Source organism: Nesoenas mayeri (assembly GCF_963082525.1).
Source record: "Nesoenas mayeri genome assembly, chromosome: 2".
Taxonomy (NCBI): Eukaryota; Metazoa; Chordata; class Aves; order Columbiformes; family Columbidae; genus Nesoenas; species Nesoenas mayeri.
Genome location: NC_137543.1, coordinates 104,760,663 through 104,882,558, shown reverse-complemented (window position 1 = coordinate 104,882,558; position 121,896 = coordinate 104,760,663). Strand labels below are relative to the sequence as shown.

Below are 121,896 nucleotides of genomic sequence, written 5' to 3'. Positions count from 1 at the left end.
AGAAGGAAATAATGTAGGGATTAGGTACCCCCTTGCAGGCCCTTCTGGGTCCTTGGGCAGTACCTTAACAGCTGTCTCCTGGACATGCCACATAGAAGACCGCACCTCCCCAGAAGAAAAAGGATTGGGCAGTGTGTTTAGATTTGCACACCCTCCAAAAAGCTGAAAACTAATACAACAAGGAAACGCCAAAAGAAGATTGATGATATTGGTCTTTTGCAAGACAGAAATCAGTGCTGCTAGGAGAGAAATGCCACCTGTTAAACATAATGCAGATCAAAACTGCCTCAGTGACACTCAAGTCACACACACCACAGCATCACAGCTCTGAGAAGAGGCAGACAGTGCTTCTCAAGTATACAAACCTGCCAGCCCAACACGGCCCATAAATTTGTGAATGTATCTGAACTAGGGCATTCAAGATCAAAATCCACTTTTAAACACCCATACTGCTAAGTGGAGCACAGAGTACATGCAATCATCCTTTGTACCTGCAGGAACTGCCACAGGAATCAAGTCCACCAGAAGGACTCAGTCTGCTTCCCCAAAAAATAACTTTCCTCTCCGCAAAAGGAAAGGAGACAGTAACACGGATCTGATACCAGCATTCAAGCGTTACCACCCACTAGATGCTCTTTCTGCCACACTCCAATTACTCCAAAACATACATGGGAAGACTAAGGTATAAATGGGCCAATATGCACTAGTAAAGAGAGATAAATTAGAAAAACTTGTTATTTTACCATCATGCTCTCTACAGACAGGTCTAGAGCACTTTCAGGAAGCAAGACACTGTGTCTTATCTCAATAGGAATGAATAATTCATCCACACTTTAGAAAACTCCCATTCTTACCCTCAGCAATGAATACAGTGATGTAGTCACATGAATAAGTACACAAATATAATGGAAGAGAGACAGGCTGAAAACACTGCTCCTGCTAGTAAACATACCAACACATAAGACAAAGAAATCTGTTTGGCAGAGGGATCTGGTTCTCTCTCTTTTTTGGTAATATCTTTTAACTTAAAAAGTAGCTGCATTGGAGTAAAATAACCAAGCTCAAGATAGTCACAAAAAATAAAGGATGTATTTTTCTCCAAAGATCAAAACCATAACTAACATAAGACATTCATATCAGAGAAGTTCAGTGTCCAGAAAAACTTTTCTGCCATATAAAAAAAAGATACTGTAATTGCTTTACTGCTCAAGAATTTCTTTGCTCAAACTGCTTAATTCTTCTCTCACAAGTTTTGTCAGTAACTTGCTTTTAACTACAATGTACAAACAACTATTTTTCACCACCCTCATCTTATCTAAAGCTCTTCTTTTGTTCTGGAGAGTGTTGTTGAATGCTCCTCTATAAATTTGCTCAAATGCTCTAAATCTCTGTCCCCGCCTTCAAATTTAATAGGGTTGTTCTTCTTGTCTCTTGGAGCAAAGTAGATAGTAGGGAATCCTTCCACTTTGTAGTGGTCACTCATCACATCGTTGGCAGTAGCATCCATCTTGGCTATGACTATATTTTTCTCATTCTTGTATTTTTTGCCTAGCTCGGTATACACAGGTTCTAGTTTCTTGCAGTGTCCACACCATGGGGCATAGAATTCTATGAGAACATCATTCTTTGGATCCATTACTATGGTATCAAAAGTTTTACCCACTACCACTTTCACAGGCCCTTTATTGTTTTTTGGCACTGGTTGGGACTTCACAATAGGCTTCAGTTTTCCTAGAAAGAAGCAAAACACACACCATTGTTAGAATATAGTAAGAGCAATCCTTATGCTTTCTCCCAAAAATAAAGGGCAGAAGCACGTTCTCCCACCAGGGAAAATGCACTGCACCAGTAAATGAGCTCAACTCTGCATGAAACATAGGCTAGCTTGCTGGTGACTTTTTGGCACAATAACTTTCTGAAATACGGGCAACAACCTGTTTCACAATTCCCTTGAACCTTTCTCCATCTATGGCTGTCCATCCAAAACTTAAACAGTAATTTATTATACTAGTCCCAAATATGAATGATCAGCTTGCACTTCAAAGCTGCAAGAACATTTCAGGCTTGCCAAACATGCTCATTGTTAGAATATAGCTAGATGCCACAGCATAGTCCAAGCAAAGTTAATGAACTGAGATTAAGGGAAAAAAAAAAAAAGGAAAAAAAAAAAGAAAAGAGAAAACCAAGAAAACCACAAACACACAAGAAATATCCAAAAGCTTTAAGCCATAGAGTACTGTAAGGTTTCACATATGACTTTATTGTACTCACAGCCTCAGGAAAAACTCTTGGAAGGTATAACAAAGCAAATGGCTTAGAGAACCCTACTTGTAAAATCGTACCTTTCTTGAATGCCAGTACAAATTGCCTGAGTACATCAGAGTCAAACTCTTCTGGCTCCATGGCGTACTTCTTGCCACCTTCATCCAGAATGGCGACATTGACATCCTCTCCACTCTCAAGGAGACCCAAATCTTTTATTTCAGAAGAATAATCTTCCTCATCAGAAACAGCAAACACATATTCAGGGTAGTCCTTGGCCACTTCCAGGACTTTGCCTCTCCAGTACTGAGTAGCTGAAAAAACAGAACACAATACCATTGGTAATTTCTAGTTACTGCTTGCTTCCTCTCAAAGTGGAGAATGAGTAATCTTAGCTAACTTACCAACACGATAGTCAAAACTAAAGTCTACAGAATAATAGACAACCACTAGAGGACGCTTAGCATATCTTTTAGCATCATTGGAAGGCTTCCGATGACCAACTAGAGGCAAAGCATGTTTTAGCACATGCTCTTTAATCTCTGATCCATCTGTAGAGTCCTGCTTTAAAAAAAAAAAAAAAAAGATGAAAAGAACCTTCAGAAAAATGGATTAAAGTGGCATTTCTGTTACACAGTACTGGAAACTAATATTGATGCATGCATGAATTAGAAAGAGGGGCATGTTATAAACAATGCCATCACCTTATTCTTCAAATCCTTGAGCACTAGAGACAATTTAGTATTCTACCCCTAAAATGAATATTGTAATGGGAAATCATTATTTGATTACATAACCTCCAGGTTTATTTTATAAAGCTTTCTCAAACAAAGCAACAGAATTCCAGGCTACAAACAGGCTGCCTCATATCTAGTGGAGTACTTCCAATAGGAAGACGCCAATTGCTCGCATATACAAAGAATGAAAACCTTAAATCCATGCACAAACCTTCTACTTTGGACCAGCTACTCACTTTAAGATCCAAAACATGCATCTTGGGCTCGTGCTTTGACTGAAATTTTTCTGGCTGCATGACAACCACTTTTCCTGGAGATACTTTCAATAGTTTTGCAATCTCGCTGCTGAAGGTGTGGTGGAACTTGTAATCTTCTCTTAAACCATTAGCTGAAAAATTTAGGTTAAGGAGAAGAAAGTCATCACAAACTGAACTGAGAGCCTCCTGACTGAAACCCTGAGGCTGAACTGCAGGGGAACTCTTTTCCTGTTTTCAGTGGGACATAGAACAACCTAGTCTTGGAGAACAGCTCTCATCCAGGGGTGAGAAGCATGTGAAAACACATACAATTTGAGTAGCTGTTCAACAACCTATGTGCTTGATGAGATAGTCTACATATCTAAAACTTTGAACAGCTTCCAAAACATATACAGTGAAACAGCTAATTGCTTTTCAGTCTCCGACCTTTTGGATTCCCCCTCAAATAACAGAAAGTGGAGTTGGAAAGGAATTCACAAGGTCACCTAGTCAACCCATTTGCTTTGAGGCAGTCTGGGAAACAGTTCTTGATCTTTACAAAATCACAGAATGATTGGGGTTGGACAGGACCTCTGGAGATCATCTAAGTCTAACCCACTTGCTAAAGCAGGTTCACCTAGAGCAGATCACACAGGAATGTGTTCAGGCGAGTTTTGAATGTCTCCAGAGAAGGAGACTCCACAACCTCTCTGGACAGCCTGCTCCAGTGCTCTGTTACCCTCAAAGTAAAGAAGTTTCTCCTCATATTCAGGTGGAACCTCCTATGCTGCAGCCTGTGCCTGTTGCCCCTTACCCTGTCACTGGGCACCACTGAAAAGAGTCTGGTCCCATCCTCCTGACAGCCACTCTTGAGGTATTTATAAGCATAAATATGGTTCCCCCTCAGCCTTCTCTAAGCTGAAGAAACCCAGCTCTCTCAGTCTTTCCTCCTAAGAAAGATGCTCCAGACCCCTAACCATCTTTGTATCAGGTTGGTACAAAAGGAATCGTGTTTTTTGCATAACTGAAATTTGCCAAGTGATACTGGAATACATTCTTAAATGCGTGCCCAATTCTTCTCCACAAGAACGCCCAACCACACATTGCACAACCAATGCTTCAAAAGTTGAACAAACTGGGCTACAAACTTTTGCCTCATCCATGATATTCACCTGACCTCTCACCAACTACCACTTCTTCAAGCATCTCGACAACTTGTTGCAGAGAAACTGCTTCCACAAACAGCAGGATGCAGAAAATGCTTTCCAAGAGTTTGTCAAATCCCGAAGCACACACTGTTATGCTACAGGAATAAACAAACTTATTTTTGGCAAAAGTGTGTTGATTGCAATGGTTCCTGTTCTGATTAATAAAGGCATGTTTGAGCCTAGTTATAATGACTTAAAATTAACAGTCCAAAACTGTAATTACTTTTGTGCCAACCTAATAGCTCTCCACTGGACACTCGTTAGTAATTCCTTGTCCTTCTTAAATGGGGGAAGCCCAAAACTGGACACAGCAGGCCAGAAGTGGCCTCACCAGGGCAAAGCAGAATAACCTCCCGTGACTCGCTGGTCACACTCTTTCTTATGCAGCCCAGATTACCATTTGCCTTCTTGGCCACAAAGGCACACTGCTGAATTCATGGTCAACCTGTTGTACACCAGGACTCCCAAGTCCTCTGCAGTGCTTCTTTCTAGCAGGTCAACCCCTAACCTGTACTGGTGCCTGCGGTTATTCCTCCCTAGGTGCAGGACCCTGCGCTTGCCGGTTCTTCTCTGCCCAGTCCTCCAGCCTACCCAGATCTGGCTGGATGGCAGCACAGCCTTCTGGTGTTATCAACCACCCCTCCCAGTTTCACATCATCAGCAAACTTGCTGAGAGTGCACTCAGTCTCTTAATTCAGGTCATTGATGAATAGGCTGGACAAGACTGGACCCAGTACTGACCCCTGGGGAACCCCATTAACTACAGGCCACAAACCAGACTCCACACTGCCATCCAGCCAGCTCCCTGTCCATCTCACTGTCCACTCATCCAACCCACACTTCCTGAGCTTACCCATAAGGACATTGTGGGACACAGTGTCAAAAGCCTTGCCAAAGTCAGGGTAGACAACATCTTGCCATGCCTGAGCAACCAAATCAGCTCCTAATTAAACTAGAAATGATGGCAGCCCCAGAAGCATGTATAGCCAGAGGAGACAAATTGCCCATATTGCTCTCAAGGCTCTGGCAAAAACAAAGAATGGCTGCAAGTGTTTTGATCATGTGAGACACAGAGATTGATTAAAGTGACTGAGCACTTTGAGTGCTTAGCCTCTTCTGTGTGGTAGCCAATATCATTAAAAGGACTGTAAATGTGTCATGTTAAAGCAGTTTTTAAGAATAAACATTATGAGGAATGGTTTAGCTAAACTGATCAAAGATGGACGATGATTCTTTCTCCAGGCTGCCCACTCCAAACAAGTTTGGGAGAGCCCAGCCTCTAGAACTGTCAGATATGAAACAAGCAATAGCAGATGACAAAGCTAGCAAGATTTTAAGCCAAGAAGTTGCAATTTTTTCCTCAGCTAGGAATTTTGGTTCCTTCTAGTCTGCATATTTTTAGGGACACAGTACCAAGAGAAGCCATTTCCTCTAACTGGCTGATATGCTAGTTATAGTCTCACAACCTGGTGTGAGCTTTTTTCTCGAGTACAAGTGAAAGATCATCTTTCAGTCTACTTCCTCTTCAACCACCCCCACTGAACCAAGAGCAGAAAGAAGGTTATCTCTCCATGCCCAAAGTCCTGGACAGGATCTCAGCAAAACACACATTAGTATTTTAAAATATGCTTTACCTGCTTCCTGATACAGCTGGTAGGCTTTGTCATTTTCACCACTGAAGACACCAATGATGATGACATCATCCCCATCCCTCAGAAATTCCTGTACCTGCTTGGTAGCCTGAATCTGTTTGGATGGAGGACCAGCCTGTTCAATCATGTAGTCAACAATACCTATGAAAAAACCCACCCCCAAAAAGTTGTTTAGAACATGTATTCAGCTGAAAGGTTCAGGCATTCAGTCTACAACATCACTTAATACTGCATTTTCCACAGACACCTTTCTTTCGGTGCAGCCCTCCCACAATAACTAAAAGACCAAATCAGCAAGACCTCAGTCCAAGCTTTTAAAGCTGCAGTTCTGGCTATTCCTTCAGGTTGGTTTCAGAAGAGGTGACCAAGCACCAGTTCCATGCATATCAGCTGATCTTTCAAGTAACCTTCCTTTCTTAAGTTCTGGACCCTTCACTGTCTCCTGACCCTGCTATGAGCCAAAGCTCTACTTGGATAGTCTAAAGTCTTCTCTCTTATTAAAACCTAATATTGAGCACTTTGCCAGTCCTTATGGCACACTCCAGTGCAAACAAAGGCTGCCCATTTACTCGTACTGCCACTGCTTTGCCATGTGTATTTTACTTTATATCAAAAGGAGCTTATAATACCACTGTAAGATGACACAAGGATTAAAGACTAATTAATACTAGTGGCCTATGTAGGTATGAGAGCACATTTTTTCAGGTTTCCCCAACTACCATTGCTATGATGTTAACTAGTCTGCAAGTCCTATAGGTATGTCAAAACATTTGTGGTCAAACCCTCAGAAAACTAGAAAAAGCAAAAAAATGCAGTACCGTATTTTTCCCGTGGACCATTGTAGTCATAAGGTTTGCCCTTGCGAAAGATTTTCAGAGTTGGGTAGCCTGTAACATCGAATTTCTTTGCGAGCTCAGTTTCAGCAGTGGCATCAACTTTAGCCAGGGGAATAGGAGGTGTGCGCTTGCTGAGCTCCTGGGCAGCCTTCTCGTATTCTGGAGCAAGCCTTTTGCAGTGTCCACACCTAGGGGAAGAGAGAGGAGGGCTGTTTTTACAAGCCATGGGTCCTGCTAGGTACTTTCTACCTCTGCATTGGCAGAGTTAAGTCTTCCACAATGGAAAAAAGTAGAAATGGGGTTATTCAGTCTACAGAGGACACTTCAGTCTAGGAAGACTCTCCAATCTGAAACTAGCCTCTATGTCTGGCCCCACACTACTACAGGTAGTTTCATTTTTAGAGGCCACTTTTAAACCAAGGACCAAACCCTTTGGTTTTCAGTATCTCTCAAAATGTTCCCAAATTAGTAAATAAGGAGAATCTTCAGTGAAGTTTTGGAGACCACCCCTTGCTGAGCAACAGATCCTGTCTAGTCAAGTGATTTGTAATGTGATCCTAGTTCCAGATTAGAAGGAAGGTACACCAGAGCTACACATATCTGCACAAGGTAAGCCTCTTTAAAAGAGGCATAACAACAGAAAACAAGTTCACCAAGCGTGTTCAGGCCAGCTGTGCTAGGAAAGTACAGGTGGCTGCCTTCTTGCTTACCATGGAGCATAGAACTCCACCAGGATTATGTCAGCACCATTCACAACTTCATCAAAATTATCCTGGGTCAGTACCAGGGTAGCTTCAGGTGGAGGGGTCCAATTGGGGTCAGAAACCTCCTTTACTTTGGCCACAATTGCTGAAATACAGTTCAACAGTTCAGTTAGCAAGTTCGCATTATCATACCAAATGCAACAGTTGGTATCAAGAATGGTCTTAGGCCAAAGCTTGCATGTCAAGCTTACATGAGAAGACTTTATTAATCAAGCTCCTCTGTGCTTTATTTCATTGTTGGTATTGCCAAGAAAGTCTTCTCTTCAACCCATAGAGCATCTTACGCTGATCTATACTTTGCAGCACCATGGCACGTGAATTCCATCTCAAAACAGACAGAAAAGGTTGTTTTTCCTCTCTGACTGAAGTTGGACACATTCATTAAGCAAGAACATCAGAACAAGTGGTTTTCAATATACAGACCAGATGTTTCTTAATAACTGACTCTTCAGCAACTATCCTCTTCTAGTCAAGTCCTAACACTAGAAAACTTCCATCGCTAACAGCACTACGCACTACCTGCAAATTTGGCCTTTAGCATGCAGCCAACTTGGAAGGCAGGCAAAATTTTAGCCTTCATATTATTCTGCTTAAGATAAAGTAACTTCAGATCAGATCAAAGTCCTTCAAAATAGTCACATTAAGAAAGAAAACATGCACGTCTTTGGCTTCTTACAGAGAATTGTAAAGGACTAATATTTACCATCTTCCGTTCGAGAACCGTCATAGTCAACAGGCTGGCCTTTTTTCAGGATTTTGATGGTTGGGTAGCCACTGACATCAAATCGACTTGCTAGTGAAGTGGCTGTTGTAGCATCTACTTTGGCAACTGGAATGGGAGGATCATTTTCCTTCAGAGTTTTGGCTATCTTTTCATATTCAGGAGCAAACTGCTTGCAATGGCCGCACCTGTCAGAGGAAGGTACAAGTAGACACATAAATGAGTGGCAGACCCGCAGGAATATTTTGCTATTCTGCATTTTCCGAATGCCTTCTGACAGATGTTCACAAAATCAACATAAGAATGCTTGTCTTGTTATGTTTTCAGATCACAAAAAGGTAGAGAATAACTGTAGCTAATGTGCTGTTTTCTCAAATCCCGAGTTGTTTTTTTTTTTTTCCCATTCAAAAGGCAACACATGTATGTTTTATAAAGCCATTGTAAAAAAAAAACCCAAACAAACAAAACAATAATTCCTTTCAAAACAAAATTTCAGGCCTTGTACTGCACTTTTCCTCCCTCCCTATCCCTCCAAATATGGTCTCATTCAGACTTCAGCTTCTGCCTAATCTAGGTTCATCTTCTCTACACAGCACACTAAATTGAACTTAAGGGAAAAATGAACCAGTAGTTAAGTTGGTCTAATGAAATCTCATACCCATCATAGAATCAAAATGCCTGCTCTCTCTCTGGCTAAAACAGAATCTTTGGGAAGAAGAGAGGCTTCTGCTGCAAAAGCTGGCATGACAGAAGATATCAGTGTAAGGAAAGCTTGACAAGCTGAAGAAAAAACCAGGAAAATTAAGAAAAATTAAAAAAAAGAGGGAAAGTTCTGTGTAGCAGACAGCCTGTACTCCTCAGCCTCTCAAGTGGTAGGAGGAAGAGAAAGAAGATAAGTGCTTAGTCTGTGATGACTACACATCTTTCTGCTCAGATATATTAAGCTTCATGTTCAGTTTTCATGCAGACAAACTACAGCTGCAAAAATAGTGCCTACTGCCAAGCAGGGATGGGTTTATCTCTAAAGAGAGTGGTTTTATTTAAAATGCAAATCCACCTCAAGCAAGACGATTTTCTCCCCTCTGTTTGAAGACTAGAAAAGGACTAATGAGTATGTCATCTTTAGATCAAAAAGCCACAAACGCAGAGGTTTTGATTGCAATATTAACTCAACAACTTGACTGCAAATATATTCTACTCCTGTTTCCCCCCCTCCCACTAACCATCCCTATTATTTTCATCCATAAGAATGCAAGACAAGATAAATTCTGGCCTAAAGTCTTTGTCTCAGTTGTATGCAGGTAAACCCATTGTAGGTCTCCTGAGCATACCAGTGTTATACTGTGTACCTTGGTACAGCAGCAGAATTATCATCATCAGGTAGATGCATGAGGCACTGTTTAAATTGACATTACAAACAACCTATGTCCTCATTCACACAACACTCTTCTGGCAAGGACAGCAATTTGAACTTCAGAAGGAAAACCTAGCAATTTCCCTGCTAAGGAAGTCCCGTACATTCCTTCATCTAGACGAGTAAGTACACAAGTTCTTAATGGGCCAGCACAAGGACATGATAGCAGGCTGCAAGACCCCACTGCATAACTTCTCTGGGGCTAACTGGGACTGTCTCTGCTCACTGACAGGCACAGAGCAGGAATGGAAACAGAAAGAGCAGGCTGTTTTATGTTGCACTGCATGAGGACAGGGAAAGGGTTATCTCCACACCACCAGAACTGCCTCCCACCCTGGACTACAGGAGTCCAATGCTTCTCCTGCAGGCAAGCTACTCCTATGTCACCTTCAAAATTGCAACCCAAGCTCAGTTTTTAGGAGTGTGTCCTGCATCCAAAGAGGTACCACAGGCTGTGAACTCACCATGGTGCATAAAACTCCAGCAGCACAGTGTCCTTGTCCGCAGTAAAGGTATCAAAGTTTGCATCATTCAAGACTAATACGCCATTTTCTTCTTTAACTTCAGAATCATCATCTTCCTCGTCTTCGTCATCTTCATCAGCAGCATCATTGTCATCACCAGTGTCTTCTGTAACAGATTCTGGAAAAGTAAAAATGCAATAGGGATTAGATTATGACAAGTTCAACACTAAAGTAACACTACCAGGTTAAAGATGATATCCTGTGGTTAAGAAAAAGTATCAACATAGGTTAGTTCCTGCTCCACATGACAGCTACCTCAGTTTGCAAAGAGCTTGCACTCTGATGTTTGACCAGTCCCATCTTTGTCCACGCTATGCCAGCTAACAATATCAATATTTCAGTAATGTGTCAACATTTATTCCACTCTTCAGGACAAACTAACAAAACAGACACAACAAGAATTAATGCATACAGATCTATGTGACAATCCCTACCTGTTGGGCAGCTTGTTGAAATGTGGAAAGTGTGGCACCAGACACGTTTTCTTGGGCAAAAAGGACAAACAGATGATACCTGAATTCAAACAGAAGCCCTCCATCACGCAGCAAACCAGCTGTCATTCAGACCCAGCAATTTGCGGTTGGAAAAATTAGGTATCTTGTACTAAAATAGCAGATGTTATCTGTCCCCAGTGCTTCTGTTGTACCCTTACTTGCTAAATCTGTAGCATGACAATTGCTGTGCTCTGCCTTTCTGAAGCTCTAATCAACAGACAAACTTGCTATAAACTCAAATGCTATCTTTTCACTCCTAGCAAGGTAGTTTAGAAGCAGCATTTCAAAATCATGTTTCTGTTTCTGACTGCTCAATCCCACCCCCTGCCATCTCAGTATATCTTGCTTTCAGTTACAGTGATGTTTCAGGTATGCAATTCATTAAAGAGGCTTTCCATCCACAGGAGCATGACCCTGCTCTGGGTCAGCATCAGGTTGCAGTGTGAGTGTAAAATCAAATAAGTAAGTGATTGTCACTGGAGTTCCATGAAAATCCATTCCTATATACTTGGCAGATGGAAGGTACTCTTCCAAAATAAATTGAGTGAACACTTCTTCCACAGAACTTTTGGGGAGGCCTTTGATTTAAGGAGACCAAAACTGCTGGTCCAGAACAGGCCTTTCAAGGAGAAAGCAGATTTGCTAAATTACCAAAGCAAAATTAGCATATGAAACCTGAAGCCAGCACATTTCAACTGGTTCGGTTTTTGTTGACTTGGATTTTGAGATAGTTTCTTTAATATCTGATCTTTCAAATGTCCCTTTAAACTTTTTTTTTTTTAAACTGCTATCATTTAAGGCAAGCAGACCTTCTTGAATGACTTTAAAGGAATTTCAGTCATAGAACAAGTAATGAAAATGCCTCATCCCACATGAAAACTGTGCAACAATGAAGCTAAGGCCCTTTCAACTCCTGGGAGTGCCAGGATTTAAAAAAAAAAAAGTTTCTCACTCAAAACTATTCTCAACTTTAATTGGCTTTTGACTAAGCCGACGGGAGTTACTGCAGTAGAACAGAAAATCAAGTACATGTACGTTACTTATTCAGGACAAGAATTCTGAAAATACTGTTTTCACCTGTTAAACTGCAATAGCCATTTTTCTGTTTGAAGAAGTTATTAAAAAAATAAGCCTATGTGATCTCAGAAAACAATATGTGCTCCTGGAGAAAAACATGTTAATTTTAATTAGAACCCAACTTCATACACCACGAAAATATTAAAGCTTCTGATGAGGGGACAGATCACAGGAGATCATTTATCACACAACAGTAGCCACCTAGATTAAGCTTCTTTAATAAATACTATTGTTTCATCTGATCTACAAAGCAGCTAAAAGCATAACTTGCATGTGAACAATGCCTCCTGTGTTGCTGCCTCCGAGTACTTGCACTGAAAGGGTGATTGAACCTACAGCAGTCATGTACTTGCTGCACTGGTGAAAACACTGTTTTTCAGGGGTTTCAGCAGTCAAAACTTCTGCTTAATGTGTGCCCAGCACTTTCGAGGGCTACATTTCACTGCAGGGTGTTCATGGTTGGTCTGTGCCTGAATTCCCTGTGAGTCGTGCAGTGTCCATTGCTTTTCCAAGCAAATTGCTTCAGACTTGATTTTTCCTGACACAAAGGAATGTGAGCAAAACTAGCCAGCCAGTTCTGCTCACGTATTTCTGAAACCAACCACCAGGCTGTGACTCTCATTCCTGCTTACTATGCTAACTACCCACCCCCAAAAAAGAAAAAAAGACCACTGCAGCTACTGTAGTATAGTTTAGAAAGCTGAGAATAAACTATCACCTACAAAAACATCCTGCATAGCTGGAAAATGTTAAACCCCTAGATCTGTGTCTGTGTAGCCTGCCAACATAAAACTTCCTTGAGAGTGATACATTGTCACAGGCATTATATACATCTACTCCTATTCCTCCTCCTCCTAGATGGAAGCAAGGCAGTAGCACCCAACAACAGGATACCAGCTTTTCCTAGCTGTTTTAAGGAGGGAATGCATTTCCAAAAACTAAGTTAACCACACCTAAAAACTTAATTTGTCCTTAACAGTGCAAACTCACTCTTTAGTCTCCAGCTTCACTGACACCTAGGGTTATCATAGCTGCCTCTGATGTGACCTTTAGTGTTGGGACTGAAAGACCTGCTCCAAGTGTAGGAGAAATGGGGCTTTTTTCATTAAGAGCAAAAAACCTCCCTCTGCATTGATGACAACAATTTGAAGAGAACAGAGATAGAATGAGTCTAACTGTGACACCTGAAATGGCAGAAGTAGCTAATAAATATTTGCATAAGACAGCTCATGAAAATAAAATCGCTGAACCCAAACTGAAGTGTCTTTGTTTCTTAAAGCTACTTGCAAAGCAGGTGGACAAACCAATCAGCAACTTCTGTGGCTACAACCTGCCCTCTAGTAAAATATGGACCACTCCCTTTGACTCCAACAAAGCATTTCAACACATTATTAAACATGCCAAAAAACATGATGAAGGTGACACTTATTTTAAGACTTCAGGTACATGCTGCTGGCTGGCAGGCTTTCTTCAGGATGACAGCTACTCTAACAGAAATGAATTCTTACAATAACTTCACTGATCTTTCACCATTTCTAAATCGAATGAAGTCAGTTTTCAGAAATGCAGAAGTCTTATAATCTGTTGCCAGAGCATTCAAAAGCTTTTTTTATGAAAGCAGTCTTCCTCAGTCTTTTCTGTAGCGGATCCTCTACACCTACTCCTGCTACATTTATAGTCCTAAAATTACATCTGGCCCTTTGAAGGCAACCACGAGGCTGATGTGGCCCCCGGTGAAAATGAGTTTGACACCTCGGCTCTACAGGATCCTTTTCCTTTATCAGGATGCAAAGGGTGTAATGGTCATGACCTAAGCTAATCTTGCTGTGAGCATATTTGCTTCATTGTCCGAGTCAAACTTCACTTCAGAAACCATACAGTTCAACAAGCCTGGTTTCATTCGAATTTTTCATGTTCTGAACAATGAATTTACATAAGGTTACTTGCTTGGTGCAAATTAAATTTGTTCAACTTCAAACAGGTCTGCATTTCAAGTGCAAAAACGGAAAACTTTTATTACCTGCATTTCTAAAGCAAAGGCTAAGTAAAGCCTAGTTCATGATACATACACCATTTTGAGATACCCAATAGAAAGAGAAAAATTATTTACATTGTGCAATGGATTAGTGTTCAACTTCCACACAGGAGGAAATACTTTCATCACTGTGCATCTCTGATCCCAAGAACTCATATAATGAGAAGAAGAGCACACATGAAAAACACTGATGAGAGCATGACCCATGAGACAGGTGAGCTTCTACTGTCAGCCACAGGACCTGGGCTTCATTGTAACATCACAGGTGTTACTTCATTGTTTGAAGGTAGTAGAGGAGATCAGTACTGGGCTTTGCCACATGCTCCAAAGTGATGAAAACCAAGTGTTCTAGTTAAAAGTAGAGAAACAAGCATAATACAAAAATCTTCATGTGAAGGTTTTCTTTAATTCTAAGCTGAAATACAGGTATCTCCTTACTGCAGATGCTATATCCTGTTTAAAAAAAAACCCCAAACAATAAACCACAACCAAACCCTGATCCCTACAGATCATGCAGTTGGTCACACAGATAAGGTACCTGAAATAAAAGCATCTGGTCAAGTTTCAGTACCTGATCACTGAGGAAGAATTTGCAAGACAGGAGTTCAGGAGGTCACCCATAATCCCATCTCCTTGAACACTCTCTAATACTTAACATATGGCAGTGTTAATGTAGGATTTCTCAAAATTCACACATCAGCAAAAAAGCAGCACCTTCAAAGGCCTGCCTCCTAAATACAGGCACTAAACTTCATAAATCAGAGCATCTCTGTTTCATCTAATTTTGTAAAGGAGAAGACACATACCAGTGAAACTCAAAGACAACTGGAAGAAATACCAAGAAACTAGCAACACAGAGCCTTCCTTCTGGGAAAAATAAATCATCAGTTTGAAACAGAGTGCACAGATCCCCCGAATTAAGGGGTAAATAAAAGAGCGCTCCCTCTGATAATGAAATTACGAATTTGTTGGTAATTTAAAAGCCGGTAATTACCAGCACGGCTAATTACGAGCTTTTAATTCTGTGTTTATAAGAGGCAAGGCAGATCTACCGCACAAAGGAGAGGCGAGCAGCGCTTTAACAAGCAGCGTTCCCAGAGAGCGGCACCTTCAGGGCGGGGGATCAGCGCTCTGCCTCCGCCGGCTCAGCCCAGCGGCCTGTGGGGAGCCGCGCCCCGCCAGCCCAGCCCCGGCGGCGCTGCACAGGGCCCGGGCTCCCCGCAGCGCCCAGCTCCGGGGCCAGGCACCCGCGCCTCGTGTCCAGTTCTGGGCCCCTCAGTTCAGGAAGGACAAGGAAATGCTTGAGAGAGTCCAGTGCAGAGCCACGAAGATGATTAAGGGAGGAGATCATCTCCCTTATGAGGAAAGGCTGAGGGAGCTGGGTCTCTTTAGCTTGGAGGAGACTGAGGGGCGACCTCATTAATTAATTATATAAAGAGTGAGTGTCACGAGGATGGAGCCAGGCTCTTCTCGGTGACAACCAATGATAAGACAAGGGGCAATAGATATAAACACAGGAGGTTCCACTTAAATATGAGAAGAAGCTTCTTCACAGGGAGGGTAACAGAACACTGTGGAACAGGCTGCCCAGGGAGGTTGTGGAGTCTCCTCTGGAGACATTCAAAACCCACCTGGACACCTTCCTGCGTAACCTCATCTGGGTGTTCCTGCTCCGGCGGGGGGACTGGACTGGATAATCTTTTGAGGTCTCTTCCAATCCCTAACATTCTGTGCCTCTGTGATTGTCTCGCCGGGGGAACCAGCTCGCACACCGGAGGACGAGGCACCCCCGCGCCTCACGGTCGCCGCCGCCAGCCCGCCCCCCACCTCACCTGCACGCAGCCCGCCCCTTGCCCACGCTCACTCCAGGGTCCCCCGCACTCACCTCCGTCACCGTCCTCCTCGGCCGCCGCTCCCCGCGCCAGGAGGGCGATCTGTGCCAGCCCCACCAACAGCAGCAGCACCCACAGCCCCCTCGGCCTCATCCCGCCGCCGCCGCCGCTCCCCAGTGCGCTCCGCTCCGGCCCGCACGGCACGGCACGCCGCGCCCCCTGATTGGCTACCACCCCACGGCACGAGCGCGGCCTACCGAAACAGAGGGCGTGCGCGCCGCCGTGCGTAAAACCAGACGCCCGCTCTGAGGTGCCGCTCCCCCATTGGCTGTCCGAGGCCGCCAACCGCCGGCTGCCACGCGGCTCAGGCGCAGCCACCCTGGGAAAGGGGGCGGCAGCCAGGCAGGAGGGAGGCCCCCAAGGGCAAGAAGCCACATCGCCCTTCGGGATTGGCGGGCTGCCGCCAGGGGGCGGGAAGAAGGCGGGGCGAGAGAGGGGGCGGGGAGGAGCCGGCGGCGGTAGCCTGTGAGGATGCACGACGTATCTTGATGGGCGGGGCTTCTTCCCGCACGGGAGCGTGGCGAGGGGCTGATCTTGGGGGCGGGGCAGGGGGCGGGGCCGTAACCGCGGCCAGCCGTGATTGGGGTTCCTGGTGGCGGAGGCCGCCAAGGTGTATTTAAATAATTTATTATTTAAATTACTTATTATTTAAATAACTTCTCGTTACAGTTTACCTGAAGTGTTCGATAGTGGCGTTGCGCTTGCAGCCTCCCTTAGCGCTTTTGCCAGGCTCGGGGATCAGGCGCGGCAAGTCCGTCTCTTAACACCGTAATTAAGGGCTGTAAGCAAAGCCGTTAACAGGCCTTGGGCACAGCAAGGGGGCGCCCTGCTGCCTCTCTGAATGTCTTAGTGCTTAATTTCTTGTGTTTCCAAAACGCTGTGGTGAAATCAGAGTCGCTGATGTAGGTTATAAGAGGGCAGTAATTTGCAGAGTCAGGTTTTTCCAAGTTTATGTGCCTCCTATGAGTCAGTAAACCCACAGACACAACCCAGCCTTGGGGTTTCTCCTTTCTCCTTCCCAACACAGCTATGGCACTTTTAAGTTTTGTTGTTGGTTTTGTTTGTGGGTTTCTTTTTTTTTTTTTTTTTTTGGTAATAATTGCACTTATCTGTTTTGCTTACTGATGGTAACTGGAGAGATATATCAGCGTAATTTCTAGCAATGATTGTTCGACTGCTTATCTGGCCAACATCTGAGATCTAATAAGACAGCGCTAAAAACTGGGGGTGGGGTGCTCAAATTGCCAGTTTGGCCACCTGCTTGGAGAAATCACAGCTCTTTGTAGGTTCATGAAACAATTATTTTGTTTTTAATAAAATTTCTGGCTCTTGAATAGTTTTAGAGCATAAAGCACTGTTACATTCAGTGCACGATATTCATACTTCAATGTGGTAAAGTAGCTTGTGATAAGCAAATATCTTCAAGACCTTGAAGTGCAAGGTTAAAATATAAAAACCATGACTTAGGGTGCTGAGAACACGTGTTATTTTGAAAGACTGTTGATGCATCTAGATCGCCATTTGGTATTTGTCAGTTTGTAGAAAATAGATTGGAAAAAATACATTAAAAACCTGCCTTATTCTATATTGCAAAGTTATAGAATGGGAATCAATGACTTCCCTCAACTCAGCTGTTAAACAAGTTATTTTGAAAATACAGTGGCTGATAACCGTAGGAATTTTTCCACTTATCAATATACCATTACAATCAAGTGGATCTTTTGTGAGACTTGATCTGAACCTACTTAAAGCAGTCTTGATCCTGTCTGGTTTTGGTATCAGTATTAAAAAGGCACATAACTTGTTTTGATTATTAGTTTGGTTAACATAGGTATTTAGTAGTATCATGATAGCACATAATCAGATTGATTATGGAAAACTTGAGACTATGGAATGTTTTTATTGAGAACCTATTTACTGTTTGGGTTACTTAACCCTTGATTTTAATATTGTGTTGATGTATGTAATATTTACTGCCTTCCTTATCAGAGTTTATAAGAGAAATAGTGGCTATTGTAATCCATTTTATTCTGACTCAGGTTGGAGTTTATCCACCTGACTGTGACATGTCAAGGTAGAGGAGTTCTGTCAGGCCCAGTACTTCATGACTCTCTTTGTCTAGGCCATTGGAAAACAGGTTAAAAAAGCTTGTAGGAAGAATAGGCATATAAAATGGGGAAGTGGTACAAATATTGCTTTGTCTGTTAGAATGTGAAATATAGGATTGAATAGATTTTCTTTTGTGATGGGTAAGTTTCAAGATTGTTGTGTTTTACATCTATACACATTAGCCAAGTTGAAAAATTAGATCAGTAGATTTCCTAGGCAGCTGAAGGTGTCAAACATGAACATCCAGCTGGACAGTCAAAAGGAAGTGCAAATAGTACAAATATCATGGGGTTTTTTTTGTTTGTTTGCTTGAACTGCAGGAGGAAAGCCCCTGTAATCCCTGCTCAGCTGAGGATGGTCTTATAATGTGACTGAGCAATTTGCTAAATTGTAGGTTAATTGTATGGGTAGTTAACTCTACTAGTAGCCCAGATCGTAGGCATATCCCACTAAACAAACAGGGCCTTGGTAAAGGGCCATAGTCTTGTCTGTTGTCAAACCAATGGGGCTGTGCCTGTCTTCCTAGTTCAGGGTAACAGAGGGTAGCATGACGAATCAGAACTAGCACACCGTAGACCAGCTGGGCTGTGAGCTCAGTGCAGCTGTGAAATATACTGGGCACTGGAGTGTGCTAGCTGTGCAGCTTATCCTAGAGATTCCTTCTTGCTCTCTAAAAGCTTGCTTACATCTGAGGATGACCATATGAAGCTGAAAATACTCTGAACTAAGCACTACTGGTAAAAGCACTGCTGCCTTTTGCCAAATACTCATTCTTAACTTGATTTGGTGGCATGAAAATCCTCCTCTTTACCAGGAGGGTCTCTGGGCAGAAGGTAGGTGGAACAGAGCCTAGAACAGGTCTGCAGGTTCGATGCATGGAAAAGTGAACGGCACAGGTCCCTTGCAGCATGTCTGATGTGAGAAACTGGCTATACTTACAAGTCACTTCTGCTGCATACATACTAGAGAGGAAACAAGCACTGAAAGTATGAGACCTCACAGAGCATCCATGGAGCATTTTCTGTGTAAAAGGCATTTCTGTCTGATAGTATCTGCTATGCTGTAGAAAAACCCAGGTGTTGGCACACTTTGGTTATTTAAAAATGGATTATGTTCTGTCCATACTGTGTTTTCATATACTTATAAGCTGTTAGTGTCACCATTGGAAGGTTTGTATCCTCAAGAACAAGTGGATGATCATGCTTCTTAAATATGCTTTCCTCAGGAACATTTGGCAAGTCTTTCTTGTTGGTTTAACTTGTCAGTGGCTACCTTAAAGTCGTCACAGATAGCACCAGCATTTTCCAGTACCAGTAAGTGGTGGACTGTAGAAATATCTCTTTGTACCACACTGTAATTTTCTCCTTCAAAAGATGGCCTAGACACTAGTCATCTTCTGTACATCATTCTGCAAATTCTGTGGAGTACAGTTGTTGATCCTAGGAGAAGTATGTCAGCAGTAATTGTCAAAGAAGAAAGAATCACAGGATGGTTGGGGTTGGAAGGGATGTCTGGAGGTCATCTAGTCCAACTCACCTGCTAAAGCAGGTTCACCTGGAGTACATTGCACAGAAATGTGTCCAGGCAGATTTTGAATGTCTCCAAAAAAGGAGACTCCACAACCTCTCTGGGCAGCCTGTTCCAGTGTTCTGTCACCCTCAAAGTAAAGAAGTTTCTAAGAGACAGCGTTCTTTCGCAAAAATCATGAAAATTGCAAGGCATGCCAGACTAAGCTACATTAGTCTAACTTCTGCTGTTAAATTACATTACAGTCTCAAAAGTAGATTTGAACCTACTTGGCCTTTCACAGTGTGATGATACTGAGTGGCTTACCTGTAAGGATACTGAGCAACTAGAATGGTCTTACATATATGGTAGTTGCTTTAATTTATTTTAATTCTTCATATCACAGAGTGATGCTGACTAGATACTGACTGATATTGTCTGAATAGAGGTGCAACAAACTAATTTACTATTTTTAAATATGAATTTTGTGTCTGGATGCTATACTAAGTTGCTGATGACACTTAGACAATTGGAAATTCATTTAAATAGAATGTGTGCAGCCACAGCATCATGATGATAGTCAACTAAAACGTTGAACTGTGATGCGCAGCATTTTCAGTAGGACTGTATGAGAGACCACTTTATCTTTCTGTGATTTTTTTTTTGGATAGAGTATTTGTTCCATACATCATGAGCTGATGGCACTCTTGATGCCACCCACTAGCAATCTAAAATATGGCTGAAATGCTGGTAGTACACACTTGACATTGCAGCATATGCCCAGTTCTGAATAGTTTTGGGAGGATGCTCTCAAAACTTGTTTTGGATTTAATCTAAATATAGAAACAATTTAGAGAGAAAAAACACTTGTAGAACTCACTGTTGTTTTTTGATCAGTGGTCAGTGGTTGGTTCATGTATTATGATGCTTATTTTAAAATGCCTTTCATTAATTTTCAGTAAACATTGTATAAACATGACAAAAAGGTTGATGTGAAAGTGTTTCACTTCAATACTACTAAATTATTGCAAGTTAATTAAACACCATAAGTCACACTAATATAAATACTATTGATTCCTATATTGCAGTATTGTTTTACTGAAAAGATTTTGAGTGTCTGTCCAGATGACTTATTTTTTCCAGATTTTCTTCTGATTTTTTTTTTTTCTTTTTAAAGGTATTTTTGGTTTGAGTTTGGTTTTTTTTTTTTGGTGGTTGTGGGTTTATTTATTTATTTATTTATTTAATTTATGGACTTGCTGCTTAGCTCTTGGATCTCTGTGCCACATTGAGTTCATACTTACTATCATTTGATGTCCTCAGCTCAGATAAATTTTTATGAACATATCAGCTGAAGTTTAGCATCTGTCATGATAAAATTCTGGATCTTTTCATCTGGAAGTGGAAACTTCTTACGAATGGTGTACAATCTTGAAATTAGAAGGTGAATATATTGGTAGGTAATATTCATACCTCATTTCAGAAGCAAATGATACAAATACTTCCAAAATTAGCATATATAAACTGTTTACCTTCAATTATTATACTGATGTCATTAAAGAATTGGATCTAGGGCTTCAAAAAACACTTAAAAATTTAAAATGACAACTATTATTTCACTTCTTGTAGCTGACTTCACCCAGTACATATTACAGTTTTTGACATGTAGAATCACACAACCATAGCATGGTTTGGGTTGGAAGTGACATATAAAGATCATCTAGTCCAATCCCCTGCCATAGGCAGGGACATCTTTCACTAGACCAGGTTGCTCAAAGCTCCATCCATTCTAACCTTGAACACTTCCAGGGAGGGTGTATCCACAACTTCTGTAGGCAACATGTTCCAGTGGCTCAACGTCTTTATTGTAAAAAATTTCCTCCTTACGTCCAATTTAAGTCTGCCCTCTTTCAGTTTAAAACCATTACCCCTTCTCTTGTCACAACAGGCTGTGTGAACCAACGCAGGCACATCGCAAGAAGAGCCAGAGGCCACGAATGCATTGCAAATAGCAAGTTTTATTTTAGTTACTTCTATTGGGGGATCTCCGAAGTAGCACCTAAGCTCCCATGCAGAGGTCACACAAGCAGGAACACAGGCACTGCAGCAGTTCAGCCCTGTTAAGATCACTGGGCCTGCTGAGCTCACCTGTATTTCAAGGCTTCAGGCAGGTGCAGCCTCCCTCTTTCTCACAACAAAGCAGGAATCTTGGACATAGTGATAAGTTGTCTAGAGTTTCTCACAGGTCTGTGTTATCTAACACATAGGTTCTAGTCATCAAGCATACAAGGTCAGTAAAACAATTACTGTGATGTATGTGCTTTTTCTACAGACAGCTGCAAGTCACTTGAGCATATTTACATTTAACCAACCTCCTCACCAATCTTCTGATATATTCCCATACACAGGCCTTGGTAAAAAGTGTGGCACCAGAAATGTTTTGTTGGGCAAATAGGACACACAGATGATACCTGAATTCAAACAGAAGCCCTCCATCATGCGGCAAACCAGCTGTCATTCAAACCCAGCAATTTGCGGTTGGAAAAATTAGGTATCTTGTACTGGAAAAGCAGATGTTATCTGACCCAAATGCTTCGGTTGTACCCTTACTTGCTACATCTGTAGCACCACAATCACTATGCTCTGCCTTTCTGAAGGTCTAATAGACAGACAGGATTGCTATGAAGTCAAATCTTTTCACTGCCACTGAGGTGGTTTAGAAGCAGAAGCATTGAGCGCAGCCCCTTGTCAGGGCTCCTCTGGGCCCTTTCAGCTCCACTCTTGCCTGCTGCTCTTGTACCTCCAAGGCTCTACTCCTGCCCTGGTGCTCTCTGGCTCTCTTACCCAGTGCAAGTTTGTAGCAGGAGTGAGCTCTGCTCTTCCCTGCGTTCATTCTTCAAGTTCTCCCTCTTCAGGAAATGGACTGCTTGGCCTGTATGTCTGTTGCTGCTTTCATGTGCCGAACTGCAAGGGATGCTTTTTCAAGCTAAAGTGAAGCCAGCTCCTGGCCGCACTTTGTGCATGGTGAGCTTGGCTCTGAAACAGGTTCAGAAAAAAGAACACCAGAACCTTTTTCCACTTGAAACTGTTCTGATATGTGTCCTTGAAAGTAGTTTTGGAGCTGAAAAACCCCTGGCATTTCAGGCAAATAACAGCCTCACAGCTATTTGAGTCACGGTGAGTGCAGAAGAGAAAAAATTTGATAAGAATTTACATCAACCATCAAGTCCAACTGCCTGACCACTTTAAGTCTCATCAGGAGTTCAAGCATGGCATTAAGGGCATGTCCAAGTGCCTCTTAAACATTGACCATCATGCGGCATCCACCAACTCTCCAGAAAGCCTATTCCAGGGTTTGACCATCCTCTCAGTGAAGATATGTTTCCTCATGTCAGGTCCTCTTTCCAAGATCACAAGCTCCCCATGGGCAGGCTAGTAGCAGGTGTCCCTTGGTGCGTGGGTAAGAACCGGTGAGGAAATCCTGCATGCTCTCTGTGTCTCTGCAGACTTCATGCAGAAGGAACCAAAAGCCTTTCTTTCACCTCTGGCATGCCCACAGCCAAAGGAATGCCTATGGTATAAGTGCCCTTCATTACACTGGCCTAATGTACAGGGCTGCCCAGCAGCTGTGCCCAGTGCCTGGCCACCAAGGACAGGGACAGCCCGCAGGGCCTCCTGGGCACAGCGGCTGCCTCAGGATCAGCACCCCAAAAGCCTAACTCTGAAGCATGGTGGGTGGAGCAGCAGCGGGTAAGGCTGTGCTGGGGATGCCCTGTCACCGCCATGTCACAGTGCCACCACCCGGCAACGCAGCAGTCACAATGCCCCGGCACAGGATAAAAAGGACCATCCTCCCGTGTCTGCTGCCAGAGCTGGCCCAGGGGCAGCCTGAAGACATCCGAGAAGAAGTCCTTGAGGAGTCAGTGGAATCACTTGGTGGGGGCTGAGAATGAAGACCCGCAGGAGACTGGACAAGGCTGCTGGAGGTTTTCTGCTGCAAGGTCAGTTCCCCAGAAAGGGCCAACTTCAAACTTCATCTGGGACAGAAATCTTTTTCAGCTGGAGAGCAGTGCAAGAGCAAGGCAATGCCTCCTTGAGGAGCACAGTGGAGCTCATTGTCCTCATCCCCTGCAGAGCCAGGGGCAGCAGCTGTAAGAAATGGGATGCAGAAATGTTGCCAGGTGTTCCATCTGGAGCAATCAGTGGTATCTTGCCAGGTATGGGAAGCCTTCTTCCCCCAAAGACAGATCAAGCTGGGGGCATTTGGTTGCTCTCAGAAGCCCCTGAGATGGCTCCAGGTTGAGGGAGGACAGGGCTTGGGCATTTCCTGCGTGGTGTGGTCAGCCTGGGCGATGAGGAGCCAGGCCTTGCATATGTCCCCAGGGAACAGCTGATTACCAGTGCTGGGGTCAGGAAGAAATTTTCCCCTGGGGCAGATTTGCACTGGTCTTTTTTCACTAAGTTACTGTCTGCACCATGAAAATAATTTCTTGCGCCCTGCAGCTGGGGGGGAGGAAGGCACTTTTTCTGCCACGGTGAGCTAGCAAGTGTCCCTGTGGGTTTTTGCCTTCCTCTGCAGCACTGAGCACAGCCCCTTGCCAGGGCCCCTTTGGGCCATTTTGGCTGGGTGGCTGCGGCTTGTGCTCCATGAAGGTGGCTCTTGTGCCTTGCATCTGTCGGGGAGGAAGCTTTTGAGACTCCCAGGTGGGCTTCAAGGGTGACTCCCAAGGGTTGCTTCTTGTCCTCTGCGGCACTAAGCACAGCCTCTTGTCAGGGCTCCTCAGGGCCCTTTCGGCTCCACTCTTGCCTGCTGCTCTTGCACCTTGAAGGCACCACTGGTGCCCTGGTGCCCGTGGACTCTCTTACTGAGTGCACATTTGTAGCAGGATTGAGCTCTGCTGTTCCATGGGCTACATTTCCCAAGGGCTTCTTGCTTCTGCAAAGTAGCTTGTGCTTGGAAGGGCTCAGGGCTGGCTGCACCATCCAGAGCTGCCACCTTTCAGCTCTCTCTACATGCAACACAAGTGGAGTGCAGGCACAAGAACCTTTGTTATGCATCACCTACCAAGAAGCACACTGGAGCAAGTTTTGTCAGGCAAAAAGTGTGTTTGTCACCGCTAAGTGTCCTTCTTTGGAAAATACCCCATCGGATGTTGTGCTGTAGGGTAACATGAGATTAAGTTCATGGTGTCTGATTCCTGGATATTAGCACAGAACAAGGTCAAGAACTAGCTGCTCATCACAGTGGAAAAGAAGAATATAACTTTCAGTATTTTCTTACATTATATTTTTGTCTAAATCTTTTCACTCCTACATTATTTTAAACACAAAACACTAAGCTGCTTTTTAAATGTTTGCACACTAGAGGGAGCTGAAATTTTAGAAAATATCTTTAGTGTGTTGTTGCCTGTAAAGATGAGAAATGTGTGTGGAATAATAGAAAAAGTTTTAACATTGGAGTTTAAGAAGATGATGGACATTGTTTACAAGTTATTAAGGGAAATGAGAAGATTTTAAGTCAGTGGTCTTAGTGGTCTTACCTGGGAGCACCGCAATGTAGAACATAAGACAGCAGGGTAGACGCAACATGCTGCTTAACCGTATGCTTTGCAGCTGTATTTATTAAACCACAGCTTACCTTTATGTTATTTATCTTCAGAAATACTCATTTAATAGAATAAAATTTAATTGAGAAATGTAAGAGAATTTTTTCAGTTACTTTATGTTTTGAGAATTAAATAATCTTTCCAGGTTCTTTAAGTGTGGGGGTTTTTTTTGGTTTTGTTTTTTGTTTTTTTCCTCCATCTGTATACTTTAGTTGCTGTCAGACTGGTTTCAGTTGAGTATAAGATTTAGTCCATTGGAGCTGCCAGTACAACGGCATGTGTACTTGCCCCGATCCTGTTTTTGTGAAAAACATTCAGGTTAACTTCTAATTTTCCCACCTCCATAGAACTAATCTATTTATGCTAAGCCCATTTTGATGAAACCAGGCAAAGGAGAGGCTTCACGATTAGTTGGTCTGGTAGATCTGGAAGAAAATATGAAGCAGGCTATCTCTTGCCTTCACAGAGGTACAGGCACCACACAAGCTCTATTGAAAAGTTCCTTGATCAGTAGTTATTTCCAACACAAATGGGAATGATCAGGAAACTCAAGAGAGAACAAAATTTCCCATTTTCTTCACTGTCCTTTGACTGTGTTATAAAAATGACCTACATAGCAGCAGCCCTATCTGATCCTGCTGCTTCAGAGGCATCCCTGACCATGTGCAGAAGAGCATGGGGAAGCTTCTGTGCTCTGCTGAAGGCAGAACTTCTTTCGTGCAATTCAGCTGGGGTCCAGATGCTTCCTAATTGCAGAGAGGAGGCAGTTTAACCTGCTGCCTTTTGGGATATGACCTTCTCTGGGTAGGAGCAGCAGAGTACAGCAGAGAGCAGAGAAGGTGAGGAGCCTTCATCATGCAGCTTGGGCACATCATGATACCACATCTGACCAACACCATGGTGATCTCTGTGGGTGTGAGTCTTTGTGGCTAATACAGCTGGAGCGGCCTTATTTTTTTTTTTATATGCTTTATTTGTTTTAGGATTAGAGAGGTTTAGAGGTAATGTAAGCATACAAAGGTGTTGCCAAAAGGCAGAGGAAGTGAGGGCTTGAAGGTCTTGTAAATGCAAACAAGTTTGAAAAAGCCCCAAATTTAAGCAGCAGAATTTTCTTAACATGGTGAGCTGGTGAGACTGCATAAATCAATGGCAAAAGTGGTTATTGTGAGTTGAATTAATAAGGGATGTGATAGACAGAATGAGAGATCTAGCTGTATGGACAGTCACACCTCAGGCAGGGGTAGAGGAAAGCATGAAAAAGATCAATACTTTGATCTGTGAGCCTAAAGATGAGTTTAAATTTGTGAGCAGCACTTTGGAAACAGAAATCGCCACTTTTACATTAGATCCATGCTGTTGTTACATGCATTATTAAACAAGATGGCTTTATAATCTATTACTTAATCGTAATTCATTCATCTATTGTTTCTTTGCAGGCGACTGCAAGAGTGACAGTTCAGGCTGTTACCACGGGGTGTCTCTCAGGGGAAGAGTTTAGCATCCTATTAGTTATGACCCATGTCGTCTCTGGGCAGATAATTACTTTCTCTTATTTGGTCAAGATAATGAGCTTCAAAGGATTTCTTTAAATAAGCAAATCCATTAATATGATCTCTAGATAATATTAATGCTGCTTTGCCTGAGTCTTCTCAGTTACTGTTTGAACAGCGCGTTTTTCTGTAGTCCATTAAAGAAGATCAGTGTCTTTTGAAGTTAAGTTTAAGGAAAGCCTTTCTACTAATGAATATTTGCTGGCTTCCAGAATGAATTAATTGGGAAAAGTAAAACTGTGTGATATTACTGCAGGAAACATCAGTGCCCATCTCTTACACAGACCAATTTAATGTAAATCCATAGAAGTGTTTACCTGAAGTCTCATGCTCGGGTTTTCTGAGCCCATCCCACAAACTGTCACAATGCTACCCAAAATGCTGATTTCATACTCAGCAAAACAGACAAATGAAAGAAATGTTCAGGAAATTACAATCTTTTTTATCTTTTTTATTAATTTCTTCCAGGAAAGGAAGAAATGTTGTAAGAAACCTGTTAAAGCAAATTTATTCCTACAAGAGATGGAATTTCTGTTTCAACCCATGAAAACAACTTTCCTCACAAGCTCAATCATAGACATGTATTTTATTCAGAATTAGAACAGTTATGTTCTGAAGAGTAGACAATAAACAGAGATTGTTTCCATAGAGGAACAGCTGGGACATGTGTGCAGAAGACACAACAAGTTAAAAATATTTGGAGGTAATATTATGTTTTAAAAGCAGTTGCTTAATTTATGGTGTGCACAGGTGTATGTATTTTTGTTAAATATTTATGTTTGGTTTTTTGTTTTTGTTTTTTTTTTTTTCTTTTTTTTTTTTTTTTTCACCCCAGCATGCACTTTAAGCATTTTCAGAGAAGTATAATTATATTTTTGTTTTGGGTTATTCTGTTTTGGGGTTGATTTTGAAACTCCCATTTATCTGAAACTCTTAACAGATAATTGAGACAAGTGGTACACTTGCAACATCAGTGAAAAAAACAAACAAACAAACAACCACCCTCGGTACATTTGTTCAACACCATTTGACTTCACTACAAACTTTAAATCTTTGCGTGGCTTTTTCACCAGGGAAGATTTCATTTTATCTGATACTTCTTGCTTCTCCTAGTGCAGTACTGTTTTGTTTACATTGGACTCTGCTTCAAGTATGGCTGTTACCCTCACCAACATCAAGTAGTAAATGCCACCTGAAATCATTAAGCTGCAACTAATTAGTTAAGTGGTTGATAAAGTAGACTGAGACAGTGATTGTGTGTGCTGCTGGTGGTACCACACCTGCTCTACCTGTCATCCACTTACATCCCTCCTCTCATTTAGAAATCTCGGGAGACAATGGTAAAGATAGCTTGCCTCTGGAATATTTTACGTCTGTATCTACCAAGAAAATAGCTGCCTGTCTCAGTTAATCTAGGTTATTTTAAGTATTTATGCTCATCTTTATTAGCTGTGCACTTTCCATGGAACAATTTAATGTTTGGTAAATTTAACTTTTTATGGGGACTATAGCTATCTCATTTTGTTGTTTCTGATCTTTTCTAAGTTGAAAATAAAAAGTGATGGTAAGAAGAGATTCTGTGTAAGATTTCACTGATACTTCCATGAGATGCAGTAACATTGTACTACTGGAGTTTAAAAATAGTGGGAGACTTTTATATGGAATGCTAGATTTTCTGTTAAGGGTAGTTATAAAGAATAAAGCCTTCATAAACAGTGAACATTTGAAAAGAGAACCTTTTTTCCTTTCTTCTACTTTTTATACTTTTATTTAAGAATAGATATTATTCATGGTAACTAAACCATAAACATCTTTTTTCAATAATAGCTGGAATTTCCTTAAAATGCAAGTTAATTCGCAGTGAATTAAAGATTGAGCACAGCTGTTTCAGCAGCCTGCGTTACTGTTTGATGTACAGTGAAGATAACAAGTGCTACCAAGAAAAATCTCAAACTCACTGTTCCCACCCATGTCCTGTTCTCGTTTTTGTGTTCCTCCAGATGTTTGAGATGTCATTTGCTCAAGTGAGAGTTACAGTCACTTGGCACACTGAGCTATGCTGTGTCGTTTGGAGTCAGCAGAGCCTGAGCAGATGCTGTCTTTTCTGTAACTGCAATGAACTTGCTTAAGCCTTTAATTTATGCATTCCTAAATGTAAACTGCAGTTCCATTGCTATGTGAGGGGAAAAAATTGGTCTCCATTACTGAAGTAATTTGGAGGGAATCCCAAGGCTTATGAAAGTATGTGCTCAAAGGCTGAAAAACTCCTCACAAATGGATACATTTGAGATCCCTGGCAAGACCTATGACAGTGATACAGAACATGAGCAATGATGTGTCTCTGACACGGTATCTTTTTTTCCTCCCTTCAGCATTTTGAAAGGCAGTGATGATCAGTGATGTGCTTTAGACACACTGACAATGAATTTTTCTCTGAATTTCCCATTAAGAAGTATTACTGTGCATTGTTTCTGAATCAGGGGAAAGGGAGGCAGTACTTATAAAGCAAATGTATGACACTAAGGAAGCTCTCTGGGTATTGTCCTTGAGTAATGGAAGCTGGAGCTCTGCACCATCGGACTGCAAGGGAAACTGGACAAGTAAAACACTGTGAAGTAATCTTTTTGTTGGGGTTCACATGTTATGTAATCTGTAGTAAATGCTGTGAGATGTGTCTCTAGAAAGAGGTGTAAGTGATCTGTGCGTGAACTGGGGTTGCCTTGGGACTGTGAATTTGACAAGATCAAAACAGTGTCATTTATTATGATAGAAATCTAATGATGTGAATGTAGTAGCAATTTGAACTCAGCCTTAATGAAATCATGTGGGTTTTTTTTCCTGTTTTACTTTAGAAGGAGAACTAGGGTAGGAATTAGGACTGGAGAAAATTGACATGTTGTCTATTGCAAGCATTTTGTGCCTTCAAATAACCTTTTATTTACTGTGGCAATATTTTCCATTTCATATAGTGTTGCATTTTTCCATGGAATGGAAATGTATGGAATATCCTACCTAGGGTCCTAGGATCTGTCATGCTTAGCCCTCAGATCAGTCCTTCATGTGCCTAAGAATGACAGTTTGTCTGTTTTCATGCTAAGGAGATGCCGGCTGGTTCATAATTGCACTGATTAGAGTCCACATGTGGAGTTAGAAATCATGGGCTCAGACCGAACTCAAGTAGGCTTTGCTACTTTCTGTTGCAGGTAGGTTTATGTTGGCACTATGTGCTGCTTCACCAGTCTCTGCAGAGTCAGCTGAATATCAAGGGTTATAATATGATCCTTGAATATTCCCTCAGATGGCTGCAAGAGTATGGATGACTCGATCTTGGAAGATTTCAGACTTCAGCTCTGTAAGATTTTATATCAAGAGAAATTGTAACAGCATTATTATTTCTAAAAAGAAAAATATATATGTGTGTTTCCATGTTTCTTCTTGTACCTTTCTCTGTGATTTTCCAAGCTGCGTTATTTCTCACAGACACAACTGTGTATGGAGACAGTCTTCATATTCCCTTGCTGGCAATTCCCAAGCTGCTTGGACAGCCTGATGTGAAAATATAAGTGCATTTTTTTTGAGCAAAAATTCAAGGACTCTAGAACATAACTGACAGTGAAGTGTTTAAAAAAACCCATACATTAATTTTGGCTTTATTTAGTCTAGTAGGAATAGAGCATTGTGCACATTTTGCTAATGTTTACATTAAAAACAAATGCATGATTTGTTTCCTTTTTTTGTGTTATCTCACACTGCCTTGGCACTCTAGCTTTCACAATAATATTTGTCCTGGATGGCTTGACTCCTTCCATTTCTTATTATCTCAGACTCCTTGGGAACTTTCCATGCTGAAACAACTACCTACCTGTTTATTTTATTTTTGTTTTAGTCAGTGTCTTATTATAATAGTAGATTTAAGTATTCTGAAACAATACCTCAATTAATGTGATTGCAGCACTGTCTGCAGGGTACCTAAAAAGGGGTTCGTGTGATCTCTGGAGGCTGTATGTTTGGAAATGACAACAGACTACGGTTTTGAGGTTACTTCATGTTGTTAGGGATGGGATTCAGAGCTTTGCACTGCAAAGGGCATTTACAGCATTTTTTATTTGATGGTGAATCGGGTTTCTACTGCTGCTATGCAGACATGATGCTACTAATGCAGATTTGCAGAATAAAAAGGTTTACAGCCTTTCTGAAGTAAATGTGTTGGCATTACTGCAATAGAAAGGGGGACAAAGCTGCCTCCTGCTGATGGTTCTAATGCTATGACAGTTTTGTTCAGATATACCTGTGAATCAGACTTACTCATTTTTGATCACACTGCTGAAAGTTTCATCTAGCATAGTTGGCTTGTGATTCAATATGACACTCTAGATTAGTGCATTTACCTATAAATTTTAGCTATCATTCTACCTCAAAGATACTGTTTGCACTCTCATACTTCCTGCTGCAAGCATAAAACGGGAAATGCTTGCTGGATCTTGACAGCTGGAAGCAGTAACATTTACTTAAAATTTGCCAGTTTCTCATCTGAAAGAGATACATCTTCTGTGTTTGTTTTAAAAGGAAAATTGTCAGCATTATCTCCATATCTTACATGACAAAAATGTTGCCTATATACTGTATATTGCATAAATATTAATATATAATATTGCATGTAAAGCACAATTATGTCCTAACCCACCTGAAGATCAGTCCAAATTCTTGAAAGTACTAATTGTAACTTCAGATATTGCCAATAACAGATTTTATGAGGAAAATCAAACGTCGTACTGTTAGGAAGGATGCTATAGCAAGTCTGTGGTGTATGCGTCTTCACACTTGTCACTTCACTAGTTCCTTCTGGCAGGGGCAGCTTGCAAGAGCTCTTTACAAAGCAGAAGTGGTAGCCCCTCTGCTGAAAGATAATCTCCCTGAGCTATGGTTTATTTATGGTGTATGTTATTTTACAAGATTTGCTTTCAGCTAAGAGGAAAAAAGTGGCACACAAATGACAGGAGGTTCATTCTGACACACTCAAATGTCTGCAGAGCTATTTTAACTCTGTAGATTCCCGGCCTTCTCTGTGGTTTCCCAAGTTTTCCATTTCCTTCAGCCTCAGTAACAGCATAAATCAGACAGTTTGTATATTGAGCAGTTTGCTGTTGGAAGCACGTGCAATGTGTAATGCTGCTGCTGTGTTGGGCTCCTTCTCCCCAAAAGTGTTGGAAAGCACCTTGCTGTGCCAGTGTATGAAGTCAATGGGAACAACCTGACTGATACATAAACGTCCACTTTGTTCTTGTGTATGGCATAGAAGTATTTTTGAAATCTAAAGTTTTATGGTACATTTGACCTTTAACAATGACAGTGATTTAATGTTCTGCTGAAAGGCAGTTCCTGAGGTGGAGTGTCTATGTACCTAGATATGCACTCTGGCTCTTTACTAATAAGCAGTACAATTATTTTTAGTTGAGAAAAGGCTTCTTTAGCAGCTTCTCAGTTGGATGTTTCTTGCTGGAGATGCTAATTTCCTAGAGAGAGCGCGCTCCAGAACACATCCTTTTAAATATTGATGAAAATGAGGAGCTGTACCACTCTCTGAACAGCACCATGAAGAGATGAAATGGCGACATAACAATACATTAAGCATTTTCTTAGAGCTCCTGGATGTTCTGCTCTGGTGCTGTGTAGGATTGGGCTGGCTCGCTGCCCATGTTCAGCTATAAATATTAAGCATGCTAAAATCACAGAATATTAGGGATTGGAAAGGACTTTGAAAGATCATCCAGTCCAATCTCCCTGCCGGAGCAGGAACACAAAAGGGCTGCAAGGTGAGTTAATGCACGTGGCCCTCCAGCCCCTCATGCCTTCACCCCTACTGACAGGAGTCGTGGCAGGAGAACAGAGGCTGCCTGGCTTATCTGGCTCCCAGGGCAGGGGGCAAAAGGGTCCCTGAACCCCTCAGACACTTGGGACCAGATCCTTCCCTGTGGGAGTGATGGTCCTTCCCCCTCAAACATCCACCCAGCGTCTTGGGGTGGGAAAGGCATCCCTCTCGCTGCGGATTTTGGAGGGCCGGGCTGTCACTCACACGTGCACACTTCCCGCTCACACACTCCCCTCCCCCGCGGCAGCCGCCCCTCCCCGGTGCAGCCTCCCGCAGCCCGCCCGCCCGCAGGGTCCACCCCCCCCCCGGCGCTGGCAGCAGCCCGGGGGCGGGGGAGCTGCTCCCCTCCGCCCCCGCCGCCGCCGCCCGGGGCTGGACGCGGAGCCAGGGAAGAGGAGCCTCCTCGGTGGAGGGGCTGAGGCGGGTTTGGGTTTTGTGTGATTGCAGACTGGCTGCCCCATGCGGGCTCCGTACCCCGCTACCACTCGCCGCCACTGCTGCCCGCGTCGGGATGGAGGCGCCTGGCTACCGCCGGCGGCAGCTCCCCGTTCTGCTGCTGTGTGGTAAGTGCGGCGGGGCTGGCGGGGCTCGCCGCTACCGCCCTAGGACGCCGGCAGCTGACGGGTTGGGGGCGGCGGGGACCGGCCGAACATCCTCGGGGCATGTGCGCGTCCCCCCACGGCAGCGGTTTCTGCGGGGGCACAGGAGTGAAGTTCAAGAGAGGTGTGAGCTTTCCCCATCCCTTTGCAAGAGCGTCCCTTGGGGAGGGGGGTTTTCTCGGCGGGGCAGGGCTGGGGAGCGGGCAGGCAGGGCCTTGCGGGTGCATTTAGCCGCGCCGAGGGGGCTGCTCGCTCCGCAGGGCTGTGGGTCCCGAGCAGAGCGGGACCGCTCCGGCAGCGCGGAGCGGGCGGCGGGGCCGAGCGCAGACTCTGCGCCGCTGGTCCAGCCCAGCTCCCCTCCCGTCGCCCCTCAACCACCGCCGGGGGGGGAGCCCCGAAATACGGCACAGGGCGCGCAGACCCCCGCGAACAACGATTTCACCGGCTGCCAGCGTTGGTCAGGCATCCCGGATCCCAGATCCGTTTCTGGGGTGGCGGGTTTGGCCGTTGGGGAAGGTTTTCTGCCGCAGGCGAGGAGTTGATTGCAGTTAGAGTGGTGGAGTTACAAACAAGCAGCTATAAAAGTACAGATATTCTTCAAATCTTTCACTTTATAGAACACTACTGCTAGAAAAACTGATTTATTTTGCTTGTCAGGTAGCTTGTTTTAGGAGTCTCTGATTTAACGTGTTGCTGTCAGGTCAAAAGTTACTGGGAGGAGTCAGTTCTGATCTTCACTCAACAATAAATCCAGAGATGTGGTTAATTCCCCACGAGTCACAACTACGGGAAAGAAAATCAGGCGTCTTATGTTTAGAAGGTTTATCTGAGGGCTTTATAACTTTGTTTGCTAACTTTATGCTCCTTCCCTTTACAAAGCTGGTAAAGCTGGACTATGAAAAGACCCACAATTAAATGGATAGTTATATTGACAGTGGTCAGTAGCATTGTCTTTTGTCATAAGAATGACATGTCAAATGCATAAATTTTCTCATTCTCTATGGCTTGAGGTCTGCTAAAATCTTACCTTAATCACTCAGATTTTTTGTTATTTCCCAGCTGAAAAGGATCAGAAAAATGACCAACACCTGTCTTGACATGTGAAAGATTTATGCAGTCTTGAACTTAAGTAACCAGGGAGTAATCTTTTTGTATGGGGAGACATCCTGACGTTATTGTGACTTTTATAAAGCTGGAGGTTTATTTTGAGAGAATGAGTGGTGTGAGGGATAATGTCTCTGTAGCTCAGAAAGCTACAGCAAGACATTTTTCACTGGAGAGGTATGGGTAGATCAATTGTGCTAGGCATTTTTGACTGCTACTTGCTTTCTTAATAGAATAACACCAGAAAATGATTTTAAGGATATCTGTTAACTGGTAATGCTTGGAATGGGAAAGGATAGATATCATCAAGAACTAATGAAATGAGGCTTGATTTCCTAGTAGAAAAGCCTTCAAAGTTTTATGATGTGAAATTGAGGTTTTTTAATAAGGAAAGCCTTAAGTGGTAGAAGACTGAAGTTCTTCTTTGAGTAATACAAATGCACATTCAATTCAAGTAAAAATCTTTCTGAAATAACTAATATTAAATGTGCTTTCTCCTTTTTTCCTGATGGCTTCTTTTGATTAACTGGATGCATGTGACCTCTCTCATTAAGCTAAAACTTGGCAGGATTCCTCAGGGTTAGCTCTCACTGAATCTAGTGTTGTCCAGTGCTGACTGGGTGGGGAGTGGGACCATACTGCTGTAACCTCAGACCAGCACTTTCTGCATATCTTTCTGTATAGGGCTCCTGAAACATTATTGCTATGTAGAACCATCTGCTATGTTGTCCCTCCCTAGCAAGGATGGCAAAAAAGGCAATGTATTTGCTTTCTGGAAACTCAGTGTTTACAGGAGAAGCTGGATTTGTGTGGGGAGGGCTGTATGTGTGTACTGGGGGGAAAGGAATGTGTGAACTGCGTGCGGTACCTGGTACGCAGGCATGTCGTCACTGCTGTTTCCCCTGTGAAGTGCTGATAACCTCCAGAATGGGGTGAGATGCTAAGCTGGAAACACTAGCTGTCAGGTGAAATACTCTACTTTGCTTAGCAGAGCTATAGATACTTAGAAGATATCTACTTACTGCAAGATCTAAGTGCCTTCAGAAATTATGATGTATTTACAATAATACTAGGTTCTTTTATTTCACTTCTATGTATGGAAGCTGAGGCAAGAGTAAACTTAAGGGCTTCATCGCGACTTTTAGCAGACCAAGTATGTTTTTTTTTTTACCCAAGTAGTTGCTGTTTCAGCATCCCTGACCAAACATTTACTCCTTCATCCTTTACAGAATGTCTACATTTCAGTGTTGCTCTTTGTATATGAGTTGAAAGATGCTACTAGAGTAAAGCTGGATATTTTTTAAAATTTTAGAGGAGTCTTTCGCAGTATGTATACCCATAGAGAGATGGTGTGATTCTTATATGGAACAGTTATCATATGCAGATTTTGAAGACTGTCTATAGTTGTTCACATTTTGTGATCCTGTTTCACAGTGGTTGGAAAAGCTTAGCAATTTGGCGAAAGGTGAGCAACTGGACTCCTGTTCTTATTTTTTATTTTAAAGACCGTACATTATTCTGAAAACAGTCATGAAAAAGCTATGTATTGAAGCCTGGATTCTCTAAGGTCCCGAGCTCCCCTTGGTGGAACATGGTGTCCATAACTCCTAGGGAGTCTAGACTCTAATGAGGAAAAGAAACCATATGGGAAACATTTTTATTGATTTAAAGTTTGAAATCCAAATAAAAAGGTTTGTTTGTTTTTTTTTTTTTCCCTGTTATTTTCTTATGAATATATCATGCTATTCTGCAGCTGCAGAGGGTGGAATGAAGAAAGGAAAAAACATTGTGTGAGTCCTGAATTCAATAGACCCAGGTGGGTGTGCGTGTAAAACAAATAAACCTTTGCAAGGCAGAACATCTGATTTTGAGTCAGACCACAGAGTTTTAACAAAAACACATCTCAACAAGAACAATGCTGTTTTCCACAAACATGATTTTTCAATGCCAGACAAACAGGACAATTAGCAGACTCCATTAAAAAAAAATAATGAAAAAAAAAAAAGGCAAAGCGCCAAGTGTAAATGCGACCTCTATTCCAACTTGCTGTTTGATCCAGACATCCTTCCCACCATCCTTCACCCTTTCTGTGCCTCCTGATCCCTTTCTTGGGACAGTGTTGCCTTTTCCCTGAGGTGTGCACAGACAAGCATGAGACAGGTTCATATTCTGTGCACTTGACAGGGCAAACTGCCTTATGTTGAGTTCAGTTGTCTGTGGTGTATGTGAGCAGACTGCAGGTGGTAGCACAGAGCATCAAATGCCATCTCCAGCTGGCTTGGTTCCAGCAGATAGGAGGAATGGCACTCGGTGTTTGAAGGTAACTCTGGATTGAGGGTGTGAAGGAAGAAAATAGCCTTTCTGAACCTGGTTTCACCAATGAGACCCGGTCCTGGAAAGCATTTAGCTAGTAAACTCTTGCTCTTAAATTAAGGAAGGTTTTCCTATCTACATAGTAGTTAAGGTTTTTAAATGCCTTTGAGGTCTGAAGCCTTATCTTTTAGGTTTGTTTTATCCAAACATGTGAAGCAAAGTGTCACAGGCTGTTAACCGAAGCTAGAAATATATATTGAGATAGACAAGTACTGCTATAGGTAGAGAATGCAAACCATGAGATTTTAGGGAAAGGGTCTTGAGCATAGCTGGGTCAGCTCAAGGGCAATTTTGCCCATTAAGTTGTATTTAAACATTTCAGCACCAGTGATTTTTGTACAGTTTGTTTCAGTTTCTCCCACCTCTCTACTTAAAATAAAAATGATTCATGCCTTGTATTGGAGGCAAACAAATGAAATTGCAGTTTCTCCTACCAAGGAAATAAATACAGTGATGGCGTCCTTTACAAAACAACATTTGCTACCATCTGTGTCTTTCCTATTGAAATTATTGCTTGTCAGAGATCTATGAAGTAAACAAACTCTGTTCTCATTTAGGGCTTGTAAAGAGATGAATTTTCACAAACTTAATGAAACCTGTTCTAATTCACACCTTTTTATTTTAGTGAAAGCTGTTGCATGAGCCATCTTATTTCAGAATAGAAGTATTATTTTGTGTTTTATGAAAACATCCTGGGTTTTTTGTGTGGTTCTTTTTTTTCTTTTTTTTTTTTTTTTTTTTTTTTTTTCTAAAATAAGAGTCTCTTCACAGCCAGGCTTGCATTGAGATAAACTGTAAAACAGAAATGAAAAAAGTGACATTATTTTAATGTGACTGTATATATCATAGAATCATAGAATCATTTCAGTTGGAAGAGAACCTTAAGATCATCGAGTCCAACCATAACCTAAATCTAGCACTAAACCATGTTCCTAAAAGCCTCATATATATATGACTTTTAAACACCTCTAAGAGTGTCTTCAGCCCAAGAATTTTAGTTAAAGTAGGTTCTAACTCGTCTTTTTCTTACCTTTCTGGTAGGGCAATACAGAACAGGTAGAATATGCATTATAACACTGTAGAGATGTTTGATCCTATACTGGTCTGCTGAAGATTTTGGCTGTTGCATTCTGAGTATGCCTTAGACATATTTGGGTTTTCTTTTCCTTCCAGCTACTTCAAAGATTATCACGCAATGAATGATAAAAAACCTTTTCAAAGAAATAAAAATTATTGGCAGAAATAATCTAAAATAAACACCTCATATAGGAAGTGGGGGATTCTCCATCACTTGCAGTCTCAAAGTCTACACTGGAAATGTTTATGGAAGAGTATCCTGTCATTTGAGTAGATGTTATTGGTTTGGTGCAGAAATTATTGGAAGACTTTGTTTATCTTGTGTTACAAAAGGAGTAGATCTGGATGATCTGAGGGGTTCCTTCTGGCTTTGGAGCTTTTAAAATAAAGATGTTTGTGAGGAAAAGAATTGTTGATGTGTTTGCAAAATGAGAGGGAGGGAAGTCCTCATTCTTCCCTATTCTCCTTTCTACTGAATTCTTGCCTGACTCAAAAATCCTGAGGAGGATTTTCCTCAGACTTCAGGGTGGAAAAAAAAGTTTACCTCAGTGTGGGAGCAAAACCATGGAAAATTTCAGCTCAAGAACATCTCAGTGACTGTGAAAGCAGTCAGGTTTAGACAGAGTGTTTTGCAGCTTCACTGATGGTGTTTGAGTTTAACAAGCCCTTGTGTCCATGGATCAGTAGAGAATAACTAATATTCATCAGATTATGTCTACAGTTACATTTTAGTTCCTGTTTTTTGGGCTGAAAGATCTGAATATGCAATGAAGTGGCTGGAGGTGTACGGAGTGCTCTTTTCTTTAAGTTGCAGTGAGTTAAAGCACATCATTTACTCCACAGGTCATCAGTAAAGAGTTATAAAGAGGTTCCCATAGCAATGCAGGAAAGTTGGTTTTATGCAAAACTAAGCAGTCAGCTCTAATGACACTATTAAAGTCCTGGTTACAAAAAAGAACTGTTAGCTGAGTAGTGTTAGCCACACAATAATAGCGAGACATAAATTTGTTTGCAGCTGGCTTTATGCAGATGCTTATTTGTCTAACCCCCAAAAGGAGCTTTTGCTTTATTCTCAAGGTATTGAAGGCATTTTTATTATAGATAGAGTAAAAAACTTGGGAAAAAAACCTCTGCAAAGAAGGTTTGGATAGTTACCACAATTGGGTGGCTGTGCAGCAGGGGACTTGAGGCCGCACATCAACCATCCCAGACCTCAAAAATGTGCAGGTCTGAAGATCTTCTTAGGAGCCTGCTCTTCAGGGTTGGTAATTTTTACTGTTTCAAGCTGGTTCCACAAATAGTGATGAATGATTTCTTTTGTGTACTAGCAATACTCTTATCTCAAGAATAAATAGGGTTTCATATTTTTCCATCCGGTGTTTACTTTTTATGTTTTTTCCATACTTGTTAACTGGCATATTCCTAGCACATTCTTTGTTTTCTCATGTAAATGTAAGCACTGCTGATCTGTTGTTGCTGAAATGTGTTTTTGGTCTTGGCCTGGTTGAAAAAAACAAGGTCATAAATACTACTCTCTCTTTACATTTTCATAATAAAATATTGACGTGAAAGAAAAACAGGACAGAGATTATTAATGACTGTAAAGAAAACTTCAATTTAAAGGTTTTACTATATTGTAATATTATACAATCATAGAATCATTTCAGTTGGAATAGGCTCTCAAGATTACAGAGTCCAACCATAACCTAACTCTAGCACTAAACCGTGTCCCTAAGAACCTCATCTAAACACCTTCTAAGCACCTCCAGGGATGGTGACTCCACCACTTCCCTGGGCAGCCTGTTCTAATACCTGACAACCCTTTCCATGAAGAATTTTTTTCCTAATATCCAATATTAACCTCCCCTGGCACAAGTTGAGGCCATTTCCTCTTGTCCTATCACTTGCTACCTGGAAGAAGAGACCAGCACCCTCCATGCTACCACCTCCTTTCAGGGAGTTGTAGACAGCAATGAGGTCTCCTCTCAGCCTTCTCCCCTCCAGGCTAAACAGCCCCAGCTCCTTCAACCGCTCCTCATAAGACTTGTGCTGCTGGTCCCTCACCAGCTTCATTGCTCTCCTCTGTACTCTCTCTAGTACCTAATGTCTTTCTTATGATGAGGAGCCCAAAACTGAACACAGCATTCAAGTTGTGGCCTCACCAGTGCTGAGTACAGTGGTATGATCACTTCTCTAGTCCTGCTGGCCACACTATTGCTGATACAAGCCAGGATGCTCTTGGCCTCTTTGGTCACCTGGGCACACTGCTGGCTCATATTCAGCCAGCTGTCAATTAACAGCCCCAGATCCTTTTCCCCCAGGCAGATTTCCAGCCACTCTTCCCCAAGCCTGTAGCACTGTCTGGGGTTGTTATGACTCAAGTGCAGGACCCAGCACTTGTCCTTGTTAAACCTCATGCAATTGGCCTCAGCCCAACTATCCAGCCAGTCCAGATGCCTCTGTAGAGCCTTCCTACCCTCCAGCAGATCAACACTCCCACCCAGTTTGGTGTCACTCAATCCCCTCATCCAGATCATTGATAAAGAGATTAAACAGAACTGAGCCCCGGAGAACTCTGCTTGTGATTGGCCACCAACTGTCTCTGTTCACCACAACTCTTTGGACCTGGCCCTCCAGCCAGTTCTTTATCCATCGCAGAGTAGACTCATCCAGGCCATGAGCTGCCAGTTTCTCCAGGAGAATGCTGTGGGATATGGTGTCAAAGGCTTTACTGAAGTCTAAGTACACAACATCCACAGCCTTTCCCTCATCTTTTAGGTGGGTCACCTTGTCATAGGAGATCAGGTTGGTAAAGCAGAACCTGGCTTTCATAAACCAGTGTTGACTGGGCCTGATTTCATGGTTCTTTTGTATGTGCTGTCACTCAGGATGATCTGTTCCATGACCTTCCCTGGCACCAAGGTTATGTATACCTTTGTTTCTGTAAGTTGTTTTATGGAATGCTTACTAGTAAGTGCTTTTCTTCTATTACTCAGGAGTGATTTTAGTCAACTTACAAGACAGTGTTAATGTATGAAGATTGTAGATGGTGGACAGAAGAAAGAAATTTAAACCTTTCACTCTTGTATCTTCTTACTCCTTTAAGTGGCACATGCTATTTGAAAAACAAAGCAGAAGAACTGTGTTAAGAAATATTAAGTGAAAAAAGATACAGAAAGTGCGAACTGAGAAGCACTGGGTTATACCTGAGCAGCCAGAGGAGCCCTGCTATGCTTGCTAGGCATCGTGCTGTGAGAGGGGATACCTGGGAGTTTGTGCTCCTCTGGGGTTTAGTTCTGCTCCTCAGGTCCACTGAGAGTTATGATTTACTCCAGAATTGGCATAAATAATGCCAGTCTGCTGTTGTGCAAAGTTTTCTGTATGGGTATCCATCTAGGGAAAATTACAATGTGCAGGGATCATGCAGGATGCTATTGTGAAGAGCCATGCACACCTGCTATGAGCAGTATACAGCAGTATAAGCAGACATGCAAAGCTCTGAGATTTTGTTAGTGTTTTATTGCTCTCGTGAGTTCTTCATGGCAAAATACCATTTTAAATAATCTGTGATTGTATAGTTGAGTATCCAGAGCTCTGGAGCACTGGTAGGCAAGCTGGGCTGCTGAAGGAAAACAACCCACGTTTGGTCCAGCCAGCTTACTATTTCATGGTACATATAGAGTTCGCTGAAGGCATGACTCCATTGACATTATGTTGATACAATGACTTGACACACTATGTAACGTCACTAGGAATCTGCGAGAGAAGTGCACGTAGCATGAAGGTGGATGTGCAGGTTGGGGATTTTTGCTGTCTGGTCAAAAAAGGAAAAAAAAAAATGATTAGGCTTTTTATGAGGGCAGTATCTTGATTAAAATATTCTACCTGTCAAGGGAAGAAAAAACTTAATGTCTAATGTCTTCAAGTATCCCATGGTTTTAAACACTTCCTCAGGAGAGAATGTGCCGTGACCCTTGTCTGCAAAACCTTCAAAGGTCATTTCCCCTTCCCAAGATTATGTAAAGAAAAAAAAAAAAGAAAAAAAAAAAGTTTGGTTGGTTTCTCTTTCAGGCTACTCAACAAAAGCAGATTAGAGTCTTTATTTGCCTTGAGGAACAGGTTTTTTTAGACTCATTCACAGGTGCATAGGTACTTTAAAGTCAGTATAGTGCTGACCTTCTGTTTCCTTATTATAGGGAAACCTTATGTCACATTACATTTTATTTTGTGTTTTCCTGCCTTTTACACTAATGTCAGGCAGCTGGGTTACAATAATGAGTACCTATTAGATCAAACCTGTGCTTCCAGGTGATCAGGTGATACAGTGTCAGACTGAGGTCCTAGATGTGGATGATGGACTTCGATGGCGACCACAGTTTGCATGCAGACTTGGCAGTGTGTGTCTCTACACAGTGACTGCAAGTTGTTTGGCCTTTTGGGGGGAATAAATCTGAACTGTGCTGCCTCATTTGTTGAAGTACCTTTCCCATGACTTACAGAGCAGAAACATTTTGCATTCATCTTTTAGGCAGAGAGAAATTGTCATGTTCTTCAGTTGCTTTGGTAACATTTTCTGAGAGAAGGAGGTAGTGGTGAGACAGAGGTCCTGGCACAGGACCACTTCTGCAATCACACTGTACTTGGCATGGTGTTGGTTTCTGCTTGTGACCTTGATGTAAAATGGAGAGTGCAGCAGCAGTACATCACTAGGCTATAATGAACCTGCAGAAGTGCAGATGTTTAAGGGGTGAAGAAAAGATTTTCACCTCCTCTAGCTAGAAGCTTACATATCTGTAATAATAAATTATTAAGAGCTATGCTCTGCTTGGTTTAGAGATTGTACATCTGTATGACAACCACAGTATCCTATGAGCCGGAAGAGCACATTTCACAGGCAGAAATGACAATGAGGAGCATGAAGCATTTGGAAGGCCTGTAGATACATCCCAAATAGCAATCTTTTCCTGATGTCCTAGGGAACAGACACAGAAGTGAATTCAGCCAGAGATGGTTTGGGTTTTTTAGGAAAGCTGTTCTGCTTGTCTCTGGTGGCTGTAGACTGCAGCACTTCCTGAGGAACATAATCCTCTGGAACTCTCTTCCAGCCACCTTAAATCAGATTATGGTCCTGGCATTGTTTTTGAGTGTCATCTTTAAACACTTGCTAATGCCACAACTTTCTACTCTAGAAACAAAGGGACTTCTATTAATCTCCACTTTTACTCTCTGGAAGGATCTTGTGTTGGGATTTCTTTCAAGAAGTGCATTTGTCTATATCACTCTTCTAAAAGAGTGTGAAGAGAGTTTACTTCAAGCAACTGATTCTGCTGTTGGAATATTTAGTTCATCCACTGTCTGAAAGTCAGTGGCTGTAGAAAATACAATTTTATACTTCAGTTATACAGTGTTTAATCAAAAACACAATGGGATAGAAAAGAGGTGAAGAAAGCATTATGTGGCATTTTGGGTTGAGTCATGCAACTTCTATTACAATACAGATGTTAGTGTTTGGTTGATTGCTAAGTAATCCCCTCCCTAAGTATGTTGTTGAACTGGTATAATAAAGTGAAATATTTATTTAAAAAATAAATTGTTAATGATATGTAATAAACTTTAAAATACTATCTATATTAAAAATACTGCATATATGTACATGTCTTTAAATAAGACATACTGGCTTCAAACAAAGTAGCAGGAAACCTATGCAACACCTCTGGAAGTAGACACAGGCTGTTCAGAAATTGTGAAGTATTATTTGTATGCTGTCAGCAGTGATTTAAGAACTTCACAAAGGAATGTAAAGCATAATCATTTGTGTTCCTACTCTGAACAATTCGCAATTGAAGTATGAGTTCAGAATAATCATCGCATTTCTTTGCAGTCACTGGAAAGCTGGAGAACTCTGAATGAACATGAAACTGAACAGTTGATGCCCTCAGTAATGCTCCCTGTTGATTTGCACTGATGAAATGAAAAAGCTTAAATTACTTCATTTCATGCTTTTCTTGCTATGCAGGAAGAAGTTTCTAATGTCCAAAATTGTTAACTGTCTGAAATTGCCTTACCAATTCAAAAGCAATAGCATAATGCCCCAAGCTATGATGAAGTACAGCACTGAACTGTGCTTTTAGTGAATGTTACATTCCCATGGCTAATATGCATCTTCCATATAGTTGACACAAGAAAAAAAAAGTATTAAAAAGATAAAGCATCAAAGCAGGGTATAATGCAAAACTGACTTGTGTGTTATACTAGCTCTCTAGATAACTTCTTGGACCTCAGGACAAATTAATCCAACCTGCCAACACACAGATTCACCTTGCTTCTGCCTCTCTGTGTGCTGAGGCATGTTTTTTTTCTGGGCCGGTTTTGAATGCTAGTGTAACACTTCTTTCAAGTACTATATTTATTGCAAACTTCTGTTTCTTCCTGGCATCCTTCCTGTGTTTTGTGTTCCTGTCATTGCCTGGCTCTGTGAACTTCAGTTGCCTGATTTCCTCAGCTGCTTTCACACTATGTGCAACTATGTCATTATGTGACATCCTTGCATCCTGTTCTCTCTTGACCCCGTCCTGCTTCTCTTATAAAGAGAAGTGTCAAAGGGACAGTTAGTCACTGAGAACAAAAGATGACCTTCTGAGCCACATATATTGTAGGGAGGGTTATTTAAAGATGGGCAGGTAGGGCTTTAGTTTTTGTACCAATAGCATTATTTTTGCTTTCTGTGCTTTTGCAACAACTTCTAGATTTGAAATAGTATGGTCATTCATGTTTGCTTTCTCTCTGAGAGTGGGCCACCTGAGAAGGTATGTTTCATTTCCCCCATAAATATATGCATGCATTTCACTGTGTAGCAGGTAAAGGTATCCAGCTGGAGCAGCTTTTGAATCATGTTCATTAGGCCTGGGTGGAAGGCTGCACTCTGCTGGCTGCTTGCTGATGTGCTGTCAGGACTGTCTGTGCATTAACAGTGCCCTGAACTGGGTCCCCCTCACTTCTGTGTATGGGCCTGGGTGCCCTGAGCTACTCCATAAGTAGTCCTGGGTTACTGGCTGTTTGCTTATGTGTGCTCTATACCTAGCTATTGGGTTGCCCTATCTCCCATCCTGTCTCTGGCTGTATCTCCAGCTGCTTCTGCCTGCATTCATCCCCTGCCATTCGGAAGCCATTGATGGAGGCCTGTTTCCTGTCTGTGGCTCTGCCTGCTTGGGGTATAAGCACTGGCGTCACCCCAGCTCATCTCCAGTCATCATAGTTTCCCCCCCACCCCCGAGTGTGTTTTGGAGTTATTCATAGCACAAGTTTATGCTTTGCCTATGTATATAGCAATTTCATGCTAAATTATCACTTTGATATTTCTGTGGAGGCTTTAACACCCTGGTGTGATTAACTGGAATAAGAACTGGGCTCAAAGAAGCCATTTATCATTTAAAAAATAGCCTGGAGCTGCAGGTTTTAGGGCTGTGAAGTAGGCCTTTAAGAGTAGTAAGGATAAGAGCAGTAAGGATAAAGCATTAAGGATCCTTAAGGACAGGCAGCAGACGGGGGAGGACCAGCCAGCTCCCTAAGGCAGTTGAGCAAGGTGTCAGGTATGGCTGTTGAGAAATATGTTGCTTCAAGCTTCCACAGCCCTGTAGGAAGCTATCTATGTTAAGACTATTCTCGCTGACTTGCAGGTGGTGGCACTGCAAGTGTTCAGCCAAATCTATTTCAGTAATGTGGTTATCATGTCTGGTAAGTCAATGTGTGAGTCAGCTCCTTAGCAGACTAAGGTGGTCAAAATGCAATGAGTGCTCTTTTATACTAGCTGAGGATCAGCCCCTTTTCTCCCAACAGCTGGGATAGCAAACCTTGGGTTTTAGCTGAAAGGACAGAAATGGTAAGTTCTTTCACCTGTTTCTCTTACAGTCAGGACCAGTTTCTGCACTCCCAGCTCCATGGCCATATCCTACCTTGGGCCACCTCTGTCCTTCCTGCCAGCACTGTGCTTGACCTGGAGATAAAAAAAATATGTGCCCTAATGAGATGCAAAATTGGAACAGAGAGATGTGCCTTTAAGAAATGCTTACTGACAGTATTTGGTTGAAGCTAGGTATGCAGGGTTTCCAGGGAAAAAGGTGTGTTTGATGAAATATGTTTGAAGAAACTGCTTTGTCTTGCAGTCTTGTTATTCAAAGCAGGAGGGCTCAGACCTTGGTGAGACCTTTATAGGTTGCCCATAAAGTTTCAGGATTGCTCAGCCTCTGAGTCTGAGGTGTCTTGGCCACATACATTTGACTTGCTCTCATTAGCGGCCTTTTAGGGAAGTCTTTGGAAGACAGTCATGTGACGCCTGTGTTAGCTGGTCTTTTGCTTCTGTATTCATACAGACCCTAGTGAAATAAGGCACTTGAGCTTGTTAATGCCCAGGAAGACAGATAATAAAGAAAACCTACCCCAGCAGTAACCAGTGTTTTTCTGCAGTAGGATGCTTCTTGACGTGGTGTCAGAGCATAGGTTAAGTTACTTCTATGGAGTTTCTTATGCATTAGATATTCTGAAGTGTTTGTGCATTCCTGTGAGAAAGCCTGTAATGGTACAACTTGAGGTTTACTTCAAAGACTGGTGAATTTAATATGATCTTTAATACCACCTATGCAAACGTTAACTTTATTTAACATTCAAATATCTGAAGAAACATTGGTAGACCTCTGTAAGATGGATTTGTTCAATATTTAAAATCAGATTTTTAAAAGAATTACGGGTAATGAGATTTGATCAGTATGACAAAATGATATTAATAGAGCATTAATCTCTCTCCTGTGTTTCCAACAAATCATAGGTGCCTGACTGTGGAGCAGCAGTTGCCAATTCAAACTGTGGTTTTAATTGCTTTCATGGGCTGTGTGTCGAAAGAGTTCTTGCACAGTAACATGCTGCTATCAATAAAACTTCAAATTATGCGGAGAAACAGGTGTTTCTTTAGTGCATAACTTCCAACATAGATCTGATGTCCTGTTTACAAAAGGAGGGTAGAGAGTAGGAAATAAGAGGCTGCAGTGAAGGCCTAGCATCAGATTTTTTTTTTTTTTTCCATATACAAGATTTTGAAGTTGTTAATAAAAAGTTTAATTTTTTTTTTCTTGGTTTTCTCATATTCTGTTACTTAATCCTATTTTGCTTATCTTCTCTTTTTGTTTTTTTTTTCTTTCCAAAGGCTCTTCAAAGCTGTTTTCTTCCATCTCTCACTTGATGGTGCTTTCCTTCACCTCTTGCTCTGACCCCGAGCTGGTTGGTCCCTTTGCATCTGATTCCACTAATGCTAGGGGCAATCCTATATGTGGCTACGCTGTATAGAGAAAATAAAGCTAAAGGCCATTGCTGTGGCCATTATTAACATGATTTAACCTGTAGGCAGCTGGTACGGTTAAACTGAACCTCCTTTTCCCTCCCTTAAATGTTGGCTCAGGTGGGAGTATATGACAACTGTCTGTTTTGGAATCACAGCAACATCTTCCAACACTTCAACCTACTTTGTTTCTTCTGTGTATCTTCTAATGAGATGAGACGGCATCTGCATTTCAAGGAATAAGCTGAACATGCCCTTTCTTAAAAAAGCTGCTGGAAAGATTATACTTTTTGTGTAAACTGTCATGGCCAACAAGCTGTAGTCTCCTGATTAAATCTTTATTATGAGTTGCATATCTGGGAGTAAAGACAGCAAAGAGGGGTGGGGATAGCACGTGCTGGTCTCACTTGTTCCTTCTCTGAAGGTATCTGGACGCTTTTGGTTGAGGATAGGTGAAAAAAATCCTGTGTTACTTTGTTATAAGCAGGTCAGAAAAAGCAAAAAGCACATTTTCCTGTGAGCAGGGGGATTTGTGAGCACAAACCTGTGAGCCTTTATTGGGTACTTGGTTTGTCACAGTGTCCCTGCCTGACACTGGGGTAGTCACTCAGGCTCTTGCCTGTAAAACATGGATGTGTTGCTTTATCTTACAGGGTCTCTCTCATGGTAAATCCTGTTTTATTTGCCTCACTATGGTCTCATGAGGATTACTGCAGCAATAGATATGAAGGATCCAGAGATCAGTGGTAGGAATTGGTGGAATAAGAGTTGGAGGTGCAGTTTGTGGTCCTCAATGGGAGCATCTAGGGCAACTATGTGCGTCTAGACTGTTTCCTCAGGATGAGTAAGTTTGGCTTCCTCATAAAGAGTGTGCTTTTAATTTGATCTTCTGTTTTCTGCAGTTTATAAGGCACATTTTCAAGTGAGGATTAAAGAAAATCCTACTCAGAGTCTCTAGTATATTTACTAGCATAAAAGCTTGGAGAGATAAGTGCTTTATTTGTGAAAGAGGTACAGCCATCAGAGACTGTAGTGGAGTTTTGGCTCTCTGAGTCTAGATGCAACAGGTTTCTGCCCTTCACGGTTTCAGTACATTCTGGCTCATTAGTAACTAAGAGATTAATGCTTCTCTGGAAGACAAAAATATGTTCCTTAGAAGGATCTAAATTCTTCAGATGTATGTACACAACAATTTGCAGTTAAGTCAGTTGAGAGCTTGGCATATCTCGGTGAACACCACAGTCTAGATCCAGATGATTGCGACTGATATTCTGCTACATATATCTTGATTCATTTTACTGGAGTGATGTGTAGGGTATAAAGAAGGAGCAGGAGACACCCATCTGTGTGAAAATACTCATTTTGTTTCTAATGCAAGATGAAGACTATACAGATTTGTCAGCATTTTTTTTTTTTTCAGTGGGACATCAAAAATAATTGAAGCCATATCACTCTTAGCTATATCTGCAAAATCCTAAGTGTGGCTGGAGCTGTGGGAACATAGCAGGCTTCTGTTAATTTAATCCATCTGGATGTACTGCAAGTCATTGATCAGAAGACTCCTTCTGGAATAGTCTGTTTCCATTTAGATGCTTTTCTGAAATACCTGTGTTAGTGTAATGCCTGCTTGAGAAACTTTTGGGTTTTGAACATAATATTTTTTGAAATGTGTTATTTCATTGTGCAAAAGGTGGAGATAATGAAAGCAGTATTAAATTTCTAAATGAAGAGAATATACTTACTTCTAATTCCGTGCTTGCTTAATTTTACTAGCAAAAAGGTGTGGTTTTTTTTTTTCCTTAGGATGTGCAGTTCACCTACATTTTGAGTGAATTCATTATTGTCTCCAACTTTTTCACCCTCAAGGAGCTAAAAGTAAAAAGAACCCTGTCTCTAATCCCTAATGTTGGAAACTACAGGAAAGAGTGGTGTGGACAGACCCATAACAAGTCTGCATGACTCAGCCATTAAAAGGACAGATAAAAATGAATTTTAAAAAGATAATATTCTCTAAGTATTCATTTTGCCATTCTTGACACACACTTTAATAAAACTGAAACTAATGTTTGAATGAATGTTTTGAATATTTTGTTGAAACCTAAGTTATGCTCAAGTTTACTTGTATCTGTACTAGTTCTCTTATATAATAATATGGAGATATCTAACTCATCTCTCTTTTTCCCCCCACCCCTAGTTAATGGTGTTATGACGCTTGGATTCACAGGTGAGCTTTACTTCTAAAATTCAAACTTACATTTCTGTTTTGTTAATGGCAGCTGTTTGAGAAGCACTTTCATCCTATCTCATTTCAATTAACCAGCTGACATGTGTTTTTTACAACTTGTCTTGTCCATTGGCTTTATGAGCAGAGTGTTGTAGTGTTATGTAAAGGTCAATCTCAATAGTGATGGTAAAATTGGAGTATGTTTCATAGTTTTGAACCCCTTTGGCTGGGGATTTAGATAGAAAGCCCTGTGTCATCAGATTATTCCTGTTGAATGATTCTGTCAGAGCTTTTTATATAACCCTGCAACATACTGAATCTCTAAAGAGAACCAACCAGAAATACCAAGGCCATGGAAAATCCATTTAAACACCCCATTGAGAAGGAGCTGGAATAATTTGTCAATGCATATGACATAATGGAGAATACTCTGCCAGGGAAGTAGCTTTGCCTAACTTTTGTCAAAGGATCAGTGTAGGATTTGTCAGCTATGAAATTTTCATATCTGGTTTTGAATTCTGCCCAGCTTTAGTCTTCATCTACAGATCTAGTTGTGGGAAGTATAACTTATAACTGCTGCTGCTGCTGCCAGATGAATTGGCGGGGACGCTTGAATAAGTAAGGTCCATGCTATCATGTTAACTTCCCAAGGATGAAATTACACTGTCCTTGTTTCATAACTTTATAATTTCTGTCAATGGTGAGTAATTGTCATTGTGATTTTTTTTTCAATTTATTTATTATTCTCTCTTTTTTTTTTTTTTTGGTGTGTGATGTGGATAGAGGCTTAGTTTGAGCTCTGAGAGCTCTGACAATCACATGTGACGAAGGAGATAGGGTCAGGTCCCAGTGAGTCAGCTGTACACCTGGAGAAGTTTGTAGTCCTGTGAAATAGTAGGCTTGGGGTCTCAGGTGTGGTGTAGGCCTTTCAGTTACGGGCCTGCTGCTGTTGGAGAGTAAGTGAAAGCAAAATGTTTCTTTGGTCAGATGTGATGGCTGTCTCTTGTTTGACACATGGCATCACTAAGTCATTGACTGATGCAACTAAAGAGTCAGCTGCAAAAACTGCAGTTAAATTGCAAGGCACTCCTGCCTGGGCCCCAGAGAGGCCATCCCCTTTGTAGGGGAGACACTTAAGTTGCACTTGAGCCTGTTTTACAATCACATGCCCCATTTCAAATGGAGGTGTTAAAGTTTCTGATTGATGGCTGGGTCATGACATGAAGCCTGAAACTGTTCATCTTGCCCTAAATTTTTTGGACTAAACAGTGAGGAACAGTGTCCTGTTGAGAGCGAGGGCTGCACCTGACCTCTCTTAAAGAGAAGGCTTGCACACCTTTGACTTCACCTGGCAGCATCTTTGACTGTCACCATGTAAAATTAGAACTGCTGTCTCTTTCAACAGTGATGGGATCCTTCTCTCAAAGTAGCTAATAGACGGAAAAGAAATATCTCCTCTCCCTGATGTAAACAGGGTATGAGTGAAAATGAAGAAGGAAAAAGCTGTAAGAGCTGATTATGCTTAGATTTATTTTTTCTATGATTAAAAACGACAAAGTGGTCTGTTCTTTTTGGCTGTTCCTCCAGAGCTCTCTGGAGTGTTGCCTGACATGTCCTGAATGATTTGTTGAGATTGCAGTTTTGTTCAGGTAAATGCTTTTCTCAGATTTGTGGTGTTGTAAAAAGAAGAAATCACACTTTTTTTTTTTTCTAACTGATATAGTGTAGGCATTTGTATTAAGTATATTGACACACATATACTTGTAGGTAATTTTAATGTTCTACAAAATGCATGCATTTTGTATATAGAAGAGCAATCAAAATAGTGGCAATTATAAAGACGTATTTAACAACTTAATCAAAACAAAGTGTTTCAACCTTATCAAAATCAAGTGCTTTAGTTAGTCGTAATAGATTTTTTTTTTTTGGTCAGAATTTTTATTTCATAAAAAGTATCAAAGTACTATCTTTGTGTTCCAATGCAGGCATGGGCTGGATGAGAAAAACCTTTGACTCTAAATATTGTGGATTTGCCATTATAGACTGCAAAAGATAGAGGCTTGCTCAAGTCAAGGTTCACTCTTTTCTTTGCAAGTAGCTGTATCCTTGTAACATCAGCATCACATAATGGTAGATAATTCCTCTAATACATATTAAAGAAAGCTTAATTTTGACTGTAGGATTTTGAGTCCTTTAGCTGGTTAGATGTACAAATGTTTCCGAGATCCCTGTTCATTTACAATTATATGGTTAGTTCAATGGGACACATCTGTATATCAGGGATGTCAAACTCATTTTCACTGGGGGCCAGATCAGCCTCGTGGTTGCCTTCAAAGGGCCAAATGTAATACCGACTGTATGCAGTCCCTGCTGTATATGGTAATGTATAGTATTTGATACTAAGTTATGTTTTTAATAGATTTATGTAAAGGTATATTTTACCTACAAAATTGTTTAGAAAGTTGAATTTTAGGTTTGAAACAATGTAGGTGGCAAGCAGAATCATGTGAAGGAGTTTGTGAGTTATCTGTTCATGCTTCTTGTGTTTCAGTGTTTGAGATTTAAGGTGCTTTCTGATTTTTACCTAGGTGCATGTCAACGGACTAAAGTCTGCAATGAATCTCTCATGTTAGAAAAGTTGCCTACCTGTGGAAAGTTCTTTGAAGACATGATGAAGAAAGTGGACTCTAAAAAATGGTGCAACCTGACAGAATTTATCATGTAAGAGTTAGTTTTGGTTTTGACAGTTCTCACGTTATAGTGGTATTTGTCATTTAAAAAAAGGATCACCTAATATATCAAGAACACCATAATACCTACATCCCTAATATATCCCTAATGCATGCAAAACATTTGTGTTCCAGTTAAACTGAAGTCCTCCTATGTGTTGTTGCCAGATGCAGAGGGCTAAGCTGTAGCTCTTAAGTCCCTGCAATATGGGGACAGGGAGTGCACTCTTTAAGAGTGCACAAAATAGAGCACTTTAATGAAAACTAAGCAATGGACTAATCGATACTATCTGCTGCTGTTTTTACCTCAGACAGTTGTGTTTATATCTAACTGATATTTCTGTCCACTTTAGGCAAATGTTACTTGAATCTTTTTTTTTGTGTGTGTGTGTGAAACCACTAAAGCGATGTGCTTTTAGAATCCCACTCTTCTGTTTTCTCTGGTGGAAGCAATGAACTTCCCTCCTCTGATTTCCTTTTTTCAGTAAAATAACAGGAACATTTCCTCTTACACTGTTTCAGAAATACATCTCTTGTGTGAAATAGTTCCTGTCCAGATGTAAAATGATTTGTCCTATTGAAACTGCTGCAGTTTGTTTCTTTGCCTGCCAGATAACATGGAGTGAGTGAGCACCACATGTTTTGTCTGGATGTCTAAAATACAGCAAGACTGACAGTAGCGAGGGTAGCATTATTATTTTCTTATTTCTATTCCTGTTCTGTGGTTGCTGGAGGTATTTAAACATCTCTCTATAAAGCTGTATACTTCAAACTCTGCTCTGGAGGAGCAGAGTGGCCTTGTCAGCTTTGTGGAGCATCTGCTACTTCAGAGCGCGTCTGCTCATGCATAATGGTTGGTTTTCGGAAGCACTAAGTACCCTCTACACCAACTGAAATCAGAGGAAACTGCAGGTGTTCAGCACTTCAGAAATCGAGACTCAAATGAATTAGCTCTGCATGAAGCAGAACATCTTCCTGGATTTGAAAGTGCACTGGTGCTGTTTTGGGGGCTACTCCTGAGGCAAGGTAGCCACAAGCTAGCTGTCACCAGACTTGTCACAGCATTATTTAGATATCTTCTTGTCTCATATGATTGTTGGTCTTGTGTCCTATTTAGTGTCGCCTCAGGTGATGCAAGTTTTGGCAGTCACCTTATGCAAGATTTTAACTTGCTGATCACCAATATGCACAATAGATAACGAAATGTTGCACTGCTGTGCCGTGTTGTAGCAGTTCCCCAATGTTTCTCTTACTGCTGACACCCATGTTGACATGTCCCGCTTGTTGATAATATTTCATAATCTGACAGCATATTAACATCTGAGAGGCTATTTCTTCTTAGCACTTTTATTTGCACACCCTAGATGACTTTACAACCTTTTAAAACATAGATTCTCAACACTCATGGCACGGGAGAGAAAGATGTGCTCATGCAACTCTCTCCAACCATGGGTAAGCACAATAGGACGTAAGCCCTTCTTATCAAGCTTGAAGAAATTGCATTCAAGTCTGACAAAGAAATGTGTATACACAAAGGAAAAGAACATCCATGCAATGCAGGTGTTGCTGAATTTATTTAACAAGTATCTATCCATTATGGGGCAATAATTTTAATTTTGAAACTCATCTAGGTATAAGTTCATAGAATCATAGAATCATTTTGGTTGGAAGAGACCCTCTAGATCATTGAGACCAACTATTAACCTAACAGTGTCACTACACCATCTTTTAAACATGTCCAGGAAAGGTGACTCAACCACTTCCTTGGGCAGCCTATTCGAATGCTTGACAACCCTTTCCATGGAGAAATTTTTCATAATATCCAATCTAAACCTCCCCTTGAGGGAACCTGAGGCCATTTCCTCTTGTCCTATCACTTACTACTTGAGAGAAAAGACCAACACTCTCCATGCTGCAACCTCCTTTCAGGTAGTTGTAGAGAACCCTCAGCCTCCTTTCCTCCATACAACCAGAGTTCTTTCATTAGAATTGTGCTCCAGACCCCTCACCATCTTTGTTGCCCTTCTCTGAACTTGCTCCAGCACCTCAATGTCTTTCATGTAGTGAGGGACCCAAAAGTAAACACAGTATTTGAGGTGTGGCCTCACCAGCACCATGTACAGGGGGATGATCACTAAGTTATTTTGCTTATTTTGAAGGAAGCCTTGTAATTTTGCTCCATTTGATCTTCATTACAATCATATTACAATCATATTACAGTCACATACCAGAGTTCTTTGCTTATATCTTGTTCATATTGATAAGTATCCTCAACTAATGGGACTACGTACAGCAGAGAAAGGTATCTACAGGAGTCAAAATATTAAATTGTGCCTTTATTAATGCAGGTGAAGAAGCAGGCAGCTTTCTTTAAGAGTTTAAATATTTTGGTGCAAGGTTTTTCCAAGGTTTGAAGCTAATTGCAGTCTCCAAGTTCTCCTGATTTTCAATTAGAATTAAGGGTCTACCTTGCTTTTATTCTTTCCAATTGAGCTTCTCATGTGATGTCATTTTCATTCCCTGTTCAAGAAAATTCCTGCCTATCAATGGATATTTTTTTTATTTGAAGAAATTGGTCAGTCTGAGGCTTTGTTCATTTTTCCTCATGTGCAGTACCAGAAGAATAATTCTGGCCTCTTCCAAAAGAAAAATCTTTCCCATTGTTACATAATGTACAGATATATTTCAAGGTCCAGCTTAGGAGAGAGTAGAGGCTGAAATTTGTTTTGGAATTAATTTCTTGAATCAGGTGTTAATCAAGCATTAACAGTCTTATTACAACCTTAATTTAGGAGTTCGTGGCACTGAAGAAACAGCACATTAAGAATTTTACTCTTTTGAGAACAGACATTGTGATTTGACATCATGCTTTATATAAGAAGTATATAGGCTAATTTTTTCCAGCTCATTGGAGGAACCCTGACAGATGGGAATGACACATTTCTTTATTTGGAGTATACTGACAAATTAATGAAAACAAGGTATTTCTAGCCATGGTCCCTTGAAATTCAGGTATTTAAACCTGGTGGTATTAGTTTACCATGATTTTGCATCTAGCCTCCAGCAGTAAAAATCAGTCAACTTGAATCAGGTAGTGGGTTAAAACTGAGAGTTTTGTATGAAGAAAGCTGTTTCTTCAAACAGTAATTTCTGCATGGCGCTTTTCAGTTACAAATGGCTGACCTTGGTTATGGGACTGCAAATAGCGCTTATCTGCATTGCTTCACTGTTTTGTCAAACAGTTGTGAGAGAGATTTCAGTGACTTCAATACGCTGTAACTTAATTATATGGTAAGATTTTCTGACAGCTCCATTACTTATGTCTTTATTATTAACAAACTTGCGTTCTTCAAAAGCAGCCTTTTAACTGACTTTAGAGAGACTTGTGTGGCAGCTGGTACTGGAAACCAATATAAGAGTTTTAGGCTGCACAGCTGATTTTGATATTGCTGGAAATGTATAATGATCACATAAAACCTGTAAAATTTCAGGTAAAGTTTTACAGAAGCACTATCAGGAGAAAGTTTACATGTTAGTTTTCACATTTTCCTGTGAGGATTCATACAGAAATTAGGATACAAATACTCTGGGTCAGATTGTTCAAAGGTATTTGAATGCTTAAACATTATGAGGTATCTAAGTGACATTTAAAAATATTTTAAGTCATTCAGATGTGGTGGATTTCAGTGGCTCTTGCTTAGATAGTGGAATATGAAGGACAACCAGAAACACCTTGCCACAAAGGTAAAAACTTCAAAAAACAGCTGGAGACATTCATTGACAAAAGAGGAGGGGATGAGCTATTCAGTTTTGCTTTTAGGCTATTCACAGGGAGCCCTGAAGGTGAAAATGTGAGGTGGTTTAAATGACAGGAAATTATGATACATGGCAAATGAACAAGCAAAGACTGAAGTCTGGGTGAAAGCTGTGGGGAGTTAACAAAAGCAAATATACTTTTTGTTCGACAAAATACTGGGAATCACAGGCAGCTTTTTGTTATTAATATGTACTATTTCTGTTATTTTATAGATATTTATAATAACATATATATATTTGCATTACATAACATTATATTTCTGTATTATATTCTTAATATTTTGCAACTGCAGCTAAATAAATGAAATAACATTTAATAATCCAAAAGATAGTGATGATGTGTAATTTCCAGTGTTTGAGTCCTCTAAACATTTTCTGAGGGGACAGACCAACCTTGGTAGCATTTATTTGTTGTTGGACTGAAATGTAGAATTTGATTGTTATCTTTCATCTGGTCAAGTGTCATCTGTTTCAGTGTAAGGCAGTCTGTTATTCTGTGTTTGCCAGCCAAGGAGTAGCTGTAGATCGAAAGGCTGAGTGTGAAATAGAAGTTTGTGTTTTGGAAAAGAGTCCTAGCAAAGTGGTGCATGTAATGCAAGTGAGGTCGGTCTGGCTTTTCTGTTTTGGAAAAAGAATTGATTGTAAGAGACTTCTTCCTCCAATTTCCTCATCAAGCCTCTTCATGGCCCAGATTGCCCCTAACTTACTGTGAGGCAGTGGCTCTCTAGCAGTGGTTTATGGCACCTAGAAAATGCACAGTTCTCATTTTTCTGAAGTTTTAAATTTGAGTCCTTAGCAGAATAGGAGAAGGCAATATTTTTCTTTAAGTGTATCTCTGAAGCTGATTGATTGCAAAGATTTGTGTATCGGATGGAATTCCCTGCTTTGTTGTGAGCGTGGTCCAAGGTCTGTCCCCATGCTGAACAACGGTTTTATTTTCTGTACAGCCTCAGTGTAGTTTTCTCAGAACTCTTTCATCAAAAATGAATTCTATAAACAGAAGCAAGAAGCTTCAGTCCCATTGAAACATGATGGAGTCCAATTGTGGTCTGTACAGATGTTGAAGATTTGAAAAAGGAATTAAGGAAAGAAGATGTGTATGACTAGAGCCAAATTTGATGTAATCTTCTGGAAAACTACTTCTAAAGCTGTTGCTCAATTTTAAAATCAGTGAGAGTTTTCCTGTTACAATTGGCTCAAGTAAACTAAGCTAATCATAAAAATGCCTAATTTTAAAAAACCCAGTAAAATAATAAAGAAAAGAGAGCCAGATGACATTAAGATCAATGGGAAAACAATTTGTGGAAGAAATGTGCAATCCAAGATGAAATTGTATGCCCCCTGTTTTTAAAGCTTGGTGCTAATAACCTCTGCTTGGCTGAGTGTGTAAGAGACTTCCAAAATGAGTCATTTTCTAGGTTGATTGTGTAAGTTTTTTTTAGTCTTCCCCATTGACTGCTGCAGGAAGTCTGATTTAGCTGCTGATTGGTGATTATATCCAGCTGTTAATATCAAAACATCTGTAGAAGAGGCATGTACTGTGAAAATCTCAGACAAACTACTGGGTTTGTTTTGCAGCTGAAGTGAGGCGCTGGTTGGTGTGAGCTAATTTTTTTCCACAGTAATGTGTCTCACAATTAGAAAGCAAACATTTTTGGCTCATTCTTTTCAACATTATCAGGAAAGTCCCAGTTCTGGATTTTCACATGTGATTTTATCCCATGAAAGACAAACTGGGGCTGGCTGGAGCTGGACCTTTGAGCAGCCAGCACAGATGTGATTTTAGATCCAGAATAGTACTGATTGAAGGGACTCCAACTCATCCTCAGTTGTGCAACATAGGGGTGTGTGTGTCTGTATTTGTGCCAGGATTTATATACCGGTAGGCAGACTAGACATTGGTTATGCTTTACCTTGGATGAAGTTATGGTAGAGTGCTGCAAATCACAGTTGTGTTTGCACAACAAAAGCTCACTACATTGTTGCCTGGTCTCCATGTTATCTTCTGCAGTGTTTTTGTGTAATGTTCTGTCTGTGTCTTAAGAGTAATTCCCTTTTTTCCCAAAGATCTACTGGGGAAGGGAGCCAAAATTCCTTATTTAGCCTGCTTTAACTCCTCCCAGATTTGTCAGTCCAAATTTTGTAGAAGAAAATAGTCTTTCTCAGCTTAGTGTCTCTATGAAGGAAGGTTAAAGAAACCTGCACTTTATGTGGCCACATGTCAGTGTAATTTATTTACCATTAAGTGGTTGGTGCAGTATAGAAAAACAAGGATTGCTGTGGTAGATGCTAGCATTTCCTTTTCCTTAGTAGGATGGTCTTCCTTTGGGTTTCCCATACAGATATGGTTGCTGTGAGGTTTTTTTTGTTTGCTTGTTTTGTTTTGTTTTTTAAGCTCTCAGTGAAATGTATGTAATACTGATATTTCATCCTTTCTACCTGTCTTTTTCTTTAATTATCTTAGTATATAAAAACTTATGATACTTCTGTGTTAAAAAATCCTTCTTAAACTCCTTGAGGTCAAGACAGCAGTGGCAAAACTAGACTAGTAACAATTACCCCTGAGAACCTATTATTTTCCTTTTGTGACTTAAGCCTTTCTTTTCAAAAGCAGAGAAAAGCAGCTTAGAAATTGGTTAGGCGTGAGCAAGTAAAACAATAGAAAAGAATGTCATATTTGAGCAGTTGTGTTGCCATCATGCTGGTGGCTGACAATAGCAATTTTTCATTGCAGAAATAATGTTTGCCATCCATTATTTTATAAATTGTAAGGTCCTTTTATTTCCAATTTTTTAAGTTTCACCAGATTGCGAGATGCCAGGCTGTGCTGAAAATGTGTATTTTAACCTGCTGTTTGAGTCTGCTGTTCTAGCCACAAAGTCTCTGTGAAGTTAATGCAAAGGCATAGCTTTTTCTTGAATGAGACTATATTGGAACAATCTTTAAAAGGAACGCAAGTTCGGGTGAATCTCTGTTACTTTAATATGAAATATATTAGGTTTGTTTTACGTTGTGCAGATAAGTGTACGTCCTGACGAATGTGAATTCATTTGAATTCAGAGACCAGGATTCCACATCACACGAGTACTCCATTACTGCATAATTGCTTTCCTTCTGATAGATGCTGAGGCTGAAGTATGGTCACTTAATGCAGTTATAATATTTATCCTTTACCACATAGGAGAAGGAAGGACATCTTATACAATTCATGGCTGTGAAAATGGAATATGTATTTGATAATTCCAGACGGGGGGGCTGAATAGGCTATATGGTTTTGGACACTCATTTCTAATATTATTTCTTTCTTTTAGTACAAAGTTATGGCAATGTGCTGGTAAATCTGTGTCTGCTGTGGCCAGACAGATGCAGATGCAGAAAGTTAGTGAAAAACATTCATGAGCATTGAATTTTTAATGAATTATTCTAAGTATGACTTCTGAATTTTAATGATGTATTAAGGACACTGGCCTTTATAAATTCTGTGAAGATCTGCAGACCCTTTTGCTTATAAATGCAAGGCCATCACTTTGTCCTGCAACATATTGTTGAAATAGCTGTGCTACAAATTAGCAAAGCCTTGTCAGCTTTTCATCTGATGAGATATCTTGGGTTTTTATTTTAGACGATGAAAAATCTTGCTTTTTACAAAGAGCTTTGAAGAGCTTCCTTGAAACCAGTAAACAGGTCAAATGAACAGGATAAGGAGAAATTTTTTTGGGAGGCTGTTTAATTCAATACACAAACTTCCAAAAGCTCAGATGTGATGAAGTAAAACAATGTTATTTGTTATTTATACAACAACGCATGTTGTATTTGCAGTCTACAAAACCTTTAACACAGGGATATCATTGGTGAGGAATGGGGAGAAGAGAGGATGATTGGAGTTAATTCTCCATCAAGGATAACTGTTTCTTTCATTTTAAACCACTTGGGATGCTGGATCTGCCTTTGAGAAAATGATGATGATTGTATCATGCCAAAATAGTGTGCTTTAGCAGCCTGTTCTCTATCTCTTCAAGGTTTTTAACATCTCAGACCTTCCTGTTCTTCAGTTTACTGATAATTTTGCAAATCTTTATGGAAGTTCTTACCACTGTGAGAAGAAAAGAGAGGGATCTTCTAAGCTTGCTACTAAATAGGGAAAAAAAATTCCATTTAGTTACCGATAGCTGAAAACTCTTCAATTTTTAATATCAGATTTAAGTTTTTCAAATGCACTTTTCAGCAAGTTTTAACATCGGTAACGTTTATTTGTCATGAGTCGTTTTCACAAAGAGTGAAATCTGGCACTTGCCAAATGTAAATCACCAATGTAAATATTGCTAATTGCTTCTTAAAGTTCTGAAAGCGTTTTCAACACTGGTGAAGTTAAGGTCATCAGAAGATGTCAGTTACAATATTTTAGCCATTTTAGCTGTGAGTCACATTGACGTGTACCACAGTAGATGCATTGGACTAGTGGCCAGCAGCTTGCACCCACAAGGTGTGATTGGTATGTCAGTGCTTACTTTACCAAGTCAAACAACAAATAGTTCAACGTCTAAGACGACAATAATCCGAATGACTAAAATCATTTGCAAAAATTAAGCAATTTAGAGGTGATATTAGAAATCACTCCACTATTAAATTGAATGACTGGCAGCTGATATACCCTTTCATGTCCTCTTTGAATTTTGCTGTGCAAGATCAGTAATAGAAAGCAATCTTCATGGAGCTTATTGTTGAAGATTGTATTTCAAAATAAGCAAAACTGAAGATTTCTGTCTAAAGTTAATTGGTGGTAAAATAAATATGGCATAACTGATAGACTGATATCAATTATGCAATACATATATTGTAGCATATTTTTAGAGGCAGTGAAAATGCGAAAGAAGATAACTATATTATGCAAATGAATACTTAAGAAAAGCTTTTGTGGTTCTTCTGTTTTGGTTTGCAAGACTGTTTCTATATTCTTGTTTTCTGAATGGATCAACCATGGATGTGTAGTACCGAGATTAACTCAGCAGAGATTAAAAAATAAAATATTTTCTTGCTTCAGGCTACATGTGCTATTGGTCATGTGGTTAACTGTCGACAGCACGAAGAGGTATATCAATTAATAGAATCATAGAATAAAATCACAGAATCATTTTGGTTGTAAGAGACTCTCAAGATCATAGAGTCTAACCATTAACCTAACTCTGGCATTAAACCATGTCCCTCAGAACCTTGTCTGTAGATTTTTAAACACCCCCAGGGATGGTGACTCAGCTGTTGCCCTGGGCAGCCTGTTCCAATGCTTGGCAACCTTTTTCCTAATATCCAATCTAAACCTCCCCTGGTGCAACTTGAGGCCATTTCCTCTCATCCTGCTACTTGGGACAAGAGACCAACACCCTCCATGCTACAACCTCCTTTCAGGTAGTTCCAGAGAGCAATAAGGTCTCCCTGAGGCTCCTCTTCTCCAGGTTAAACACTGCCTCATTGTCTTTCTTGTAGTGAGGGGCCTAAAACTGAATGCAGTATTAGAGGTGTGGCCTCATCAGCACTGAGTACAAGTACACTTCCCTAGTCCTGTTGGCCATACTGTTCTGGATACAAGCCAAGATGCTGTTGGCCTTTTTGGCCACCTGGGCACACTGTTGACTCATGTTCAGCCAGCTGTCAACAAACACCCCCAGGTCCTTTTCCAACAGACCATTCACCTTACTTCTCCAAGAATAGAAAACTCAGTGATTTTGTGATCTCTGTACTCAAGGTGACCTCCAGCTGTCACATTGCCCAGGAGTCCTTCTCTGTTCGCAAGAAACAGGCCCAGTGGGGTGTCTTCCCTAGTTGGCTCACTGATCAGCTGTGTCATGAAGTTGTCTTATACTCCAGCAACCTCTTAGACTGTTTCTTCTCTTCTGTGTTGTATTTCCAGCAGACATCTGGTAAGTTGATATATATATATATATAAGTAGATAATACTATCAATTTGTTCTGTAATCAGGGTCCTGTTTCAGTTACAGAAGTTTATTACATAATTTTACTTTTAAAACAATAGTTTACACAGCTAATTGTCAAGGCTCTGGCATTTGTATTTACCCTTGCAAAACAATCTATAATTCAATGTTGGAAAGTATATATAACACAAGACATGCAGTGTTGTGCATTCTTAAAGACGTTAGTCACCTTCTTAAGCCTATTGTATAATTTGCAAAGGACAGACACAGAACTTCCTAGTTGCACTGATAAACTTGATGGCAGTGTATGATATTACTGTTGTGTTTATGAAAAATAAGAGGTACAGTTGTTTTGTAAAATTAAAGATCTTTTCTATGATAAAAGCTGACTGTGTAATGGGTGGAAAGAACAAAGGTTGCCCTGGTGAAGTGCATAGGTGAACAATTCTTTTCAGCTTTCATGAAATTGATGTTTTACATTTCTCTTGGGTCTACAAATGTCCTTCATACATTTCAATGACTGCTAAAATGTACCATTTCATATTAAGTTGAGTATCAGTTCATAACATAGATGAATTTTGTGAAGGGACACGTTAAAATGAAGATTAGGGCATCTAGAACTGTGTTCTGTGTCTGCTTCTGTTATGAAGCCTGTGGGACTGGGAGTTATCACTGATGCTCTGAGTCTGATTTTTATCTGTAAGAAGGTAGCTTAAGAAGCAGATCGATCTTATGATGGTCTGTGTAATCTATAATTTATTACGGAGTTGCAGAATGGTTAGGGTTGGAAGGGACCTCTGGAAATCATCTAGTCCAATCCCCCTGCCAGAGCAGGAACACCTGGATGAGGTTACACAGGAATGTGTCCAGGCAGATTTTGAATGTTTCCAGAGAAAGAGACTCCACAACCCCCCTGAGCAGCCTGTTCCAGTGCTCTGGCACCCTCAAAGTAAAGTTTTTCCTCATATCCAGATGTAACCTTCTGTGCTTCAGCCTGTGTCCATTACCCCTCATCCTATTGTTGGGCACCACTGAAAGGAGTCTGGTCCCAGAGACTTGAGATATTTATAAATACGTTTGATGAGGTCGCCACTCAGCCATCTCTTCTACAGGCTGAACAGACCCAGATCTCTCAGTCTCTCCTCATAAGAAACATGCTCTAGGCCCCTAATCATCTTTGTAGCCTCCTGCTGGACTCCCTCTGTATCCTTCTTAAACTGGGAAGCCCAGAACTGGATGCAGTACTCCAGATGTGGCCTCAACAGGCCAGGGTAGAGGGGAAGGATAACATCCTTCAACTTCTTAATGCACCCCAGGATACTGTTGGCCTTTTTGGCCACAAGGGCACATTGTTGACTCATGGTTAACTTGTTGTCAACCAGAACTCCCAAGTCCTCTGTAGTGCTGCTTTCCAGCAGGTCCACCCCTAGCCTATACTGGTGCCTGGGGTTATTCCTTCCCAGGTGCAGGACCCTGCACTTGCCCTTGTTAAACTTCATTAGGTTCTTCTCTGCCCAGTCCTCTAGCCAGTCCAGGTCTCACTGAATGGGAGCACAGCCTTCTGGTGTGTCAGCCCTTCCTCTCAGTTTGGTATCATCATCAAACTTGCTGAGGGTGCACTCAGTCTCTTCATTCAGGTCATTGATGAACAGGTTGAAAAAGACTGGACCTAACACTGACCCCTGGGGTACAACAGTAACTACAAACCTCAAACCAGACTCTGCACCATTGATGACAACCCTCTGAGCTCTGCCATCCAGCCAGTTCATGATCCATCTCCCTGTGCATTCATCCAGCCCACACTACCTGAGCTTACCTATGAGGATGTTGTGAGAGACAGTGTCAAAAGTCTTGCTGAAGTCAAGGTAGACAACGTCCACTGCTCCTTCCTCGTCTACCCAGCCAGTCATATCAGGTTGGTCAAACATGACTTCCCTTTGGTGAACCCATGTTGACTACTCCTGATAACCTTCTTTTCCTCCGCATGCTTGGAGATGACATCCAAAATAAGTTGTTCCATCACTTATCCAGGGATGGAGGCGAGGCTAACTGGCCTGTAGTTTCCTGGGTATTCTTCTTGCCCTTTTTGAAGACTGGAGTGATGTTTGCTTTCTTCCAGTCCTCAGGCACCTCTCCTGTTCTCCAAGACCTTTCAAAGATGATAGTGGCTTTGCAATAACACCTGCCAACTCTCTCAGCACTCGTGGGTGTATCCCATTGGGACCCATGGTTTTGTGGATGTACAGTTTGTCTAAATGATCTCTAACCTGATGTTCCTCAACCAAGGTAAAGTCTTCCTTTTGCCAGACTTTCTCAGCTACCTCCAGGGTCTGGAATACCTGAACGCCAGTTTTAGCAGCGAAGTCAGAAGCGAAGAAGACGTTCAACAACTCTGCCTTCTCTGAATCATCCATCACGAGGGCATCCTCTGCATTCAGCAGCGGACCTACGTTTTCCCTAGCCTTCCTTTTGCTCCTGATATACCTGAAGAACCCTTTCTTGTTGTCTTTAACTTGCCTGGTGAGATTTTCTTCCAAGTGGAGCTTGGCCTTCCTCACCACATCCCTACATACTCTAACAGCCTCCTTGTATTCTTCCCATGTAGTCTGTCCCTTTTTCCACATTACATAAACATCCTTCTTCCACCTGAGTTTTGACTGTTGCACTGTAATCTATCACGGCTTTTTGCATCATGTTACTGGGGAATACATATACATAATACATATCCAGACTGACATGTCATAAACAGGTGTAAGGTATTAGTGTTACTACCTATGAAAAACAGGTACAAAAATGTAAGATTGTTTCTGCTTTTGACTATTGCTGTGCATGGGAATAAGTAGGGGTTTTTTTACTGTCATTGTGGAAATCAGACAGTGTTTTCATCACCCAGAGAGGAATTAGATAAAGGCTCAGAAAGTAAAGCCACTGTTTGGCTAGTCAGAGTGCTTAAAAATTAACAAACCCCATAATAGCTTTCTTATGGCAAGGGTTTGTGATCTTTCACAAGTGATGCACCAAATTACATTGTTCTTTCTAAAATTAATGTAGAGCTTCGCAGGACCCAAGGAAGTAACGTCAGCAGAGCCAAAAGCTGAGAACCAGCTGCCTCCTTCAGGTGACACCCTCAAGATGCTTGGTCCCTCCATGTCTGATCTGCAGCCAGTCTTGCTAAATGTCATCCGAAATCTCTTGCCATAGAATTTTTTGCACCTGCTTAGGATGCTGCTGACTTGTCCTTAAGCAACTCCAGTGAGTGTTGCAATACTCAGGTCTTACATAAACAGTTGTGGAGAAGGAGTTGGGTCCTTCAGGTCTACCATTTGCTTCTGTTGTCTCTATGAAATGTCAGAAGAGACTGAGGAAGCTGTAAAGCACAAGAAGAAGTTATTTAAGGAGAGGGCAGGTGTCTTTACCTCCATGAGTAAGAAGGGACGATTAAGAAAGGAAAAAATCCACATTCAATGGTGTACAGGCTGTACCATGGAAGTAATGTTGGAACGTAATGATGTACTTGAATAGTAGTTAGGCAGGACTTTTCTATACCTGGTGCTTCCCTTATCAGATTTATATGTTATACCATAAATGCTTTTCTAATGTTGTTACTATTCCTCTGATTCTGTGGTTAATTTTTCATCAATTTCAGTCTCATTTGTGAACTGTTCATGGACAGATTGCAATTTTAAATAATATATTTATTATTCAAAACCACAAAAATCACTTATTCGTTAAATAGTAGATGATGTGATCTGAGGTTTAAGATGTGTAATTAGTTGCCTGATTTTTGACTCCCATTGTTTGTATTCTGCTTGGAACAGAAAACAACTGCCACTCTCCTCCCAAAGCAAATGGATTTTGTAATTACAAGAATTTTATTGGTGTATAAAAAACCCATTTTCCTTACATTACCAGAAAAAGAAAAAAAAAAATCTACATTCTTGGCATGATCATAAAAATTAAATAAGGAGGGGTATTGAAATTATGATGGAAAGTTCAACATGAAAGCAAGTGAATTTTTTAAAAATTTCTTTTACAACCTGTACACATGCTGCAGTGGGTGCTTGTCAAATTTTTCTCCCCTGTTTCCACTTTAAGAAATGATGCTGTGGTGTTACAAAAGGCCTGGGCTACTTTAGCCTAAGTGGAATCTAATAAAAGCTTCCACTCAGCAAAGGACACTTTAATATCCTTTTAAAATTCAAATCTGAAGCAGTTGTTTGTAGATACAAGCTGGAATGAATAAGGAGGGCTCATCTGATACTTCTTTTCCCCTGACTTTCTGTCTGCTGGTCAGAAAAATGACTATGTTCACAAGTGTCTGTTTTGAATAGCTGTCTGGAGGCCTGGCTATGTAGTACTGAACTAGATTAGAGCCACATTTGCTCTGCTTGCATGTCAGCTTGGTTCATCTAGATGGAAAGAAAAGCCTTGAGCCACTGAGATGACACAGAGTGTGCTGTGAATGACTAATTCAGAGCAGTTCTGAGGTGGGGACTGGCTTTTCCCTCCTGACTCTGCCTCCTCCCTTGGTGTTGGAGGATTGGAGTGAAGGTGGGTGAACCTTTCATTTTGGAAGCAGTGGTGGAATAATGGTTTTAGCATGGAGTTGGAACATTTTGAGATAAGTGTTGTCAAGCCATTATTCATACCAAAATTCAGAAGCTGAATGAACGAAGTGACTGATGAGTTTGGGAGAAAGCTGAATTGCCTCAACAGGTAACTGATGCTAGTGATTAACTTGAATACATGCATGCACCATTCATCTGTCCAATGTAGTAGTTATCCCGAACTCCCTAGTCAGTGGAAACTTAAGGAAGGTGTCTTAGAAAGGGATCATATATCATGGAATATACATCACGCCCTCCAGTTATTCCAGTGTCTCCACTGACTGTAAAGGGAGCCTAGTTTCTAAGCATGCAGAATCCATGCAGGATTTTGCTTTGAAATCTAACCTGACAAGCATGTCCTTGCTGCTAAACTGAAAATTTATTGTTTGCATGCACTGAAGATATTTTCTACTGGTAAATTTTTCCCATTCTAGAGGCAGCAAAGCACAGGTAGAACATTATTTTTTTGAGAGAACTGTCCTTATGAAATATTTCTTTTCCTCAAAACTCATGTTATGTCACACAGGTTTGGAAGTACTTTGGGCTTTTACAACATTTAGCATTCAGACCCATTCTGCTTCAAAGTAATACCCTAATACAAATTAATTAGGTGGATTTTTTGGGGGAAGTGTGGTTTTTTGTTTATTTTTCTTAAAGAAGAATCCCTGCTGAACAGTATTGAATTGTTCAATATAATGCCCTTGTATCAAGATAACTGTCTTCACTTAGGATGTTTTATGCAATTAAATTCTCTGAGTCACTGAGATATTTTGTGCTTTTGTACAATTTCTCCTTTCAGCACACTATTAAGCTGTATTATTTCCTCTACTGACTGTTTGCAAACAAATACCTGTTTGTATATGGAAAGTCCACAGCCACCTGTTATGTCGTTTCAACAGGGAAGTAAAGAGCAATGCTGTGCAGGAAATAAGTGGCAAACATAAGAGTTTATTAGTGATGGGGAGGTGGGGGGTGGTATTTGAGGATGCAGTGTTACCAGCCAATTTGTAAACTTGACGCAGCTGAGGTTTTCAACACACAGGTAGTGCTTTTTGCAGTCAGAATACTCCAGGAAGGAAAACAACTGTATTGTAACAATAAGAACTCCAAATTTAGCATTCACAGACATTGTTCAGGGTCCTTTAATTTTGTTGTCTCTGGCTCTGCTTACTTTAGGATAATTAAGGAACATGTCAAGCCTCCTTTCCCTTGGTTATTAGATTCATTTACGTTCAGCTTTTTTTTTTTTTTTTTCTTGAAAGAGGCTGGAGGACCTATAGAAACCTTGGAACAGTGAAGCTCAGTAATCTTGTAAAAATGTTGCTATGGCATCCCTTAGACTTCCAGTGATATTGCTTTCAATATAAATGGGATAAGAATTGATCAACAGGGGCACTTACCATTTGTCTAGATGATGTGGGTCTTGCTATTCTTCATTTCTGAGTATAGCTGGAAACATGGCTCCCCTTGCAGAAGCATGGAAATATGTTTACTAACAAATTGTGATGTTTACTATTGGCTACAGTTCTGCAAGTGAGATGCCCATTCTTCAAGTGAGAGCAAAGTTGTTTTCTTCTCATTCATATGAATTATTGCTTTTTGGAGCTGAGTAGGGGCCTGTTGTTTGAGATTCAGAAGGAAAGGACTCTTGTGGTGGATGTGTCCACACAAAAGCTCCGGCACCAGCTGCAGTATAATGCTAGCTCAGCTGCCTTACTTTAGAACAAGGTAAATTCGGAACAATACTACTCCACGAGAGGATGGAACTGAGCAAAGCTGTCTGCAAAAACGAGATACATGAGTTTGTTCTGAGGTGCATGTAAGTAAGGATAAGCTGTTTCTAATATTCAGGCTGGCTAATTGAAAGTTACAGTGGTATTGCACTGTGTTGGTTTAGTGTCTTACTGATCTACAGATTGAAAAAAGCATCTTTTTATTTGTGATTCATTTACCATAGGAATAAAGTTTACAGACTGATGTTTTATAATTATGATTACAGGGAAAGCCACTGTGTTAGAGTTACCGAAGTTCTTTCCAGGGAATGATTAGTGAGAAATGATTATCTTGCTGCTTAGCCAGATTAATACAGTTCAGTCCCTTACCACTTTACGGTACTGAAGGTAGGAGTTTTTTAACATTAGGCAGGCTGTTTACAGGGAGGATTTTGAATGCTGTTCCCACTACAATGCCACCTCCTTTATCTGGGTCTGGAAGTGATTATATAAATGGCAATAAAACATTACTGTTGAGGAATTCCATTCTAGGTCTGTGGTTTAGCTGTAATTTTGTTTTTCCTGTTGCTGAAGTTGAGGGTTAGGATTTCTCAGTATGTTCAGTGATTTGGCTGGAGGAGGAACTGTGTTCCTATGGGAACACTATGTTTCATTAGACCTAAGTTAAGCAGCACATTTGCTGCAGCTTAGCAGTGACCACTCCCACATTGGCTTGCCAGTAAATCAGTTAATATCCATGCTCATCTAAGATGTTCATCTGCATTTTGAAGTAGATTAAGAATAGTATTGATATGTTTGGTTTAGTAGTAGGATTAATTCTTAGATTAGAGGCTAGTTCATTGCTGCAGAGTTTGATGGAAAGGAGTACATCTTGCTTGCAAATCGGCAGGAGTTTTGCTGGGGCCTGCAATGTTAGAAAAAATGTCTTTGTGGTTTTGAATGCATTTGTTTTGCTGTTGAGACTTAGTTATTCAAGACAGTTGACTCTAACCAGGGCCCCAAACAAACTGCCAACTCTGCTGCTGATGCAGGTTTCTGTCTTTTAAACTGCTCCTATGCGTAATTTTGCTTACTTTAAAGCTAGCAGCACAATATGACTTTAACCAAAACTTACTTCTGCCTTGTGGGTGGGGAAAAAAAGCCAATGGAACTTGGAGAGAAGACAGTATCAGTTGGTAACACCCACCACACTGGTACTTCTTATAATATAAGGAGAAACAAGCTTGCAGAACATATCTTGTGAGAAGTCTGACATGTTTTGAAAGCACAGAAGAACCTAGCTATCCATCAGTAAGTAGAAACCCTGCTTTTTGTCTGTCAGGACCATGTTCCATTTTTGCAGTACCTAGAGAGGTGATGAGTCATCACAGATGAGTTGATGGCGATGAGATTCCATAGGTGACAGCAAGCCAAGTGCACAAGTATTACCAGGAGCAAAAAAAGTCCCTCTCACTAGGGAGTAAACTATTACCAGGTATCCATGCATTTTCTGTGTTAAAGACTGGAATCAGTGTCATGAGTTTATTCTGAAGAATCAGCTTCTTTAGGGCACATAAATGCTATTAGTCTCTCAAGAACATTCCTGGTTCCATGTATATAAGGAACACTGAGATTTCTTTGGTGTGGCTCAATTCAACTCAAACATCCGTTCTATTGTTAAATGGAATTATTTATTTCCTGACTTATTATTTTCTGCTATGAAGCATACATTTTCCCAGACATCAAATATCTTTGAGAAGGTCATAATTTTAATGAGAAACTGTGGAAGGGAGAAACAGTAGGTGTGAAAATCAAGTTTAAAGTAGTCACAGAAGTGTTGTTTAAACTGTTTTACCTCCTCACCTTTATGAACTTGTTTGCAGCATGTCTCAAAGGTATGGTTTCAAGTTGTCAGGAAATGCAAGTCTATGTAACGTAAATTTATTTTAGTGAGGTTTGCAGGACCTTCGCAGAACTTAAAATTGGTGAGCTGTTTGTTGAATGTAGACAGGGGGTTGATCTTTGGGTGAAAAATACAAACTTGATGCATTTGCAGGGGAATGAAGCGAGACGAAAGCAAGGTGTAATGAGTGCCACCTCCGTTTTGTGTCTGACTTCTGGTATTGTGGTGTGGTTCACTTGCTGTGCAATGCTCCAGAAGCTTTATCTTCTCAAAGCCTGTTGTTAGAGCGCTGTTGAAGCATGTCAGGGAGCTGATCTGGCTTGTGTGCTGAGGCTTGCTTTTTGTGGAAACAAAGGGAGAGAGGACGTGGATAGCTATGAAGAATTAGTTTGTAACTGAAGTCCCCCTAACCTGGGAACTGTGTTGTCGTCTTCAGTAACATAAATGAAACTGAAGTTATATCAAAGCTCTCTGGAGCTTTATCATATATTTATTGTGTAGTCTCTTGGAGCAGATCTTCTTGCATGTGCTCAGGACTGAGGTATGAGGTGTCTTTAATACTTTGAATTCAAGGTGGTAGTTCATATATTCCTTATTTGCAAATGAGCAGCTCAGATTTTGGTCACTCATGAATCTCTTTCAGGCTGTTGCAATTTTCTGTGTATTCTGAGATAATTGCTCAGTTGTAACTTTGTGTTTTGTTTTTTCTTTTTTTTCTGTCCCTGAGTTCAGTATGGACAACGTTTTCTTTTCCCGTGTATGTCAGTCAAATGCAGAGCAAACAGAAATTCGTGGCATCCTTCCATTCTTCTATGTCAGGTTCTGGCGTACCTGGTGCTTTGTTGTCCAAATGATCTCCAAAGACTGAGCTTTTCTCTGAAAAAGAGGCTGCTTTCCGGCCTGGTTTCCTAAGGAATTAAGTCATATGTAGGCATATTGTTTGTGTGTGTGTGTAGCTCAAACAGTGGAGGTTTCACAAGGAGAGTGTTGTTAAGTACCATAGCTGCAGGATAAAAACTGGAGTAATTGTAAGCAATGGGGGTTGTATGCTGAGCCCAGCAGACCCAGGCTCTATTCCTGGTTCTGCCATGAACTACTCTGCTGTGGGAAAATTGTGATTCCATATTATGGTTGAAGTTTGTCATCTAGAAAACAATGAGGATGTTTGCTTCCTTTGCAAATTAATGAATGAAAGGTATTAGATGACATGTAGGCATTATTAGCAATTTTTTTTTTTTTGCCTGTATCCATTGGTAAAAACCACAAACCACTAAAATGTTTGAATATACAAGTCAGTGTCTGGAATAGCGGTCTTGCACCTTCTTTTTGTGTTACCATCCCTTATTTAGAAATCAGTTCTATTTTAGCTAGCATTTCATAACAACCCTCTAATTTTGAAACCAAAACTATACATTCATCCATGCTGGCTTTATTTGTTTATTCATTTTTCAGTGGTCTCTCACTGTCACTGCAGGGATACTTACATGTGTGGGTTTTTGAAGTACAGATGTTGCAAAGTGATATGGAAAATATGACACATTTTTCTGGCTCTTTTATAGCATAAATTGTAAAGGGAAGGTTTGCTTTGCTTTGCTTAAGCTGCTACCTACAGTTTGAGCACCATAACAAACAAGATTGAGAATGGGGAAACAGATACAGCTACTGCGGCTTCATTTTAACACTTGAAAGACAGTAAATCAAAGAACACAGGGATTGTTATATACTTGGGAAGTTTCTGGGCATCTAAATTGGGTGCCAACTATTTGTATATGACACATGTGGTCCATCTTACAGTAGTCGTTAGAGACTGTATAGTTTTATTACACAGTAATTTTGCGAGGTTGGACAATGCCACTTTAGCCTCATTTTACAGAGGGACAAATAAGGAACAGAGGAGTCAAACTGATGAGCACATATAGACTGGGTTGGCAATACCTCTTCTTCGTGAGCATCTGCAGAGCAAAACACCACAGTTTCTTGTGGTCCTCCAGCGTCGTGCTGTACAGTGTGATGATTCAGAAACCGGTCCATGAAGAGTGAATGTTGTGCTGGAGGAGGAATATAGCAAAGTGTAGAAACCTTGTCATCTGTGCCAAGTTAAACTGGCCTTGCTTTTTGGCTACATGACCCGAATTCCCAAATAGTTCTTGAATGTTTGCAGCTGAAATTCAGCTGCAGAACATTTACTAGTCACCAAACAAACAGGAAAGAAAGAGGATTTATATATACTTCCCAGAGAACTCATGTGTGCCCAGTTATCTATTTTCTACTGGCTGCAAAATGTTACGCACAATTTCATGGGCTTTTAGTGACTATCTTTAGGGATTTCACTAGTTTTAAAAACGTGTTGGTAAACAATTGTTGTAGATCTCATAATGGCTTGTGACCCTCCAGACCCACAATACACACTTAAGCTCTGCTCATAAAATTATGTGCAAAATATTAAACAAATATGTCCCAAACAAGCCTTCACAGAAGAAAACAGGAAAAGTGAGAAAATACACTGGAATTACTGTTATCTTCATCAGCTATAATATCACAGTTTTCTAAAATGAAAGGTACAGTATAGTAAAAAGGTACATTTTTAATTAATCCTCTTTCTCTTCCACATATAGTCTCATTCTCTTTCCAAGTACCATTTTGTGGTTAAGCTTTTTTTCTCAAGGTTTGGGAATTGGAGGTGTCTTTTTTAGCTCACAGCACTAAAGTCTGTTTTAAAAATTTCCCTGCTTTCTTTTGACTTTCAGTGAATAAAAAATAGCCCTTCTTTCCTTTCTCTCTGTTTTCCATCAAATGTCAGTGTTACTACAATAGCTGCTGGTGTTGGACCAAAGCAGAGAGCAGGCATCAGACTTCCTAAAATAATACTGAATCCCTCAGTCCTGTTCGCACTGTTACATGTTAACATCACTCTGAACTGAGATAGCGGGGTTTCCACTGCAGACATGGCGACATCTGTTTACCAAGGAACTTGTTAACAAGCAACCCTACTATGTCTGATGAGCTTACACAGAAATGAGCTGTGGTTGTAACTGTGGTAGCTGCACTATCATCAAAGCTGTAATTCCAGTCAACTTTAGAAACTGAGCTGTGATGATTTAAAAGCAGTGAGTTACAGATGACCCTATTCTTATGACTAAGAAACGTACAATTTTAAGCCAGAAATGCAAAGTGTCTGATATGTGTGTTAATTAACGTAGCAATTTAATATCTGTTGTGTCAAACTGGTGGAAGGGATTTGCCTCAGTTTTGGCAACTTAGAGGAGAATTCATGTTCACTGCTTAAATAGCATGTGTTTCTTCATTGCTACTCTGAAAGTTAACTCCGGAAGGATTTATTTGGCGAAGTTAACCTTCTTCATTTGAGACTTTGTCCCTGATGAGTTCATGATTAAATAATGTATTCTGACATAATTCATAGTTCATGCGATACCCTAGTAAATAATGGTTTAGACAAACTATATGGAAGCCACATCTCTTGAGCCAGATCACTGCATAGAGCAGAGTAACACTGAAATGTTGTAATCATCTCTAAGGAGCAAAACAAACTCTTATCTGGAAGACACAATATATGAATGAACCTTTACAAGCCAGACATTTGCGGGGCATTTCAGTATTTGGATTGCAGGGTGCCAGTTCCATGTGCTGGTGTTGCAGCCTGCATTTTCGTGTGCCCTCTGCAGAACATTCCCTGTATCTCTGTTTCTCTCTTGGCTGGAGAGGTGGGAATTTTTGAAGTGGCTGACAGCCTCTGAGACCCAGCACAGGCTTTTCTTCAGTATATTAAATACACCTTTTTCCACACATTGTCACTGATGGGAATGGCTACTTTAGGAATTGTGGTGCATGTAAGAAGTTGGATACATTTGCTTAATTTTTTGTGGTATTTGCCTTTGCTTGCTCTTCTGATTTGTGTCTTAATTCAAGGGAGTTTTGAAACTGGCTCCTGTAGACATGATATAGTGATGGCTTCAGAAAACACTTCCCTTTTGAACTGGTGTTCCCCAAAAATGGGCTGAAGTTTGCAACAGAGTAATAATTAAAATATAATTCAGGAATGGTGGAAGGCAAAGCCCACTTGCTATTAGAAGCTTCCGGCTTTTTTAAATTCCAGTGCTACTAAATTTCAGATCTTTATAACATAACACTGTGTGTCAGGCTGGATTTCCCTCGTTCTACGTTTGCTTAATGTAGTAGTTTTTATTGCTTATCAGAGGTGGCTGTTGGGTATATAAACTATTTGCTTACATCTACAGTTGCTCTTTATATTTTCTTGCTGTATCTTTAGGAAATTAATAACAATTTAGTAATAGTTGTGCATTTTAGCGTTTTCAGTTAGATTTATTCAAACATTTTTGAGACAGCTGTTGATGTGAAGCCAAGGGTGGTGATCTGTAGTTAGTTCAGAGGACACCAGAATGTATTTATTATTTTCAACCTAAGTGAGTAAATCTGTCACAATGCCTAGTATTTACTGACATGAGAGTGAACTAAATAATGTTGTCATTAAACCAGCAAGGGTTTTTTTGCCTTCCCTCCCCCACATATTCATTTGCTTATGTTTTGTAGTGCATTATTTTCTTCTGGCTGAATTTTATATTGGAGATGTACAACAGATCAGATCTGATTAGAGTGGTAGAAGTGTGTCTGTGGGAGTACTACTCTTGGCAGAAGATACGGGGTTAAAGAAATGGTGAGATACAACCACAAGTACGATTGGAGAGATGTTGAATGAAAAAAGCTCAAAAAGATTCCACTGTATTTGTAGGCTCGTAGCTGTTTATAAAACTAAAGTTTGACTTCTAACGTGACAGTAAAATCTCAGGAGATAATAGTCTTAAAGTTTGGATCATTATTTGAAGTTCATCCAGACTGTTACACCCGGTTCTACAAAATCTGGCTGCATTTCACACAAAAATAGGCTTGCTTTTTTTGTGAGGTACTTCCTGCCTCCACTTCATCTGGAAATGCTGTAAAAAGAGCCTTTCTCATCACATGATATTTATAATTATTATGTCTGCATTTCTCATTCCAGACTGGGTAGAGGTTGCAAGGATGATCATTCACTTTGAACTCTAATTTAATACATGACTGTGTATAAAGAAACTTCTTGGTTGAACCATATGGGGGGGGAAAAAGTTTTAAAACATCTTTATTAAAGTACATCATATAACTTGTAGTATCCTGGAACAGCTCCTCTAGATTCCAGTCCAAGTTTGTAGAGCAGCAGAAGGAACAAGTGTCCCTGGAATATATATTAACTGATTTACATCAAGACTCATTTATTCTAGAGAGAATATTCCCTGTATTTTCCAAATACTTAATGAACTCAAAATAACAAAAAAGAACTCATAATGTACATACTCTGCTATGCCCTTCTATAATTTTATCACTAAACATGAAGCAGATTTATGTAAAATGAGACAGTGAAAGTGCAATGATTTGTTGTTGTTGTTGTTGTTGTTGTTGTTGTTGTTAAAATTCATGACCCATCTCGTTAAGCAATGGCTGAACATCCTTGACTGCATGTGTACAGAGTGTCTCTGGAGTAGTCTATCCATGAGTTCTGGAGAGGTGGCAAAATTCTCCTACCGGAACTGCTGCTGGGTTTACTGGCTGCAGCCAGTGAATGTCTTCAAAAGTTTTTTCTTCAGTAATATGACATATAGTACTCTGCTTTTTGAGAATTGTTTGGGATTTTTTGGAAGAACAATTTTTCTTCAGAAAGTTCTCATTTGTTGAAACTCTTAATGAAACAATCTATTTGTTTTCTTGGGGGAGGGAGTTGTATTTTTTTCATGTATTTGTAAACCAGACATCTCTGCAGTTTTTTTTGTTCATTGTTATTGTGGAAGAAGAGCAATAATTTATCACATTCCTTCCTGTAGGAAACTATGGTTGACATTCAAGCCCCCACTTATACTGAACAGTGCCTGAGTGGTAGGCAACTGAGTACCCTAAGATGGGTGAGACATTCAGCTGTCTAAATAGTTTGAATGGACACTCCATGAAGCAGTGTCCCATTAAGGCAAATGTGTGCATTAGTATTCCTAATAATAACTGCCTGTTGTCCAGGTTCTTGGTAAATATCTATAAATGTGTTTTCTCATGAGTAAAATAACTCACAAAATAAAATTTTCCACACTTCTTAGAAAAACTAACCACATGATTGTTATTATCTGTCTTAGTGGAAACAGAAAGTACTGGAGAAAACATGTTTGTGCTCTGAAAGTATTGTTCTAGAATATTGAAAATTGTCTTTCAAGACAAATGTGTCACAGCTCAGAGATTGCTCCAAAGATGAATTAAGTATTTTTCATGTTTTCTGAAAGTATTTTCGACAATATGCCATATGGCTATCTGGATAAACATACAATGCAGCGGGTGAACAGTTCGCTGACGGGCTGGGCTCAAAGGGTTCTAGTAAATGGGGTTATGTTGGGCTGGCAAACAGTTACTAGCAGGTTCTGCAGGGATCCATCTTAGGGCCAGCACTCTTCAATGTCTTTATAAATGACTTAGACTCGGGACTTGAGAGAATACTAAGTAAGTTCACCAGTGACACAAAATTGGGAGGAGCTGTTGACACTCTTGAGGGCAGAGAGGCCCTGCAAAGGGATCTGGACAAATTGGAGAACTGGGCAATCATCAACCGCGTGAAGTTCAACAAGGGCAAGTGTTTGATTTTGCACCTGGGACATGGCAACCCTGACTGTACATACAGACTGGGGGTGAGATGCTGGGAAGTGGCTCCTTGGAGAAGAATCTGGGGGTTCTGGTCCATGGCAACTTGAACATGAGCCAGCAGTGTGCCCTGTCAGCCAAGAGGGGCAACCGTGTCCTGGGTGCGTCCGGCACAGCATTGCCAGCCAGGCAAGGGAGGTGATTGTCCTGCTCTGCTCTGCACTGATGCAGCCTCACCTGGAGCTCTGTGTGCAGTTCTGGGCACCACAGGATAAAAAGAATATGAAGCTACTGGAGAGTGTCCAGAAGAGGGCTACAAAGTTGGTGAAGGGTTTGGAGGGGAAGTGGTATGAGGAGTGGCTAAAGTCACTTGGTTTGTTCAGCCTGGAAGAGACTGAGACCTCATGGTGGCTACAGCTTCCTCATAAGGGGAGGAGGAGGGGCAGGTGCTGATCTCTTTTCTCTGGTGACCAATGACAGAACCCGAGGGAATGGCAGGAAGATGTGCCAGGGGAGGTTTAGGTTGGATGTCAGGAAAAGGTTCTTCCCCCAGAGGGTGGTGGAGCACTGGAACAGGCTCCTCAGGGCGGTGTCACGGCCCCAAGCCCAACAGTGTTCAAGAAGAGACTGGACAAGGCCCTCAGACACATGGTGTGAACTGTGGGGTTGCCATATGCAGGGACAGGAGTTGGATTTGATGATCCTTGTCTGTCCTTTCCAACTCAGGATATTCTGTGGTTCTATAACCAAGTAGGTGGTTCCTCAATAAAACTTAAAATGATTCTCCTGAGCATATCAGGAGAAAGCATATCTTTATATGAATTTTGGTGCTTAGAATATGCTTAGTTTTTTGGGTTTGGTACTGGCCTCCTGAACAGAGTTGAAACTCATAGATGCATTAATTCTTCATCCCACTGTTCAGAAAGCTTGTGACCTTGCTCCCAGTGAATTTACCTTTTCTGAGTATTAGCTAACTATGGTCCTTGTAGCTAACCTGAAAGAGATGAAAATGTGACTGAGCACAGAGAATAACCTTTCCATACCTCTTTATAATATGAGAGGTGAAGGAGCTTGTGCTACTGTACTGTGCTCCCATTACCTGTTCTGGGAGTAAGTAGAAAATGTCATTTCTTATTCCTTCCTTTCACAAAGCCTGTAATTTTTATGCATTTGTGTTGAAGTACCTCCAGTCACAGGCTAGGGCATCTTTGTGATAGTAATTTTATTATACAGAATGAAAAGGTTTCCTACTCTAGCCTTTACCATTTGATTAAAGAGAATTATGTAAGGCATAGGAAAATTAAGCATGGGAGAATTGAATTGGAAAAAAATAACTATTAACCCCTGCCTCTGTCTTAAAAAAGCTCAACAAGTTGCAAATGAATTGATCAATTGCAAAATGCCTGTGCCATATTAATGAGTTGCTCCCTTCCAAGGCAGCTGTTACATAGTACCATGCAGAGGACTTTTATTACACGAACTTTCTGTTGCTGTGCATAAACTCTAAATTGCTAAGTTACATAAATATTTAACTGAATTGAACTGTACTGGCAGACATGTAATTCTCAATTAGCTGAGGCTTGTTTATCCACCTTCTCACAATTGTGTGGAAAAACAGTTATTGTGCGGGTCGCTGCCTTTTTTTTTTTTTTTTCTTGAGAGGAAGGGTATTAAGGGAAAATTCTAAGAATTCAAACTATTAAGACAACATTTTTATTCTAGTTTGGCTCTTAGGGATTGAGGCTTTCCAATACAACATAATTCACTAATTAGTTTTATCTGGCCTTTTGTCAACTCTTAACCAGATTTTTCTAGCTATGTTGTACTTAAAATGCAAAATGAGTGGGAAATGTTTTTTGTTTACACCATCTAACATTTATGAAAAAACCCTATAGGATTTTACACCTAGGAAAAAAAGAAAAAAAGAAAGGGTTTATATAATTACTTTTACATGAAGTCTTCTCAGGTTGTTGTTTTTGTCATTCTGGATGAAGAGATGGACAAACTGAGGTGGCTGTAGCAGCAGGGAGCTGAAGCAACCGTTGATGGGAACAGCTTGCTCACCAGAGCGTGGCCTAGAGCAGGGCTGGAGCGGAGCCCGATGCTCTCTGAAGCCCTGCCTGGTGTCTATGCCAGAGGACACTGACCTGTCTGGGCAACTGGATGCTAGCTCCACTGTCTCTGCATTGTAGTCTGTTTAAACCTTGTGGGTATGCCTTCAGATGTATTATTCTTCGGGTCCTCAGGGACTGGCCCTCCCATATTCAGCTAGACATCTTCAGCTTCTAATTTAGTCCAAGGACACAAAGAATGGATGCTACTAGCTCACATGGAAGAATGACCCTAGTAAAATAACAAACACTAAGATTTCTATTTTATTTTTAGCTTACTTCCTGTTGTTTCCCTGTAGCTGCTGACATTGTCACAAAAGCTTCCTTTCTGGCAGCTTTGCTTAAAATATACATACATTGTGCATATGTGCATCTGTGTGCCAGAGTATTTGGGTGTGGACTTGTCAGATCATCCAGTGTATTTGGTTATGAATAAAGCAGCATCAGCTCAGACTCCTTGAGGACTGTGAGGAGGTTGCAGAAGGGCCTTTGTGTGAAGCCTTTTCTTCTGTGAACACAGCCCTGAGAACATAGATGCTCAGCAGCAGCCTGTATTCTCAACCTATGTGCTTATAGCATGGGCGGGCAGACATTTCCTCTGAAAGGCAGGCAATAGGCAGTGGTCTTCAGTCTTGACCCAGACACTGAGTATCTCTCCTCCACTACTTCACAGCAAAGGACTGAGTCAGCATTAGTCACCTGTAGTACTTAATATTAGAATGAGTCATTCATCAGGAGTTACTGTATTTATATGTACTGAAAAGGAAGGAAAGGCCTTTAGCTAATAGTGCAGGATGCTATTCCTTGGGGTGTCATGTGGTTTCTTGCTCTCTCATTTCTATATTTAATTTACCTTTGAAGTGAGTTTATTGAGTCACGCAGGACTGAAAAAAATATTTAAAAATGCAGCAGATGATAATTCGGCTTCCTTATGTCTTATCCTATTAATGTACTGACCAGACATTCTTCATCTTCTTAATTTCTGATCTCCTCCCCCATGCTCCATTCACTTCCTGAATTTCCTTGGCTTATGATAACACCACAAAACCCATAAAACCCATGCAATTACTCATTTAGACTTTTATTCTTTCTTTTTTTTTTTTTTTTTCTTTTTTCCTGAGGGGTGGCCAGTTCTTAGAAATATAAAGTTTTCCTTGGACAGGCAAATTTCAGCACATGCTGTGTTGAAGTGTTAGGAATTACAAGGGGTTTCCAGTCTTTCGTGAGCATTGTGAACATGTGTAATTAGGATTTTTTTTTTTTTTTCTGCTAGGCATTTGCTGGAGATGAGAAAAAGATAAAGCTTGTCAAAAGCTAACTTTCTGTATATTTATTTTCCCATTCTCTTCTTGCTGCCTGGGGGTACAACAGAATTGAAATTGTTACACGGTAATGAATGTTGTGGCTCAGTCCCAGAGTCACATCATCAGTTTTGCCACATCATCATACCCAGTGACGGATGAGGTATGAATTACCCATCTTTTGCTCAGAATGTCTTGTTCTTGGCACATTTGTGTGTATGTTTTTTAAAGATAGCGTAGATGTCTCTAGTGAGGAGGTTCTTATTCTACTTAAGTGGCATTAGGAGGTCCTGGCTATAGTAACAGCATTCAAAATACCGGGTTTTGACCACCATCCACCCACGATCTCAGTATTTCACATGAAGTCTCTCAGTTGTATGAGTACATGTGAGTCAGTTATCCTGGCTCCACTGAGCAGGATTTGGTACCCACAGCCTCCATTAAAGATCCTTCAGCAGAGTATCTATATGATAGACCCACTCTTATAGGTTCTGTATGGCTCCCTATGTCGCTCTAAGTGTAGTATGCATGTGTTCTATTTAAACTTCTCTTCATTTTCTTCTCCTAGGTATTATGACAACTTTACTCAGTGTACAGAACATGAAGCCAAGAATGCGAGTTGCTTTTGGCCAAATCCCCTCACAGAAGGCTTTATTACTGGAATTCATAAACAGTTTTTTTCAAACTGTACTTCAGAAAAGGTTCACTGGGAAGATCCACCGGATGAAATTCTCATCACTCTCATCTTGATCCCAGTCATGTTGACATGTGGCATGATAACCCTGGTAGTATGGTGCAGCAAGAGAAGTGATATCCTGGTGTAAGTTGTTCCTCTGGACTTTCTTTTTCTCCATTTCCTTCTTACAAAAACTCTTAAGAACGGAGGATGAAGAGTGAAACTCAACGTAAGTATTTCAAATCTGCTGAAATGGAACTTGTGAGATACTGAGACAGAGACAAGGCTTCCGAGAACAAAGACTGCCTGCTGCTGAAAGTCACTGTTTCTGAGCTTGGTCGTCAACATTACTGGTGCAAAGCTCTCTGCTTCCATCAGGCCTCATCATCACAGAATTCACAGGCAGCTCGTGTATGTATGCATGGTGTAACACTGACTGCGGAGGACATGATATCTATTGGGTTTTTGTGCAGGACACTCGAGGTTTTCATCTGTGAACCCTGTGGCTTGGATAGATGACTGGCAAAGGAACTGAACATGGATGTAACCAAGTGGCAGCTTTTCAAGGAAGCTAATAAGGAACATTATCAAGAACTCGAAGTATTGTCCTGACAAAGAAACAATTTATGTGTCCAGTGACTATCTCCATAGGGAAATTATCATGCCACGTTATAAAACAGTTTATAAAATGCTTTTAAGCATGGCTATTTGGAATTGTATGTCTTGCAAACAAACTCTGGGAAGATATACAGGTCTTATTTTACAGAGCAGGAAAATGTGAGAAAAAAAATGTTTGATTATAAATATACTAAGGAACTTTCATATGCCAGACTTTTTTGTTTTTTCTATTCTATAATGACTATTCTAAATGACTTGCGTTCACTGTATACTCCCCGCTCTCACTTCTCTTTGTGCAAAGGATATCCTACAAATAAATATAAAGGTGTCATGCTGATTGAGGTGCCTTTCAGAGTTCAAGTTTGTACATAAATAATTCTTCATCCCATGTAGAGTGTGAGAACTAAAGTATGAACATTAAAGATTGGAACAGACACAGGAGGAAAGAGAAAAAATTCTACTCAGAAATCTTATTGTATAAAGCTATTCCTATGTAACAATTTAAATAAATATCATATGCCCAAAGTAAAACAACTTCCATGTTTGTGTTACACACCTTAATTTTCTGTCATTTTACAAAATGTATTTCAGTCAAATGCTCTTCTATTACAAGTGAGTAAATGCTGTTACAAATGCCTCTTTTCCATACCTTATGCACATTAAAAAAATACAGGTTGAATGGCCAAGTAATGGTGTTTCATGCCTCTGCTAGTTAGATTTTTCTCCTTTAAAATCCTGGCCCAGTGTTTGAGATATAGGTTTGTCTGTGTGTGAAGTGTTTCTAAGCTTGGATCAAATTAGCAGGGTTCCCCTTACAATAATTGTTTATATGAAGTTAGATAAATAACACCTGTAGCCGTATTGGTTTGTTTTCATATCCTTTCACAAGGGTTGAAGGCATTGGCTTGTTTTTTCATTATCTTGGTGTTAGAATAATTAATTTTCTAAAGTGTTCCCTGTATGTTTTTTCCAAAGATACTTTTTCATTCTTTAGATGCTAGCATAAAATTGCTCTTCATAAAGAATTGACATAAGTACTAAGGATTTTGGTTTAGTTTTCTACTTAACTATTACTTTCTGCATTAAAATGTTTTGCCCCACCAAAACTAGTGGTGAAGTAAAAAAAAAAAAAAACCACAACCCATTAATTTGATCTGAAAGATTGTTTGGTTAAGCATTTTGTGTGGCCAAAACCAAATAATTTTCTTTTCTGCATGTAGTTTTACCCGCCTGGACACATTCCTGTGTAGCCTCATCTAAGTGTTCCTGTTCCGGCAGGGGCATTGGACTAGATGATCTTTTGAGGTTCCTTACAATCCCTAACATTCTGTGATTCTGTTGTTTTACTTAAATTTAAACAAGCTTCAAAGCAAATTTCAAAACTTGAGTTTGGAAATCACATAGAAAAATTTAGACTTTTTCAAAAACATGTCTGTTTCAATCTATTTGCCATAAGAAAAATTTAGACTTTTTCAAAAACACATCTGTTTCAATCTATTTGCCATATTTGGTGCAAATTCTTGACCAGTTCTTGCTCATTTGAAACTGTGTTCACCTGATCCAAGAGATATCAGCCACCCTAATTCAATATAAACCAGATTGGCCTAGGTACTAAACTGAGAAGAAACTGTCACCTGATGACATCATACTGCTAGATATGTATTGTGGTCTTTAAACAAATGTCAGATCTGGTTTAATTTGAAAATAAAATCTAGTGTGAACTTTTCAAAGAGTCTAAGAAATGTAAGATTCTAAGAATAAAAGACAGTGGATTTTCCTTCATGTGCTGTGGCAGAAGGAGGAGAGACTCTGTCACTGCTCTGTGCTTTGGATGTGAAAATTTAATCTTTTTTTGTTCGTCTTCTCCATTCAAAGTGTGATCTTCCACTATTCTTTTGGTGTACTAGATAGAAGAGTAGAGAACAGTGCGTGGGAAGCAACGCTGCTAATTTAATGCAGCTCCAGTGGCTAAATCTGGAGGAATATTTAGGGTGTTTAAGGAAGAAAGCAAACAGTGTCCAGTTCTTAACAGCTGTGTGCATTAATAAGGATCCAGAATGGTAACTCTTGGATCTTTTGACCCAACTCGTACTATGTGTTAGTGAGAGTTAGTGGTTGCTGTCTAGTGCATGGAGCTTGCTATCTTTACCCCAAAGGCTGTTTCCATTGTCAGAAAAATCACATCTGGGACCAAGAATCTGGCTTGCTTTCTATTTCCAAATTAATTCTATTTTACAACAGGATCTCAGAGGAAAATAGGCAGAGATTCGAATAGAAAGAAAATCCCTCCTAGAATTTGAGCAGTAGTTGATCCCAAGTGATATGCTTAGGCCATGAGAGAAGTGACAGGGTTGCTAAGCAGTTCGCTGACATTGCTTAATTGCTGCCACTTGTGGGATTTCTTGCACTCAGAAACAACTGGGAAAATATGTATTCCCGTGGGTTACAAGAGCTTCAGCAAAGAGTCAACAGAAGAAATAAGATGGTTAGTAGCAAGAGCAAGACAAAGGCTGAGAAGGCTGCCATCACTTTCAAGAAAGATAACAAAGGTGAAGAAGAGCTGCTGAAGCGCAAGGAAAAAGATGGTCAAGAACACAAAACAATTCAGGTTCTCATTCCAAGAGGACAACCTCACCATAAGCAGGCTAGTAGCAGATGTCCCTTGATGCATCCGTAAGGAATCAAGAGAAAATGCTGCATGCTGTCTGTGTCTCTGCAAAGTTTATGCAAAGGGAACCAAATGCCTTTCATTCACCTCTGGCATGCCCACAGCCAAAGGAATGTCGAAGGTATAAGTGCCCTTTTTTGCACAGTCTGAATGTACAGATTAATGTACAGAGCTGCCCAGCAGCTGTGCTCAGTGCCTGGTCACCTAGGGCAGGGACAGCCCTCCTGGGCACAGAGGCTGCCTGGGGGCAGCACCCCAAAGGCCTAACTCTGAAGCATGGTGGTGGGCAGAGCTGTGCTGGGGAGGCCCCGTCACCCCCATGTCACAGTGCAACCACCCGGCAACGCAGCAGTCACAATGACCAGGCGCAGGATAAAAGGGACCATCCTCCCGTGTCTGCTGCCAGAGCTGGCCTGGAGGCAGCTTGAAGACAAGTGAGAGCAAGTCCTTGAGGAACTGGTAGAGTCACTTGGTGGGGGCTGAGAATGAAGACTGCAGGAGGCTGGACAAGGCTGCTGGAAGTTCGCTGTTGCAAGGTCAGTTCCCCAGGAAGGGCCGACTTCAGACTTCATTTAGGGGACAGAAGTCCTTTTCAGCTGGAGAGCAGTGGCAACAGGAGCACTGCAGAGCTCATTGTCCTCATCCCCTGCAGAGCCAGGGACACCAGCTGTAAGAAAAGGGATGCAGAGATGTTGCCAGGGGTCCCATCTGGAGCAGCCACTGCTGTCCTGCCAGGTATGGGAAGGCTTCTCTCCCCAAAGACAGATCAAGCTGGGGGCAGTTGGTCGCTCTGTAGCCCCTGAGATGGCTTCAGGTTGAGGGAGGACAGGGCTTGGGCATCTCCTGCGTGGTGTGATCAACCTGTGCGATGAGGAGTCACGTCTTCCTTATGTCCTCAGGGAACAGCTCATTACCAGTGCTGGGGTCAGGAAAGAATTGGCAGATTGGCACTGGTCCCCGGGAGTTTTTTGCCTTCCTCTGCAGCATTGAGCATGATCCCTTGTCGGGCTCCTCTGCTCCCATTTAGTTTTGTTACTATCTGCTGCTCATGCACCATGAAGGCGGCCTCATGTGCCCTGCAACTGGGGGGAAGAAGGCTTTTTGTCCACCACAGTGAGCTAGCAAGTGTCTCTGCGGGTTTTTTGCCTTCCTCTGCAGCACGGAGCATAGTCCCTTGCCAGGGTTCCTTTGGGCCATTTTGGCGGGTGACTGCTTTTTGTGCTCCACAAAGGTAGCCCTCATGCCCTGCATCTATGGGGAAGGAAGCTTTCTAGACTCTCCGGGTGGGCCCCAAGCGTGACTCCCAAGGGTTGCTTCTTGTCCTCTGCAGCACTGAGCACAGCCCCTTGTCAGAACTCCTCTTGATCCTTTTGGCTCCACTCTTGCCTGCTGCTCTTGCACCTTGAAGGCTCCACTCATGCACTAGCGCTCTTGGGCTCTCTTTCAAGTTTGTAGCAGGAGTGAGCTCTGTTCTTCTCTGGGTTCCATTTCCTAAGGGCTTCTTGCTTCTGCAAAGTAGCCTGTGCTTGGAAGGGCTCAGGGCTGGCTGCACCATCCGGAGCTGCCACTTTTCAGCTCTACCTGCATGCAACACAAGTGCAGGGCAGGCACAAGAACCCTTGTCCTGCATCACTGGCCAAGAAGCACACCAGAGCAGGTTTTGTAAGGCAAAAAGTGTGTTTGTCACTGCTTTGTGCCCTTCTTTGGAACATACCCCATGGTACCACACACTTCGACATTTGTCTGTGGTTGGTATTAGTCCTCATTTTGCTCTCTGCACTTCCTCAGAAAGCTGGAGAGAGCAGTGAGTTTGCCCCTCAGCTTCCTTCTCTCCAAAACAGACAAACCCCAAATTCTCAGCTGTTCCTCACAGAGCTAGGCTTCCGTTCCCTTGCCCAGCTTTGCTGCCCTCCCCTGGATGCATCCAAATACCTTGAGATCCTTTTTAAATTGTAGATCCTGATTTATGGGATTGTATTCCTGTCCTGTGATACCCCACTGTACAGAAATAGGATTAGCACAGCTATCGTGAATTATTTCAGGATGCATTACTTCAGCATGTGTTTGCCTCGTGGGAGCCCTTTGCAAAGGGGAAAGGAAAAGGCATAATAATTAGTGGGATAATCAGTGGGATTGTCAGTGGGACAATCACCACTTTGGACCAGCTGGTTATGTAGTGTTTAATGTACTAGGGAATGCAGTTTCCTCTTTTGGCTGTCAGGACACACACTGCTGAGACGTGTTGGGCATCCTGTCAGCCAGCACCCCCGTGCTGCTTTCTGCAGGGCTACTCTCCAACCACACCTCTCCTGCCTGGCATGACTCCATTCCAGATGCAAAATCCAGCATTGCTTGATTGAACCGTAGATGGAACCTACAATCCTGGTAATGCTAAGTGGAGATCTGAAAACAGGCCTTTAGCCTTTGCACAGTTTTGGAACTGGGAAGAGTCTGGCTTAGTAATTTCTGCAGGTCAGTTGTGGCCAAAACCCCTTCTTCCTGACATTCTTATTTGCTACCTTGACGAATGAGATTCAGGATCATCCCCTTCTTTGGCTGGTGTAGGTGGTGCCTCTACCTGTCTAAATGTCATCCTTGGATTCTTGCAGCAGGTGTTTACCTGCTCCAATACGTTGTTCTTTGCTCTTTTGGAACCTGATGCAAAGTATGAATTTTGAAAGGCAGCAAGACAACATGTAGGTAACACTGCAATACTGGACATTATTCTGCTTAAGCTGTAATCATCAAAGGTATGAGGGTACTTCATTCCCAGAGAATGAAAGATCTTGAATTTGCAGTGTCTGATTTCCACAAGGAAAACAAAAGGTTGTGGTTTTTTACCTCATGGATATGTTGTGAGGATAAGGACAATTAACGAGTGCCATTGCTTCTGAATACAATAAGAATAGACCTCTGTAGGTGCTTGGACAGAAACACCTGAGAGCACGCAGTGTTACCTTAATACTGAGAAGTACTTCAGGACACAGCACAAGCTACTGAATTTTAGTTAAAGAATCTGTGTTTCTGCTGCTCTAACAGAACTGCAAAAATCAACTGAGACCCAAAGATAGCTCTGTGAATTTGATAAGAAAAGGGGATTTTTTGCATAATAGGGGATTTGAGGTACTGAGAACTAAGAGTACTAGAGGCTCTGGAGCACTGGGGCTACTACCATGTAACTCTCAGCAGAAAGTTTGGAAAGGAGACAAACAGTAATGGTGCATAATGGACATATTTTGTCAACACCAACTGGGCAAAGACGCTCAGGGAATGGAGGTGGGAAAATGCCATCTTTCTGGATCCAGAGTGGTCACAGGTAGGAGACAGGCACCAATCTGCTTTAAAGCTCATTTGTGAAAGATAACTGTTTTTTATTTTTATTTCTAGTGTGTAGACAGCTACGTGAGACCAGGCTTTCTAATCTTATTTTCATCACATTCCAAGGGAGACATGGGGTTTTGGTCAGGTTAATGGTCGGAAATGCTCTCAGGAACCATCAAATGATCCTAGTGACAGTGCCACTGCAGCCTCAGCTACAGAGTAAACATCTAAACGATAGAGAACACTAATTATGTTCCAAAGCACCTTAGTCCTCTGTTCTTCAGTGCCCTGTCTGAAAAGGGAATAATCTCAAAGGGGTATTATGAGAATAAAAGCATGAATGATCACAAGTTACTTAAAGAAAATTGAATGCATAGAACATATTTACAACAGCCTAACAATTAAAAACACAGGGAGTTAAAAAATCAATGGGAAATACATTCAGGGTTCAGTCCATTTGGGTCATTGTTTGCTGTTATTTTTCTTTTCTTTGCAGTTAATCTTTTACAACAGTAAATGGACTAGAAGGGAGAAATAAAGAGCCTATGCCTGTTAAAGAACAGCCACATATATTTGAAAGATGCCATTGTATTTCCCCTCTATGATTAACATTATCATTGGTCTTCTGTCATTTTCATTCTGCTGCTTGGAGTAGCAGGAAAACGCAATTTTTGTCTAACAGTTTCAGTAGCAATGAATGTAGAATGACAACAGTGGAAGCTTTTGAGCGCATAGTTGCTTAAATCTGAAATTAGCAGTAACTATGATGAATGTTGCAAGACACACGTTTCCTGAGGCTGATGATATAGGCCAAAAGTTAACGACTGCTGCTAATGTCACCAATGCACATTATTCATTAGGATCCCACCAGAGACTCCTCTTACCAGAGCAATCATTTCAGTAACTCCCAGGGTCACATGATTAGCCTCCTCTGTCTTACGTCCACTCTCTGGGGTGAAAAAAGTGCCTGAGAAATTAAGAAAATGGAAATATTTTTATCATTGAGTTATGTGTTTCTCTCTTTAGGAGTTAGTGGGGTTTCTGGCTGCTGCAGTGGATCAGAAGCATGCAGTGACTACCCTGCTCAATTTATGTTCTTATTATGAGACTAGCATTAGCTTGACAATGAGTAATCTAAGCAGATGACAAGGACAATGCACTTCATAAGAACCTGACTTGGTGGTGTAGGCTCACTTTTACTTCAGCTGGCTTATAATGTAATTTATAGGAAAGTTAGGTCATTTTATTTCAGCAGGCTTGTATTTTTGTGGGTGAACAAAGAAAATGCAGAATCCGAGCAGCACTCACTCTGACCATACCCAAACCTAGGCTTTTTTGGGTTGATTTCTTCTGAATGTAAAATCACTGTGCTGGTGCTTAATGTCAATGTCCTATGCCTCTACCCTTGTTTTGACTCTTTGGATTGATATTGAATTGCAAATCAGGCACTCCCCAGGTTTCCAGTTTGTCCATATGGACCAGGATGGAGGCTTGGCCTGGTGGATATGTTAGCCCCATTAATCACTGTAGTGCCTGAAAGCTACTTTTCTCTAATGTGTATAACATAATGATGAAGCTCAGGAGAGTGAGTCGATCCTCTCTGAAAAAGGTGTCATATTAAGAATGACACTCAGTTTATACACCCATGGCAAATAATCTGAATGGGGAGCCTGCCACTTTCTATTGACTTTTCAGATCTGGACAGCGCGAGCCACTCGTCAGTGCAGGTGTTATTAGAAGCATACAAATTCTCTTAGATGCTCTGTGAAGATATTTGATTACTCTTCCAAAATTTTTTCTTACATAAAGGAAAAAAATAAAAAGTGGGCAGAGAACATTTATCGTGCTCGCCTGCTTTCATGTCATTCAGGTAAACTGGTATGGCTACTGCGAAGCATGATCTACTGTTACTTAGCTAAAACCACAGCCAGAAATTAGAATTCTGGTGTGCTACAGATGTATGTGTATATATATACAACAAACTCACAGTTACAAATACCAGAGAATTATGAGATGTTTGTGAATCAAGGTGATGCAACTGTGAGTGGATGGAAATTTGCACCAAAAAAAAAAAAAAAAGGCAATTAATTATTTGTGTCCCTATTACTATTATTTTAAAATAAAAATCTGCACAAGATTTTTGCCGGTTCCCAGGTACATAACCTGGAGTACCAGACAGGTGCACAGTACAATGACACCAAGAATAAATTCATTTTACTGGGGAATGTTTATTAGTGATCAAATATGAGAATTATACAGTGATACTTTTTGGGAGTTGATCCTTATGAATTCTGAGGATGTCATAGATCAGTAATCTTAACTGAACGGAAACAAAAGCACACAGTAGATTTGGTGGTAATTAAAACAGTGATAATTTGCTTAATTTTGTTCAAAATACAGTTCCTTTCAGTAAGAAGGATGTATATTCACATTGTTGGTAGGAAGATATCCATTCATATTTGTGCCCAAGTTTTTTAAACCACCGTGTCAAGGAATACATCACAGGTTATGTATGAAATACAGTAGGTGCTGTGAGAAGTCTTGGATTTTTCAATTAGATTTTTTTATTACCCACATTTTCCCTGGTGTGCAACCCATAAGTTGGAAATACTAGATAGATTTAATATATACAAAATTCTAATCTAGTGAATTTCTTCACATGAAATATGGTTAAATTATGGAACTGTCCCAAGAAGTTGTTGATATCAAGATTCTAGTGATGGTAAAAACCATTTACTTACTGTATGGAAATCAACAACATTAGTGGTATCGAAGTATACAGGAGTCCTTGTTATATTTGGAGACCATATAGGTTTCTGCCTTGAAACCTAAATAAATATTTGCTGCAGAGAGTGGCTTTGGAGGATCAACTGGCAATTTTGTGTGTGCTTCTTGTTCTTGATGTATAACTTTCAACTTTCATTTGGTTTCTTGAATCCACATATTGCCTGCTGGAGATTGAGAAGGCATTTCAGGAGAAGTCCTGGCTTTGCTGAGTATGACCTTGAAGCAGAAAACAGTAAGGTACCATTTAGCGCAGAGAGGATTGTATTAGGAAATGAAATTTTTCCTAAAGAAGCTGGTTTGTCTCGTTGGCCAGAGCTAAGCATCCAAGTGGTTTCTGTGAGGGGAAAAGGAAAGAGTAGAGAAAAGAAGAAGAGCTTTTAGCAAGTACAACCTCCAATATTGCCCTACTTTTCCAAAGATAAAGCTACTGACAGCAAAAAAAAAATTTATCCTGGACACATACAAGCTTGAGGCAGCTATGAAGCAGTCAGCTAAGGTCTATTAGGAGAATAGATACCTTCCTAGTTTTGAGCTCTTCACAGGCTGACAATATAAGTCCACTTTGCCAACCCAGTCTGAAATTTATTCCTACACAATGAGCAGGTTACAAGTCAGGTGATTTCCAAAAAGTTTGGATATGTTTGCAGAGTAAATGAGGTGCCAGAAATCCTAGAAATGGGGATAGGATGAGTTGGGTAGCTACTACTTATTTGACCTCTAACTACTCCGACCTCTAACTAGTCTTAAGTACTTTCTGCATTAAGCAATAGGCTTTATTCTTGCCAAAGCTGGGATGACTACAAATGATACCCTTTTGTTGAAATACTGTAAACAATTTTGAATATATGAGTAAAGGGTTGGCCCAGCCTAGTAAAATATGAAGAACAGTAAATGGTAGGGCAGGTGAATTACTGCATGTTGTACTGTAGGTATTTACTGTGCAGCTCAGAGTTTTGTCATCTCATTTGTCACAGGCATTTGTGAAGGAAGAGTGCATCTCCTTGTTATTCAGACCATTACTTTCGGTGGAATTGGTAAATTAAATTCTAATACAAATAAAAGTATTAAAAAGAACAAGCATTTGTTTTAAGGTGACAACAGATCTGTCTCCTGGAATTATGAGCAGGTTGCTAAACCTTCTTTTATTAGGCTTGAAATTATTTATATGTAATTGCAATATCACTGATCAAGCTCTGAATTCAGGCTACAAAACTTTGAAAGTATGGTCTTGTTTCTGCCAGGACCATACCATAGATCTTATCAAACGTATTTTCAGAACTTTTGGAATCCTTTGAGATCTCATCTTAACCTTAATATTCTCACTGTGAATTGGCTTTTGACACTGATGGAAATTTTCCAAATGGAGTGTGAATGAGATTGGACCCTGAATATAGAAAAGAAGGAATTTTCCACATGAAGCAATGCTGCTTGGTGTCTGCTACTGCTTACCCAGTCCTAGGCTTTGAGCTGCTATTAATTGTGCCACTTTGGAGGAAAAATAGCTGCTGTTTGCTTGCTTGTTTTGCTCAGATGTAGCTGGTTGCCTCAGTGCTCAGGAGGATGTTGACATAGATGACTCTACAACAGAGATATGGACCTGTTAGAGTGCGTCTGGAGGAGGACCACTAAAATGATCAGGGGGCTGGAACACCTCTCCTATAGAGAAAAGCTGAGACAAGTGATGTTGTTCAGTTTAGAGAAGAGGGGAGACCTTATTGTGGCCCTTCAATATATAAAGAATTACAGGGAAAGGCTTATTACTAGGGCATTTAGTGACAGAACAATGGGCAGTCCTTTTAAACTGAACAAGGGTAGGTTTAAAATGGATATGAGGATGGGATTTTTTTATTATGAGGGTGTTGATTCAAGTTGTGGGTGCTTCACCATCGGAAGCATTCAAGGTCATGTTGGATGGGGCTTTGAGCAACCAGCTCTAGTGCAAGATTCATATCATGGTGCTTGAATATCTTTGAGTAATTATATGGGAAAACCTGTGCTTGCTCTGTAGAGCCAAAAATGACTATGCTCCCAATACTCTCCTGTGTATATCTAGTCTGTAATAAGTTGCTGCAATAGTCAAGAAAAGCTAAGTGATGAATAAAGATGGGACAGCAGATTATCAATTTTTTGAAATATTGATTTAGTAGAGATGTCAAAAGATCAATCAGTACCTTATGTGATGAACAACTGTGAGTAACCCTGGATTAGCCACTTATATTTGCTAGGTCTGACTTCTACATATCATAATAACCTTATAAGTTGAATCTGGTATCATTACTCAGAAAGAATGAAGATTAAAGAAGCAAACAGACAAATTTACCGAAGGCAGGTTCATCAAAGATTATTGAATACTCTAGTCTGATGCGAAACTTCTGATTGTCATCAAGACAGTGATTGCTGGAATCTGAGAGGAGCTTGTAAAACCTTATTTCTTCTAGTTTCTTTAAGGGCTTAGGGGATCCTGTGAGAAATCAGCAGGTGGACCTTAGGCCTGATCAATTGTGTTTATTTTATATAATCCTCATCTACAGTTATTGACTTCAAGAGAAATGGAGTCCTATCCCATCTGAAGTGGGATGGCTTTTTCTACACATATGGTAGGAAGATACATGCCGTTGGTGGCCAATGCAATGGGTTTTTGAAATGCTCTTTTGAAATGCTATATGTAGTAGGAGCGTGGAGTGAGTAGAGGAGGGCATGGGGTTGGAGTCCTTGTTTGGAAAGTTTGGAGATGCAATACAAGGGTTGCCTACTGAAGCTGAGCTTCTGGTTTGAGAAATTAGAAAGCTGAAGAATGTAGTTGAGGAAGCAGAAGCTGTTGCTGCCACTCTAACCACTGGTGATACCAAAGCAAAGTAAATTAGGGTATTCATGAGAAAGAGCATTTGAAAGACTCTGATTAGTTCTTTGTAGAGTTCTGAGGTCTTCCACTTAAAATAACCCTGAGGTATTTTTGATGCAACTGTTTGACAGCTTCTCAGTTGTAGGGGTTCTAGCATATGACTTGGCTGACTACTATGAATGGGTGTGCACAGTGACTTCTCTTATGACAAAAGATGATTTATCTGAATCTGTGAAGACAGCAGCTGAGCAATTTTTGAAAAGATCAGTTCCATGTGCATATTTAGATTCATTAAATGATTAACAAGCATATTATTTAGCATGCCCAGAGGATATCATGTTAATAAAAAATACTGCATTTCTTCTGTATAATAGTAAATAAAACAACCCTGTAAAGTCACAATTACTTGATGAATTAGAGCACCTTGAATGTGTGTGTGAAACATAAGAATGAAGAGAAAAACAATAAAATCTTAGTAATTATTTTCAGTTGCTCTTTGCACAAAAACCTTGCTCTTGACCCCTTAGATCAAATCTAATTGAGACATTTACTTCCTATCTGCAAACTATAATTTCCTATGAGATTTGTAAGTAAAAAACCATATCCAAATGTAATTTGAGTATATTTCACTGTTCGCAGGGAGTTTACAGTATCTCTGCTTTGGAACCAATTCTCTTTTGGAAAATTCTATAAAACAGCTGTCTTATTTTTCAATTCATAGATGAGTGGAACTAGCTGTAAAGCTAAGCTTTAAATACTGTACTCAAACTTCTGCAGTATAGATCAACTGCAGTTCTGTCACAGAGTCTGCAAAGAGAAATACATCTTAAAATATAATGTTCTGGAAAACTTTTCTGTGGTTGCTGAGTATATGGATCCAAGCACTATGTATGGCTTTGTGTTCTGCTCATTTTAAATGGAACTGAAGAACCTGACTATACTCATAGTTCTTAGCAATCACATGGGGAGAGGAAACATCGCATTTTTATTTACAAATCTCATGCTGAGTTTCTAGAAACAAGAAGAAATATCATTACCTGGACACTGGGTTAATTTCATTTTTGAATTCATAGTCAAAGGCTGAATGCAGGAATCATAGTATCAGTTTAGGGTAAGATCTGTCTTAAAAAACAGTTCTGTGCAGTGATTAGTTATCTTACTTTTATCTGAATTTAGAATAGCATTCTGTTATTTGGCATCTATTCAAACACACTCAACATTTTACAGAGTGAAGCTTGGAAAAGGATCTAAAGTGTTAGTAAGTTCAAGTCATTGTATGAAGAAAAAAAATCTGATTGTATCAGTCACTAAAAATCACAGGGTTTTTTTGGTTGAGTGATACTCAGGTGTTCCAGAATAATGACTTTTTGCTCTAGCTTTCTCACTGTGTTACTATACTACTATCTAATCTGCAGGCCAGTTTTCAAAAGTGATTACCTCCATGGTTTGCTGAGAATATGAGATGGGTAGATATAAAGTCAGAAGAGATGAGGAGGCCACAGACCTATGTACCCTTATCATAAATTGCTGACTCTCTACTTTAGAATACAGTTTGTTAGGGAAAGAATTCAGCAACCTATAAGGAGTGGGGAATGCAAGGTTGCATTGCAATTGTATGGTTATAAGTGTTTACATTATAGTAAGTACACATACAAAGAACATTGTCAGAGAGCAGCAATGGAGAGAGCCCGAGTTAAGGACACCAAGAGAAATCCAGATCAAACCTGTTATATTACAGAGGTAATGAAGAATGTAGCATGTGCCATCTTACTGTGGATTATAAAACCATATGGTAGCAATGTAAAAGCAATGGAAAAATATATTAATGAAGACAGGGAAAATATTGCGATTTATAGAAACTTACAATGTAAATGAAGTAACAGCTTTGCTCAGTGGTTTGCAGGAAGATTATACAAAAGTCTCACAATGACTATATGACCCTGAATGGGACAAATTCTGCCAAAATATTTTTAAATGACTGAAGACCTTGGTTGCAACAAAATACCTAGTTTTTATTACATGGTTAATATGTGGTTCTGGATATATAGATGAAAAGGGATGACCTATGATCCCTCTGAACTTGTGTCTAGTTGTTTATTTTTGTTCCAAGAAGGAAACATGTTCATATGTGTGTCCATTGTGAAGCTTCCAGACTTTCTGAATGCATTTAACTGCAGCACATGCACAGGCAGCATCCCATAGTTATTCAGTCACTTGAGTGATTGTGGAGATTGCACAACAAATGTTTATAGCTGACCTATAAATCCCATGAGGTTCAGAACAAAAGCAGCAAAAAATTTGTACGTGTAACGATACAACAGGGCATTGCCACAATAAAATTTCCAATGAGTTTCATTAAAATGGAAAGGACAGCTATGTGGCTGTAAGAAAACTTGTCAAAAAGAAAAGGAAATCAATACTTGCAGAGGCTAATAACAAACTTGTTTTCTTTTAGGACACAGAAAAGAAATAAAGCCCCTATTTCAGTATAAAAAGCAATTCTAAAGGGATTAAACCTCCAGTAAAATTGAATTACTTCAGTTTTATTCAGTATCTTAACTATAGTACTACAGATAAGGATATCAAAATTCCATTTGACTGAATCCCTATTTGAATTACTCAGTTCTTCTGTATGTCTGATAGTGTGGTCTCCTCAAAAGCCAGACTTGTACTTGGCACTGGGCTCCCAATGGGTGTCTATGCTATTTTACCGCAAGGGAGAAGTTTGTGTCCTAATGAAGTTATCAGGGAAGTACAGAAACAAAAGAATAATTATTTCAATGTATTAAGTGCCTTATCAGACTCAAACAACTACTTTATTTTTTATTGCTCCCTGTGGCATAACCAAGTTTGATAGGTAGTACGTTACCTCCAAGACCATTGTTCTCTTGAACAAATACTGCAAAACAAGCATTTGCAGTGCTGTTGTTCTTTTTCAACAAATATGTGAACAGGAACAAAGTCTTCTGAATTAAAATCATATTTAAGTCATAGACGGGGTGACGTAATTCTTAGTCAGGCATCACCTGATACAGAGTAATGAAATGACTATATTCCTACTGTAATGTGTGACTGAATTATAATTATTGCTGTTACTTCTGGAAGCAAAGCAATGCCGTGCAAATACGTATTCATCTCTCTCTTTTTCTTTAAACACAAAATGAAACTCCTTGCAAAATAGAAGGTGAAATTGTGTTGGAAGAACTAGTGGAAGAAAATACTAACCAGAAGCAAGAGGACTTTCCTTTTATATTGAGTTTATTTTATAGATGACCAGCAAAGACATCTATGCAAAAGACCAAATAACACTCTGATAATTTAGCCCAGACCCTCAGGACAAGACAACTTATTCTGGGTTATGTGAGGAGCAGACTGTATAAGAAAACATTCCATTAACTTTCTTACAGTAAAAAAGCATATACTTTCAGATACATCTCTAGAGGTTTCTATCATGTTTCTACCTAGGTGGCATGATTTCATATGACTGTTTTTCACATTTTCCTTTTTCCAGTAAAAGTGTGACACCATAAAGTGATTACTTTGCTGCAGGTGAGAAATGAATTTGCAGTAAATGTGGATGTCTCATGACACAGAGTCTGTAGTGGCTTTTGATTTAGCTTTTGTGCTGTGGTGGAAATCTGATTAGTCTCCTTCGAGCAGTACATGAAGTCATCTGTCTGCATCAAGCCGCATGATACATTCAAAACAAGACTATTTTGAGGCCTTCTTACTTAGACTCTATCTGAATTGTTCACTGAAGAGAATGGAAGATTGTCTGTATAACCTCATCTTAGACAATCATTACTACTTAAGATTAGTACAGAAATCAAACTGACATAGGAAAATCCTCTTTTTCTGAGTAGTACCTTCTATTTGAATCCAAGCATATGTCCTAAATTACATATCCTCTCCTATTCAAGGATTTGATGAGACATGTTGCATTTATTGTTTATTGCTCCAAATTTCGAGTCTTTAAAATTAGAAACACTGTCTTCCTGATCCTCTGTAGAGAACACACATCTGTGTTGAACGGCTGCTGTAATTAATGATTGCGCTTTCAGTAGTGCGTAGAGAGTGCTTTGTGCAGCTCTCTTCACAAGTAGAGAACTCATGCTATTGCCATAGTCCAGATATATATGGTAAGAAATACAACACAATCTCTGTTTTTTGACATAGAAAATGTGTGTGCATGTGATCTCATTAAAGAATACCTAAGCCTGACAATGAAAATAAGTATGAATTCTCTCCTTCTTGCAGCTTCAAACTTGCCTCATGCACCTGGCAAAACAAAAGCACGGCTGCATTAGAATCTGATTTTAATATGGAAGCCTAATTTTAAAATGGAAGGAATCTTGACCAATTACTTTGTGCTTTCTAATTAGTAGTCCTTGGACATTCATTAGATACATTCTATTTAAGAATTGTAGTGACTATTAAAACTAAAACAAAGTCCTATTTTCAGTGTCCATGTTTTAAGTTAACAACTTAACTTTTTAGAAAAGATCATGCTTTTTATCTGTAAATTCTGATCTGTTGTCAACCAAGACTTTAAAGTAAGTACATCTAAACTGTTAGCTAACAACGTGTATTTGGTCCTGGGCAGCCTGCTCTAGACGACTGAGTTTTGAGCAAGAGGGTTGAGCTAGGCAGTATCCAGAGGTACCTTCCAATCATGGTGATGCTCCGATTCTGTGATTCTATTCCTCTTTTCAAGTGTAAGCTTTAAGTTAATTTCCTAGATGTATCCAAATGGTGTAGGTACCCCAAAATTATATTTGTCTAGGAAAAATCTTAAATTAATTGGCTAATTTTATTTACCTTTTTTCAGGCTTGGTTTATGGAGGTATACAAAATGAAGTCTTCAACTATGTAGGAAGGAAGGATTATTAAAAAAAAAAACACAACACAAAACCACAAGAAAACCAAATGATGTCATTTAAGAATTTGGTGTTGATATTCTAGCTATAACAAAAAAAAAATATTTCAGCTGTAGTGTGGATACATTGTATCTACTTCTAAATTTTCTATGTCTGAGAATTTTCTCAGCTACTTGATTCTGTATTTTTTAGAAATTTATTCCTTTGCTCTAGTAAGAGGACTTCTCATTTAATACCTTCCTCCTGGGGCACATGTATGTATGTTGCTCAAGGCACAATCTAATAAATTTCAGAATTTCTGTAATTTTCTATGAGCACAAATAACTGGAGTAGTCTAGGAAGTATCAGAATTGAGTGAATCATGCTCTGCAATTGCACTCAAAACCAGAATCAGTCTTATTAGAACACCACAGTCAAATCATTAACATACTTTTAGAGTATATCTGAGAATTAGAACAACAGTTGCATCTGTACTGCATAAAATTTGGATCCAAAGGTAACAGTGTGGTTCTTTCCCTTTGAAAGTATTTGACATCTGGCTTGGTTCAAATGCTTAAACTGCCCAAAGTTAAAACTTCAAAACACAAAAGGGAAGCACTATTTCCATTTTAATGCTTTCAGGAGATATTTAGAGTCAGTCAGATTCCTGCATTGACAACTAGTCCTCAGGGAAAGGAAGACCTATTTCAAAGGTTGTGGCACCTGGCAGCCAATTGTCCCTGCACACATGTGCCAGCATAAGAAGTCATTGCATCCACAGGTGTTGAGATATGATAGCAAAAGTGGAAGAAAGGCTTCTCAAGTTGAAAGGCTGCTCAAAATTTGTCTGCAGTGCAAGAAAAACCAAATTTTTCTGAGGCAAGGATGCTGGACTACAGTGCAGCTCTGGTATGCTTGCCTTTGTTATGGGAAGGAGAATGACCAGAGCTGAAATGGAAACCTAAACAAACTTCCTGAAGATCTATATATGTTGGGCTTGCTGCCATGGCAGGGGGAAAATGTGGTGTGGAGGTAGTAGCCACTGCTCTTGCAAGCAGCAAAATTCTAAGTACCTGTCCTCTTAACATTCACACTCCTGAGTTTTGGAAATGGCAAAACTGGCAGAGAGCCATGCTGTGATCTTTCCTACAATATATAGGAGCTATCTGTCTCTCTAGCTGTGCTTAAGAGCAATTGAGCTGAAAATGAACTCTAAGGTTCTCTAAGAGCATAGAGAAAGCAGTCTAGAAGTGTGTGGAAAACAACTTCTTGACACAGCTGGTCAATGAGCCAACCAGAGAAGGTGCCCCACTGGACCTGTTGTTTGTGAATAAAGACTCGTGAATAATGTTTCGGTTGGAGGTTGCCTCAGAGACCTGGAGAACTGAGGAGGGTGGTCAGCAAAACTGCTACTTTGGACTTGGGCAGACCTTGATCTGTTCAGGACCCTGTTTGGCAGAGGGAGCTGTTGGAGGTGCTCACCAAGCCACTTTCAAATATTTATCAGCAGTTCTGGCAAACTGGGGAGGTTCCAGTTAACTGGAAGTTGGCAAATGGGAAAGGCTGTGGATGTTGCGTACTAAGACTTCAGCAAAGCCTCATGTTTCCCACAGCATTCTCCTGGAGAATGGAGTGGACGGGTGTATTCTTTTCTGGGTAAAGAACTGGCTGGATGGCCGGGCCCAAAGAGCTGTGGTGCATGGAGTCAAATCCAGCTGATGGCTGGTTCACAGGTGGCGTTCTCCAGGGCTCAGTATCGGGACCAGTTCTGTTCAGTATCTTTATCGATGATTTAGAGGAGGAGATTGAGTGCACCCTCTATAACTTTGCAGATTGGGTTGGCGTGCTGATCTTCTTGAGGGTAGTAAGGCTCTACAAACGGATCATGACAGGCTGGATTGATAGATGTGAGGCCAGTTGTATGAGGTTCAACAAGGCCAAGTGCCAGGTCCTGCACTTGGTTCACAGCAACCCCATACAATGATACACGCTTGGGGGAGAGTGGCTAGAAAGCAGCTGCCCAGCAGAAAAGGACCTGGGGGTGTTGATCAACAGTGAACTGAACACGAGCCAATAGTGTGCTCAGGTGACCAAGAAGATCAACAGCATCCTGGCATGCATCAGGAATAGTGTGGCCAGCAGGACTAGAGAAGTGATGATGCCACTGTACTCAGCACTAGTGAGGCCACACCTCAAATACTGTGTTCAGTTTTAGGCCCCTCACTATAAGAAAGACATTGAGGTGCTGGAGTGAGTTCAGAGAAGGGCAACAAAGATGGTGAAGGGTCTGGAGCACAAGGATTATGAGTAGCTGCTGAGGGAACTGAGGCTCTATAGCCTGGAGAAAAGGAGGCTCAGGGAAGACCCTATTGCTGCCTACAACTACCTGAACACAGGCTGTAGCATGGAGAGTGTTGGTCTCTTCTCCCAAGTAGCAAGTGATAGAATGAGAGGAAGTAGCCTCAAGTTGCACCAGGGGAGGTTTAGATTGGATATTAGGAAAAATTTCTTCACGGAAAGGCTTGTGAAGAACTGGAACAGACTGCCCAGGCAAGTGTTTAAGTCACCATCCCTGGAGGTGTCTAAGAGACAATTAGATGAGGTTCTCAGGGACATGGTTTAGTGCTGGAGTTAGGTTATGGTTGGAGCTGATGATCTTGAGAGTCTCTTCCAGCCAAAATGATTCTACGATTCTATCAATCTGTGATTCTAAGGTAAATACTGGTCACGCTCCTCAAGTTAAACTTGTACTCTCAGATTACGGTTTAAAGTTTATGTTTCTGTAACCTTGATACAGGTTTTACGTTAGCCAAAAAATTATCCATGTGTATATATTAAACAGAAACTTCTTGGAGTTTCAACCTTTATATTATAGAATATGTGTAACCTATACAATTGTAGGTTGCAATTGTAATTGTAGCAGTCAGGGCCACAGTTAAGCAATTATCCTTTAACATGCCTTTTTTTTTTTTTCAAATTGTCAGTTTTCTGCCCATAAACTGTGTATCATTTATTGCTAATAGTCCTGAGCATTGAAACTGTGACTGACAAATGAGAGCTGTGTTTTACATGAACACATCTGGAGCAGTATTTCTGGATGGAAGCCAGTAGAGGTCATTGATTTCAGAACCTTACAATGTGAAGAAAATTGTACTTTGCTGCTTAGAGTTTGTGCTTTTCTTCATAACCAAAGGCAGATGGAAAGGGTTTAAACACAAACTGGTCAATGGTTCCAATCAGGCTCTTAGTTGATGTAAATTGCTTCCAAGGATGGCAACTTCCAACTGCTGATGACCTGTCCGAACTCATGATTCTGAACAGCTGTTTTGGCTAGTGCTCTGAGTGTGCTTAGTTGTCTGCAGCAGGCTTTAGACAGGGTATCTTTCTCTACTAGTGCTAACAATCTTACGTGAATTTATTTAGGTTGATAGCATGGAAAACTGAAAAGTAGTTTGAATAATGCTTTTATCAAGTAGAAAGTACAGTCTTAACAAGACAGAGAACAAATTGGAGATTGTAGTCTTCATGTTGTACTGGAATTGTATATTTACATTTGTGGTTTTATGTAATTTGAAACACTTGCAATACTGGCTAGAGAAGTACACCTTCCAGTGATTCATAAAATATAATAAAAATGAAAGCTCGAAGACATAAAGCCTAGTAAATCCCAACACAAAGCATGATATTTTGTGTCATATCTACCAAACTTTCATAAATATTTCTCTTTCAGAATGGCTTTGGAGTACAGTGAGTATAGAACATTATTTATCATTTAAGGTGTAAGACTTCCCTTCAGTTAGGTCTGTCTTATTTTCCGTAAAGTTTTATTACATTAGTTATTCTTATTATAAAAAGAGTAATAGTTTGACATGAAACCTGATATGTTTATGGAGTGAGTAATATTGCCTGACTAAAGAATCTGAAATATGTTCAAAATCAGCGACATTACCGTAGACAGATTCATAAATGTTAAACCTCGTGGGCTTATGACAGGTAAAAAGTGACATGCCTAGTGAGTACATTACTGATATACAAGGAAGTTTTCCAACATTTCTGAAGTGTTTATAAGCTACTTAAAAAAAAAAAAAATAGAAGCCAAGAGGCAAATCTTATATGAAATTTCACACAGGTGTGAGTAGCCATTTCAGGCCTGATCCAAAACCCATTGAGCTCAGTTCACTGATGCCTGTGGATGTCAGCTCTGACACAGTGACGTTTATGAACCTTATTTCAAGCACAGGAACCTGTTGTAGCTCTGCTTCATGTTCTCCCCTAGAACTCTCACAAAGCTTTTTTAGGGGATTTCTAGAGATCTACCTGGTACTCTCAGCAAATCTCAGGAAAATGCTCCCACCAGCAACATCAATATATTTTAATCCAAATACGTCTTTGCTTGGAATGACCAGCTTGTACAGTGGACATAATTCAGAGCTCCATAATGTATGTGGTATGAATACATTAAACAAATAAATTGCATTGCATTACAACATCAGTGCTGTGCTGTTAACAAATGAATAAGCTGGGTGGGGGTGTGTGCTGTCTATTGATTGCATATATGGGAACCTAGCTGGCTTCTTTTTTTCTCACTAATGTAATGAGAAAATGTTTGTAAGAAGTAATTTGCCAGTGATTATGTCTCAAGAGTCTCAGCAGGTCTCTGGTGTCTCAGACCATTCAGGTGTTATACTCCTATTTTGTTTGTTTCTAGTTTGTAGGCTGTTTGGGATATGAAGGATTTGTTTTGTTCAGCTGATTGTGTTTACATCATAATATTGAATCAAAATTATACGTATAGAAAAACTGGAAGTGGAAAAAGAGGCAAACTAGCTACCCTTTTGTCTCTTTTCCAGGAAACAGAATGAGAGAAACTAGATCCTGTGCTCCAGTCTTACAAGGCGATGAGACTTTCAATATCCCATGAGATCAGGCTGTGAGAGGCATACAGAAAGGGATGAGTTCCACAGCTCACGTTATGTGTGCTTCTTCATTGTCTATGCAAAGTTCATCAGGGTTTTAACAAGGAGTCATAATTTTGCATGTTTTCTTGTATCAGTTGCCATATGTTGTAGTTTAATCACTGAAGTGGATGGATGAGCTGGATGAATAGAGTGAAAAATATATCCTTTGCAATCTTCATGTAACTTTTCAAACCAGAGCAGTTTGTACTCTGTGCTGCAGTCTGATTCACTGAACTGCTAGATTACCTTTGACATTTTGTACTTTTAGAAAAGATAGGATAGAACTGGCAAAAAATGTATGGGCTCCTCTGTGCAAGCTTCAGATTTTTCTAGGAGACAAGCTGTTTGCCATCCTGCCAGTGGAAGCACGTGCTTTGTTCCCACATTTTTTAAATGAGTTTCATGTGACACACACATAAGTGGTCCCCTAAAATGTGTTAGAATTCCTAGAAACAAAATAACCACCGACAGATGCACTTTAAAAACAAAACAAAACAAAACAAAAACATTTATCTCCTATTCTTTTGGACTTTTCTGGAGTTTCATTTACTTATGAAAGTTTAGTCAAATCTGTATAGAAACTGGCAACAGCTGTGTATCCACCTTGAACCATTTCTTTGCTGCCGTCAAGCTTTGATTGTCTATTTACACATACAACCATTTGTTGGTTATATACTGCTCTGAGCAATCTGTGTTTTGGAACTTAAATATTTCACACAAACCTCATCTTTCTTTGCCTCTTTATTGACCATTGAGATGCAGCTTTTCTATTTGTGCTACCCTTTTACTGGATAAAGCGAATTGAATAGCATTTAGCAAGAACAAGTAATGAAATTAATACACTCTCATTTGTAGTTAATTTATATTTAATTCTTTGTTTCCCTTATATAAATAGGCAAAGATTTTGCATTTTGGGCCAGTTGGTAACCATGGTTAGGTATTATTTGCCAATAAGAGTTCAGGGTGGAACTAGTTTATTTTAAAATTCACTAGCTTGTAAAATCTGATAGCTACTTTTTTTCATTAACTACAAGTAGCAAAATTACTATAGGATCAATGACTGTATTAAGTCATCATAAATCCTGAAAAATTATAGCTGTGCCATGTACACAAGTAGTTGATCATTTCGAGAGCTGCATTTTTTTATTGCAGGGAAGAGTAGACAGTAAGCTTATTGAAGGCTGTATCCCTCAATGCTCCAGAACTTCTCTTTGGTACAAAATCTGCAATTTAAGATGGCATGGTCCATCACTTTCTCTACCTCCCGTGCTTACATCCAATATATTTAAATGGATTCTGTGCAGCCCTCCATAGGAATTTTAGCAAGGAACATTAAAAATGTTGCATATTCTCCTCCATCTTTTTCTCCTGAGTGTCTGTAAAAATCATGGAGGATTAAACTGAAAATGTCAGCAGCTCAGTGTGGCGTGACAGCTCTAGTGTTTGAAGTATGGGAAATATTAAATATAGCTCCATGTTCATCAGGTACATTCACTAATGGTATTCTCTATGAGATATCAGATACTTGATTTACTTCATTACTTGCTGTCAAATGATAAATATTGACTACCTGTTACCTTTTGATTTTAGACCAGATTTCTAACTAAAAGTTAGTTAGTGATAACCACAGTCCATATTAGTCTTCATGTTATACATCCAAATACCTTGTTTTAATTTGAAGAATGAAAGTTGGAAATGGACCTCCATTCCCCAATGAATAAATGTGGAATTCAAAAATAGAACTCTAAGATCATGAAGAGACATATTCAAAGCTGACATTGGAACAAACTGAAATCACAAGACCATCACTGCAGCAATTAACACCTAGAATTTTCAAAAGTAGATAGTACATTTGAGTATTGCATTTGTTTGGTGGACCCCATTTAGGAAATCTTTCAAAGATTACATCTTCTGTGGCTCAGTGGCAGGCAATTTAGAAGGGACTTGTAACAAGAAATCCTAGCTCCACAAGTTACCTAAATGGAACGACTACTTGTATAATTTGCTGCATACAGTATCTTTATTCTTTTACATCTATATTCTTTATATATATTTCATTCATATGTCTCAGAATGACAGAAAGATCTCTGCCAAATTTCCTTTGCTGCTCTAGTAAAAGGTTGGTCAAAGTTATATAAAATATATAGGAGGCTAAAGAAGATCATCTAGTCCAACCCACCTGCTAAAGCAGGTTCAGCTAAAGCAGATCACACAGGAATGTGTCCAGGTGGGTTTTGGGCTGCTCTCTGGGCAGCCTGTTCCACTGCTCTGGCAGCCTCAAAGAAAAGAAGTTTCTCCTCATATTCAGATGGAACTTCTGATGCTTCAGTCTGTGTCTATTGTCCCTCATCCTATCATTGGACACCACTGAAAATAGTCTGGTCCCATCCTTCACAACTTAAGACTGCCTCTGATAAGAAAGAAAGAAGGGTGATTGTAATAGGAAATTCCCTTCTTAAAGGAACAGAGGGCCCAATATGCAGAGTTGACCCTCATCTTAGGGAAGTTTGTAGTCTACCTGGAGCGCGGATCAAGGATATCGCTAGAGAGCTCCCCAGACTGGTGCACTCGACAGACTACTACCCGCTGCTGGTCTTCCAGACAGATGGGGAGGAAGCTGCTTCCCGTAGTCTGAGGGGAATGAAGAACGATTTCAAGGTCTTGGGAAGGATGGTGAAAGACTCAGGGGCTCAAGTGATCTTCTCTTCACTCCTTCCATCTTCAAGTGATGATGTGGGATGGAATAGGAAAATTCAGTCTCTAAATGGTTGGCTCCAAGAGTGGTGCTACAGGCAGGGCTTTGGATTTTTTGATAATGGTTGGTTTTATAAGACACCAGTCCAGACAGTGTCACGCGGGAAAGGTTTATCTCGCAGGGGCAAAAGGATGTTGGGGCAGGAATTAGCTGGGCTCATTTGGAGAGCTTTAAAGTAGGATCGAAGTGGGATGGGGTTGTAGCTGGGCTTGTCCCAGTGGGGCAGCATTCTAAAACTGATGAGGACCAGGTGGCCTCCTATGCCCCTAGGGAGAAATCGGTGTGCTCTGCTCGCTCCCTGAAATGCCTGTACACCAATGCGCGCAGCATGGGGAACAAGCAGGAGGAGTTAGAATCCTGTGTTTGGTCGGGAGATTATGATCTGGTGGCAATTACAGAAACATGGTGGGACAGTTCACATGACTGGAATGTGGTCATGGATGGCTATGCCCTTTTCAGGAAAGACAGGCCAGCCAGGCGTGGTGGTGGAGTTGCTCTCTATGTGAGAGAGCAACTACAATGTACTGAATTCTGCCCAAGAGTGGATGACAAGCAAGTTGAGAGTGTATGGGTCAGGATCAAGGGGCAGGCTGGCATGGGTGACACTGTTGTGGGTGTCTGTTACAGGCCACCAGGTCAGGCTGAGGAAGTTGATGGGGCCTTCTATGGGCAGCTAAGAGCGGCCTCACAGTCACAGGCCCTGGTTGTTGTGGGTGATTTTAACTTCCCTGATGTTTGCTGGAAGGACCATTCAGCCAGCCAGCCACAGTCCAGAAGGTTCCTCCAGTGCATTGATGAGCACTTCCTCATGCAGATGGTGGAGGAGCCGACCAGGAGAGGTGCACTGCTGGATCTCATCCTCACTAACAAGGAGGGTCTGGTCGAAGCAGTAAAGGTTGAGGGCTGCCTGGGTTGCAGTGACGACGAGATGGTGGAGTTCAGCATCTTGTGTGGCAGGAACAGAATAGCAAGTAGAATTGCAACCCTGGACTTTAGCAGGGCTAACTTTGGCCTTTTCAAGCAATTGCTGGGAGAAATCCCATGGGCAAGACTGCTTGAAGGTAAAGGAGCCCAAGATAGCTGGGTGGCATTCAGGGATTGCTTCTTCCACGCTCAGGATCAGAGCATCCCCACACATAGGAACTCAAGGAAGGGAGCCAGGAGGCCTGCGTGGTTGAATAGGGATCTGTTGGGTATGCTCAAGCAGAAGAGGAGAGTTTACAGGTCATGGAAGCAGGGGCTGGCCACTTGGGAGGAATATAAGGCTGCTGTTAGAGGATGTAGGAAGGCAGCTAGGATAGCCAAGGCCTCCTTAGAATTACAGCTGGCGAGAGGGGTCAAGGACAGCAAAAAGAACTTTTTCAAATACATAGCGGATAAAACTAATACCAGAGGCAATGTAGGCCCACTGATGAATGGGGTGGGTGCCCTGGTGACAGAAGATACAGAGAAGGCAGAATTACCGAATGCCTTCTTTGTCTCTGTCTACTCTGCCGGAGGCTGTCCTGGGGAGCCCTGTACCCCTGAGACCCTGGATGAAGCCAGGTCAATGGAGGAGTTAGCTTTAGTCAATGAGGACTGGGTTAGGGAGCAATTAAATAGTCTGGACATCCATAAATCCATGGGTCCAGATGGGATGCATCCGTGGGTGCTGAGGGAGCTGGCTGAACTCATTGCTAGACCGCTCTCCAACATCTTTGCCAAGTCTTGGGAAACGGGAGGGGTGCCCGAGGATTGGAGGAAAGCAAATGTCACTCCAGTCTTCAAAAAGGGCAAGAAGGAGGACCTGGGTAATTATAGACCGGTCAGCCTCACCTCTGTCCCTGGGAAAGTAATGGAACAGCTTATCCTTGGTGCCATCTCAAGGCATATCAAGGATAAGAGGGTTATTAGGGGCAGTCAGCATGGCTTTACCAAAGGTAAGTCATGCTTGTCCAACCTCATAGCCTTTTATGAGAATGTAACAAGGTGGATGGATGATGGCTGATCGGTGGATGTGGTCTACCTTGACTTCAGTAAAGCCTTTGACACAGTCTCCCACAGCATCCTCACAGCTAAGTTGAGGAGGTGTGGTCTAGACAATAGAGTAGTGAGGTGGGTTGCAAACTGGCTTAAGGAGAGAAGCCAGAGAGTGGTAGTCAATGGTGCAGAGTCTAGTTGGAGGCCAGTATCTAGTGGAGTGCCTCAGGGGTCAGTACTGGGGCCAATATTATTCAATATATTCATTAACAATTTGGACGAGGGAATTGAGTGTACTATCAGGAAGTTTGCTGATGACACTAAGCTGGGAGGAGTGGCTGACACGCCAGAAGGCTGTGCTGCCATCCAGCGGGACCTGGACAGGCTGGAGAGTTGGGCGGGGAATAACCTAATGAAGTTTAACAAGGGAAAGTGTAGAGTCCTGCATCTGGGCAGGAACAACCCCAGGTTCCAGTATAGGTTGGGAAATTACATATTAGAGAGCAGTGTAGGGGAAAGGGACCTGGGGGTCCTGATGGACAACAGGATGACCATGAGCCAGCACTGTGCCCTTGTGGCCAGGAAGGCCAATGGCATCCTGGGGTGTATTACAAGGGAGGTGGTTAGTAGATTGAGAGAGGTCCTCCTTCCCCTCTACTCTGCCCTGGTGAGACCCCATCTGGAATATTGTGTCCAGTTCTGGGCCCCTGAGTTCAAGAAGGACAGGGAACTGCTGAAGAGGGTCCAGCGCAGGGCAACGAAGATGATTAAGGGAGTGGAGCACCTCCCTTATGAAGAAAGGCTGAGGGAGCTGGGTCTCTTTAGTTTGGAGAAGAGGAGACTAAGGGGGGACCTTATTAATGTTTATAAATGTATAAAGGGTGAGTGCCATGAGGATGGAGCCAGGCTCTTCTCCGTGGCAAACAATGATAGGACAAGGGGTAATGGGATCAAGCTGGAACGCAAGAGGTTCCACTTAAATTTGAGAAAAAACTTCTTCTCAGTAAGGGTGACAGAGCACTGGAACAGGCTGCCCAGGGAGGTTGTGGAGTCTCCTCTGGAGACATTCAAAACCTGCCTGGACATGTTCCTGTGCGACCTCACCTAGGCGTTCCTGCTCCGGCAGGAGAATTGGACTAGATGATCTTTTGAGGTCCCTTCCAATCCCAAACATGCTGTGATACTGTGATACTGTGATACTGTGATCCTCTTGACACCCACTCTTGAGATATTCATAAGAATGCATAAGATCCCCTCTCAGCCTTCTCTTCTGTAGGCTGAATAGACTCATCTCTCTCAGTCTTTCCTTATAAGAAAAATGCTTCAGACCCCTAATCATCTTTGTAGGCCTCTGGTGGACTTCCTCCAGTAATTCCTTGCCCTTCTTAACCTGAGGACCCCAGAACTAGACACAGTACTCCAGATGTGGCCTCACCAGGGCAGAGCAGAGGGGAAGGATAACCTCCCTTGATCTGCTGGTCACACTTTCCCTACTGTGCCCCAGGATACCGTTGGTCTTATTGGCCACAAGGGCACATTGCTGACTCATGGTCAACCTGTTGTCGACGAGAACTCCCAAGTCCTTCTCTGCAATGCTGCTTTCCAGCAGGTCCACCCCTAAGCTGTACTGGTGCCTGAGGGTATTCCTCCCCAGGTGTAGGACCCTACACCTGCCCCTGCTGAATTTTATCAGGTTCTTCTCTGCCCTGTCCTCCAGCCTGTACAGGTTTCACTGAATGGCAGCGCAGGGTTCTGGTGTGTCAGCCCTTCCACCCAGTTAGGTATCATCAGCAAACTTGCTGAGGGTGCACTCAGTCTCTTCATCCAGGTCATTGATAAACAGGTTGAACAAGACTGGACCCAGCACTGACCCCTGGGGAACACCACTAGCTACAGGCCTCCAACCAAACTCTGCACTGTTGATCACAACCCTCTGAGCTCTGCCATCCAGCCAGTTTTCAATCCATCTCACTCATCCAACCCACACTTCCTGAGCTTGCCATTGAGGATATTGTGGGACATAATGTTAAAAGCCTTGCTGAAGTCAAGGTAGACAATATCCACTACTCTCCCCTTGACTACCCAGCCAATGGTATCATCATAGGAGGCTATCAGGTTGGTCAAACATTATTTCCTCTTGGTGAATCCATTTTCACTACTCCTGATAACCTTCTTTTTCTCCACATGCTTGGAAATGATGTCTAAAATCAGTTGTTGCATCACCTTTCCATGATTGGAGGTGAGGCTAACTGGCCTGTAGTTTCCTGGGTCATCCTTCTTGCCCTTTTTGAAGCCTGGAGTGATGTGGGCTTTCTTCCAGCTGTCAGGCACCTCTCCTGTTCTCCAAGACCTTTCAAAGATGATGGAGAGTGGCTTTGCAATAACATCTGCCAACTCTCTCAGCACTTGTGGGTGCATCCCATTGGGGCCCAGGGATTTGTGGATGTCCAGCTTGCATAAATTATCTCTAACCTGATTCTCCTCAACCAAGAGGAAGTCCTTTTGTCAGACTTTCTTTTCTGCCTCCATGATCTGGGATTTCAGAGGGCCGGTTTGAGCAGTAAAGACAGTAGCTAAGAAGGCATTCAGTAACTCTGCCTTCTCTGTACCATCTGTCACCAGGACACCCACATCATTCAGCAGCAGACCTACATTTTCCCTAACCTTCCTTTTGCTGCTGATGTACTTGAAGAAGCCCTTCTTGTTGTCCTTGACATCCCCGGCCAGATTTAATTCCAAGTGGAGTTTAGCCTTCCTTACTGCATCCCTGCATACCCTGACAGCCACCTTATATTCCTCCCAAGTGGTCTGTCCCTTTTTCCACATTACATAAACATTCTTCTTCCACCTGAGTTTTGACAGGAGCTCCTTATTGATCCATGCTGGCCTCCTACTGCCTTTACTTGATTTCTTGTTCATACATTGGCCCTGAGCTTGGAGGAAGTGATATTTTAATATTAATCAGCTCTCTTGGACTGCTCTACCTTCTAGAGCCCCAACCAAGAGGATTCTTCCAAGCAGAACCTTGAAGAAGCCAAAGTTTGCCCTACTGAAGTCCATGGGTGTAATCCTATTTATTGTCCTGTTTTGTCCATGCAGGATCCTCAACTCCACCATCTCATGGCCACTGTAGCTGAGACTACCCCCAAATCCTCACATCTCTAACCAGTTCTTCTTGGTTTCTTAGGACACGGTCCAGCAGCACACATCTCCTTGTAGGCTCCTCCACCACCTGTGTCAAGAAGTTGTCATCAATGATCTGTAGGAGTCCCCTGGACTGTGCTTTCTTAGCTGTGTTGCCCATCCGGCAGTTGTCCGAGTGGATTGATGTCTCCCATGAGAACGAGGGCATGTGACTGTGAGGCTACTTTCAGCTGTCTGTAGAAAACCTCATCAACTTCCTTTTCCTGATCAAGTGGCCTGTAGTAAACACCCACAACAGTGTCTACCTTGTTAGCCTGTCCCTTAATTTTTACCCATAAGGACTCAACTCATTTGTCATTCCCCCTAGTCAGAGTTCAAGACATTCATGTTGCTCTCTCAAATAAACGGCAACTCTTCCACCTTGCCTTGCTGGCCTGTCTTTCCTAATAAGTACATAGCCTTCCATGACAACATTCCAGTCATGTAAACTATCCCACCACATCTCTGTAACAGCAATGAGATCATGGCCCTGTGACTGCACACAGATCTCTAATTCTTCCTATTTATTCCCTATGCTATGTCGATGTGAGGGTGATCTGGCTGCGACATGTGCTACCCTACTGATCACCAGGGTGGATTCAGCTGATCTGGCTGGCTAGGTGGGTATCCCCTTCCTCCCTCACTGCTCCATGTACATCCCTCCTGAAGGAGCATGTTTGGTTGAAGAGGATGGCTTTCCCCAATAGAGGTATACCATTCATTGATCAAAGGTATACGGTAGTTGCGCTCCCCTGCTAGAACCTCCAAATAAGCTTCTGGCATTAAGATTCAGGCATTGTAAAATCTGTCATACCTCCTGGAAGAAAGCACATCAAGGATGTGAGGTATGACCTGTGCTGTATAAGGAAATTTTGAAATATCAGAGACTGGTAGTTAATCCTTCTAGGAAGCTTGGAACAAGCTGTGCTAAAAGCAGGCAGAAACCTGCTTTCAACTATTCAGAACTATTTATATACAAGACAGAAACATACTGGAATTCTGCTTCTGATCGAGCAGAGGCACAGACTTAGAAGTACGAAACAAATCCAAATTTGATGCTGATAAGTTTCAAGTATGAACAATTACATTTAGATAAGTAAAAATTTGGCATATCTCTCCAAATAACCACAGGAAGCCATCTGAAACTGGACTGTAAAAATAAACTTGTGATTGTACAGTCAGTTACTAGGTTTGTTTCCCTAAGCACTTTACTTGAAAATGGGCTGAGATGAGAACTAAATGTACCTTCAAAGAAGTAGCTTTTGAAATATTTTAACCAGGTTGGATTTCAGGAACTTTAAACTGCTTTCCTTTATACAGAGATCAAAAGTAAGTGATGCTAACACAGTCAGACGTCAACTGGAGAGAATCACATGGATTTTATTGCCTTAAGATATCACCATATCTAGATTTGGGAAGGTCTGTAGAAAGAACTATACATTCAGGTAGGTCTTATTCAGGTACACGATGTCAGCATTTGCATTTAGCTGTATTAAAAAGACAATCCTTAATCCTCAAAGTCATAAATTAAGCTAACTTCCTCCACGCTGATTTTTCCCTAACACTGTATACCAGACTTCTGCCCTTAATATTTTCTTTTGACATTTCTTTGGAAGGTGTGTACCTGGAAGAGTGTCTAATCCTTTAACTGCTGGGGGGAAATTCTAGCACCAACCAATATTAATGACAGGCCTCCCAAAGACCACAGTTGGAAGCACTGCTCCAAGGAGATATTTAGGAGCTATTACCCTAAGTGTGTAATGGCAGTACCACCATTTCTGCCTAGGAGTTGTAGTAACTAGCTCTCATTTCTTTAGCTTGACAATTTTTATTCTGCATCTGTGAAGTTAAGAAATACTGCCCAGCTGTAGTATTTCTCAAGAAAATTATTATGCACATTAAGAGATGCACTGCACACATTTTTGTTGCTCCTTTGCTCTAGGAAGAAGTCAGTATAAATTATGAATCAAAAAGCAATATTGGCTTTAGCACATGGGAATCTCACAAGGCAATATGTAGAAGGAAAGTTAAATTGAAAAGTTAAGGCATTTATTCAAAATCAGCCCTCACACTAATTTGATCAAAGGAATAGGAACTTGTAAAGGTCAGACACTACAGATGAGTCACTATTTATGGTCCAGCTAATATTAACTGACAAGTCTTTTCACACCCGTAGGAAAATGTTTCTCAATAAAGAGATATTTTGAAATTGAATTACTATCAGTAGATATTTTGCTTTTCATGTATCCTTGTTAATCTTAAAGCTGTAGAATCCTCATGTAAGCTGTATTAATTTGTTGCTGTCAGTGTGGGTGTTTGGTTTCAATACAATAGTGTAGCCATTAATTTTTTTTTGCTTAATTTCTTTTCCTATCTTTAAATACTTGCCTTACTTAGAACTGGATGGATAATTTTAGACAAGAAATGTGTTGTTATAGATCCTTTTAACAGATAAAAATTGTTCTAAATGCCTTTTAAGAAAACCCAACAAAACACAACATTATTTTAAAATGAAATTGAAAATCAGAAACAAAAGGAAAACAAAGCTGAAAGAATGATCATGTCCCAAAGATGGGATTTATAATTTTTGCTGATATTGACTTCTGAAAGCTTCTATGAATGCATGGGAGTTTGTTGTTGTTGTTGTTGCTGCTTTTTAAACCTTTGCTAGAGCTGTGAAAGAATGATGAGAAAAAAATCCTTGACCTGTTGCAAGCTGGTAAAGTCTTCATCCAGAGGAAAATAGTTAAATGAAACCAGAGCTCCTAGTGAAAGGTGATATTTCAGCATTACTTTGTATTAAACACATTACTTTGTATTAAGGTACTGCCTTATTTTTGAGTTGTTACTTCCCTTCATCTTGCGGTGAGGATATGCTGAGCATATCAGATATTTAGGCTTGTTACTGAAAAGAAATATGCAAAGTAGTGGCTTTGTATATGTTTTTTAGGATATAATGAAATTATTTAGTCAAATGTTTTGAAGCCTGCATTCTGAATGTTTGAATTAATAATTGAGATTGACATATCTAAGTGTTTATTGCAAAGCAGTTTGTGTTTTCAAAATATGATATGCTTCTATTTTGCAGAAACTGCCTTTTTTAATGGAGCTGACAAAGATAGGTGTTGTCATTTACTGCAGGGTAACAATAAAGTGCAGCAGATGCTCTCTATTAATCCCCTTCCTTTCCACTAAGGAAAGGGAAAACAAGGAAAAGGGAGAGTGACTTAAAAGTTGGAAAATTAAAACAGCTTTAAAAATAATACTAATAAGAGAAGTAACACAAAATATGCAAAACCAATATTGAATTTCCAGGAGTAGCGCAGTGGCCGGAGTGAGAGGCCTCCTGCAGGGCTGGTGTTGTGCCAGCTGTGCCAGGGCAGACACCAGGAACTTCTGGAGTGGATCAAGCAATAGATGGGAACTGGGTTCAGGAATGCATGGACTGGCACCAGGATCAGGATTGCAGGCAGGACAACAGGCAGGGCCCTCTTCAGAAGCCAGTCATGGATAAAAAGAGCAAGACCCTCGTGATCTTCCAGCTTTAAAATGGGTCTGAGTACGATGTGTATGGCATGGAGTAACTCGTTGGTCAATTCAGGTCACCTGTTCTGTCTGTCTCTCCCTGCAAGTATGACCTTTTTACGATCCTTCATTTGTGGAACATAAGAGATCTATCAGCAACCTTGACTGCTATAGTAATAAAATATAAACGTGAGCCTTTTCTGCATACCATTCCTACTGTTAACTCAATAAAAATGTAAACAGCAGGTGTTATCAGCTCTGGAACGAACACTATCTGAAAAACATGCAGCAACTTCAGAAAAATGCAGTTACTTAGAAGAGCCTAGCTGAAAGGAAAATTCATTAGAAGAGAGTTGATCTTGTTTTAGCCAAAACCAGGACACTAGTTGTCTGCACTGCAATTAAGTAATGCTCCTTTTTTTTTTTTTTTTTTTTTTTAGGTGGGAGAAAAAAAGCAGTTATATGACATTGTCTCTGATACAGAGAATTCCAATATAGTGTCAGGAAAACCTTATTTCATCCTTACCAGCTATAGGCTTTGAGCAGAGTTTAGATCACTGCGTATGAGAGCCTTTTTTTTGGGAGAGAAGCATCTCATTGCCTTAGGGGAGTAAAGTGTACTTAATTCCTATATGTTCTTGGATGGGATGATGCCCTGAATACAGTACAGTACATTTCCACAGAAGTCATGTAGTGTTGGGAAATTTCCAGAAAAGCAGAAGTGGTGTTATCTCAGGATCCACATAGAACTACCTAGAAACACAGGTAAAGCTGTTGTTGTTTCCAAATGAAATCACAGAATGGAAACAGGTTTTGATTAAAACGGCTTAGAAGTTGAGTGATACAAATAAATTTGTCAACTTAAGGAGAACAAGAGTTTAACTAGATGTGGTAAAGCTGATAGAAAACATGTAGCATTTCCTAAAGGCAGGTGGTGTAAGGCTAGGGAGCATGACTATAAACAGTTACTATTGGTATGGTGTCAGTCACTTCAGGTAGTGGGGGAAGATCTTTGGTACCCAGTGGCCTCACACGTGACTAGTATTGTACCTATGAGAATAAAAGGTTGTGGGGAGGAGGAAAGAGGGAAATCAACCTCAATTTTGATAGGTAGCTAAGGGTCTGAGGGCTTCGACTTGCATTAGCTTTATTTTGCTACCACTACGCTGCCTTGCATAACACTATTTCAAAACATATATAGATCATCTCAGTGTTTGTGCTTATTGGAAAGAGTGAACTTGCTGTGTTTTTAAGTAGAAGTTATTTAGGTAATCATAATGTTAGTGATCCAGTTTAGAAAACAGTCATTCCCAGGTTGAAAAATAGTTTTCTAAAACAATAAATTCAATTGCCTGAAAATGAGAAATTTAGTGTAAGCTGCAACAATGAGATACTTAATTTTGTGATTATTTTTCCTCTTTTTAAATGTTGAAGAATTTGGGGAAGAGACCTAAATTGGAGTTAAATAGTGTATTGCTACTGTTGATGAAATTGTTTGATTGCTATTTCAACCATTTCTACAGATACAGTGTTATCACCTTTTCAGGTTCTTAATAAAGAAACCCTGCTTTACCGAAACTCAGTCTTATCTAAAAGTAAAGTAAAAGTCACTTAAAAGAAATTTTATCTGCAAATGAGCAAATTATAGCTTAATTTCTGACAAGTGATCACTGTAGGTACCCTTATAAATTGCCTGCCAATGTTATCACTAAAGGAACAACATTTGAGGCATCAACAAAAAGTAAAGCAAAGACTCCAAATGAATAATCCAACACTTTAATGTAAGAAAGCCTCTTCTCAGATTTGACAACGCAAGTTGAATATTACCATCATGTGTGGACCACTCACAACTGGGAACAAAGCCATTGCACTATTTGTTGTTTCATAGTTTCATAGAATCATTTAGGTTGAAAAATACCTTTAAGATCACCAAGTTCAACCACTAACCTAGCACTGACAAGTCTACCACTAAACCATGTCCCTAAGAACATCTACATGTCTTTTAAAAACCTCCAGGGATGTTGACTCAGCCACTTCCCTGGGCAGCCTGTTCCAGTGCTTCTCAACCAATTCAGTGAAGAAATGTTTCCTGATATCCAACCTAAACCTCCCTGGTGCAACTTGAGGCCATTTCTACTTGTCCTATCACTTTCTACTTGGAAGAAGAGACCAACACTCTCCATGCTACAACTTGCTTTCAGGTAGTTGTAGGTAACATCGAAAAGGTCTTCCCTGAGCCTTGTATTCTCAAGGCTAAACAGCCCCAGCTCCCTCAGCCACTTCTCATAATTCTTGTGCTCCAGTCCCTTCATCATCTTTGTTGCCCTTCTCTGAACTCATTCCAGTACCTCAATGTCTTTCTTGTAGTGAGGCGCCCAAAACTGAACGCAGTATTTGAGGTGTGGCCTCACCAGCACTGAGTACAGTGGCTGGATCACTTCCCTGTTTCTGCTGGCCGCACTATTCTTGATGCACTTCAGGGTGCTCTTGGCCTTTCTGGTCACTGGGGCACACTGCTGGCTTATGTTCAGCTGGCTCTTGACCAACACCCCCAGGTCCTTTTCTGCTGGGCAGCTGCTTTCCAGCCACTCTCTCCTAAGTGTGTATCATTGCATGGGGTTGTTGTGACCCAAGTGTAGGACCTGGCACTTTCATAAACCCATGTTGACTGGGCCTGATCATTTGGTTGCCCTGTATGTGCCTTATGATGTCACTCAGGATGATCTGTTCCATAATCCTCCCCAGCACTGATGTCAGACTGACAGGCCTGTAGCTCCCAAGATCCTCCTTCTGGCCCTTTTTGCAGATAGGTGTCACATTTGCTAACCTCCAGTCAACTGACAACTCCTTGGTTAGCCAGGACTGCTGACAAATGATTGAAAGTGGCTTGGTGATCACCTCTGACAGCTCCATCAGAACCCTTGGGTGGATCCCATCTTGTACATGTCTAAGTGGTGTAGCAGGTCGCTAACCATTTCCCCTTGGATTATTAGGGGGATTGGACTAGATGATCTTTTGAGATCCCTTCCAATCCCTAACATTCTGTGATTCTGTGATTCATTCTGCTCCCCATCCCTGTCTTCCAGCTTAGGTGAGTGTGTACTTGGAGCACACCTGGTCTTACTCTTAAAGACTGAGGCAAAGAAGGCATTTAGTAACTCAGCCTTTCCCTCGTTCCTTGTCACTATGTTTCCTGCGGTATCCACCAGAGGGTGAAGTTTCTCCTTAGCCCTCCTATTGTTGCTAACAAATTTATAGAAACATTTTTTACTGTCATTTATGGCAGTGGCCAGATTAAGTTTTAGTTGAGCTTTGTCCCTTCTACTTTTCTCCCTGCATAACCTCACAATATCTCTGTAGTCCTCCTAAATTGCCTGACCCTTCTTCCAAGTTCAAAAATTTTCCTTCTGTTCCTGAGTTCCAGCCAGCCATTAGCTACCTGTTTGTCTTTGGTTTCTGTGGAAACAGGGTTAAGAAGACCAAAGCTGTAAGGCTGACAACACTGATTTACCTTCTGAGGTGGTAAAGGACTGTGCCTGTTCATATTATGTTCTTTGTTATAGAGGAAGGTACTCAACACTGACAAAAAGGGCTTCACCATTATTACTGCAATACCAAAGGGAAATATCCTTTCTAGTAGCTGACATAGTATTGACAGGCTTTTGAAAGAAGTGAGAAAAAAACAGCAGTTCTCACTGCTATTCAAGTTTCTCCTGGAATAGGGGAATTCGCTCCCTTGGGATTTATATTCCAGCAAGAATACTAACACAGAACAATGGCAATCTCGTGCTCTCATTGTGTTTTGGGAACTGGAAGCTGTGGGGGTTCCCATGAAATTAAGAAAACAAGGCCTCTTTTTCCTCCAATAGTTTTGCTTCTTTGGGGTGGCAGGTTTGTATTACAAATTCAACTGAACTATGTAAAATAAAACACTGGAACATACTGACCTGAACAAAGAGATCTAAAACTGGTGTAAGCAACAGATAGTCTGTTCTAAACTGATTTGTGGTTCCCAAGTTCCCTAGGGAACTCAGTTCCCTGACTAATAGTAGGGTAAGTTTTCGTCAATAAGGTGCAGAGCCTCAGTAATGATGGAGTTTAAATGGAAACAGCAATGGCCTGGCACAGGTGAATCATCTTGGACTTTGACCTCCCAGATGAGGTGTGTACACTGTTATACCTGGGTGGCAATGGTTGGCCAGCACTAACTAGTGGGACAGATGGAAGGCTTGTCTAGCCTTTTTTTTCTCTAGAAAGGTACAAAAGGGAAAACATCTGAGTGGAAAACTCACTGCTGAACTGCCTCCTCTCAGCCTGTTCTAGAGGTGTTTTGGAAGAAAAGCAAAAGTAGATGGAAATAGATACTGAAATTTATCCAGGGAAATAACAGTTTCTAACCAGCTCCATTAAGAATATCAATGCTTGCTTCACCTAACAATCATGCTAACATGTAAGGTTTTGCTTTGTCAAAGGATGGTAGTGCCCTTCAGAGTTAGCCATTAGGGTCATAATTTCTCCTAGTCCAAAAAAATTATACTTTCTCCTCTAGACAAGTTGTTAAAGGGGAATTTAGATGGAGCACACACAATGACAGAGTCAATGCTAAGATAAAATTCAAAGTTTTTTTGTTAAGTTCGATATGTATTGCAAGCAAACAGTGACTTCTGTCCTACAACACTCTCACTCAGTTGTAGAAATCAGGCTTCAACCCCTCTAGCTCAGTTCAGCTTGGCTACAAGGACCCTGGGGACAGGACACTTACTCTAACCACTTGATATGGCGAAGTCCTGGCTGGCAGGTTGACCCCTGTGCATGGCATTTCCACTTTGGACTCAGCCTTTCACATGATGTCAGGTACCTGTGCTCTTCCTCCCACCACTCCCCACAGGGATGCTGTCTCACCATTTATTTATTACTTTCTATACTGGACTGTTGGCACAAACTGCAAATTGCCTCACTAGCTAAATATATCCAGGACAATGTCTTTGATTTTCTCCCTATACAAAGCCAATCAACAATGTCACTTGGGGTTCTATCACCTTCTGGTCTCCCATTTCAAATGTATTAGGAAACTGCTATATATCTGCTGCTGACTTTGCAAAGTTTATCTGTTGCTTCTGTTTTCTAGCTGCTACTGTATTAATCTAGTTAGAGCTAAGCAGATGAAATCAAAGTCTCATTTACCCGAGCAGTTCTTTGAGGCTAACTTCAATCCAGGACAGAAGTAAATTAAAGAAAAATTTCCTTGTTATTCCCCAGTGCTGCTATGTGTAGCTAAAATCTTGCCTTATCAGACACACTTTTTACACGCAGCTCCAGGCAGGATACCCTTGGCAGACTTGGGTGTAGACATTAAGAAATTACTGCCTCTTGGTAACATCTCTATTTCTCTTCAAGATGCTGATGCATAGTGTCCTGGTAAAGTGCCAGGACTCTTGGAGAAAAAGATGTATCATTTCTTAGAAATGAACTGGAACAACCAACAGTAGAAATGCAGAGAGAGAAGCAAAGGCCTGTAGCAGGTTTGGTTTCAGTCAACCTCTGTTCTCCCACATGGTCTTAAGAATTTGTTTCCTCTTTCATGAAACCATTTGTTTGAAACCCATTTACACCCTACTAGTACTGGACAAGCTGCATGCCTTGTTCTATAATCACCCTCGCCATTTCTGAAAAGATTGTACCAAAACACTGCTGTTCCTTTCTTGGGCCATATTGCTGCCCCAAAATCTGGGAAAACTGTAGCTCCTCCAGCTTCTACAACACTCATCCTAGCAAAATCGAAGTGTGGCTCATACTGCCCTCCCAACCTACAGTAGTCCAGCTATTTTCACTGTTAACCCTGTGATCTGTTGCATTTGTTGATTTAGTTTAATTGTATTTTCACCAGCGAAGTCTGAATGTAGTAATATTGAAATGTTCAATGTTTAAATAATTAAACACTTGGTGTGGTTGCCAGATTACATGGTTTGTAAAAGGAATTTTATTTTGTCACAACAATGCAGGTGATAGAAGAAAAATCCAGTGGGACTCATTAGTAAAATTGTTCTTCTGGCAGACCTAAATATTGCTTCAAATAGATGTAGGCAGTTGTAGGTAGTTCAACACACAGGAACCTATTTGAGGTTTCAGCTGAGACATGCCCTCTGGGTCTATCACTAAAATCCATTGCAGGAATGATAGTGCTGAAGACTAGAGTCTGGAGCCAGGAAAGATACCATAATGAAAGCAGCTGAGGATTTTATTTTTTTACCTTTATTTAGCAAACTGGAAAATTTGATCAGGTAAGTCCTCTGAATTTTGTAATTAATTGTATCAAGAAAATGTTTTAAATTACTTTTACACCTATATAGAGTGAATAGTGTCCTGCATATGGATGAGATAACATACAGATGAAATGATAGATGACACACATATGAAATGACCAAATACTTGATGCTTTTGGAAAAAAATATGGGATCAAATCAGGCATTACTTCTGAACCCTTCCAAACCTCTTTTGCTTTTCTTGATTTCATTCCCAAATGAAAGACTTTCATGGGAAGACTCTGATTCTCCCACTGTTACCAGGCCACTTCTGGAGCAAGAAGTTAGCTATATGATTTTGGACTTTCAATAAAGTGTGTGAACTTCTCAACCTCTCACATTTCTCAGACTTACTTGAGTTCCAATAGAAGTATATATTTAGGCTGGATTTTTAAAAAGAAACCAAAGTCATAAGTAGGTTTTGAACTAAAAATATCCCTTGGGTTCACAAAAAATCCCAAACTTAGGCTATAGATCTCTAAGCAATTAAATAAGTAATTACATCAGTACATTTGAATTATTTCCTTGAATGTCTGCATGTCCATGTAAAATTAAGAACACACAGTACATATCTGAAAGATCAGAGATGTTTCTGTAAGAAATATTTACACATTTGTTCTTTCTTCAAGTCACTTTCCTGCTGCCATGGTATGGGTACCTTACTTATATTCAATTATTTGTTTCCTGTTTATTTTTCTTTGAGAAATTATCTCAGTTCTGTGCAGTCAGTTTCTCTCAGTAGAAATCTATTGCTTTTCTGCTCATTACCCATTTTTAATTGTTAGTGAAAGTATGGGTGGTTCCATCCTGTGTTTAAAAAGAACCAGACAATATGGTACCAAATTCACTGTTCTCAGAGGCTCTGATAAGGGGTGAGCTGGTTTGGTGGAGCTCTGCAGCAATCAAAATATTTCTGATGGACTCTTTTTCTGCTCAGAAGTAGTCTGCTGTTCATCTGAAATAAGTTTTCCATATCAGTTTGACAACATTATCTGTAGGGAAACAAAACAGCTTTCAACCATGTTTTGATGTTTTTTTCTGTTTGTACTGAAGTGACGTTCACTTCACACTTTTATTACAGATTACAACATTGTATAAAATAAGGAAAAAATAGACTGAAACAAAGCAAGTATTTCAATGAATCTGAAGAACACTTTTCTTGAAATTTTCTTAATATGTTTTCTTTGTTCTAGTTCATAATGAAAATGAAGTCCTAAACAGAATTTTCTATTTTAAATTAGCTCATATATATGATGACCTAATGGATTGTTATGTCATCCTGGAACTTCAGAAACGTATGTACGTACTGAAGGACTTTCAGAACAATAGAATATTTATTCTAGATGTGTACTTTCTAGAAGTTCATATTAGCATGTTTGATGTGCCATTTTTTTGATAACTGTGTAAAACAGTTGGCTGAAAACAAGAAGTTCTGTTATTCATATGTGAATAACATTTT

The 121,896-nt window shown here is 40.7% G+C and overlaps 2 protein-coding genes across 4 annotated transcripts; one reads left to right on the top strand and one right to left on the bottom strand.

Moving 5' to 3' along the window:
* Positions 1-1,153: 1,153 nt before the first annotated feature.
* On the bottom strand, positions 1,154-16,023 carry PDIA4 (protein disulfide isomerase family A member 4). Of its 3 annotated transcripts, none has more exons than XM_080338712.1 (10): positions 15,846-16,023; positions 10,295-10,472; positions 8,399-8,604; positions 7,642-7,780; positions 6,914-7,119; positions 6,078-6,236; positions 3,236-3,387; positions 2,667-2,826; positions 2,343-2,576; positions 1,154-1,731 (listed from the first exon to the last, which is right to left on the bottom strand). In XM_080338712.1, exons 1-10 carry the CDS (start codon positions 15,943-15,945, stop codon positions 1,316-1,318), a joined length of 1,950 nt encoding a protein of 649 aa, XP_080194838.1. In that variant the 5' UTR covers positions 15,946-16,023; the 3' UTR covers positions 1,154-1,315. The 3 variants fall into 3 exon arrangements, with proteins under 3 accessions (XP_080194838.1, XP_080194839.1, XP_080194840.1); XM_080338713.1 differs by having other exon boundaries at positions 2,667-2,823; XM_080338714.1 differs by having other exon boundaries at positions 10,295-10,460.
* Positions 16,024-33,003: 16,980 nt separating this feature from the next.
* Positions 33,004-80,811, top strand: RAMP3 (receptor activity modifying protein 3; the record flags this gene model as incomplete). Its single annotated transcript, XM_080339012.1, has 4 exons — positions 33,004-33,055; positions 49,168-49,197; positions 51,786-51,918; positions 80,556-80,811. The coding sequence occupies 4 exons, from the start codon at positions 33,004-33,006 to the stop codon at positions 80,809-80,811; spliced, it is 471 nt and encodes a 156-aa protein (XP_080195138.1).
* Positions 80,812-121,896: the final 41,085 nt, after the last annotated feature.

What these genes read in the sequence shown, in the direction of transcription:
- PDIA4 (XM_080338712.1), bottom strand. Translation starts at nt 15,945, where the DNA reads ATGAGGCCGAGGGGGCTGTGGGTGCTGCTGCTGTTGGTGGGGCTGGCA. An exon ending in GTGGAGTTCTATGCTCCATG is followed by an intron (nt 7,120 to 7,641) that starts GTAAGCAAGAAG and finishes CTCTTCCCCTAG; the next exon opens with GTGTGGACACTGCAAAAGGC. An exon ending in CCAGCTGTATCAGGAAGCAG is followed by an intron (nt 3,388 to 6,077) that starts GTAAAGCATATT and finishes TAAATTTTTCAG; the next exon opens with CTAATGGTTTAAGAGAAGAT.